Source organism: Dromiciops gliroides, chromosome 3, assembly GCF_019393635.1.
Source record: "Dromiciops gliroides isolate mDroGli1 chromosome 3, mDroGli1.pri, whole genome shotgun sequence".
NCBI lineage: Eukaryota > Metazoa > Chordata > Mammalia > Microbiotheria > Microbiotheriidae > Dromiciops > Dromiciops gliroides.
The window spans coordinates 377,046,347-377,168,242 of record NC_057863.1 but is presented as its reverse complement, the minus strand read 5'-3'; the positions used below and the strand labels follow the sequence as shown (position 1 = coordinate 377,168,242).

General features: G+C 37.4%; 1 protein-coding gene across 3 annotated transcripts; it reads right to left on the bottom strand.

Moving 5' to 3' along the window:
- Positions 1-5,499: 5,499 nt before the first annotated feature.
- Positions 5,500-96,631, bottom strand: DARS1 (aspartyl-tRNA synthetase 1). Of its 3 annotated transcripts, XM_043995699.1 has the most exons (16): positions 96,394-96,584; positions 93,426-93,483; positions 89,264-89,356; positions 71,624-71,726; positions 40,895-40,997; positions 34,091-34,171; positions 33,046-33,105; positions 23,273-23,384; positions 22,337-22,471; positions 19,355-19,502; positions 17,349-17,495; positions 11,363-11,405; positions 10,334-10,414; positions 9,244-9,355; positions 9,011-9,082; positions 5,500-6,188 (listed from the first exon to the last, which is right to left on the bottom strand). In XM_043995699.1, exons 1-16 carry the CDS (start codon positions 96,451-96,453, stop codon positions 6,097-6,099), a joined length of 1,500 nt encoding a protein of 499 aa, XP_043851634.1. In that variant the 5' UTR covers positions 96,454-96,584; the 3' UTR covers positions 5,500-6,096. The 3 variants fall into 3 exon arrangements, with proteins under 3 accessions (XP_043851634.1, XP_043851635.1, XP_043851636.1); XM_043995700.1 differs by lacking the exon at positions 93,426-93,483 and having other exon boundaries at positions 96,394-96,631; XM_043995701.1 differs by lacking the exons at positions 89,264-89,356; positions 93,426-93,483; positions 96,394-96,584 and adding an exon at positions 79,417-79,518.
- Between the last annotated feature and the right edge of the window lie 25,265 nt (positions 96,632-121,896).

The following is a 121,896-nucleotide window of genomic DNA, read 5'->3' as shown; positions in this document are numbered from 1 at the left end:
AATTTCAATTAATTTTTTTTATTTTTTTGCAGGGCAATGAGGGTTAAGTGACTTGCCCAGGGTCACACAGCTAGTGTCAAGTGTCTGAGGTCAGATTTGAACTCAGGTCCTCCTGAATTTGGGGCTGGTGCTTTATCCACTGCACTCCCTAGCTGCTCCCTCAATTGATTTTTAATACTTTTCAGTGGCCCTTTAATAAAATTTTATTTCATTGTGATCAGTAAAGGATATATACAATATTTCTAGATTTCTACATTTATTTGTGAGGTTTTTATGTCCAAAAGCATGTTTACATTCTAATGGAGAGAGGGGATGTTAAGAGTTCTTTTAGAATCCTAATGTCACATACCCTTTGATCCAGCAATACCACTATTAGGACTTTTTCCCAAAGAGATCATAAAAAAGGGAAAAGGACCCACATGTACAAAAATATTTATAACTGCTCTCTTCGGGGTGGCAAGAAATTGGAAATTGAGGGGATACCCATCAGTTGGGGAATGGCTGAACAAGTTGTGTTATATGAATGTAATGGAATACTATTGTGCTGTAAGAAACAATGAGCAGGCGGATTTCAGAGAAACCTAGAAGGATTTACATGAACTGATGCTGAGTGAGACTTCATTTCTTCTCAGCCATACAATGGTACAAGAAAGTTCCAAAGGACTCATGATGGAAAATGCTCTCCAAATCCAGAAAAAAGAACTGTTGAATCTGGATGCAGATCGAACCATACTATTTCTATTGCTTTTGTTGTTGTTGTTTTTTGAGGTTTTTCCTTTTTGCTCTGATTCTTCTCTCATAACATGACTAATGCAGAAATATGTTTAATGTGATTGTACATATGTACAATAACCTATATCAAATTACTTGCTGTCTTGGGGAGGGGGGGAGAAAAATTTGAAACTAGAAACCTTATAAAAACAAATGTTGAAAACTATCTTTAGATGTAACTGGAAAATAATAAAATATTTATATGGAAAAAAGAGAATCCTAATGTCACAACTTAGGCAAATAGGGATAAGTGACTTTCCCAGGGTCACATAGCTAATAAGTGTCCGAGGCTAGATTTGAACTCAGAAAGTTGGGTCTTGAAATCAGGGACTGCCTATTACTTTTCTTTGTATTCCCAGTGCTTAGCACAATGCTTAGCATTTAGTAGGTACTTATTAATTGATTCATGGTTGAAGAAAGTGCTTTGAAAAACTTTAAATGTGTATATAAAGGTGTATATATACACACATATATGCATAAGTATATATACACACACAAATACACATCATATATGTATATGAATTAATATTACTTATTGTTAGAGATGGCAAAGCCGGTTCTGAAGCTTAGTTAGGAGTGGATCTGGAACTGCAGTTTGGAAAAAAAAAAATAAGCTTTGTAGGCTGACCAGAGATCAAGAATATATATATATTTTTTTTGGTGAGGCAATTGGGGTTAAGTGACTTGCCCAGGGGATCAAGAATATTTTAATGTTTCAAATCTTCACTAAGCATTCAATAAAGAAACAGATGTCTCATTCTAAAACAGCTAGATGGTAAATACATTGTATATACTGATTGATTTAAATCTCATTTTCAATTAATTAAAGTAAAAGGATTCCACATATTCTAATGGGCTTTAGCTTGAGCCACTGAACTTGTACCTTTAAGGAAAAGCTCTAACTCACACAACCTTCCAGGGATTCAGAGAGAAATCTGCAATCTGTGGGAGTTGTACAGAACTGCAGATGGCATATAAATAAGAGCTGAGGTCTAAATTACTAAGCTTCCTGGTTTAGCAGCTTAACTCTGCCTTGCTAACTCTGTCACTCCATGTGATATCTGCGGAGCAAATTCCTAGATCCTGCTGTTAGTGACCTCTTGCAATTCCAAATGGGGAATGCCCTGTTTTATTCACATAATTTTCTTCTTTCATATTATGACATCTAGTTAACAATAAACATTTGTTGGGGCAGCTAGGTGGTGCAGAAGATAGGTCCTCCTGAATCCAGGGCCGGTGCTCTGAGTTCAAATTCACCCTCTGACACTTGACACAGCTGTGTGATCCTGAACCAGTCACTTAACCTCAGTTGCCTCACCAAAAGAAAAAGACACTGTGCTAAGGATACAAATAAGAAAGACAGTGCTTACCCTCAAGGAGCTTACAATTGAAAAGGGGAAGACAACATACAAAAGAAAACTAAAAAGTGAAGTGTGTTGGAGACATGGTGAAGAAGTCAAAAGAAGTCCAAAATGAGTGCAGCAAAGTGGGAAATGAGATGTCTGAGAAGTCTCTCCTGTCTCCCTTCTATAAATGGAGGTTGAGGAGTTCAGGGCTCCACTCTTCAATCGGAGGGCAGAGGGTATAGATGAGGTATGAATACTAAGGCTGATTGGATCTTGCAAGATGATGAGAATTCCCAATCATGAGTTTATGAGGGTATGGTGAAGAGGTCAAGGAAGTCCAAAATGAAAGTTGCCAGGTGGTAAATGAGTTGTCTGAAGAGATTTCTAAAAATATCAGAGCACTAAATGAGTAGGTTGTGTAAACTGATGACCTTACAAATAATTTGCTTCAAATAATAATTTGTCCAGACATGTTATTTCATTGGTGTGGGGGTAACTCTTATGCATGGAAACTCCTTGTAATTTATCCGTTAACTTAGTTACATAGAGAGGTTAAGTGACATATCTTCTGCATTGCATTGGAGCCCCAGAAAGACTGATCCCAAGACTGGCCCTCTATCTACTTTGCCTAAAATGATGTTATTTTAGGGCTTTGTGATTATGATAGTGGGGAAGGCCCAAGAAACAATACAGGTTATTGATGGATTCTTATGGACAAACCACTCTAGTAGGCAGTGGGGAATACTAAAATGAAGAATTAAGGAACTTGTAATGTAGCTGGGGAGAATAATGTTTTTGTTTTTTTAAGGCTGTGAGCAAAAAGGAGACTGATAATTTGGTTTCAGAAAAATAATTTATTTATATATAGCACTTCACGATTTACAAAGTGCTTTCCTCATGACAACTCTGAAGTACATAGCACAAGTACTATTATCCCCATTTTACAGATGAGGAAACTCTCACAAAGAGATTAAATGATTAGTTCACAATTACACAACTAAAATGTTAGTCATGTTTAGTGGTCTTAAATGGGCACATATAATAAAGGCTTATAGTTTAGGACTTAGGGAGGGCTTTGCTATTGTAATGGTAATTTATTTTTAAACTAATTTTTATTATTTGGGGTTCAGGGTCATTCCTTCTGCAACTTTTGGTTAACTGCCTGTGTCCTGTTAATTTTTTTGGGGGGGGGCGGGGCAATAAGGGTTAAGTGACTTGCCAGGGTCACACAGCTAGTAAGTGTCAAGTATCTGAGGCCTGATTTGAACTCAGGTCCTCCTGAATCTAGGGCCAGTGCTTTATCCACTGCGCCACGTAGCTGCCATGTCTCCTGTTAATATTAAGCTCACCTGACCAAAACCTTTCCAATGGGATGTGAAAATTTACTTAAGACCTTAAACATTCCTTAGATAAGAAGCCAAAGAAAGTCAACTGTTCCTCACTACCTGGCTACATGGAAATTTTCCTCCTAAATTAACCTCTCTGTGAACCCTATAAATGTAGTTTAATCTGTAACCTGACTACCTCACACCTATCAGATTGGCTGACCTAATATGACCTCAGCTCAGGGCTCATCTCAGCTCAACATGTACAAAAATATTTATAGCTGCTCTTTTTGTGGTGGCAAGGAATTGGAAATTCAGGGGATACACACCAATTGAGGAATGGTGAAACAAGTTGTGTTATATGAATGTAATGGAATACTGTTCTGTAAGAAAGAATGAGCAGGTGGATTTCAGAGAAACCTGGAAGGACTCACATGAACTGATGGTGAGTGAGATGAGCATCATGAATCCTTTGGATCTATCTTTGACCACTGTATTCATGAGAAGAGTTAAGTTTATCACAGTTGATCATCACACAATGTTGCTGCATGACCACATACAGATTTACTTGCCACAGTAGTGATGCCAAAAAAAAGTCATCAATGAAACAAACATGGAAAACAACACTGTTTAGAAGGGGGGCAACAGGCAGTTTTGTTACCATCATGTTAAATTTAATATACATTAAAAGACTAACCAAAGCAGTCTCATTTACAGTCCTTTTTTGTTCTTTGTATGTTGAAATGCTCATGTTTATTGATGTTAAAGCTCTTTAAAGCCTCTTCTCCTGGAACGGCCACCACTCTGGTGCAGGCCCTCATTATCTCACTCTGATTACTATAAAGTGGGATCACACCCAAAATACATTTCACAGTCTTCATAACCTGTTCCCTCAACACCAACTCTCTGATCTAGTGACACTGGCCTCCTGTTTGATATTTGTCATTCTCAGCATTTTCTCTGGTGGTTCCCCATGCCTAGAATACTCTCCTTCCTTAACCCTGCCTACTGAACTCCCTGGCTTCTTCTAAGTCCCAAGTAAAATCCCATTTTAGCTAGGAAGCTTTACCCAATCCCTTTTAATTCTATCTTCCCTCTTTATATAACTTGCTTTGTCTAATTGTTTGCATGTTGTCTCTCCCATTAGGTTGTCAGCATCTTGAGGATAGGGATTATCTTTTGACCCTTTTTTGTATCCCCAATGTTTGTCACAGTGCATAAATATGAAATCCCCATACAAAATATTTTGTTCTGACAGTGCCTGTCAGAACAAAAAGTATCATCTTTTTTTAAAGTGAGGCAATTGGGGTTAAGTGACTTGTTCAGGGTCACACAGCTAGTAAGTGTTAAGTGTCTAAGGCCGGATTTGAACTCAGGTCCTCCTGAGTCCAGGGCCGGTGCTTTATCCACTGCGCCATCTAGCTGCCCCAAAAAGTATCATCTTAAAAAGAGAATCAGACATCTAATAGACTTGGAAGTATTGCCAACATCTGTGTGACCTTAATAAAAGTACTAATACTTTGGGGCCCTGAGTTTAAAAATGAATGGGCTCGGGGCGGCTAGGTGGCGCAGTGGATAAAGCACCGGCCCTGGACTCAGGAGGACCTGAGTTCAAATCCAGCCTCAGACACTTGACACTTACTAGCTGTGTGACCTTGGGCAAGTCACTTAACCCCCATTGCCCTGCAAAAAAAAAAAAAAATGAATGGGCTGGATGAAATGATCTCTAGAACCTTCCAGCTCTACCAGTCTATGAATTACTGAGCATTGTGACAAAACCACTCAAAAGCACCTCCAAACAGAAGGCTCAACTTCCTGTTGCTCCTCATTGTTGCCAAATACACAGTACATTCTTTATATTTATTATGTTGTATTCTGACAATACAAGTGAAAAACAGGTACTATTCAAGTCTACTTCTATTTTTAAAAACTAGAAAAAAGATGATGTTCATCACATAAATCAGTTATATTAAAATATATCCTTCCCACGTAAACATAAATTGACATTAGTTGTTAAATTCAAACAAAATCCCCCCATCCCAATAAAAGACAAAAGATCAATTTTAGAATTTTATTGCAACTTGGTTTTAGAATTTTAACAATTCAGTACACAATGCTTCATTAAAATTTTGCTTTTCTACCCACATTTCCACCTGCTTTACATGATATCTGAGCATCATTTAAAAAATTAACATGTTACTGTTTCCTACATTTTCCCATGACATTCCAGTTAGAAAGATGCTAATGTTCCAAAATATTTTTCCAGGCTGTCTTTGAACACTGTCACAATTGTTAAAAATTGGCTGAAATGCTGAATTTTAAGACATAATTTTATGGCCCTTGTAAGATAAGATAGAAAAAAAGTTTTTATTGAACAACCTTAAAGTTTTAAAATGTTAACTGCCTAGAAATTTGTTAAAATTTGACATAACAGAATATGAGTTAACATAAATATGAAATCCCCATACAAAATATTTAAGCACTTCCTATCAGAGAATGTCCAAGACAGTTAAAATCATCTCTAAACTTCAGTTAATGAATCAAAAAAAAAAATTGTGGCACTTTAGAAGATAAGATATTTATTCTATTGCATATTTTTAGCACTCAGCCTGATCAACAGCAGGTTACTGGATAGAATAAAAAAACAATTTTTCCTAAGGTGTTAATCTTTTGGGATCACGGGGGAACATTGATGTCTGACGAACATTGTGTAATCCCAGGTACAGCATAGTAACTCGCTCCAACCCTGTAAAAGTAAGACATTTTCATCAATTTTTTCTTTTTCCAAAATCTTCTCAGGAGCTGACTCATTTAAAATGATCAATACTAATGTATTTGTTCAACTGAAATAGATCTCACAGCTGCTTCTCAGTAAAGAAAACAGTACAATTATTTTGAGATATTGGCACATGCTAGTTGCAAATTCAAAAATATAGACTATGCTAAGGAGCTGGATCAGATGATTCCTTCTCCAGCAGGTATTCTGCAATAAGCTTACCACTACTGCAAAAAGAGAAATTATCTTAACTAATGTGACCATTTCAAAAAATGCCAAGGATATAGGAATGAATTCTATTTTGGTATGTAGAATTTTGTAAAATTTCAAATTATACCTGAAATTCATTACAGTATTGAATTCGATAAAAATTGTGTCAATGACACCTTATGAGGTTCTTTTTAATATAATAGTCAACTGCAAGATGGTCTCTGATGAGAAGAATATTTTTTCAAAGTAAGATCTGCCTTTTTCCAATATGGCCAAATCAAATACCATACCCTTCACAAAGCATTCTCTAATCTTTTGCTTTGTCTTCCCAACGATGGTCTCTTTCGTGGGTCTCAAATGCACAAAATACATTGTTATTGTCTATATGTCACATTCTCCTCACTACACTGTAGGGTCAATGGACTGAATTCAACATTTACTGATAAAGGATTTAACATCTAAATTTTGCATTTCCTCTAGTAACTAGCAGTGTTATACATATAAAAAATACTTAATAATAAATATTTAATGGAATGAGTATATGCAGTATGACAATAAAATAAAATTAATTTTTCTGTGAAACTTAGGAGTTTATTTTCTTTCTATCCACTGGGAATATGTTAGGATTAATGACCAAACAACAAATCGCTTAACCATTCTCTTTTTATGACAATTTAACCAAAAGACTCTTGTGTCATAAGTCATACTTATAAATAAAATAAGCTTACATGTAAAAAGTATGCTTAAATTTCCCCAAATCTATAAGAGTAGCAAAGGGACCTCAGCTGTCATTCCTACCCATACCTGGACAACATTCCTTAAAAATGGCTATTTGACCTCACCTTGAAAATTTCCACTGAGGTTTTTAATCCATTATTATATTCCAAGAAGCCCAGTCCATTGTTGGATAGCTCTCATTGTGTTTTTCTTTTTTAAAATTCCTTGGATGTAGCCCTAACTCTACTCCAATAATTTCCAAACAGTGTTCCTATGTTTACCATAGGGGCCAAATAAAATAAGTCTAAAGCCCTCCAAATACTTGAAGACAGTTCTCCTATCCCTTCTAAATCTTTTTTCAATCCCATTTCTTTCAATTGATCACGATGTGGCCCATATAGTCCATGGCACTTCTCTATCCTGATGTCCTCATCAAAAACCTACAACTGAGTATAATAAGGGCTATCATCTTAGAGGACTTGCACAGTCTCCCGCCCCGCCCCCCCCTTTCCCCCTGGGGCCATGAGGGTTAAGGGACTTACCCAGGTTCACACAGCTATTAAGTGTCAAGTGTCTGAGGCCAAATTTGAACTCAGGTTCTCCTGAATCCAGGGCCGGCGCTTTATCTACTGCGCCACCTAGCTGCCCCCTTGCACTTTCTTAATGGAGGATTGGTTGGTTGGTTCTTGTTTGTTTGTTTTGGTGGCCATGTCACACTTGATTCATTTGGAGCCTGTAGCTGACCAAAATGGTCAGATCTTGTACTTACAAACATTTCTGTAAGTTGATTTTTTGGATTTATGATGTAGGACTTTGTATTTGTTTTGGGGTTTTTTTTGGTTAGGCAATTGGGGTTAAGTGACTTGCCCAGGGTCACATAGCTAGTAAGTATCAAGTGTCTGAGGCCGAATTTGAATCAGGTCCTCCTGACTCCAGGGCTGGTGCTCTACCCACAGTGCCACCTAGCTAGCTGCCCCTTTGTATTCCTTTTTATCAAATTTGATCTTATTAGATAAAGGTCCCTTCCAGCTCTAAATCCATATTTCTATGATATTTAAAAATAATTTATCCCCTCCTTTCCTATACAAAATAGACAAGAGAGACTCAACTATGAACAAGAATCAGGGTGGGGATAAATAGCTAATCTAAAAACACTTTCCCCAACTTTCTTCCATACATTAATGAGGGGAAAAAAGCAAATTTTACTTAAAAAAAATTCTTAGCTAAAGCAAAGTCAGAAAACCCAACTGCAGTTATAGCATAATAAATTACATTATAGACTTTAAATCCTGTGAGGATAGTGAAGCAAAATATTTTTTCTTCCACATTCTGAAAGCTGTCCTTAATTTCAATGAAATTTTGAATTTCAACTAGCTGTGTGACCCTGGGCAAGTCACTTAACCCCCATTGCCCCACCTAAAAAAAAAAAAAGGAAAGAAAAAGAAATTGTAAATTTCAACTAAACCCTATTTTATCAATATTATAGAGTTCACTTTTGTTTTAAAAAATAAGGCAAAAAGAAGACTGAACTAGGAATCTTTTAAGGACTAGGAAGGAAAACTGGATATTCAATTTATTTTGAACTTCATTATGAATAAAACAAAATCAGTGCCTGCCACTCCTCATTTCAGAGCATTGAAAATATAAAATGAATGTGTGAATGAATTTTGCCTTGATAGCTTCCAATTCAATCTGTGGGATTTACAAATATTTAAAATAGAGCATTACCTGATATTTCTCTTTAAGGCTCACCAAAACACCTTTTGAGTTCCAGTTATAATGAAATTTAGTTAGGATAGATCATTTACTCAAATAAAATTCCAACTGTAAGCAGATATGACACAGCAATACTAAGAAAATATTACCAATTCCACCACCCGCATGAGGAGGGGCTCCAAAACGGAAGGAATCAATATAAGCCTTTATTTTCTCCAGATCTACAAAAATAAAATAAAATAAATCAGGCATAATTTTGAACTTCATTTAATCGAAAGATAACTTAATATGTAATTATTAGCAACCCATTATAGAAATGTATAAATTTGTTTATTTAAAACTCTGGCTTTTCTTCTTCCCCAGATACATTTAAGGGAATTACCAATTCCATGATGCAAAGCCCTCTCTGTTAGCATCTGAGGATCATGAATTCTCTGTGCTCCAGACAGGATCTCTTCCCCTCTCATGAACATGTCATAAGAGTTGGACTGTTTCTAGAAAAAAGCAAAAGTAGCTTTACTCCATTATGAATTATTTATCTATTATACAATTATATTGATTTTGCTATGGAGGTATCAGCCTGCACTGTTTGACTGAGTCTCCTCACCTGAGGGTTCCCTACACCAATCACAGTCTAGGTGCAATCCCTGTTCCTAATCACAGCCATGTGGCCTGCCAACACAAACACAGTCTGGACCTGTGCTTTGAATGGTGCAAGGAACTCCTGACAAGGAAACTATTCTCTAGAATGGGAATGTTCTGTAACCCATGACCTTGGAAAGTTGTCTGAGGTACTGAGAATTAAATGATTTGCCCATGATCACAAAGCCTGAGTGATCAGAGACAGAACTTCAATTCAGGTCTTATTTGTAACAAGGAAGGATGTCTATCCACTATGTTGTGCCTAAATCTTAAATTTAAAAAAAACATTGGAAAAAAAAAATTGAGGTTGGTGAATACTACAGTTCCAAAGTAAGGAGCACCTCTATTTCTTTCTTTTTTTTTTTTTGGTGAGGCAACTGGGGTTAAGTGACTTGGCCAGGGTCACACAGCTAGTAAGTGTCAAGTGTCTGAGGCCGGATTTGAACTCAGGTCCTCCTGAATCCAGGGCCGGTGCTTTATCCACTGCTCCACCTAGCTGCCCCTCTATTTCTCTCTCTCTCTCTTTTTTACTGCACCACCTAGCTGCGCCCCCCCCTCTATTTCTCTTAACAACCTAATGATATTAAACATGTTGCATGACACAAAATTGAAGGAATAACATCCAGATTTCAAGCATTATTAGATCTGCTATCACGTACACATATAGTAGCAACAATATATATATATAACTGCTGTTACTCAAATGAAATAAATGAAAATAATCTCCCCCAAATGAACACAAATTCCACCCCACCCCCGAACTAATTATTTAAGAACTAAAGTGCTAGAAATCTTATAAAAAAACAACAACAAAATACTAAAGTACTTACAGGATTTCTTGGGTCAGGCATAGTATAGAAAGGTCTTACGGCCAAAGGATATTTGTCAAGAATATAAAAATCAGTATCATACTTTAAAGAGAAGAAATATTTTTGACAGTGTTAATAAGAACTTTATTTAATGGCAATAAAATGAATTGAGACCACAATTTTCCCTCTAGAATAAAAGAAAATTAAATAAAATATAGTTTTATTCACTGTAGTACTTCCATTTAAATGGACAGTGAAAGATTTAAAATTTTTTTTACTTCAACTTAAAAATTTTATTTACTTAAATGAAAATGCATTTCTGATTTTTTCCTGTGAAATGGCACTGTAAAAGATTTTCTTTATGTAGCAGAAACAAAGTTACTAAACTTTGTTTACTTACTTACTTTTTTGTTTCCAGAAATGTCTTGCTTTTAAGTCTGTTTTGTGCTTAACAGCCAGCAGGAGGAGCTCATGGACTGCTTTTCATTTTATTAGAATCTCCCTCCCCAAGTTTTTATTTACATTAGGACGAAATTAAAAACTTTAACTTTTAAATGGAAATTTTCTTTCTCAAAACATCAAAGAATTAGGTAGAAGAGCATAAATGAACTGTTATTTCACAGTTATTTTCTCTTTCCTCTCAGGCACCCAAGTTTCAAGGCTGCTAAAGAAGAAACAGATTATTTTAAAAGAATCCCAAGGAACTTTAAGATCTTTAAAAATCCTGTAAGATCAATTTTTATATTTATAAATCTAAAATTCTTTAGCTCCTTAATTACTTAAAGTATTATTAAAGGAACTAATATTTGGCAGTGTATCATCTTTGGAAAATTATTTAGCATACAGTTGAATACACTAGTCAATGCTTAACTCTAAAAGCTAATATTACCAGACCCTGCTATTCTATTATTCTTATCTTGCTATTACATACATGTGGAGAAATGCTGTACTAATGGTTTATTTACCCTAGAATCTATCTTGCTAGCACTGGAATACAGAAACATTTTAGTCTTTTAGGAACTCCAAGGAAGAAACAATAATAAATATTACCTTTTCTTTTACCAGACGACCCAAGAGTTTCTCATTTGGTGTACTGAAATAGAAATTTGAAATGAGTTATTCAAGGCTGGAACATTAAAGGAGAGAATAATTTTAAAAATTACTACTTTGGGACTTCTATAACTAGCTTTAAATTTAGAGCAGAAAGGAACCTCAGACATCATCTAATTCAACACTCTCATTTTATAGTCAACAAACATTTTCAGTTTTTATTTTTAACACTTATTTCATAACTTTGAGTTCCAAATTCTCTCCCTCCAAGTCCTTCCTCCTTTACCCACTGAGATGGTGAGCAATAAATGTGAAATCATACAAAAGATATTTCCATATTAGCCATGTCAGAAAAAAAGGGGGTACAAGAAAAATAAAGTGAGAAAATTATATTTCAATTTGTACTCAGAGTTCATCAGTTCTTTCTCTGGAGGTGGATAGCAATTTTCATCATTAGTCCTTCTGAAAGGTCTTGGATCATTGATTGCTCATAGCAGTTTTTTTTTTAAACAGTTGATCATTATTACAACTTTGTTGGTTCTGGTTCACTTCATTTTGCAACAGTTTATACAGATTTTTCCAAGATTTTTCTAAAACCACCCCATCATTTCTTTTTTTTTTCCCCCTCCTATTTTTTTTTCGAGAGGCAATGAGGCAATGAGTGACTTGCGCAGGGTCACACAGCTAGTAAGTGTCAAGTGTCTGAGACTGGATTTGAACTTGGGTCCTCCTGAATCCAGGGTAAGTGCTTTATCCACTGTACTATCTAGCTGCAACCCCCCCCCCCCATTTCTTATAAGACAATAGTATTCCATTACAATCATATACAACTTATTAAGCCATTTCCTAATTGATGAACATCCCCATAATTTTCAATTCTTTGCCACCACAAAAAGAGCTGCTATAAATATTTTTGTATATAGGTCCTTTTCCTTTTTCATTGATCTCTTTGGGATACAGACCTATTAGTAGTATTGCTAGGTTAAAAGGATATGCAGTTTTAGAGTCCTTTAGGCATAATTCTAAATTGTTCTCCTGCATAGTTGGAACAGTTTATAACTCCACCAACAGTTTATTAGTGCACCTACTTTTCCACATCTCTTCTAGCATTTGTCACTTCTGATAGACAGGTGGGTGTGAGATGGTTCCTCAGAGTTGTTTTAATTTGTATTTCTCTAATCAATAGTGATTTAGAGCATTTTTTCATTATGACTACAGATAGCTTGGATTTCTTCTGAAAACTGCCTGTTCACAGCCCATGACCATTTATCAATTGAGGAATGGCTCTTATATAAATTTGATTTAGTTCCCTATATATTTGAGAAATGACCCCTTTATCAGATAAACTTGTTTCAACAAACATTTATTAAGGGCCTAGTATATGTGGAGTACAAAGGGGATACAACGAAGTGCAAAAAAAAAGTTTCTGCTGTTGAGTCTCATTGTCTAATGAGGACCAGGAAGGGTTCTCTTCTTTAAAAAAAAAAAATGTTACAACAAAGCTAGGTGGTGAAGAGGATAGAGTACTGGTCTTAGAATGGGGAAGACATCTTCATGAGTTCAAATCCAGGCACTTATTAGCTGTGTGACCCTGGGCGCTTAATCCCATTTGCCTCAGTACCTCATAGGAAATGGCAAACCAACCCACTATCTTTGCCAAGAAAACCCCAGAATGGAGTCATGAAAAATTGGGCATCACTGAAATGTCCAAACAATAACAAAAGCAACTAACTGGATATGGTGAGATAGGAAGACATGAGGAGTCAAGCATGATACCTAGGTTCCAAGTCAGGATACAGGAAAGTTAGGAAAACAGCTTGGGGGGAAAGATTGTGAGAACCAGGGTGATATCCCCCCCCCCCCAAAAGAAAGCATGTGACTAAGTGTCTGGAAGCTTCCTGGTGCCCAGAAGTTACATTTATAGACCGCCTGTAAGTCACGTCAATCAATACTACCACCCAATTAGCTTGGAGCTGTGTGTGGGGACTGCCCTGCTTCATGTTTCACAGAGGCTTCTAGGAGAAGCCGCTGAGGATCGCCCTTTTTCGTTCTGGGACTTCAAGTTGGTGGCGGAGAGAAAGGAAAGGAGATAGACTTTTCTTGCTTTACTGTACTCCATGTGTTACCTTTACTCTTTAATAAATGCTTAAAAGCCTAAAATCTTGAATTTATCAGTAAATCTTAGCTAGTTTCCTCCCAAAACGGGGGGGGGGGGGGGAAAGGTAAGGACACACATTAGATTTTAAACATCACAAGATAATAAGGAGTTTTAGACCATAGTGCCAGTCTGGAGACTGAAGAATATTTAGTTTGAGCTGTCCAGTAGGAAGCTGGAGATGTAAACTGGAAGACTGGGATTTGGGTTGGACAAGTAGATTGGAGAACAATATGCATAGAGATGATAGTAATGGAGTAATGAGATTACCAAGTGAAATTGTATAGAGAAAGAAAAGAAGACAGAGGATGGAACCTTGGGCTATATGCATAGTTATCAGGCAAGAAATGAATGAAGATCCATCAGAGGATAGTGAAGAGCAGACAAATAGAACAGATGAAAAAATTGAGGCCTAGAAAGATCAAAGTCACATAGGTATAAGTAGCAGAGGCAGGATTTGAACCCAGGTCCTTTGACTCCAAATCTAACACCTTCCTTTTGAACTGTACAGAGACTAAAACTTGCTCATTTCCAACAAAAATAGAATATTTACCTTGGCCTTCAACAAAAGGACTACAAAGAGGTTTTACTTATTTTTAGTTTCAGAACTGATTATACTATGGACACTCAAAAGTTTACTGAAAGTCTGATTTGTGAAGAAATGGAGAAAGGTATCACTGTATAAACTGAAATAAGCTTTAAATTTTCATGGCAAAGATGGCACATTGTTTTGTCTTAAAATAACATTTTAGCAATAAAAACGATACTTAAGATACTGTCTTATGACTGAACATAAACTTAAAATTGAAAAGAGAAAACAGGATTCTTTAGTAGTCATTTCCTGAAGGAATTCAGGGAATTAAAGATCCCTTTATCTATGCTATGTCACCCAAAGGGCAGTGGAGCGCCTAAGGGAACATTTCTCCATTCTTGTGAGCCATGGGTTTTTATAACTAGCTGGAAGAGAGATTGCCTAACAATCACTGTTACCTCTCCTTTCCAGGAGAGCAAAAGCCAGTACTCATGTAACCATTTTGGGAAAAGTACGCAAATTAAACACCTTGTCGGGGCATTCTTTGCAATTTGTATGACTAAAATTATAGTAATGCAAATTAAAGCAAACCTAAGATTCTTTCTTACAAATATCAAATTGGCAAAGATGACAAAAAAGAAAAGTGGCAATTATTGTAGGGTCATTGGGAAGATGAGCACGTTACTATAGTGCTGGTGGAGCTGTGAACGGGTCTAGTCATTGTGGAGAGTCCTTCTGAATTATATACCCTCTCTCCAGATCACCCAAACCATATAACTTAAAGGAAGATGAAAAGATGACACACACACACAAATATTGATAGCAGCTCTGTAGTAACAACGAACTGGAAACTAAGGAGGGGGTATCCATTATAAACAACTTATGATATGTGAATGTAATGGAATATTATTGTGGTTTAAGAAACAAAGAAATGTAACATACATACTAAGTGGGATACAGAAATCTATTTTACCCTACAGGAAAGTAGAAGGGGAAAGAATGGGGAGTGGGGGATAGGGGGGGTGATAGAAGGGAAGCCGATTGGGGAAGGTGGTAGTCAAAAGTAAAATACTTTGGAAGATGGACAGGTGAAAGGAGAGAGTAGGATAAATGGGAAAATAGGACAGAGAAATACACAGTAATTATAACTGAAAAAAATTTTTTATAGCAAATTTCTTTGACAAAGGCCTCATTTCTCAAATTTATAAGAAAACAAGTCATTCTCCAATTGATAAATGGTCAAAGGATATGAACAGGAAGTTTTCAGAAGAAGAAATTAAAGCTATGTATAGTGATATGAAAAATGCTCTAAATCACTTTTGATTAGAGAAATGCAAATTAAAACAGCTCTGAGGTACCAACCCACACCTCTAAGAATGGCTACCATGATAGAAAAGGAAAATGACAAATACTGTAGAAAATCTGTTAAAATCGAAATGTCAGTGGAGTTGTGAACTGATCCAACCATTCTAGAAAGCAATTTGGAACTATGCCCAAAGGGCTATAAAACTGCACATACCCTTTGATCCAGTAATGCCATTACTAGATTTGTATCCCAAAGAGATAAAAAACAAATAGTAAAAGGATGCATATGTACAAAAATATTTATAACACTTCTATTTATGGCAGCAAAAAATTGGAAAATGAGGGGATGCCCATCAATTGGGAAATGGTCAAACAAGTTGTATATAATTGTGATCGTGCTATAAGAAATGATGAGCCAGATGCTCTCAAAAAAAAAATCCTGGAAAAGACTTACATGAACTGAAACAAAGTGAAATAAGCAGAACCAAGAGAACGTATATAGTAGCAGCAATATTATATGATGATCAAATGTGAATGACTTAGCTATTCTCAGCAATACAATAATCTTAGACAATTCTGAAGGACTTATGATGAAAAGTACTATCTACTTCCAGAGAAAGAACTGATGGGAGTCTTGAATACAGATCAAAAAATACGTTATTAAACTTTGTTTTTGTTTAGGTTTTTTGGGTCTGTTTTTTGCATGACTGCACATATATAACCTATATCAAATTTATGCCTTATGAAAAGGCAGAGGAGGGGCAGCTAAGTGGCGCAGTGGATAGTGCACCGACCCTGGAGTCAGGAGTACCTGAGTTCAAATCCGGCCTCAGACACTTAACTCTTACTAGCTGTGTGACCCTGGGCAAGTCACTTAACCCCAATTGCCCCACAAAAAAAATAAAAATAAAAAAAAATGAAAAGGCAGAGGAGAAAGAATTTGGAACTTAATATTAAAAAAAACAAATGTTAAAAATTAATTGGGAAAAAGAAAAAATTAAATTTTAAAAAAGAAAAAGAACTTTTGAACTCTAACCAATACTATGATAAAAACATGATTCCACAGGATTAGAAAGGAAGCATGTGACCTATTTCCTGATAGAGGTGATAAATACAAGACATAAACTGTGACATACAAAAATTTTTGTACATGACCAACACAGGAATTTGCCTTGCTTAACTATGCATATTTGATACAAAGGTTTGTGTTTCTTTTCTTTTAACCAACGGGGAGAGAGGTAGAAGAAAAAGATTAATTAAAAATAAAATGTTTTCTAAAGTTTTTTTTTTTAAAGAAATGTAAGGTTATATAAAATGTTATTAGGGCAATCATTAACCTATAAAATGACATATCCAATATCATTTAAAAATAAATAGTTTTCAAAAAAAAAGGGGGGGGGGGCAGCTAGGTGGCACAGTGGATAACATACTGGCCTTGGATTCAGGAGGACCTGAGTTCAAATCCAGCCTCAGATACTTGACACTTACTAGCTGTGTGACCCTGGGCAAGTCACTTAACTCTCATTGCCTCAAAAAAAAAAAATCAGAAGACCGACTTTGTTTTGAGTATCGTTTCTGACATTACTGGCTATGAGAAGTGAGACTCAGTTTTTTCATTTGTGACATTGGGATAATTTGTATTATCTATCTCACAAAGCTGTTAATGAGGTAAGTTCTATGCAAACTCTAATTTGTTCATATATAACAAAGCAAATATGGAATATAGTTTAAAAGCTGCTGATTTAGGATAAAAGCAACATATTAGTTGATAAATTCACAGTACAGGAAGTTTTCACACAGTACTTGCAAAGTTTTAAACTTTAATAACTTGTTTTATAAATAAGATAAAATGGTTACTGTAAACCATAATCTGTGGCTAGCAGTAGTCAAAAAAACTCATGAGAAAGAATTTTGTCAAACAGCTGTTAAAGGTTTATAGTGTTTAAAACCACAGAGTATTGATGATGACCCATTTCATTTTCCAAAGCACAAACCTCAAATCTTCCTCGTCTCCCATTTCCACTCCAGCTTCCCTGAGCAGAGCCAAAGCCTCACGATATTCTAGTCTCAAGGTTGGCTCCAAAAATTTGAAAGGCTCGCATGGGAATTGTTTGCTTACTGTCTGAATCTCAGTTTGAAACCTATGAAGAGAAAATATTTTGGGAGATTCTTTAAAAAAAAAAAAGACGACTTCTATGAACATTAATTTTCTCCCCACAAGATGCCACTGTTGCAATACACAAAAATCATATCTGAATCAGAGTACAGACCAAGAATGTTCTGGACATTAAGTTAATATAAAATGTTTAAATACCATATGTTAAATATTTAATCGATTTTCTTACATTTAATAATTTGATGTCATCGTAGCATCAATTTTATAGTTAAGATTTCTTTACAACCAACAACAAACACTAGTTCTTTTCAGAGGAAAAGAGAGTATGGGCTTCCAACTGACACAGGACTTGATCAGGAAATGTCCTACCTAGTAAAATTGGTATATGAATGGTAAGACAATCATTTCAAAAAATTTGAAAAGTTCTACTCTATAAACATATATTATCAGCTGGAAAAAACTAATAAATTTAAGAATATGAATTTAAAAATACATTTATTATGAAGCATAATCTTTTCTTGAGTGGTGTAAAACCTCATTCTTTCCTTATAAGTATCTACAAAAGTTATATAATTTGTCAAACATATCATCTCTCAATAGACCACTGGAACTTTCACAGAAACATACTTAGTCAAATGATCAGTTTCAATGTATTAGATCTAAAGTCTGTGTATCAGCTACTGTCCATCAAAAATAGGTTAGTCAGTTGACTAATCTAGATTACTTGATTTTCTAATTTACAATGCTGACACAGAAATTTAAAAGTATTGTATGGCTTATATAAATCAGGCTTTTATTTTAAATGTCCACTACAGATCAATGAATGATAAGTGTACTGAAGGCAAATCAAATATTACAGATTTATTATAGGATGAACAGGTATCCTTTCTGGGGGGTAAACTAAAGGAGGGCAATGATAATGGTAGCTAGTTACTTTCTAATTTGTAAGTGGCTCTTTAATTTTTGACTGTTTCAAGCCTGTTTTATTAAAAAAAAGATGATGGGTTGGGAAGATACCAAAGCAAATTGACCCCATACAAAACAATACAACAGTTTAAATGAATGAGGTACCAACTCTACAATTTCAGAATACAAATTTTTGACTTGCAAAAGCGAAAAAGAAAATTTAAATTTAAAAAGTGTTCGATAAAAGTAGAACTCATAATTATAGCTGGAAAAAGGGACATTATTAGTCGTACTGAATTCCAAAACAAAGACTTAAAACAGAATGTGTAAGCATCTGGTAGTATGGGGGGAGGGGGGTGTGTGGGGTGAGGAGAGGGCTAGGATACGAAATCATTCTACAATAAGGCAATGCAGAAGACTGCTGAAAAATCCGTGCCTATGCTAAGGGAATACCTATCCTAGATCAATAATTCATTTCTGAGCCCTTGGAATTACTTGCTTGGCTCTCTTGAGAATAGAGTCATAGAAACTCATTAACACTTTTGCTGCCCCCTCCCATTCTTATAAGTCTCCTGCACTTAGATATGAGGGGAAAGAATTAATTTAGAGACGAAAGACTTTAAAGTGAGATCCCTAACCTCCTCTACAATGTGAGCTACTGGGGAAGACACTGCTAATATTTATGTTATGGAGATCAACTATACTTTGTCTATGTTTAATGAGAATGTGATAAGGCTCATTCAGGGTTCTATACAAGAAAGATTTGGGGACAAAAGTGAGGCCTATATTCAGATTACCATGGTATTTAGTATGGCCCTCTTCACTGATTAAATGTAACTACTTACCTACCCAATCTTCGTTTATACTGTTTGATAGTGATAGCTTATATATTTCTCATGCAAGAGACCTTCCTTTTCTGAGATACTTATAATGAGTAATTAAGGAGGTATAGACAGAGAAATATAAAATACTACTTACCTTTCCTGAAGTCCTTTAAATATTTGTACCAACGTGTCAGCAATTTCATCTACTACTTCATGGTAATGGTAATTAAAAGCCATTTCAATGTCCAAACCAACAAATTCCGTCAGATGTCTATGTGTATTAGAGTCTTCAGCTCTGAATACTGTAAAGTTAAATAAGGATTATATAAATTATTATAAATGGTGCTCCAAAATTTGAAGAAATTACTATACCTTTAAAAAAATCTGTTTAAAAAAAACTATTTTGTCCCACTTGTGCTACTCAAATGAGGCTGTTTTCACAGAATTATAGAGCTGGAAGAGGCTATAACATGCTATCTGCTTTGAGTTCCCTTTGGATTGTAAGTTTATTACAAACTTCTATAAGAAAACTAATCCAATAAAAGTTGGTTTATCTAGCCTTCCATAAGCTAAAAATTTGACTATGATCAATGAGCATTAGTACAAAAATAAATGATGTTCATGATGACTCAAAGACAGGGCAAGACCTTGAAGTGTCTTCTAAAGCATGAAAAATAAATTAAAGTTTGTTTGGCATGGTTTTAAATATATTCAACAACATTTTAATTTTGTGCTAATTAATAATTCAAACATGGACCATAACACATGACAAATTATAACCATGATGACAGTAAATAGATTCTATCTGTGGAAGGGTCTAATTACTTCCACCAAAGTGTTAACCTACGAAGGGGCTTAGCCCTGAAAGAATGATTTTATGTAATAACAAAAATAGGGCTTCCAGAGGAACATTTGACTATAACTGCTTGCAGAGGTTGAGGCAATTGGAGCCCTGGTCCTTCTACCTTCCCAACACCTAAACAGAAAACCCTGTTGCACCAACTAGATTGGTATCTTCTCTCTTTACACCTGGATTCCAAGCTTGATTTTGTCTCCTTGCCTTTTCTCATGTTATTAGCTTGAATGTTGCTCCCAGTCCTTTCTCCATATCCTACCCGATCTTCAACACCCAGCTCAAATACCATCTCTACTTCACAAATGACTTTTGCCTATATTTTCTAACTCTTAACTTAAGTACCTTCCTATACCTTCTATTTTTTAGGGAAGTGGTTCTCAAAGTGTAGCATGAAACCTTCCAGGGAGTTTTAGGGATCAAAAGTATTTGAATAAGACTAGTAAGATGTTTTAAAATTTTTTTTTTTTAAGTGAGGCAATTGGGGTTAAGTGACTTGCCCAGGGTTACACAGCTAGTAAGTGTTAAGTGTCTGAGGCCGGATTTGAACTCAGGTACTCCTGACTCCAAGGCTGGTGCTCTATTCACTGCGCCACCTAGCTGTCCCCCTGTGTTTTAATTTCTAATATAGGAAATATCAATATACATAACCTACAGTTCTTTGCGGGCTCAATTTTTAAGAGTATAAAGGAGACCAAACAAACAAACAAACAAACAAAAAACCCCCCTGAGAACTGATGATTTAAGGTTACTGAGGACATGATATCCTTTCTCATCAACCAGAGTTTAAGTTTCTCAATGATCAGAGATCATTTTCTTAATTGTTTTATATTCTACTGTAATTAGCACAATGTAGGTACATATAAGCCTCTGCATTTAATATTTACTGACCGGTTCATTCAGAAATATGAATTTAAATAATTTATAACAGTTCTATAATTTACACATTACCAAAATGCCCTTTTTTGAGGGGAGAGGTGTTAGCTAATAAGCACCCCCCAATAATTAGACATATATGTTTTAAGGAGAGTAAATATTTTCAAGCAATTAAAATTATAATCACAGTCATTAAAGTCCACCCTACAATACCTGGACAAATAGACATCTAGCGAAGGTGGAATCTTATGCTTGCTGAGGTATCCACTTTATTTATAGATTAGCTCTAATTATTAGTAAGTTTTCTCTTCTATTAAGACTAAATCTGTCTCTTTGCAATTCCCACCTATTATTTGTAGTTTTGCCCTGTGGGGCTAAAGTAAAACAAATTTAATCCCTCCATGAGAGAATTCTTTAAATACTTAAATATAGCAATTATGTTCCCCTCATGTTGTGTTTTGTCTTGCTTCAGCATCCCTGGGCTTTTCCAATGACCCTCATCGTGCACAATCTTGAGGCCTTGCACAGTCTGGTTCTTTCTCTAGACACTCTCTAGTTTCATTAACACTGTTCCTGCAGTGTAATGCTTAATAGTCACATTTCCTCAGAGGACTGTAAGCTTGAGGGCAGGGATATCTGCAGTAGTTGTACAAAATGGGCACTTAATGCCTACTGAACTGTATGAGAACCTGGTAAACTGCATTGGGGTGGCTTCCCATAATGATATCCATTTTGGCATAGTCTGGATTACCATTTGTAATGAATTATGAGAATTTATACTTAGGATTCATGATCTGGGGAAAGGCTGGACTACATTTCCTGCCTGCCTGTCCTTTAGCCTGTAAGGCTTTCTGTTCAATATGCAGTCTTAATCAGTGAAAGGATTCTTTTTTTTTTTTCAGGGCAATGGGGGTTAAGTGACTTGCCCAGGGTCACACAGCTAGTAAGTGTCAAGTGTCTGAGGCCGGATTTGAACTCAGGTCCTCCTGAATCCAGGGCCGGTGCTTTATCCACTGCACCACCTAGCTGCCCCGAAAGGATTCTTTTAATACCCAAAACATACTATTACTCTGGTTAGACACACTTCTAAACTATAAAGTTGTTTTGTTTTGTTCAGTTGTGTCTGATTCTTCATCATTCCATCTGAAGTTTTCTTGGCAAGGATAACTGGAATGGTTTGACATTTCTTTCTTCAGGTCATTCTACTCAGGCAATCAGAATTAAGGTACTTGCCCATGATCACACAGCTAGTTAAGTAAGTGTCTGAGGCCAGATTTGAACTCTGGAAGATGAGTGTTCCTGACGTCAGGCCCAGCACTCTATCTACTGTGCCACCACACTGCTCCAAAACTAGAAATATACATACAGTGTGCTAACAAAATAAAATCAAGTTGGTCAAAATCTTACCTGGTCCAATACAGAAAACCTTTTCAAAATCAGCACAAATACACATCTGTTTATATAGCTGTGGAGACTGAGCCAGGTATGCATTGCTTTTAAAATATGATACAGTAAATACATTGGCTCCTCCTTCACTGGCAGCTGAAAAGTATAATATCCATATAAATTATAACCAAGGAATAGCACATAAATAGCCTCACAGAAAAAAACAATTTAAACTTAAATTGGGGGTGGGGGGGCCGGGGCAACAGGGGTTAAGTGACTTGCTCAGGGTCACACAGCTAGTAAGTGTCAAGTGTCTGAGGCCAGATTTGAACTCAGGTCTTCCTGAATACAGGGCCAGTGTTTTATCGACTGTGCCACCTAGCTGCCCCCACTAAATTTAAATTGTTGACCTTTAAAATGAAATGTAAATGAAAAATTTTACACATACATGTGAAAGTCAGGACTTCTTTTTAACATAATGTAATCATTTAAGCAAACATTTAAAAAGCACAATAATTCTATGAGATTTCCTTATTTGACATATTTAGTAATTTTATGAAATAGTATCTACTCAAACAAATAGGATGGCTGCAACACCAGTTTTGAAAGAAACCTAAGTAATGAAAATAGTTCCTGATGCAATTTACTTGCTGCTTTGTGGAACATGGCAGTATTGCTTCACTCTAAAACTGCTAATTTAAATAGGTTTCTTAAAAACACAAAATAAGAAAATTGAAACAATAAGTTTACATTTAAATGGCCTTGTAAGTTTCAAAGACTCTCACAAATATCTCATTTTTATCCTCACAATTGAACCCTGTGAAGAAGGTGTTATTCTTAGTCTCATTAAGTGTCTATGGTTAGATTTGAACTCAAGTCCAATCCCAGTACTTTATCTACTGTTACAAGCTAAACTTTGGGTATTGTAATTTTAATTTTGCAAATTTAGAGAAATACCTGAAATGATTTTAGGGGTTTGGATTTCTACAAACCCTTTGTGAATCAGAGTTTCACGGAAGAGGTGGCAGATACCAGATTGAAGACGGAAGATTGCCTGACTAGTCGATGTCTGTAAGAGAAGTAAATAATGAATTTTAAAACACTTGAATGGTTAAATTGTATTGTCTGTTAAATCAATAAAATAAGATTAAAGCTCAAAAGAAATCATTATTGGGCAAATCAAAGTATAAGAGGCTTCAGAAAAGTAATACAATTTTCAGCTATTAATAAAACACCCACCACATTTAGATAGTGTCTTGAATTTAGAAGCATAATTTTAAGGAAAGGGAGAAAATGCTAACTCAATAAGTAGAAAGTAGCACTTTCCTAAGCATTACCTGGTAAAAAGCTAGCCTAGGAAATGTAGATTCTTGGAATTTTTTTCTTTTAGAAATAGAAACTTAAACTTTTTGAAATATTGAATATTCTTCCTTCATTTAAAAATTTTCACACACACATATATACATATACAATTCAAAACAAAATCACCACCATATTATCATCCCATCTATTACCAGCATAGCTATTCATACCCCTGCAGAGTCAATGCCAAAGGGAAATTATTTTGCTTCCAAGTAGTTTGTATAGTTAAGTAAAAAAAGTGAAGATGGCCTCATATAAAAAAGTAATCTTTGATAGAGTTGTGAATGGCACTTATAGTAACTGTTGGTGGCATTCTACCAAAACATTTAATCCACCTCCCCCCTGCCCTTTTGCTCTCCTTTTTTATCTTATGTCTCTACTCTAAAATTTATATTAGGACATTAATTAGCTCAGTTGATATACTCAGGGCTAAAGGGGTCAATGCCTTCTGGATTAGAATTTTGGTATGCTTCTGGCTCAAGGGTATTTCAGTTGTATGACTCAGAGTTCACAGCACAAAACATGTCAGGACCAATGGAGTCAATTTTTTTGGTCTAGCTTGGGGCTTTAGCTACATATTTGACCATTAATCCAACTGGGCCAGTCATGTGAATGGGATGTGCAGCAAATCTGGAGAGACTTTAATTCTCTGTGATCTCATTAAGAAACTCAAGAACTGGCTCATTTACAACATTCTAAATTTATATCCCCAAATGCTTTGTTTTTTTGTTTTATTTTGTTTGTTTTTTTGCGGGGCAATGAGGGTTAAGTAACTTGCCCAGAGTCACACAGCTACTAAGTGTCAAGTGTCTGAGGCCAGATTTGAACTTAGGTCCTCCTAAATTCAGGGCCAATGCTTTATCCACTGCACCACCTAGCTGCCCCCTCCCCAAATGCTTTGTACACTGTTAATGAAGAAGGGCTATACTGTAGTTGTTCCATCTTCAAAATGAAATATGGTACTAATGATAATTTTTCATAACCATTTAACATCTGACTGAATGTACATGTTTTTACTAATTCACATTCTAAAGATGTGTTTAAAATACACTTACTAATAATTTTTCACAAAAAAGAGGAAGTGTTTAAAAAGATTTGCGTCATTCATCACACTGTTTACTTGTTCATTTTCAAGGTATATGCATTTTCAGTTAGAAAGAGAGACTTGTGGTTTTCATTTTGTATGTGGTTTTGTCACATATTCTTTTTATCCAATCAAAACAAAATTGCATAACCTTGAATTCAAAAAGCCCAGTAACCCATTTAAAACAAATGGCTGGTTTCACCTTCACTGAAAATGAAACATCTTCACCAAAATTTAATTAGATACAAACCATGTAAAATTCATGGGAATTTTGCCGTCACACTTTCTTTTCTTTAGTTTAACTTAACTAAATTCATTTTGGCCTCTTGCAAAATAGAAGATGAACAAAGGAGAGAGGAACATGGTACAATGGAAATGGCATTGTTTTGGGAGTCATAAGACTTGGGCTGTAATTCTCATCCTGAAGGCTGCATAATCTTGGGCAAATCATTTCACTTTTGTGGGATTAAGTTTCTTTATCTGTAAAATAAACTCTTAAGTCTTTTTTTTAAACCTATTCTATGATTCTAGTAAGTTGGTTGTGACTCCTCTTAGTATTGGGATTTCACTAATTGTGTTTCCATAAAACCAACAGTGTACATTTTAAAACTAGAATATACTTTGAAATATTTATGAGTTAATGGGAATAATGGAAATGTCAGAGCAACTTCTTCCTCTATTTTTCCTTAGTTATACAGTGGTTAGGCTATTCTGCTCTCTGTCAGATATTTAAAAGATGGAGAAAGTCCTGTGACAGATTTTGAGACTTGGGTCCCATTGCCATTTAGAAATCACTATCTGCTTTGGACTGCCCTGACTCTACAGCCCCTTGATGGCCAAGAATTCAAAGAGGCGGTGGCTACCACTGAGGATGAAAGAGGAGGTACTGCAATTACTGTCACCAACACTACCTTCCCTGCTTTGGGCCACAGTCATTCACTGGAATTATGGGGTAGAAGAATAACCAAATCAAGTGGCCAAATGATGCCTGGAACTTGAGGATTCTTCATCACATAGTACACACCCAGCTACCATTACAGTTAATTGTCCCATGCCTGGCACCTCAAGCATTGTAATGGAGAGGGGTGGAAGAGTGGGATGGTAGTTCTAGATGCATATTATCTAGGATTAGTGACCTCCTTCAAAGTGGACCATCCCAAATGTCACCATTGTCCTGGCTCCCTGTTCTTTACTACCTTATATAATGGATCCGAAGACTAGCAAATTCCCCCTTCCTTTTTCCTAATCTTTCTTTCTTTCTTTTTTTTTTTTTTTGCGGGGCAATGGGGGCTAAGTGACTTGCCCAGGGTCACACAGCTGATAAGTGTCTAGTGTCTGAGGCCAGATTTGAACTCAGGTACTCCTGAATCCAGGGCCAGTGCTTTATCCACTGTGCCACCTAGCCACCCCTCCTAATCTTTCTAATTCAGTTATTCCTTGCTGAAACAAACATTTTCCCCATTTCTTTCCCCTTACCCATCCCCTAGTTTCTATTCTTTACCCTCCATGTCTCATTGTTAACAAGATTCTTTTCTTCTTAAATATCTTTGTCTCATATACTTTCTATCTTCCTGTGCTCAGAAAAACCTGGCTTTTCCCCAGAAGATATATCATCCCTTGCTAGCCTCTCTTGCATCCTATGAAGAGGAGTTAGCATATTCTTTATTGCCACTTCCAAACCTTCCCCCTCTGCCACTATCAATCAGCAACTTCTTTCAAAGGGTACTCTCTCTGTACATAACATTGCTGGGGCTTTGTTAGTTTTCTACCGGCCTCCAAGCCATTATTTCTCCCCTTTCTGAAGGAGTTCAGTGCCTGGCTTGTAGTTTTCTTCTTTACCTTACTTTTGCTTTCATAATCATGAAACTTACTATTTCATACGCTGAACTTCTGAACACTGGGATCTCAGTTCATCAACCTTTTCAATGTATGTAGCTTAAAGCTTTGCTCTACCTTAAACATCAATAGTAACATACCAGACGTCACCAGTGCCTACAACTCTTCTACTTCCATGCTCCTGAACTCTGAGATTTCCCCATAACATAATCTCCTGTATTTCCGTATCTCTATTGGCCACAGTCCTATTTTTAAAAATCCTTTAGTCTCCTCTTTTTCTCCAGGTTAATTATTCCTGCTTTGGGCAGGCAACCTGCTGTCCTTCACCCTTGAATAACCCTGCCTGTTAGTTTTCCCCTATTGTTCATGCTCATCAATCCCCAATACTGGGTCACACCCACCCAATACTTTCTAGGATCTTACTCCAGAACTGAATGTTGGAGGAAGTAATAAGAGAGTGCCAAATACATACACTGCAAATTCATTATCTAATACTACATGGCAATCTTCTTAATCTCTCTTAGTTTGATTCTCTATCATGGTTTCCACAATAGTTCCTTCAAACCTTATTATTAATCTTCACCATTTGTTAGAGCTCCTTCCCCTTCAAATTACCTTGTATATTATTGTGTACATGTTATATCCTCCTAGCATAATATAAGCTACTAGATGGCAGGAGTTCTTTCATTTTTGTCTTTGTATATCCAATAGTATAGTGTCTACATGTAAATATTTGTTAAATATTTATTGAATTGAATTTTTCTTAAAATTTAACTGGATTGTTCAATCTTATGGAATGTGAAGAGAAAAATGTTAACCAAGAAAAGTTCAAAGGAAGAGTGATGAAAGACATGTAGAAGGGAATGAAAATGGGGCCTAGGAATACAGAAATAGAAAAAATATGCTCCCAATATTCCAGAACTATTTACTACATATTGTAATGTTTGGAGTGATGCCACCTTCTGGAGAGTTACTGTAGGAAAGCTCCACCATGAGGAGGTGTCTGAGGGCAAGCCATGTGGTCAGTTCCTTGGTGTCAGGAAGTGATGTTTGCTCGTGGGTACTGTCTATCAAAGTTAGCTTGGAGCTGCGTGTGCCTGTGGATGGGATGTTCCTGGTTCCACAGGAGGCTTGTGGGACAAAGAAGGGATGAGGCTTGTTCTCTCTCCCCCTTTCATGAGGACTTCAAGGGGGAGTGGAGCAGGAGACGCGCACCCCCTGAGATAGCTGAATCGAGGCCTCTCTCTCTCTCTCTCTCTCTCTCTCTTTTCACCAAATTCTTATTCTCCTTAAAAGCTTAAAAGTCTAAACTCTTGTTAAAGCTTATAATTTATTGGCGACCACTCATTAGATAATTTTAGACACTATAGAAGAGAACTGCTAAAAGAACCACATTCCTTGGGGGCAGCTAGGTGGCGCAGTGGATAGAGTACCGGCCCTGGAGTCAGGAGTACCTGAGTTCAAATCCGGCCTCAGACACTTAACACTTACTAGCTGTGTGACCCTGGGCAAGTCACTTAACCCCAACTGCCTCACTAAAGAAAAAAAAAAGCAAAAGAATTATATGATTAAGTACTGGGTATGTTTCAGAAGGTACAGAACACAAGGGGAAGCAGAGAACTGGTTTCCTTTATTTTTTAAGGGGTCAGGTTGGTAGATTTTTACTTTAAATATCCCCTTTTTCTGAACTTGGCTCTATAAAATGTCTGCCATTTTTAATAGACAGGAGACCATTTTTCTATTTTACAGCAAATTTTCCTAAAATATGGGCCTTTTCCCTCCACTAGCAATTTATTAAAATGTTATTAAAAATGTGATACTGGCATTCTGAATGAATCACAGACAAATCTGAAGAGAAGGGAGGGAAAGTATTTGATATTCAGTATAATGCATTTCCCTGAGGACCTCTGAAAGCATTTGAAGATGTAAAAAAGGGTAAAATCTTCTGATTTTTTGAGAGCTCTAAAAGGAGATGGGAAAATGAAAACAATTTCAATCTTTATTACTCAGCCTCTAGTTCGACTAAAATCATTATACTTCCTACAACCAATTACTTTTATGTTGTGTGAAGCTTGTTGCTCTAAAAAATATTTTTACTTTGCCATCTTAAACCATACCCACTATAGCTTTTGCCTGGTACTGTCACATAAGACTTCCTGTCAGTTTAGAACTAAATGCTGCATTAGATGCTACATTTTTTGAAGTTATAAGGAATAAATAAAGGAAATGGAAAAGGGGTAAGAAAGGTAGTTTTGAATTAATATCTGAAATATATTTCACGAAGCTATCAAAGTAATATGGAAATCCTTGTTGGGCATCAAGATACCAAGAACTTGAGATATTATAAGCTAAGGCAGTCTTAGTAAAGTGTTTCAACTGTTGTGGTTTTTTTTGTTTGTTTGTTTTGTTTTTGCTTTTATGTAACTGTAAAGAGAAGTCTTATAATACTCCAGGAAAGCATATGCCATAACATGCCTAATTCTTTTTTTTTTTGGTGAGGCAACTGGGGTTAAGTGTCTGAGGTCACATTTGAACTGAGGTCTTCCTGACTGTAGGGCCGGTGCTTTATCCACTGCACCACTTAGCGGCCCCAACATGCCTAATTCTTAATGGAAGAAAGAAAAGCAGTAGATTACAGATAAAAGTATATGACTATAAGAGGCAGCTAGGTGGTACAGTGGATAAAGCACTGGCCATGGATTCAGGAGGACCCGAGTTCAAATTCGGCCCCAAGTACTTGACACTTACTAGCTGTGTGACCCTGGGCAAGTCACTTAACCCTCACTCCCCTTCAAAAACAAACAAAAAGTATATGACCATTATGTATATACATGCTGATACATAACTAGTTTTTTTCTGGCATCATTAAACAGAAATTCTATTGGTTAGGTTGGTTTCTAAGAACAAGTCTCACCTGCTTCATCAAACCTTCCTCAACTACTCTAGCTCATAACTGTCTCTCCCCTTTCTTTCAACATCTGTAATGCTTCTCCATACAATAAAATTTACCATTTGATTATATGCTTGCTTTAAATTGTTCTCAATTGTATGAATTTACATTTCGTGCACTCCACAAAGTCACAAGTTTTTTGAAAGTTGAGACACTTATCTTTTCTATATTCTTCTACAGTGTTTGGAATATTGTGAGGCATATGTAACAGCTCCTGTTGACTAAACAGAACTGCTCCCAGAACATGAAAACCTATTCCATTTTCCAGATGGCTCACATGATCCCATGCCATTCTGAGATGGCCCTAGTTCTGAGATTAAGAAGATATATTCAATAATTTGCCTTGGTTTTACACTCTCTCCCCTATTTCTACATAGAGGGGGAAAAGCAGACTAAATTGGACCCTTTTTTTTTTTTTTTTAAGGCAACGGGGGTTAAGTGACTTGCCCACGGTCACACAGCTAGTAAATGTCAAGTGTCTGAGGCCGGATTTGAACTCAGGTACTCCTGAGTCCAGGGCCGGTGCTTTAACCACTGCGCCATCTAGCTGCCCCTAAATTGGACCCTTTTAAGCAGAAATGTCCCATGGTGGCTTAGGACACATGAACTAGATGTGTCCTGTGAGATTTTTTTTTTTTGAGGGGCAATGGGGGTTAAGTGACTTGCCCAGGGTCACACAGCTAGTAAGTGTCAAGTGTCTGAGGCCGGATTTGAACTCAGGTACTCCTGAATCCAGGCCGGTGCTTTATCCACTGTTCTATCTAGCCACCCCCATCCTGTGAGATTTTGATAAACACAATGGTAATTTTTATTCAGATTTTCTCAGTAGCACAGAATTTGCCTTAATTTTCCCCCCAGGTTAACTTTGTCAGTCTACTGAAGAGCGCCAAAGAGGAAGAAAAGTTAATGATAGAAAAAAGACAGATGATTAAAAAAAATTCTCAATTGATGAAGGCCTCAAATCAGAACCTATAGTATACTTCCTAAATTTTCCAGAATTTCATTATTATGGGAAAATAGTGGTATGTGAGTCAGAAATAACCTTGCTGCTTATTTTCAAAATATTCATCTTTCTAACTCAATGCTTACAAAGAGTTGAGTGGAGCTGATTTTTGAATCATCAGGTTTAGTGATATGCACTGACTGGAATGATACTAACACATGACAACAATGCTTACCTAAAAGTAGTGAATTACATAGACATATAGAGTCTTGAAACATAAATGAAGAAAACGAATGAACAAACAAAACACAGTATCTGGCTGCCAAAGCAAAAATGCATGACAGCTGGGCTTGGGGTTTTCCGAAAGAGGAAAACTGGCCACATAATTACTACTAAGGCTCTTAACAAATGTAAAAAGTGACACAAAAAAGGGAAGAGGACAAAACAAGTGACAAAGAGTCAAATAGGAGTAAAATCTGAGTATAAGGGAGGACATGAAAGGAAAAAAAATCAGAAAGGATTTTTAAAGGTAAAAAAAAAACAACAGGTAGAATAAATGATGAAACACATTAACAAATTCAAAAAAGGGGAAGATGTGGTTAGGATATTAAGAAAGAAAGATGACACCGGTTTTACTACAATGATGAAACCACCAAACTTTTCACTTGCAAACCAAACCAGAAGCTGAAGGGTAAAAGAAGACCAAAGAGACTACTGCCTAAAACCACTAGACCAACTACTTTTACCACTTGAAATTACAGAGTGCTGTACTCCATGGCCTAGTCAATATAAAAAGCACTTTTAACATCAGTTTAGCATTTGTCCATTTTAAAACTATGGCACATTTTCCTTAACTTAATTCTCACTTCACACTGACATTTATTAAACTTACTATGTGGATGGCACTATTGACAGAAAAATAAACTAAGACACAGTCTCCGACCTCAGGGAAACATAACCCACTAAAGGATAGGAAACACATATGCAAACTGTAATACAAGTCAGAAGATAAATGAAAAGAAGTATTCCAAAGTGTAAGGAGATTTGGTGAAGGAAGAAAGGTTTCATGGAGAGAGCACCTTAGCAGGGTCATTACAAAGAAAGATAATAAGGTGTGTTGAATTGAATTTAACTGAAATAGGGGTGGGGGAGAATCCATCCTAGGCATGAATGACAGCTACAACTTAGGCAAAATAATATATGCAGATATTAAGAATGAACAAACTAATTTGGTGAAAATGTAGAGCACGCCAAAGAAATCACTCTGAGATAAAGCTGGGAATGTAGATGAACATTAAATTACAGAAAAACCTGTATGCCAAGCCAGAAGAGTTTGCACTTTATTTTGTAGAGAACAGGAAGATAACAAAAGGTTTGAGTAGGGAAGTGAGGTAATCACTGAAATGCATTAGGAAGATTATTCTAGAAGTAGGATACACTGGAATGGAGAGATTATGGGGCAAGAAGATAGGAATGTATAAAAAAAATTAATAAAATAAAAATAAAAAAATTACCTAGGTAGGTAATTAAGGCCTCAACTAGTATGGTGGCAGTCAGAATGAAGGATACAGATTTAAGAAATATTAGAAGTAGAATTGAGAGGACATGATAAGTGACTGGATGTGAAAGTGGAGAGGGCAAAGTCAGATGACTTGAATTTCTAGGCTGAGTGCCATCAAAAGTGGGGGGGGGGGGCGGCGGCAGCTAGGTGGTCCAGTGGATAAAGCACCAGCTCTGGATTCAGGAGGGCCTGAGTTCAAATGTGGCCTCAGACACTTATTAGCTTTGTGACCCTGGTCATGTCACTTAACCCTCATTGCCCTGCTCCCCCAACGTGTGTGTGCGTGCGCATGCACGCACGCACGCATGCACACACACAAGCAAAAGGAGGAGAAAGGGATTGGGGGGGGGTTAGATATAAATTGAGCTAGATGACTTCTAATTTTCCTCCCAATTATAAGACATCATGACTGGAGGTGCAAGATAGGTTTGGTTTTGAACATTTAACAATGAAGTGTTGATGAGACATGAAGTAAAAATGTGGAAGTAGTTGAAAATGAGAGGCTGAGAATATACATTTGGGACTGGGAATCATCTACATAAAATGATCTCTGAAATCATAGGAGCAGCTGAGGAAAGGAAAGTCCTTTTAACACTGGAGACACATTCCTTATCAGTTATGTTCATTTGATTGGCTTTCCTAGAGCAGGTGTCAAAAATAAGTGTGTACCTTGCATAGTTCTGTCTAGCTTGATGTCCCTTGGGAAGAAAAAAAAGTGTAGAAGCTCTATCTTTAAATTCTCTATTTCTACACTCTGATGCCACCAGATTTTATCTGGGTAAAGAGGCAGTGGAAGAGTAAGCTTGCTGTATATTACCTTATCCATCTGTAAGTAAATGCCTAACCAACTATTATCCCAAAATACTTGTGCCCTATATCTTTTTATTTACCTTTTATGTACTTCCCAGTACATGGAGTCACCAATTTTGACTCACACAACCTTGCCCAGTTTAATAAAAATTCAATAATATGGGGGAAAAAAAATGAATCTTACCCTAAGATCGATGACTCTGTTATCTAGTCTTGTATCCTGATTAACAGTAGCTCTTCCTTCCTGAAAACAGATGAAATAAAAATTTTCTTAAAGACCAAAAAAAATTTAAGTACAACTATTAGAGATTTATACTTTTTAAACTTTCCCCAACACTTTACAAACTACAGTTTTAAAAAAGGGCAGTTTAGAAATATAAAACCAGAGGCACAGAATGGTAAACATTTGTTTTAACATAAGCCAAAAACCAACAATGATGATGATGATTTGCTAAGATGACTGAGATCATGCTATATCAATTGCCAAATGGAATGACACTCAACTTCTTTGGGACATAAAATTAATGGCAACAGAACCTCTTTCATCAGTATAGAACAGTAGTTGGAAAAAAGGAGTATGATGGCATTGTTATTTCCAGACCCCTTAATTCATAATTACTTCCGTTTTTATTCAATGTACTGGACTTTGTGACCCAAAAGGATGGCAACATGTAGGAAGGAGCAGAGAATGGCTGGTGATGAAAAGGTACATGACAGGAAGAGAAATGAGAAAGAAAAAGATTCAAGAGAAGTTAGAAAGGAGAAATGACACTGAACATGTGCTTATTGATTCTTTTTTTTTTTTTAAGTGAGGCAATTGGGGTTAAGTGACTTGCCCAGGGTCACACAGCTAGTAAGTGTCAAGGGTCTGAGGCCGGATCTGAACTCAGGTACTCCTGACTCCAGGGCCGGTGCTCTTATCCACTGCGCCATCTAGCTGCCCCTATTGATTCTTTCTTAAAGGCCCTTTTCTATTTCATGGAGCTAATGAATTTCCTTTCCTTAGATGTAGTGACTGCACGTTTCCCTGGTGAGAACTGGGTTCCAAAGACTACACTGACTTCAACAGTTCTGGTAGAACCAGGAGATTAAGAAAGCACATGACATGAAAAAAGTTTAATTAAGATAAATATAGACTCATTTTAATTTTATATTAAAGCCAGACTTTCAAATTGTTGCTAACTAAAAATACAGGGTAAGGTCAATTATTTCAAAAACAAAGTTTTCACCTCTTCTCCCTCCACTTCAGGTCGAATTGCATCATCCAGCTGTAAGGGCAGGCGGGGTTCAGCCAAACTAATCACATAGATCTGTAATTGAGACAATACCAGCATGAAGAATACAGAAATATAGCATATTATGCAGAAAACATTCCACAGTTGGTAAAATATAAAGCACTATTTGCATAAATCTTTAACTGAAACTGAGAAAATCTAAGCAGTGTACCAACTCTAAGTTATTTATTACCACTTTTAAGGACCAATTTAGCTCAACTACATTATTTCTTTTATTCCTATTTCAACTCTTGCTCCATTTGCTTTGCCCAAGTCTCCTTTTTTTTTTTTTTAAAGTGAGGCAATTGGGGTTAAGTGACTTGCCCAGGGTCACACAGCTAGTTAAGTATTAAGTGTCTGAGGCCGGATTTGAACTCAGGTACTCCTGACTCCAGGGCCGGTGCTCTATCCACTGCGCCATCTAGCTGCCCCCCAAGTCTCCTTTTAACACTTTATTTCACCTTTACCACATCTTATGTTCTACAACAAGGTAATAGCTATTGTCCTTTTTTCTCTAAAATCTGTCCCCAATTTTTAAATGTCCCATTAATGATCCATTTTCTGAAAAACAAAAACTAAGCCCAAGTATTTTTTTTTTTTTAACTTCTCTGGTATACATGGTGAAATAAAGCTCTTCTGGTTAACTCATGAAAAAGAAGTATGGTGTTCCAAACTTGGTATCATCGGCTTTGACACTTCAGTAATAGACTAGAACAGAAAAGTGACAAAGAATTTTAATTACTGTTTTGATGGATCTAAGTACATATACTTCAAAATGTTTGGGATTCTATAATTGGTATGTTTATGGAGTACTACTGTTCAGTCTACACATAGAGAATTAACTAGTTACAGTTTTAAATATTTTTTTTGGTAAGGCAATGGGGGTTGACTTGCCCAGGGTTGCACAGCTAGTAACTGTCAAGTGTCTTAAGACTGGATTTGAACTCAGGTCCTCCTGAATCCAGGGCCAGTGCTCTATCCACTGCGCCACCTAGCTGCCCCTACAGTTTTTAATAATAATAACCTTAAGTTGAGAATCATAGAATACCAAGTCCAATCTTCCCCCAAATAATAAAGCTCTCTATAATATGTTCCCAAAAGGTAGTTATATAATGCCTTTGCCTATTGGGGAAGAGGGGGATGGGTGAGAAACTCACTACCTCCTAAGGCAGTCCATTTTACTTTTGGATAGCTCTAATTCTTAGGAAACTTTTCATTACATCAGGCTTAAAACCACCTTTATACAATTTTCACCTACGGCTTTTAGTTCTGTCCTCTGAAGTCAAACAAAAGAAGTCTAGTCCTTCTTCAGCTGATTCTGTACCATATGATTACAAGGCAATTTACCATCCTAGTAGCCCTCTTCTGGATGCTCTCTAGCTTGTCAATGTCTTTCCTAAAAAGTGAATCACAGAACTGAACTTAATAAATACTCCAGATGTGATATGAGCGGAGTACAGTGAAACTAGCATCTCAAGTCCTAGTAATACCTGTTTTAATACAACCTAAAATGCATTTGCTTTTTTGGGTTGCCGAGTCATATGGAGGTTGTGTTACACAAAGCTTCAGACTTCTTTCAGGTGAAATGCTGTATTAGCCAAACCACCCTTATTTTAGACTTGTGAGGCTGATGCTTTAAATCCAAGAATGAGATTTTATATCTATTAAATGTCATTGGAATAGTTTTGGCCTAACACTCTACTCTGTCAATATATTTTTGGATCTCAATTGTCATCCAATGTGTTAGCTATCTGTTTTACCTTTGTGTCACTTATAAATTTGATAAACGTGCCAATTATACATTTATCTAAATAAACTGACCAAAATGTTAAATAAGTAGCACAGGGTGAAGCACAAGTCCTTGGGACACTACAAAAAGCCCTTTATAAGTTGACATTAAACACCATTATGACTACTCTTTGATGATAGGCCATTCAACCAATTCTGTCTATCTAGCTGTCAAACTGTTTGGTACACAATGATTCATCTTTTCAAAAACAGGGTGAGACTTTTTGTCATTTGATTCAAGGGAAAAAAAAAAAGGAAATAAAGTTCATTTGACACGATTCATTTTTGCTCCTGGTGATCCTTACTTCCTTTCCTCCTGACCTTCCTTTTAATAATGGTCTAGAATTTTAGCAGCAATGGAAGTCAATTCTCAGAGATTTACATATTAACTCTATTCTCTGTCTCTGTATGTCTGCTTCTCTGGAAACCAGGACAATAGCTTCTCCAATAGCATAACAACTCCTCTATATTGAAGAGTTGTTAAAATATTGACTAGTTAAGTGATCAAATCTTGCTTCTTTCTGTACCCCTGAATATTAGCTCACCTGAGCCAGGTGTTCTTTTACTGTTTTTTTCCATATGGATTTTGTTTCAACTCCCCACTAGCCACATATTTTTCTGTCTTTTACTGTTCAAAGACCATTCTCTTTGGCAGAATAAATGAAAGAAAAGTAAGAATTCAGCTCTATCTTTCTTCTGTTATTATCATACCTTCTAACCTAATACCATTCTAACATACCTTGAAAATTACCTTACTGCATCCTTAGCTTTTTGTTTTTACCACCTTGAATTTTAGTGTTCTTGATACTACTCTTAAAAAGCTTTGCCATGATTTTATATTCAGCCTCTCTGTTGTTTCATTCCCAGTGACTCTCTTTTAAAATCTAAGATGGTGGATTAATTCTCTGATGTTTGCATCCATATCAGAAAATTTGACAGTTTTCTCTTTTCCTCCTCTTTGAAATAGTTTCTTGTGTCTTCACAACTGCTCGTTGGATTTCCACAAACCTCCTAAACTGACTTATTCCTCTTGAATTTTAAGCTATGAGATCCTACCTATCTTCATTTCCTGAATCCATTCTAATCTGTTTTTCCAAAGACTATTGTTTAACTTTTCTCTTCTCTAGCACAACTTCCAAGGGGGAAAGGTCACTCTCCCCCAAGGTTACCATCATTTCCTTCTTGTTAGTAAGACCCTAATCCATATTAGAATTTCCCCTGGTTGGTTTCTCTACCTTTTGAAAGATGAAATTATCATTAAAGTTAAGGAATAATTAGCATCTGTACTTATGGTAGAGGATTCCAGCAGATGTCTGATAACTGAAATCTTTCATTACTACTATATCATTCATCTGTGCCAGGTTTTGATCCATTCCCCAAATTCCTTATCAATTTCCTTTGTGTATCATTCTTTAATAACAATACTGCTGGGGGGCAGCTAGATGGCGCAGTGGATAAAGCACTGGCCCTGGATTCAGGAGGACCTGAGTTCAAATCCGACCTCAGACCCTTGACACTTACTAGCTGTGTGACCCTTGGCAAGTCACTGAACCCTCATTGTCCCACCAAAAACAACAACAACAAACCAATACTGCTTTTGTTTCTACTTGTTATTTTTCATTCAAATACCCTTCACCATAGTTCTCAGTGCCTGAATTCCCATAAGCATATGATGTTATACAATGCTACTCTCTTCCCATCATTTTAACCATCTTGTTCTTCCTGAATGATAAAACCTTCTAAAAAGATATTTCAGTCACAGATCCTATTCCATAACATCTCAGTGATACCAATGGTGTCAAATTTCCCTCTATAGTTTACCTTACGAATACCCAAACTGTGCTCATTTGTGTATAGATTTCTTATGCCACAGATTTTATTACTAGATCCTTTTTAGATTTTATCTCCACTGAATTTTGGGGCATGACTACTGTTAGTCATCTTTTCAGTTTTTTGTTTGTTTGTTTTGGGGGGGAGCAATACCTTGGTGGATGGAAATACTTTCATTAAATTTCCAATAATAGAAATAATTTATTTTAAATATCTAATATACAGGAATTGATGCTTTACAAAAACTTTACAAAACATCTGTCTATCATTCTTTAATGTCCTATTCTGTTGTATCACTGTGGAATTGAAGTGACCTGATTTTCTTTAAGATCATATCAACTGACAATGATCCAAGACAATCCCAAAGGATTATTGATGAAACATACTATCCACCTCCAAAGAAAGAAATGCTATTAACGGAACACAGACTGAAGCATGCTATTTTTCACTTTCTTTCATTTTTTCTTTTATTCAAGTTTTCTTATACAAAATGACTAATATGGTAATGTTTTACATAATCATACAAATATAACCCATATCTGATTGCTTACTGCCTCAGGGAGGGGGGAGGGAGGGAAAGAGGGATAAAAATTGGAACCCAAAACTATAAATAAAAATGTTTATTACTTAAAAACAAAAAGAAAAAAGATCATATCAACTGAGTGCAAGCCCTGATAGATCAGTCCTTAGAGAGCTAAAAAGTTTCTTAAAAAGTATAACTGATGATATTCTGAGTATTTGCATAAGAATTAAGCCTAAGTAGGTTCAGAAAGACTCATTATCAGGTAGGTCACCAGATTCTGAATAACTTTGGTCACAGAAACTAATTGAATCATCTCTATGTAATTGTATTCTGTATCAGTAGAGAGCATATCATATGGATGAAATCTCATTCATGCAATTCTGTAATTTAGGTAATCCTGCATTTGTTATATAACATAAATATTATAATATGTAAATATTTTATTTTGTCATCATTTTATGAAAGCAACTATGGAAAACATAAAAAGCACGTTTCCAAGAAGCTTACACCTTATAACATTAAATATGACAAATATAATATTGTTTTAGGAAGGTGAGATACCTTGGACTAGATATCTAGATGTACTACGTACTATATTCCTTCTTTTTCTTGTGTAATCTTGATTGTGGCTCCAAAATATTTAAATGGTTTCTTTCTGGCTGCTTGCAGTATTTTCTCCTTCACCTGATAATTCTGGAGTTTGGCTACTATATTCCTTGAAGTTTTCCTTTTGGGGTCTCTTTCAGGAGGTGATCAGTGGATTGTTTCAATGATAATTTTATCCTCTGATTCTACAATTTCAGGGCAGTTCTCCTGGATAATTTCCTGGAATATGGGTGTCTATACTCTTTCCTTGATCATGGCTTTCAGGTAGTCCAATAATTCTCAGATTATCTCTCTTGGATCTATTTTCCAGGTCAGTTGTTTTTCCAATGAGGTATTTCACATTTTCTTCTATTTTTTCAGTCTTTTGATTCTGCTCAACATATTCTTGGTGTCTCATGGAGTTATCAGCTTCCATCTGCTCAACTTTAATTTTTAAGGCCTTATTTTCCTCAGTAAGCTTTTGCACCTCTTTTTCCATTTGGTCAATTGTTTTCCTTAGTCAATTTCTGTGCTTCCTTTGTGTAACTCTCATTTCTCTTTACATTTTTTCTTCTACCTCTTTCATTTGGTTTTTAAAAGTCTTTTTGAGCTCTTCAAAGAAGGCTTTTTGGTCTTGAGATGAGATCATCTTCCCACTTGAGTCTTCATTTGTAGGCATTTTGACAGACTCATCTGAATTTGAGTTTTGGTCTTTCCTTTCACCATAGAATTTGTCAATGGTAAGGGTCCTTTTCTGTTTCTTGCTCATGTTTTAGCCTATTTTTAAACTTATAAAGTTGAAGTCTGCTCCTGGGGCACAGGGTTCACTGTTGCGAGCTTCTTACTATTCTCACCTGTACCACTCTCAGCTGTGTCGAGTTGCAGCAGTGTTGAGCTGCCCACTGAGCTGAGCTTTGCTGAGCTGCCCTCCCCTTTCACCCAGGTGAGACAGACCTTTCCTGAAGTCTTCTAAATTATCTCAAGTAGGAGGATTGTGTCTCTCTTTTTGTAGGTTCTGTACTTCCAGATTCTGTTTAGAGGCTTGATTTAATGTTGTTTTTGAGGTTCCTTCTTTTTCTTAATGGTTAATTTAAAGCTTACCCAGTTATAAATTTCTTTTAGAAAAAGAAATGAGATTTAAACAAAGGAAGATAATTGAGCTAAGTTCTAAACACATACAAGAATTTATAAGAGCAATGCATTATAATTAATTCTAGTCATACATCCCATCCCATTGTCAAATCGACATCATAATGAAATGACATTCTGTTTTTGGGATCATTGGGAGGTGGGGGGGGAGGATTAACTAAAAACAAATATTTTATATCTAAAATGATCTTCATTTGAAAGACTTCCTAATTTAGTTCTGTAATCTTCTTGCTCTATACTGAATATTTACATGGAGTCCATTTACAAAAATCAGTGACTATATCCCTTTGAATTGTTATGATCCAAAAAAAATGTTCTTGTTCTTTTTGTGACCTAGTTGGGGTTTTCTTGGCAAAGATACTGGAGTGGTTTGCCATTTCCTTCTCCAACTCATTTTACAAATCAGGAAACTTAGGCAAACAGAGTTAAGTGACTTGTTTGGGGTCACAGAGCTAGGAAGTGTCTGAGGCCAGATCTGAACTTAGTCAGATGACTTTTCCTGACTCCAGGTCCAGCATTCTATCCACTGCGCCACCAAGATGCCCTCAAAAAAAAAATCAGAGGACAATTAAAATTTAATAATAAATCTTGAAATGTAATGAACTAACTAAACATCTAATTTGTCTATATTTTAAATGATCAGAACTAGTTATTAAGTCTTGGTGCAAATCATTAACCCACAAAAAATAAGTTTTGTTCATATTAATAATGAAAAACCAGAATTTTTACTTTTTTCCTGTGATGAGGAAAAACTGTAGAATCATACCACTGTAATATTGATTCTATTAAAAACATATACATCTGATGTGAAAAAATATTAATAAAAATTACTCAAATTTATTTCAGCATACAAACTTATTTAAAAAGAAGAAATAACACATTACCCTTTGAACATGAAGCTCAACATCTTGCTGTGTACAGCTTCCAATTTTCTGATTCACTTTCCTCACAACACCTTCCACATCCACGATGCTCTCTTTGTTGATGCTGTCAATAAAATAGTCAACTTTAAATTTTTATCAGATGTCAGTACTAATGTACAGATGTCAGGACTTCTACCATCATAAAAAATACTTAAAAGGAAGTTGAATAGTACATGAGAATGCTCTTTAATAGAGTACTCTATTTTAGACAGTCTATTAACCTACTTAAAACAAGCCATTACATAGTTCCTTGGACAGACTTCACCAATGTCATAATTTAGTGACTTTAAGATATCTTAGGGGCAGCTAGGTGGCACAGTGGATGGAGCACGGGCCCTGGAGTCAGGAGTGCCTGAGTTCAAATCTGGCCTCAGAACATTGACACTTACTAGCTGTGTGATCCTGGGCAAGTCACTTAACCCCCATTGCCTCACCAAAAAAAAAAAAAAAAGATATCTTGAACATCAGAAAGAAACCCTAAAAACTATGGAATTTTGAGACTGAGAAAAGGTTTTCCTTCAATGACCTTTTTTAAAGATGTTTGACTTAAATATTAAGATCAGAATCATTTACAAAAATACAATATTAAAATAGTAAAATACCACTTAATATACATGAAATCAATTTTATAATTGTGAAACTGTGTATATACACACACATATATAAAAAAAATCTATTTCTTGGAGCCTATTTTTTCATTTGGCTCTTATGAGAGGTACTCAACTGAGATTATATAAATGACGATCTTGACCTATCCTAAAAAGTTTAATAAGGCATTTCTGTTACATAAAATACAACAGGAAATTGACTATGAAGAGACTAGCCTAGCAATCTAGTAGAGGAGAAGGAGAGTTAAGTCACATACACAAACAAGTACAATACTAATCAGAATGTGATAAATTCAAAAAAGTAATCCAAAGCATAATGAGATTTAAGGAGGGAAAGATTATTTTCAACTTGGGGACACGCTTGTTCAAATTTCCTGAAATACAGGAACCCATATTTTAAGGTGGTCCTATTCCCACTGGCCTTTCCCCCCTCAGCCCCCCAAACCTTCCCTCTTATTGTTACTCCTTTCCTCTTGGTGTTTTGTTCACTGGTTCCTTTTTCTTTATTGCTTATATCTGGTTATATAATTCTTCCCCCATTTTCCCCTTCTCAGGTAGATATTTCCCTTCCTTTTAATTCTTTCAACAAGCCCTATTCATTATTTTAAATTTCTTTTCTTTTTTTTTTTCACACCCCTTTTCAGAGAGGATTTCTTTATTACTTTTCATTATCCATCCTGTCTGCTCAAGACCCTCACTCTCTGGTTCATGATCTCTATAATTATCTAGTCTCTCTCCATTTTCTGTATTTCTCATGTAATTAAAACTTTCATTCTAGACTCTCCTCCCTAGGGAACTTCTGACATTGCTTCTCCTCCATCGTGCCTTACCAAAACAATGCCAATTCTTGCAGGTATCAGAGCCCCTCTCCCAAATACCTGATTATGTACCCCACCACTGATCCATACTCCCTTCCCCCACTTCCCTCAAAAAATCCTCCCTGGGTCCATGCCCTCCTGTGCCCTTAGGTGTTACAATTACCCCCCTTCCCAAGACAGAAGGAGTGGTCTTTTCAAGAACCAAATCCTTTCGACAACACACAGTGTAAGGTCCCTTTCTCTCTTCATCTCTTCACAGAATTCGCCCGCTGCCTGCCCCGCCCCACCCCCAGCATGATGTTTAAAATCTAAATTGTGGTTGCCTTAAATTAGAAGCTTTAGCACCAGTCCTTGGGCATTAAACATTTATTAAAGCATACAGATATTCCCATGGAGTTCAGAAAGTTAAGAAAAAAGACTATTTAGCCTAGAGTTCCAGCCTGGTCTGGTTCTCCCTCAAATCCTCTGCCACAAGCCTGCTTCAATCACAAACTCTCTCCAGCAAACTGATTGTGGAAGCTTTTTATAGGTCTGGAACAAGAGGCGGTCCTTACACACTGCTTCAAGCTGATTGGTTGGCATCATCCAAATCCATTGGTTCTGAAGGTGTTCTCAAGGTGTGATTACAATCCAGTTAACTTGAAGTAGGCTAATCAGTAGTTAATCACTCTCACTTGATTCAATCAGTCTAGATTAATCTCCAGGTGGGTGTTTGAGTATCTGCTAAATCTCATTATTTCATCACACCAGCAAAGCCTTTTTCCTCCACTTCTGCCTTCAAACTCTCTCACTTCCTTCTTTTCTACTCCCCTGCAGGCTCTTTTCTTCCTGAAACCACAAGGGTCAATTGCCCCTTGTTGCTAGCCCTTTATTTGAGCAGGATACCTCACACACTTTCTTCTATCCTGTTCCTCTCCCTTCTTTTCATGTGCCCTCCCACTTCGTTGTAATACCACCAAAACAAAACAAAACCCGATTCACCTATAGATGGTACAGTGAAATTCTATCCATAATGCCCCAGGCCAGCACCTTCACTGTTACCTCCAACTGACTTCTGCCTTCACCCATGTCTTCTTGTGTACATTTAGAAAGAAATCTCTTATTGGTCTCCCTGCTGCCATTCTGTTGCTGTTATTGTTCTTCATTTATTTACCCCTTCTGAATTTCTGTTGAATGGGGTGTTCAAGAAGCAAATAATCTCTTCAGGTCTGGTATTATTTCTTTTCTTTCTTTCTTTTTTTTTTTGCAGGCAATGGGGGTTAAGTGACTTGCCCAGGGTCACACAGCTAGTAAGTGGCAAGTGTCTGAGGCCGGATTTGAACTCGGGTCCTCCTAAATCCAGGGCCGGTGCTTTATCCACTGTGCCACCTAACTGCCCCCACATTTGCTAAATCTGGATGCTAAATCCTTCTGTTGTTAATATTTCTTCTGTTGATCTATCTGCTTTTGTTCAAGGTCTTCTGGGTTTCCTACTTCCTGAGATCTCTGGAAATTGTGTTCTCACATAAGCCCCCTAATATTCCCCTATTGTTTACATTCTGACTCCCTTTCTTATAATGGTGATTTCCTGGGGGCCTGGATTTCAAAGTATCCCAGCTTCCTTCCACTCTTGGCAATTCAGAGTTTATCAGCCTAACTCTGCTCCAAATGACTTCTGGAAGGACAGAATTGGCCCCAAATGGATACTGAGCTCGTTCCTTTAGGCTTAAATGGAATGCCACATTCTCCGTTTCCTCATCCCTCAGGAATGTGTGCCAGTCTCCTGTCCTGCTTCCTCTGTTCCTCAGTTCTCTGGCCTGGCACTCTCAGTTTAGAAAGCTGCTGTGCTGGCGCTACAGGGTTCATTTCTGTAGTTTGGCTTGCTGAGGCTCTGGGAGGAGGGGGAAATGGAGTGGCTTGAGCTCTATTTCTAGTCCAGACCTGTGTCCTACCCTTTCCTCTCTGGTCCTGTTCTCCTGCAGAAATCTGCAGCACAGAACACTGTCCACTGTAGCACTAGCTGCCTGTCACAGCCCTAACAATGATACTGTGGCCTGGAACTGGGATCTCTATATCACTGGAGATAATGGTAGTGAAGAACTGAAGTGTGGGGTCAGGTTTTGCTGCAAGCCCATGTATTGAGTTTTTGGTCAGCTTGAGTCCAGCCTCTTGGTCACAGTTGTTCTTTCTACCTTAACTCCTATATTCATTCTAAAAGTCTTGAACATAGATGATTTAAGTTCCCTCAAATTTATTTTCTCTTCCTCAGTCCATTCAACTCCCATGACATACTCCAGCTATATGCTACACAAAGGGATGGTCACACCCCAGATCTTGCCACCACCCATGAGTATTCTACTTCCTATTTTTTGTCCTCACTGTAGCCTCCAATCCCTTAGTACCTTTCTAGGCCACCATCCCTTCTAGCCTTTCTTTGAAGTCTCAATCCCTTGGAGAATCAGTTCAACTCCACACACTATCTTTTAGTCTTGAATTCTTTTCTCTCTGGTTGCATTATCATGTCTTACAAACCCCTGGCCTAGATTTCTCCCACCACCTGTCTCTTTCGAGCCTAATCACATGTTGCTGAAAGGAATGGGAGGAAATCAAGAGAACATGTTGACTGGTTACACCACAAATTTATGCTAGCCAATTGCAAATGAGCCTAACCAGGTGATTCCCTATTCCACTTGCCACAATATATTCTGAACCTTTTCTTCCCTCTTCAAACTCCCCACTCTACTCCCTTCTCCCTCTCAGCTGAGAATCTTGCCACACCTCTCACCTCAAAAATAAGGTAATTCCCCAAGACCTTCTCACCTTGCCACTATCTCTTTCACCCTAGTCTGATGTGATCAGACACTTGACACTTACTAGCTGTGTGACCCTGGGCAAGTCACTTAACCCTTACTGCCCTGCCAAAAAAAAAAAAAAAAAAAGTGGAGCATCTTTTAGATGTATGGATTGAATATTACAATAAAAAAGCATTCCTCTTAGTAATGAAGTTATTCAAGACAAAAGCTTCTAGCTTATTCAAGAAAGTGAAAGAAAATAGAAATGAAGTAAATGATAAAGAAATTTTTACAGCATATTGGTTGGTTTTAATAATATAGGGGTTTTTGGGGGGTGGGGCAATGAAGGTTAAGTGACTTGCCCAGGGTCACACAGCTAGTGTCAAGCATCTGAGGACAGATTTGAACTCAGGTCTTCCTGAATCCAAGGCAGGTGCTTTATCCACTGTGCCACCTAGCTGCCCCCCAATAATATAGCTTTAATTTATTAAGTTTTTAAAATCAAGTACAACTGCATAATGTTAAAAATGAGGACAAAGTAGCTAAATATACTTAAGTTTTGAAGAAAATAATCAAAGGTGAAAAAGTAAACACAGAAATTTATTGAGATGTAACGATGATGATAACAACAATAACAACAGTAAGAGTTTGGAATGCTGAAAATTGTTAGACCAGAGATGAGATAACATGTTTGGAGAAAAAAAACATTTTGTAGAGAAAAAGCAGCAGCTGTCTTTATATCCTTATAGTTATATTAAAAAAAAAAAAAAACAACCCAAACCCGCTGGTCACAAGTGTGTCTTTTCAATAACATTTATACATATGAACACAGTTTTATCCCAGAATGTGAAGGATTTAAACAGATATTTAATAACACCTATTATGTGGAATGTATCTATTTAATGTAAAAAACGAAGTATCTGTCCTGTAAAAGCTTACTATCTAATGAGAGAGGAGAAACTGACACCATAATGATAATAAAATAGAGAATTTTATTTGAATCTCACAACAATCCTGTGAGGTAAAGTGAGACTAAAATAACATTACTATTTATTTATGCAGCACTTACTATGTGCCAGGTATTACACTAACTCATTTGATCCTCAGAACAAGTCTACAAGTCTATTGTCATCTCAATTTTACAGTGGAGGGAATAGGCAAACAGAAATTAAGTAGTGACTGATCATGTCGATGAAACAAGTGAACCACCTCCTGAGAGAGAAGTGGTAGATTCATGATGCAGAATAAAGCACACAAAATTTTTGGACATAGCCAATGAGGTAGTAAGGTAGCACAGTGACTAGAGTGCTGTACCTGGAGCCAGGAAGAACTGAGTTCAAATCTAGCCTCAAATACTGTCCAGCTGTGTGACTTTGGGCAAGTCACTAAACCTCTATGTACTTTAGTTTCCTCAACTATAAAACAAGGATAGTAATAGTACCCACATCCCAAGATAATTATGAGGAACAAATGAGATAATATTTGTAAAGTGCTTACCACACTTCCTGACATATAATAAGTGCTATAAGTAAACAGTAATGTCATTTTAGTCTCACTTTACCTCAGGATTGTTGTAACAAAAAGACGGCAGGCTTTTCTATTCAATATAACCATAAGTATATAGAGACAGCTGCTGCTTTTTCTCTACCAAATGCTTTTTTCTCCAAACATGTTAGCTCATCTCTGGTCTAACAATTTTCAACATTTCAAACTGTAGCAATTCAAGGTTAATTGCCCTATTCCAGAGTGCCATTACTGATATCTTGTCATATCATGTTAAATGTGTTTTCTAGAGAATATTAAATAAAAGTATATAAATTACCCAGGAAAGACAACAGTTAACCCCAGCATTTGGAACCTAGACCTTAAAATAGCAAGGGAGATCCCTTCTTTGTTTGCAGAGGTGGTGGCTGGGGATTCTCAATGTGGGATACTACATATGCTGAAAGATGTGACAGCTATATTGCTGTTCCAGACTATCCTTCCTGTTGCCCCTTGGTCTATTTTTTTTACTCTTTGCTAAAAGGGATAGATCATGTCATAGGGGAAGAACGAGGGATGAATAAACACACTCATGATGTAAAAACAAAAGTTATCAATAAAAAATTAACTCTTACATTAATATGAAATTAAGAGATTCCCTGTTTAAAATCCACTGTAAGAATGTGAAATGAACTCAACTCTAAGTATACCACAAAGGACCAGTGCATCTTTTTTTCTTTACAAGGCAAAGAAAAGAAAGTAAGAAAGATGGAAAATTTTATTTCAAGGTAAGATTATAAGGTCAATCTCCCTAGTTCTTTTAGTGTTAAGATGACCAACTAATAAGACTATTTAATTTAAAAGGGCAGATCTAGAGACAAAGGAAAACAAAAGAAAACGTAATATGACTCATTACATGATGAGAAACACTTATGACTTCAGCTTTTAACTCTAACACAATCTTAATCACTGACTACAGTAATTAATACAATAAAGATAAGGAAATCTAAACTAAGAAAAAGAGCACCTAATAAGTTCTGGTTGTCAGAGACCAAAAAAAAAATAAATCGTTGGACTATTGGGGGGGGGAGGGAAAAGCCAAAATAAAGACTTTTGAAACTTTAAAAAATTGATAGTTGCACATAATTACACATAACAAAGATGGAAAGGTTCAAAGGACTGTCTTTTAAAAATTGCTACTTGAGTAACTTATAGCTACCACATATTGCTTTTATAGATAGTACTTGAAGAGTTTGATAAAGGAAAATAAAGTAGAACTCTGCTACTTCAAAAAGAACTGTCATATAAAATCAATGTAAGACAGAATAACAGAAATACAAGTTTGGAAAAGAGAACTTTCTATTTCCTGTTCCCACACAGCCTTCAGTTAAAGACCTAAATCATTTTTAGATATGTGGATAAGCATTCTATTTTATTCATATTATTTCTCCTTAGTGATCTATTCAGTTGCTTCAAATTTATATGCTTGCTCAATAATGTAAAAACAGACCTTCCAAAAACTTTGATTAGGAGGTGGAAAGGGGTGTATGTAATATGTTCAAAGCACACTTAAACCTAGTTAATAAAGTATACTTTTTTCATTAATATTGTTCAATTGGATTAAAAATCATTTGAAAAAAAAAGTTAAAATTGACTTCATATTGAGATTTAATGCAGCTTCTTAAAAAATTCTCAAATACTAAAAATTCTAATGTGATATTCTTTCTATTTAAGGTCAATCTTGTCAATAAGGTGTGTTGTCCACAAAAAAAAGGTGAAAGTAAGTGCACTCAGGTTAGTTGTAGTAACTTACTTCAGATATTAAAATAATTTCACCTTTTAGATGATTTAGAAACTCTAGCTGGAAATATACACTTTAAGTCTTTTTTTTTTAAAGGGGCAGTGAGGGTTAAGTGACTTGCCCAGGGTCACACAGCTAGTAAGTGTCAAGTGTTTGAGGCTGCATTTGAATTCAGGTCCTCTTGAATCCAGGGCCAGTGCTTTACCCACTGCACCACCTAGATGCCCCCCACCTTAAGTCTTAATAGTGGTAATAGTCAATGCATATAGATAGGGCCAGATAGCTTAACATATGTTTTTCTCCCCACTGTATTTTGATGTAAACCTGTTTTGAATATGAAATTTTTATTAGCAACAGTATTCACAATGAGACCTCCTTAAAGGTAGAAATGTAGCATGTCTACATATGTGAAATTACCTAGCATTGCACATTATCGGCACTTAAAATGTTTATAACCATAACAGACCTAAGATAGAATGAAAATTTAATAGGGACTAGAAATAGAAGATCTTCTGTAGTCTATTAGATCTTTCATATGAACATATTTCTAGGCTTACTATTTTCTGAACTACAGGCTCTGATGGATTAGTTAGTTGGGCCTCTAAGTTGTTTCCTAAATGGCAGGCTGTTAAATATTCATCTAAAAAGGTTTATCTTGGTTTAGTGGTATTTGAATCACTAAAATATACGAAAAGAGGTCTTCAAGTCAAGATATAAGTTTCCTATTAGTAGCACAAACTACAGGTATCTCTTTGACATTGCAGGGGTTATGGGTGTAGTTCTCCCATGATCTGGAAAATCCACGTAAAAATTTTTGGTACTCCCTTCATATCAGAGAAGTCATATGAATTTTTTCTTTCATGTCATGTTTATAGTACCTTATTGTAAAATTTGGGTTAAGTATTTGGTCATAGGCTCTGTGTCATCTTGGGGCCTTTGTGTATCGCTTATGGAGTCCACAAAAATTCCCTTTCAGTTTCTTATGCTGATGCATGATATATCAAAACCGAGATGGGGAAAGTTGTGATACAAAAGGAATAACTACCATCTTCTGGAAATACTCTCCCTTCCAACTCACAGGCACACACATGTCAAGGACTTAATGCCTGATCATGCGGAGATATAGAAAGTATTGAGGAGAACAGAATTTAATATACGGGAATGCTATTTTGACAATGTGATACTTCTTATACACATTTGGATTAAAATTTGTATTTGTCTTACCATAAAAGTAGGATTACCAGTATTTAAAACTTTGCATCTTATTACTTTTACTGAACAATTTTTAAGATTGTATTTGACCTTTGTGTAGATACTGTACAGATATTATATCTATGTATAGATATTAGATCACAACCATTACAAAAGATTTAATTTGGTTACTCAAGAGATAGAAAAGCATGCTGTTCTCCAAATTTTTAACCTTTCTTATCCAGAAAGAGGATGGTTGGATCACTGTTTTATGTGTTTATGCTCTAGAAAGCAGACTCCAAGAATGTTAAATGTTAAATGCCCAATCCCAATTTCTACTTTCAAGTAATACTCAAATGAAGTCTCTAACAATTATTATTATCTATTTCTGCTTTGCTTTATCTACCTGGGGTTTTGAGACCTCCTATATTTTCTTTCTCTGCATTCTCTTCATAATTGTCATAAGTTCCTATGGATTCAACTATCATCTCTATGTAGAAGACTTCCAAATATACATATCAGTCAGTCAACATGCAAGTATTATGGCTTACTATGGGAAGCCAAGATGGCAGAAGAAAGGCAGTAACTACTCAGACTTCCTGATACACTTACCCCCCCAAAATCTCCAAACACAGCCATAAAATAACTCCTGGAGCAGCAGAACCCACAAAAAGATGGCTGAGATTATTTTCCAACTAAACACACCTTGGAAGTTCGGCAGAAGGGGTAGCCAGGCTGGGAGTGGAGTCCAGCCCTGCAATCAGGCCAACACAGACACAGCCCCAGGCAGGCTGCACCGGAGAAACTAACCCCCGGCCTCTGAATCAGCTGCAGTGCAGGCATCTTCTGGAACTAAGCTCATGGTCCAGTGAGAGGGCTGAACGGCTGGCTGGGGGGTGGGGGAGGTCTACAGGGTGTATGTAGGGGCTAAGGGGGAATATGGATGTCCTACTCCAGCAGGGAACCAGGAAGAAACCTTGAACAGTGGTGGCCCAGGCCAGGGAGGGGTACAGGCTCTTCAGAGCTAGCAACCACAGCACATAGTTTTGCTGTCTGGTTGACTGGCAAGTTGGCCTGGGGTTATCTACAGACCAGAGAAAGGGCCAGGAGAGTGAAACAACTGCCCCCCTAAAGCTTAGGACAGTATATACCCCACAATAAGAAGGAGTTAAAAGTCAAGTGAAAGATGGGCAGGATGAGCAGGCAGAGATAATTGCAAACCATAGAAAGCTTCTTTAGTGACAAGGAAGATGGAAGTGCACTCCCAGAAGAGAACAGCAGTGTCAGGGCTCCTACATCCAAAGCTTCCAAGAAAAATGCGAATTGGTCTCAGGCCATAGAAGTGCTCAAAAAGGACTCTGAAGATAAAGTAAGAGAAGTAGAGGAAAAAATGGAAAGAGAAATGAGGGTGATGCAAGAAAGACATGAGAAAAAAGTCAACAGCTTGAAAAGCCAAATGGAAAAGCTCTCTGATGAAAATAATTGCCTAAGAATTAGGATTGAACAAAAGGCTTACTATGTGCCAGGTACTATACTAACCATTGAGGATACAAAGTAAAGTTTCTGCTCTCAAGATGCTCACATTCCAAAGGGGGGAGACAGTATATAAGTTTCTAGGTACATACAAGATTTATATACAAAGTAGATGGGAAGTAACCTAAGAAAAAAAGGTGCTAGCAACAACATTTGGGAAGTGTGGTAAAATATGAAAGTTTTTAACAGTCGGTTAGGATAACTGAAAGACGCCAGTTTTTCAAGGACCACCCTTTTGGGGAGGAGATGAACAGTCTGCCTGCTGCGCATGTCAGACTGCCTGCCGGGTAGTCCGCCTGCTGCGCATGTCAGACTGCCTGCCAGGTACAGTGCGCCTGCTGCGCATGTCAGACTGCCTGCCGGGTTTTTTGGGACTTCCGGGGTGGAGAGAAGGAGAGTAGCTTTTTTTTTTGCCGGCTTGGCGGGACGCCGGGCGGCGCGGCACAGATGGTCTGACTCACTCCAAAGGTGGCCTAAATCGGTTTGGTGAGTTTTTATAAGGAATATAGACTAAGCCTAGATTTAAGACGATTTGTACTGTATTTCTGTTTTCCTATCCTTCTAATCAACAACACCTTATATACAATAAAGGCTCTATCTAGAAAACCAGAAGCTTCTTCCATTTACTAGTCTGGGAGATGAGTTAAGGGAAGGGTTAAGTAGGGGAGATTTATGATCTAATATCCAATTTTAAATCTCACAGAAGTAAGAGCTGAGGATGACATCACAGTTTTGAAGCTGTCCTTTAATATCTTCCTATCTGTTGCTAGTAGATGGTTAAAACTACCAACACTGGAAGGGGTAATATTAAAGTCAGCAGTGGATATATTTCCGTGGGTGAAGTATTTGAGAAGCTGGTTCAAAGAGGAGAAAACAAAGGCCTGAAGGAGTTTTGTTGTAGTTGTTATTTAGTTGTTTCAGTCATATCTGACTTTCTGTGATTCAATTTGGGATCTTCTTGGCAAAGACATTGGAGTGGTTTGCTTTCTCCAGTTCATTTTACAAAAGAGAAAACTGAGGCAAATATAGTTAAGTGACTTGCCCAAGATCACACAACTACTAAGTGTCTGATTTGAACTCAGGTCTTCCTAACTCCAGGTCTGGAGCTGTAGCACCTAGTTACCCCTGAGGGAGGAGAAGGGAAAGGTAAAAGAGAGATGGCTTCTGAGGAAAGTAAAGGTAAAGAAATGGGGAAACTGAGGCACTGATGTCAGATTTTCCCTACTTTATAAATATCACAGAGGGCTACCACTGTCAACAAGGAAATTCATTATGAGAGAAAAGATCCTATTTGGACTCTTCTCAGAGCCTTAAAGACAGATAGTGAGTCTGGTTTTAAGCCCCACAGCTTTGTTGCCTAAACCTCCCAGCAGGGGGCTGCCCAGCACACAAGGCTCTGAGGAGCTGAGGCTCCTGAGCCTTACACCAGAGCAGGGCCTGGAATGGGGTCTGCACTCTGTGGGAGCCAAGCTAGGCTGGGAGTTCACCTTGAGGCGCCTGAGGTGATCCCCACATGACCCCGATGTTCAAACCCCGACGTAAGTTTTGTTTCTTGACAAGTTATGTATGGTTATGTATGTTCACACAGCACTGTTCTCATGAGGAATGGGGACATTCTTGCCCAGAATAAGGTTAAAGCCTAGTGTTGAAATCTGACTGGTCGACTGGTGCAGTCTGACTGGTTGTTAATGGGGCAGTCTGATTGGTTAACTGATACAATCTGATTAGTCTTTACAGTCGCCATATATGGGAGAGTGGTACTACATGCCGTGATTGGTTGTTTTTGTAATGCTGTATGTAAATCGGAACTGTAATGTGATTGGTAGAGAGGGATCCTTGGTGGGTATAAATAACAGTGCAGGATCTCACTTTAGTGCACTCTCTGGCACATTCAGAAGAGTGCCCATCTTTGAAGATGAATAAAGATGCCTTCAACCACACTCTGCTGCCTGCTGCGATTCTTTGAGCTGTAAGCTGCGTTTCTAACAATTACAAATGAAAGGTTCTAAATAAAACAGCTTTTCTAAGTCCTGGTCATGGGCACATAATTTACCCAAGGTTATATTTCCACTTTCTATCTCCCTAAAATATATCCACTGTCTAAATTAATAGGAGCTTTGGTGCTTCAATCAATATTCCTGAGATTATATTTAATTCAATTCAGAAAACATTAAGTATTTACTATAAGCTTGGAGAAATGATGAGATTGAGGTAATGATATATACATAAAACTGACTTTGCCAACAGCATGGTCCACTGGCAAATAATCAAAACACCAGAGTTTCTAGTTTTGATCATCACTTCCTAACCATTGTGACTATAAACTCCTAATCTCATTTTACTCATCTGTAAAATTAAAGTTGTATTAAATAATTTCCAAGGAACTTCCCAGGGCTAATATTCTATGATTCTATGGCTTCTTTTCATTTATAAGTCTAGAACAGAGCCAGGTTTTTCTCTGATCACTGGGAATGCAAATACTAAAGTGGTTACTTATAGCAAAATTTATCAAAACAAATAATTTGGACATCGTAGGATATTTGTTTTACGAGTAAAATTCCTTTAAATATAATTTTTTAATTTAACTTTTTATTTTTAATTTTTCTCAATTACATGTAAAGATATTTTTTGAGTTCCAAATTTTTCTCCCACCCACCCTTCCCTCACCCTTCCTGAGGCCAACAAACATTTTATATAGGTTATACATTACTATCATGCCTTTAAATATAATTTTAAAAATCATACTTCCAGCATTCAGAGGAAAGGGATAAATAAGATATGTACTCAGTCTGGTAATAGGTAACAAACATACTTATTGTGTGTTGTTTTGGCATTCCACACACAGGAACCATTAAGATGGAAGAAATGAAGCACCAAGGAAGTATCTGTTTGGGAGATAATGAAGAATAGTTTGGCTGAAGCACAGAATACAGCGTGTGGAGGGAAAAAGTATGAGGTATGGTTAGATAGATGAGGTATCAGACTGCGGAAGATCTACAAAGCCTGCCTAGAGCCTGAATGTTATTCATTAGGTGATAGGAAGCCGCTTAAGGGTTTTGAGCGTGTGCACCAAGAACAAATCTGGACACATTGAAGAATAATATGTCCAAAGCATATAGAACTGGTTGGGATGAGAGTGGAGGTAAATGGGCAAAGAGGCTTTTAAAAAATAATTTAGGCAGGTGGTAACAGTGGGATGAAAAGAAAGATATAGGCTGTAAGGAAAGCCTGCTCTCATTAGAATTCATCTAAGGCAATGGCTGAAGACTACATAATGACTTAGAAAATTGCAAATTAATACAATCTATGTTCGTATTGTATTTTTATTTATTTTGTTAAATATTTCTTAGGAGTCATGTGGCTACATGACCCTAACCCTAAATTTATGCAGGCCTCAAATTGGATACCTATGGGGGCAGCTAGGTGGCACAGTAGATAAAGCACTGGCCCTGAATTCAGTAGTACCTGAGTTCAAATCCAGCCTCAGACACTTGGCACTTACTAGCTGTGTGACCCTGGGCAAGTCACTTAACCCCTCATTGCCTTGCCCGCCCTCCCCCCCCCAATTGGATACCTATGATCTTATACCTATGATCTTATGCTTATTCAGAACATAACAATTTAAGGACATTGATAAGCTGGATGATAAATACTTTGTGTCATGAGATCAGCATATTCAGCCTAGAGAAGACTCAGAATTGTCTTCAAGTATCTAAAGGGCTGTCTTATGTGGAAGATAGACAAGTCCTACAGGAAACAACAAAGAAAAATGGAAGGAAGTTGCAAAGAAGCCAATTTTGGCTCAACGTTACAGAAAATTTCCTAATAATTAGAGCGATTAAAAAATGGAATGGGCTACCTTAAGAGGTGGTGGCAATAATGTTAGGAGCAGTGGGCAGCTAGGTGGTGCAGTGGATAAAGCACTGGTCCTGGATGCAGGAGGACCTGAGCTCAAATCCAGCCTCAGACACTTGACACTTAGTAGCTGTGTGACCCTGGCAAGTCACTTAACCTTCACTGCCCTGCCCAAAACAAACAAACAAATAAATAAATAAATGTTAGGCGCATATTCTTGTCAGAGGGGGACACACAGTGCTCACTCCCCATCTCAGTCAACTCCAGTGAGTCCCTATAGACTCTAGGATAAAGTATGAACTTTTTTTATTAGCTATTAAAGCTCTTCACAATCTGGCTCCAACCTATCTTTCCAGCCTCAGGGAATATTACTCTCCCTCATATACAAAGTATGTTCTTAATAAATATTTGGTGACTGGGTATATTTTCCCTTCCAGTTATGATAAAAAGAAAGATGCACTGGATATACAAAACACAAACTGTTAATAGTACCACTAATCAGGTGGTGTCATAGAAAATTCAGCAAGGAAAAGCAAGACCAACAATCACAATAAAATTGCTAAGTTCTGCATTGTTACTTAATTTAAAATGAAGCTTTAAAAATAAATTTATCTTACTCATAATAATAGTTTAGTTTTAAAGAAGTTTATAAATGTGAGAATTGGTATGGCACCCCCTACTGGAGAGATACTGTAGGGAAGCTCCCCATGAGGAGAAGCCATGAGGACAAGCCATGTGTCATTAGTGTTGGGAAGCTGGCTGGCTTGCAGCTTAGAGCCACCTGTTAGTTCTGTCAATCAAAGCTACCAGCCAATCAGCTTGGAGCTGTGTGTCTGGATGGCCCTGTTTCTGGTTCCCAAGGAGGCTTCTGGGAGGAGGAAGGAGAGAGTCAGCTCTCTTTTGCCTGGGACCTCAGCTTGGCTGGAGCAGAGATGCTGGCTTATTTGCAAAATGCGACTGACAAAGGTGCTTCAATAAATGGAAATTATATGAATAGTCCAGTAAATCAAAAGCTCAGTGGTTTGGACCAAAAACCCTAAAACATTAAACTGTGTTCTCTTTCTCATTTGTAACAATCCAACATCTACAGACTACAAGTATAAAATACCTTGATATTTTTTAGGTTCCAGTACACAGAGCTTATGTAAAAGGAGATCAAGCTTAGTGTAGTTAAATTAGTCAGTTATTGTAAATCAATGGATTGCATTATTTTGTAATTGCTAGTACCAGAAAGTTTATAAGATGCTTAAAGATAAAAATCCTTGCTCTAAAGGAGTTTAAAATCTTATCAGAGAAACAAGAACAATACCTATGCAATGGCAAGAAAATAATATAAATGAGCAAAGTGCTAAACTGCGGTGCAGACTAAAAATGCTGTAGTACATATAGTTCAGAGGATCAAGAAGTTAACTGCAGTTAAGAAAAAGCTTCATGAAAGTGGGGTAGGAAGGAAGAGTAGAACTTAAACAGTCTAAAAAGAATATGGGCTGGCATTCCAGCAAGGCCAACAACATAAGCAAAACACTAAGAACTGGTGAAATAAATTTGTATAGGTAGGGTGAAGCTTGTTTACAGGTGTCCTCAAAAGCTGAGGTTTTAGGAACTTGGGGGCGAATGAAAGTTTTTAAAGCAGGGAAGTAATTTAATTAAAGATATTAAAGAAGTATCAATGTGTAAGATAGACTCAAGAAAATAAGATTAACAGGTATCCTTTAATAAATACTTGTTGAGAAAACCAACAAAGTCTTTAAAAAAAATTAAACACCGGGGCAGCTAGGTGGCGCAGTGGATAGAGCACTGGCCCTGGAGTCAGGCGTACCTGAGTTCAAATCCGGCCTCAGACACTTAACACTTACTAGCTGTGTGACCCTGGGCAAGTCACTTAACCCCAACTGCCTCACCCCCCCCCAAAATTTAAAAAATTAAAAAAAATTAAACACCAAAACAGAAATTCCAAAAAAACCCAAAAACAACCAAAAAAAAAATATTAACAAAACCAAAACCCAAACCCAACCCAACCAGCCAACAAACAAAAACAACCAACTAAATAAAGCTAAGAGCAGTTTTTTAGGGGAAATTTTTTTTTAAATTAGACAAACCATTTGCTAATTTGATGGAAAAAAATTAGAAAACCATGACTGATATAAAAAAAATGTAAAAAGCAAACCGTGGGACAGGAATAATAAACGGACCCCTTCCTTAATATAAGTAGTTGGGTTCAGTCATTTTTTCAGTTGAGTCCAACTCTTCATGACCCCATTTGGCATTTTCTTGGTAAAGATAAATGGAGTAGTTTGCCATTTCCTTCTCCAGCTCATTTTACAGATGAGGAAACTGAGGCAAACAGGGTTAAGTGATTTGCCCAGAGGCCCATAGCTACTAAGTGTTTGAGGCCAGATTTGAATTTTGGATAAGTCTTCTTGATTCTAGACCCGGCACTCTATCCATTGTGCCACCTAGCTGTCAATGTTAAGTAGTACCTATCTAAAACCAAGAGCAATGGAGATAAACTAGAGACCTAAATGATAAGAGGAGGGATGGAGCAAGAATGTCTACTATTACCATTTTGACATAGTGCTAAAAATATTAGCTAAAGCAATAAGACAAGAAAAAGAAATTGAACGAATAAGTAGGGAAAGAATAAACAAAATTTTTGCCTTTTGAAGAAATATTAACAATTGCAATGATGATAGATGTAAGCATTTATATAAGTAGCATCTATTATATAGAAAGCACTGTATTAAGGATTTATCAAATATTATCCTATTTGATCATCATGACAACCTTGGGAGGTAGTTGCTATTATCACCCCCATTTTATAGTGGAGGAAACTGAGGCAGACAAGTTAAGTGACTTGCCTAGAGGGTCACATAGCTACTAAGTGTCTCAGGCTGGATTTGAACTCAGCCTTTCCTAACTCCAAGCCTAGCACTCTATCCACTGTACTACCAACCTGCCAATAAGATGGTTTACTTAGAGACCCTACCTAGAACACCAAATTAAGATGTTATTAGGAAATATTTAACAAAATTAAAGTACAATAGAACATAATGTTAATATGTAGTTTTTCTAAGTAATATGGGCCCATAGGGATCCTTTTTTTTTTTTTTTAATTTGGCCCATTCCGGAAGCGCCGCTGCAACAACCGCTCGTAGCTGTCAGTCATGAAGGCTTCAAGGTCACTGTGGGGTGCCAGTGGTCCAGGCCTTGAGGGCCTGTGGTCCAGCTTGGGCTGCCGCTCACTCCATGGCGAGTAGAGGAGGCATCCCTTCTGATGAAGAGCAGGTTACTGGTTTGGAGAGAGAGATTATGATGGCTGCAAGGAATGATTTGTATCCCAACAATATGTTAGCCCCAAAGGCAGCTCCAGGGACTAAGGGGGAGCCGAACCTTGTCCCTTCCATCACTGACAAGAGAAAAGTGGGCTGTATCTGTGAAGAGGACAACAGTGCAGTCATCTGGTTCTGGCTTCACAAAGGCGAGACACAGCATTGCCCTAACTGTGAAACCCATAACAAGCGAGTACCCCACCAGTTGAGCCCCTGAATTGGTTTACCTGAGATATGGTGTAATGTTTTCTTCCCTCCAATAAAAGATTAACCATTAAAAAAAAATTTGATACATCTACCCTATAGTCAACTAAAAATTAATCAAAATAATAAATAAACTTCAGCAAAGTTGCAGGATAGAAAATAAACCCACACAGATCTTCAGCATTTCTCTGTTACCAACAAAACTTAGCAGGACAAAAAAAGAAATTTCATTAAAAATAATTACAGAATGTATAAAATACTTGGTATTCTACATGCCAAGACCTAAATAGTGTTAAAATGGATTATCTGAAATAAAAAGGAAACTAAGGACAAAGTCACCAGACATCTATGCTTTAATCTGCAAAGCTAGTATTTGCATATCAATCCAGGTGACCTGACTCCTCAGAGGTCAGACAGGAGTGATTTGCAGAGATGATTTTTATAATAAAAAACTGACAGAAACATTTTCTGAACATAATGAAATTGAACAAGACAGGCCACCTGACTCATTAGCTTTTCCCAGACTTTCTCAATCTTATGCCAGACATCCTTTCTCTCAGGTGGTCCCTTTTGTAACCAGGAAGTGTACTGGGAAAGAGGAACTTAAGGTCAATGGTTAGCACCACACCGCGCCGCCCGCCCGCCCCCCCCATCTTCCTTAGCAGAGCCCATGATTCAATTTGGATTTTAGCTCAAGAAAAATGGAGATTATACACTAAAGATAGGGGAAAAAACAAAACAAAACAACCTCCCCCCCAGCTCTGGCTAACCTTTTGCCAGCTGCCAAAAAGGGGAACTTAGCCTCTGGTCAATCCCACTTTCTGCTAGAAAGAGATATTTAGCCTTTGGTCAACCCTCTTTTCTGCAGAAAGGGAAACTTAGCCTTTTGAAAAACCTTATTATCTTATTACTTTATTCTTCTAAATTATCTGCTACTAAATGATAGAGTCTCAATCTATCTCTTCATTAAATCTATAGATTTAACCTAGACTTAAGACACTATCTATGTTAGTCTAGTTTAGCTGTTAAGGTTAACTTTTCCTAAAGAATGGAACCTATCTAAAACACTATTGATAAGAGAAATGCAAATTAAAACAACTCACACCTATTATAATGGCTAATATGACAAGAAAGGAAAATGCTGAATGTTGGAGGGGATGTGGGAAAACTGGGACACTGATCCACTCTTGGTGAAATTGTGAACTGAACCAACCATTCTGGATAGCAATTTGGAACTGACAAAGGGGCTATAAAACCGTCTATACCCTTTGATCTAGCAATACCACTGCTAAGTTTATATCCTAAAGACATTCAAAAAAAGAATAAAGGACCTATTTGTACCAAAATATTTATAGCAGCTCTCTTTTGTGATGGCTAAGAATAGGAAATCAAAAGGATGTCCATCAACTGGGGAATGGCTAAACAAGCTGTGGTATATGATTGTAATGGAATATTATCGTGTTATAAGAAATGACAAGAAGGATGATTTCAGAAAAACCTGGAAAGACTTACATGAACTGATATATAGTGAAGTGAACAGAACCAGAATAGGTGTACACAGCAACAGCAATATTGTTTAATGAAGAACTGTGAATAACTTAGCTATTCTCAGCAATACAATGATCCAAGATAATCCTAAAGTACTATTTTTTTTTGTGAGGCAATGAGGGTTAAGTGACTTGCCCAGAGTCACACAGCTAGTAAGTGTCAAGTGTCTGAGGCCGGATTTGAACTTAAGTACTCCTGAATCCAGGGCTGGTGCTTTATGCACTGTACCACCTAGCCTAAAGTGCTATCGATGAGCACACACTATCCACTTCCAGAGAGAACTCATATTGATGCAAATCAGACTGAAGCATGCTAATTTTCACTTTCTTTCATTTTTTCTTTTAAGTCTTCTTATACAAAATCACTAATATGGAAATGTTTTACATAATTGCACATGTATAACCTGTATCTGACTGCTTACCACGGGGAGGGGTTGGGGGAGGAATGGAATTTGGAATTCAAAACTTTAAATAATTTTTTTAAGGAGGGGGCAGCTAGGTGGCACAGTAGATAAAGCAATGGCCCTAGATTCAGAAGGACCTGAGTTCAAATCCGGCCTCAGATGCTTGATACTTACTAGCTATGTGAAGATGGGCAAGTCACTTAAGCCTCATTGACCTGCAAATAAAGAAAAAAAAGGGGGGGGGGGCTAATCCTATAATCAAGCTAAAAAGAAAATAAAAATAGCTGATTTCCTTTGTCAACAGGAACTCCATGAATAAAACTATAAATCTTTCCACAAATTTAGATCTAAATAAACTGGAGAAATATTAACTTCTCATGGTTGGGCTGGGCCAATATGATAAAAATGAAAACATAATCTGAATTAACCTACTCAGTGCTATGCCAATCAAATTACCAAAGGATTACTGTTAGAGCTGGAATTCTTTTTTTTCAACTGGAGGAATAAAAGGTCAAGAATCTCAAGAGAATTAATGAAAAAAAGAAAGCAGGAAGAAAAGGGCTCTAGTAGTGCCAGGTCTCACACTATACTACACAGCAGTAATTATTAAAAAAAAGATGTGGTACTGATTAAGAAATAGAGGTCAATGGATATAGGTTTTGTGGAAATTTATTTTGATTTGGGGACCCTACCTTTAGGCTGAGATTAGAAAGCCTTAGGCCCTCAGGGTCTCTTTCCCTCCCCCTCTGCTTCAGCTGAGCCATAAAGCCCCCGTACAAGACGCCAGGTCAGACAGCTGAGGAGAAAAAGCCCCCATCTCCTTCCGCACTGAGCGGAGCTATCTGAGAGATGCTGGGCTCTGGCGCCCACCTCCCACCAGCCGCAGCCCTGGCTGGCGGATTAGCTTGGTCTGTGGGGGCAAAGGAAGCCCGGAGATTTGAGTGGAGAGAAGAAAAGGTATATATAGACCTGGGAGTGAGACGAGGGGGGGGGGGGGGAGGAAGAAGAGGATGGACTAGATAGAGAAAGATTGAAGGGGGGGCGGACAAGGACGCAGCAGTTCCGTTCGGAAAAGGAGAGACGGGGCCGAGAAGGAAGGGGGGGGGGCGGGGGCTGCTGACTGAGGGTGGAGAAGAGGTCACGAGTCGGCTGTCGAGATTAGAAAGGTTGTAGCTGCAGACTAGAGACAGGGCTACAAGGATGCAGGAGAAGACGAGAAGGACTAGGAGCAGGGTAAAGAGAGGCCGAAGGGCAGACTGATGGAGCAGACAGACAGAGAGAAGGTCGGTGAGAGAGAAACTCAGGGGTTCAGCAGTGGCAGTAAGGAGGAGAGAAAAGTTAGAAGAAGCAGGGGATTTATGAAGTGAAAAGGGCTTGGAGTTAGAATAAAGGACCTGAGTGCCCTGAGGCCAGGCACAGCTAAGGCCCTTATTGTATTAAAAAGGTTACAGGCCTTATTACAAACCAGGGAAAGTGTAAAGTGCCCTGAGGATGGAGACGGCTAAGGCCCTTATTGTATTCAAGAAGTTCTAAGTGCAGCAGGTGGGAAAGCAGTGGAAAGAGACCGCAGGAAAGCAGTCAGGTTGCACATTTTATTTCCCTGTATTCTTAATTTTAAATAGTATCTCATAAATAAACTCTGCTTGGATTATTTAGTTAAGAGGCTTCTTAATATTTTGCTTATCAATTTGGGAGTAGAGCAGTGTGGTGGAACTTTATAAACGGCCCATATTAAATTAATAGCAGTCAGATAGCCAGCTATTCAACAGTCCCAGATTAAGTACCCCAATCAATTTAGTCCCCCCAAATTAAGCTAGTCAGTCAAAAATATTTCACATTTTAATGGCGACCGCGGCAGGACTTTCGGCCCAATTATAATTTTTCTAAACTTATAATTTTTCATATAATCATAATTTTTCATAAGTCCAAAATTATATAATTTTTAGACTAAATTACTTAGTTAATAATTAATTTTTTACAATAGTTTACAACATATAGAAGCAAATGAGTACAGTAGCCTAGTTTTTTATAAATTCAATTACTCAACAAATTTTTATAATCTCACACCATATAACATGATAAACTCCAAATGAGTACATGACAGATATAAAAAGGGTGACATCATAAACAAGTTATAGGTGTGAGGAAGAAAATACTTTTCAGATATATGGATATGGGAAGTGTTTATGATTAATGGATGATGAGTATCACTGAAGATAAAATGGGCAATTTTGATTACATATAATTAAAAGGTTTTGCACAAACAAAACTATCACAGCTAAAATTAAAGGGGATGCAGGTTAAAAAAATCTGCAGCAAGTTTCTCTATTAAGTTCTCATTTTCAAGATATATAGGGAACTGATTCAACTTTGTAAAAATAAAAGCTATTCCTCAATGGATAGACAGTTTTCATAGGGAGAAATACAAGTTATAAAAAGCCATATTTTAAAAAATGCCACAAGTTACTAATATTTTGAAAATGCAATACAAGCAACTCTAAGGTCCTACCTAAAACCCATTTGATTAGCAAAGCTGACAAATGGAAAATGACAAATGTTGGAGAGGTTATGGAACACAGGTATAGTAATGCACTGTTGGTAGAGATGTGAACTGCTCTGACCATTAAGAAAAGCAATGTGGAACTATGCCCCAGAAGTTACTAACGTGTATATGCTCTATACTCTAAAAAGATCAAAGAAAGAGGAAAAGAAATCGTATGTATTAAAGTATCTATAGCAGCTTTTTGTGGTGGCAAAGAACCAGAACCATCAACTGGGAAATAACTAACAATGACGGTATATGAATGTAATGGAATACTATTGTACTGTAAGGAAAGAATAAAGAGCCGTGAAAAGAACCAGAATAATTTGTGTAATAACAACATTATAAAGATAAACAACTTTGAAAGACTTATTATTAGTAAGTCTCATCAATGCAAAGACCAATCATAATTACAGAGGATCCATGATAATCTCGAGACAGAGTTGAAGAATCCAGGGCAGATTAAGACATGTATTTTTTGGACATGGCCAATGTAGGCATTTGTTTTGCTTGACTAAGCATTAACTGTTAAATGTCTTTTCCCTCTCATTTCTTTTTCATTGGGGTGGGGAGAGACTGAGGAGTTGAATTTTATTGTTTGTTTGTTGTTGTTTTTTAAATTAAATTTAAAAATAAGCATTTGCTGAATAAATTAAATTATGCTATAATTTAAATATGACTCAGCAAAAATAGAAAAGACAGTACAGAAAGCCTAGAATGTAAAGCAAAAAAGTTGAAGTAATTTATCTGGAGGAAATTATATTCAGAAAGATTTGTATATATTTTAAGATAAAGGTAACAACCATATTGTAGCATATTATTTTTCAGTTATATTTTTTACATTTTTGTACCACTAATCTAGCTGGTGATTTAGCATTTATTCTATAAGAACATAAATGTCCATTTGTGTATAAGTATTAAAAAAAGTATGCTAATACATTTAGACCACAACAGGTTATGAAAGTTCTCATTTTTCATATGTTAATGGTAAAATGAGGAACCTCTACCATTTATGCTTCCTGAAGATTTTTTTTTTGTGGAGCAATGAGGGCTAATGACTTGCCCGGGGTCACACTGCTAGTAAGTGTCAAGTGTCTGAGGCTGGATTTGAACTCAGGTCTTCCTGAATTCAGGGCTGGTGCTTTATCCACTGTGCCACCTAGCTGCCCCCCAGGATTATTTTTGTTTTGTTTGTGGGGCAATGAGGGTTAAGTGACTTGTTCAAGGTCACACAGCTACTAAGTGTCTAGTGTCTGAGGCCATATTTGAACTCAAGTCCTCCTGAATCTAGGGCCGGTGCTTTATCTACTGTGCCACCCAACTGTCACTGTTCCTGAAGATTTTTATTAAAATCTTTTACCATAGATCCTTGTCCTTAGAAGCATCAGTTCAACAGATAGCCATAATTCTTTCTATGTATGTGTGTACATGTGTGTATATGTGTGTATACACACACACACAGTATAAATACATAGACACACTAGATAGATATCATATATAGACACACATAATAGAGGACAAGATTATGAAAGCATCTATCTTTTACCCATAGAAAAATATCATACTTCCGTAATTTAGATTTGGAACTAATATATTTTTATAGAATGGAGGCAGCTAGGTGGCAGAGAAGATAGATCTTCCTGACTCCAGATGCAACAATCTAAATTCAAATCATTTAATCTCTGTCTCAGTTTTCTCATCTCTAAAATGGGGATAATAATAGCTTCAATCCCCTTGGGTTGTTTGGAGATAAAATGAGGTAACATTTGTAAAGTGCTTTGCAAACCTTAAAATACTATATAAATGTAATACAGGCTATTGCCTAAAACTTCTACTGACTTTTTAAAGCTTTTACAGTGTAACACTACACTAACTCTTTTAGAAAACCTCTGTTTATCAACAAAAATTATTAATTACTAATGATTTATAAAGCACAGTGCCAGACACTGAGAAAACAAAGAGAAAAATAAGACCGTTCTTGCTGTCAAGGAGTTTATAGTCTAACAGGGGAAGAGGTTTAAGTTATGTCATATGGAAAGTTCCCATGGTCCCTAGGGTACAGTGACAAAGCAGATGGTAACGCATCTTTGTTAATGTTATTTACACTGAAAAGACCAAATCCAGTTTCGATGCTGAATCATTTGACAGTGCCAAGGTCTTTGGTGCAAAGACTTTTCTTTTCTGGGTCTTCAGCAGCTATTTCTGGTAAGGACGGCAAGGACTCCAATATCTGCAGAAACAGTTACCAGGCCATGTCTCTAAGTCTTCATCATTTTAAAAAAGCACCCTTTCATCCAAAACTTACTTTTAACTTACGAGGAGTACACACTTCCAAATATTTATGGAATTCTTCAATGAGTTGACCAACTACAAGTTCTCTATGAGGGGGACCAGCAAATTGTTGAGTAAAAGAAATAAAGCAAGAAGAGCTTGCTTATATAAGTGGCAATGACCCTTGTGGAGAGCCTAAATGGAGATGTCTGCTGTAGTTACTTTCATTATAGAAGCAACCACTAATCAAGCTTTGTGGAGCCCTGAAGAGGTCTTCTTTAAATTTTAAATCTTTTGGAAATTCACCCTGGAGTGTGATAGCAAAACTAGAAGTTAAAAATAAGTACTTATTTAATTCGAATGAGAGTTAAGCAGAAGTAAATGTTACTACAGGAATAAAGTGCAGTGATTAAATCTGAAAGTGCCCTAAAAGACAGTATCACCATTAAGAGAATTTAGTACAGAATTTCCCAGGAATTCATGATCATCCAACTTGTGGTGTCTACAGTTGTGTTCTAATTCAATTCACAATCTTGGACCAAAGACATAATTATTTCCATGTACATTTCCAAGAGAAAACACTGCACTGGGAAAATGCTAGTAAGAGACATTCTTCCATAACTGATTATCTACTGTCTTTATTTATAACATGGGTCTGCATGTATGTCTTTATGAAATTTTATCTAGTAAATAAAATAATTTAAAAAAAAAAGAAAGGAGAGCTTCTCAAAACACTACTATTTTACTGACATCAATAAAGGAGTCAGGGGATACATCTGGCCCCACTTTTCCCTGTGAAAAAGGTTCTATTTTGCTCTAACCCAGTATCATGAAGCTATAGGCCTTGAGTTATTTTTCCAGGAGACCTAAGGATTTATAATGTTCCACCTGCCTGTGGTCTCTGCCTGTGCTCCTTTTGACCAATGCCAAACACTTATTAGCTGTCTGGCCTGGGACAGAGATGTCAATTGAAGTCACATAAGAGTTAAGTTAATTGGGTTAAAGACTCCTCACTGTTAATTTATCACAAATCTCTAAAATCACAGGTCGCACATACTGGGTGAATTTCCTTTTAAGGTATCAAAAAACCATAAACATGTTTATAGTTACAAACTGGGCCTGACTGAAGCCACAGAGAATAATCAACAAGCATTTATTAAGTGCCTACTATTGGAAGGACACTGTGCTGGGCAGTCTGACAAAAATAAACCTCTTGGGGGCAGCTAGATGGTACAGTGGATAAAGCACCAGCCCTGGATTCAGGAGTACCCGAGTTCAAATCTGGCCTCAGACACTTGACACTTACTAGCTGTGTGACCCTGGAAAAGTCACAACCCTCATTGCCCCTCAAAAAAGAAACAAATAAACAAATAAATAAGTAAGCCTCTTTCCCAAAGGAACTCAAGAACCAAACAATGAGCTCAAATGCCACATTAAAACCTATCACATGAAACGATACCACAGAGCTCTATGGAACCAGCTCAAGCCCTCAATACTTTGCCACAGCTCTGCTAGGAAGCCCCCTTTCTCTCATCTACTCCAATGGCTCTGTGATCTCACATCAAAGGTTCCATCCAGTAACTCAGGTCACAGCCTACCCATCCATAATGCTAGGTTTGGGGTTTTTTTGCTTTATGGTGAGGGTACTGATAGAGTGGGCAGGTAGGTGGAGCAGTGGATACATTGCTGGGCCTGGAATTAGGAAGACACATCTTCCTGAGTTCAAATCTGGCTTCAAACACATACTAGATGTGTGACCCTGGGCAAGTCACTTAACCCGGTTTTCCTTAGTTTCCTCATCTGTAAAATGAGCTGAAGATGGAAACAGCAAAACACTCCAGTGTCTGCCAAGAAAACCCCTAATGGAGTCATAAAGAGTTGGATACAACTGAAACAACTAAACATCAAATGGTAGGGCATTCTGACTTTCCACCTTTCTTTCCTTGTTCTTGTCAAGTGACCATCTTCTATTTCTTTGATGTAATTCCTTGATGACATTCTTTACTTCTTTTCTTCACACTCATTATATGTCTTTGCACTGCTCTCTGTAGTTTTTCAGAGAAGGTGCCATTTCAGGGTCTCCTGCTATAATAGTACTGAAAAGATGAGCCTTCTCTGTTATGGGAAGCTCAGGTTTAGTTAGTAAAAGTATGGCTCAGTATTTTTGCAATTTCCAAAAACAATCCTTTTTTAAAAGCCTGAGACCAGTTTATTATCTATTGCCTGTCCTCAATATATATTTTTTAAATTTTTTGGTGGGGCAATGGGGGTTAAATGACTTGCCCAGGGTCACATAGCTAGTAAGTGTCAATTGTCTGAAGCCAAATTTGAACTCAGGTCCCTCTGAATCCAGGGCCGGTGCTTTATCCACTGCACCACCTAGCTGTCCCCAGTCCTCAATACATTTTGTTGGAAAAGTGCTACATTGGGTGTCCATGTAGATAGATACATGTTGAAATCTGGACAATAGACTTCATCCATTTTTTCTTTCCAGTGTGGCTGAATAAACCCAACTCCTTTGAGCAATAACAGATCTCTTCCTGAAGGTTCTTGAATATCATGGGGACAATGTAATTAACACAATGTTATCTGCAAAAAGGAGCATTTAAAAACCATTCACAGGGAAACTCTCTTTAACTTGGACTCTGCACTGGATCTCCTCTATCACAGAGGCAAATGCTTTTGGAAAGCATACATCTCTGTTTCATGCTTTGCTCAATGTTTACTATCAGAGGGTTAATAATAGGGTTAGAAGTCTGTTGTTACACATTCCAAGGAATTTTGAATGCCAAGAGCCTATAAAGGGGAATTCTGTTCTATTGAGTCAAATGCTTTTCCAAAGTAGATCAATAAGCACAATGATGTTTTATATTCTCTACACATTTTAGCCAATTGTGAGATAGTAAAGACATAGTACACCATTGAATACAATTTGCAAAAGCCTACTTGTTCTTTAGGATGCTTTTAATTCATGGATAAGTTAACCTTCAAAAAAATTTGATACAAATAGAAAAGTAGGCATTAAGTTGGTAGTTCTTGATATTCTCTTGGTCCCCTTTTTTGGGTACTGGTAAAATATGAGACTATTTCCCCCCAAGGCACTGCTATCTTCCCTTCCTAATAGCTTATAAATTGGTCCCTCAAAACTTCATAACTGTATCACCCTTAACTGAGAACTTTTTCTATTTCGAAGCTTCTTAAACTGTGGGCTGTGACCCCATATGGGGCGGGGGGGAGTCACAAAAAACTTGGCAGTAGATGTTTAATTTGTATACCTATATATGCCTATACACCTGGGGTGATGTAAAAATTTCTCAGGTAAAAGGGATCATGAGTGGAAAAATTTTGAGAAGCCCTGCTCTATTTGATCCAAACTAGTTGTGTTTCTCATCTTTGCTTGTTTTAGTGTCATTTTTAGTTCCCTTTTCAACACCTCAGAGACTGTGATGTTAGGGTTCAAGTACGGAATATAGTGGGGTCACCATCCTTGATGGAGAAAAAAGTTTGTCATAATAGTTTTTGCAAATACTTTCCATTTTCCTTTTGTTAGCAATTGTCTTTCTGTTTTTATACTTGAATGTTGTTGGGATGCCCCCACCCACCACTCCCCACCCCAACTACTTTTAACTACTTTCTATTTATTCTCTTTATATACATGCTTGTTGTCTTCCACTAGAATGTTAAACTCCTTGTGAATAGCCATCATTTCACCACTTGTATTTGTATACCCAGTGCCTAAGAAAGGGCTTAATAAATGCTTGACAACTGACTGGCATCTTGCCAAGCTTTCTTTACATAGTTTTACCCTCCATTTCTCTGTTTATATGAGATGGCACTGCTCATTCTCATGTACCATCCTTCTTAAGATGTTAAAAATGGGTTAAATTCCAACCTAGTGGTGCTTTTGGCAGCTACCTTTCTCCTTTTGTCAAATAAATCAAATATGGTTGACTATAGGTGCTTTATGGGCTATTTTGGATTCCTTGTTGTAACAATTAACTTACATTAGTGTAATTTCTAAATAAAACTGTTACAGTCAGTGCTGACGTGTTGTCTACTCCCCATTTTTTCCCAATAGCTTGTTTAAACAATTTACAGTTAAATCTTAATTGTATATCATATAGTTTTCCTATTACTATATTTCTTCATTATAAATACCGATTATACCTATGATCAGTAGTTTATTATAAATACCAATGAGCTGAATGTACACAGACACATGATTCAGGAATAACTCCCATGTCCCTTAAAATGTAGTTTATGTCTTTTTGTGATATTATTTGGTGCTTGTTATGTATAGCACCTACAAATTATATTAAAAAAAAAAACTTCATGATACATGTGTGAGGGTTTTGTATAATCTATTAAATCTTCGGCCTCCCTTTTCTTTCTCCTGTACCATACTTTCCAATATATATTTTTTCTGCCCTCACCTTTTCCCATCTTTGCAATGAAGCCATCAAATATCAGAGTATGCAGTGATAACATTATTTATTTATTTGTTTGTTTGTTTATTTATTTTTGCGGGGCAGTGGGGGTTAAGTGACTTGCCCAGGGTCACACAGCTAGTAAGTGTCAAGTGTCTGAGGCCGGATTTGAACTCAGGTACTCCTGAATCCAGGGCCGGTGCTTTATCCACTGCGCCACCTAGCTGCCCCCCAAATATCAGAGTATGTTGATTTGATTGGGAAAGTCTTCTTAAAATACCCCTCAATATGTTACTGTATAAAATAAATTCAAAATTATTAAGACTTTTTTTAGGGGCAGTATTCTTCTAGGTACTGAATGTAAATTAAACAAATATATACATGCATGTACACACATACATAACTTTGTGTTTATGTATAAGTATCTGTCAAAGGAGACCAGAACCTCTGCAACTTTGGCCTGGATCTACTACTTCATGGAGAGATTAAGTGATCTGCCCAGGATCACACATTCAGTATATGTCAGAGACCAGACTTGATTGCAGGTCCATCCTGACCAGCTTTTAATCTATCACTCCATACTGCTGTGTGTGTGTGTGTGTGTGTGTGTGTGTGTGTGTGTGTGTATCTGTGTATAAAAATATCTATATGCACACACACACATATGTAGATATTGCTTTTATAGTCACTCTCCTTTTTGAGGTGTGCTATAAATAATTCTTCAGGACTCAAAAGTATATCTACACCACATCAAGGCTAATGGTCCACTAGTCTAACCTCCCATCCCTTTTTTGGGGGGGGTGGGGGAGTGATGGTGGTGGTGAGGTGGTGTGTGGAGCAGAGTATCCAATCTAATTAAAAGGTTTGTGAAGGGAGGACTTTGTCCAGGATGCAACAACAAAAACAAAAACAATGCTCCCCATAACAGTTGGTACTTAATATATATATTTGCTATATTGAATCCATCCTCATAAGCACACACTGGCTACAGATTAAAATGGGTACTTTCACATGAAAAGAAAAGCATGCTACCTGGGAGAGGGAAAAACTAAGAAAGGCCCACCCACCATTAAACATAAATTCTCTGACTTACCACAAACATATGCATATTTCCTATGGGTCATAATCACAAAAGGAATCTCTTTTCTTGCTTGTAGTCACAATTAAACAAGGCAATGAAATATACTTCTAAATAAACTGTAGGTTAGATGTCCTAAGAGTAATACAGTTGTGTGTTTGTGCATAAAGATGAAGGAAAATATTTCTCCATTAAAGTGTGTGTGTGTGTGTATGTGTCACACACACACACACACACACACACACACACACACACACACACACACGGAGTCATACATACTGCACTTAGTTTTCTTCCTTTTAAAAAAAATCTTTAGTTTTCCATGAGCTGGCAAAAGAAAATATAAACTATGATGGCAATGTTAAAGTTTTAATGAGGTTTGTAGTACTAATTTTATTTTCTCTGAACCTACTTGCAATACTCCCTCCTTCTAAAATAACAGTTTTTGTTATTAATTTAGTTTGAAAAACCTGTTGCTCAACTACAAAGTCCATGCTTTTTAAAAAAAACTGACACATCCAAATGTAAGAGAATGAAGTTGTCCTGTGATGCTGGAGCTGCCAGGCTTTTTGTTACTCAGTTTGAAAGTCAATGTGGGTTGTCTCTGGAAAGACTGCTACTTCAGCACTTCCAAATGAATTTCAAGTCTATGCTCTATTTTATCTTTTGTAAGTTTAATGTATTCAGCAATAGTGAACTGACAATTTAAATAACTACATTTTAAAACAAACGATGCATTGATGTTAATGTGTGAAAATGGTCCCAACCCCTGGGAGTCTTGGTTCCCACCATTGTTTACTCTGACAACAGGATATAATTGCTTACTTACTTGGCAGCAAATTTTACCATCTGCTTGCTCGCATGGTCTCCCACAGCCACAAGAGCCTGGACATTAAACTGCTGTTGACGTAGTACTAAGAAACACTGCTTCCCTGAATAAAGAAACAGAAACAATGCAGGTATATTAGGATCAAATCACTTCACTCTTTTTTTTTAAACAGAGGGAAAATGTTTCTCTGCTTTAAAATAAGACTAAAATTCCACAACCAAATGATTCTAGTTTTCTTGTATGCACAAGAAAACTTATTTTCCCTACCCCCAGAAAAGCCTCTCATCCAGTTATCTACCATTAATAATTAATTTAAAATATTTATACAAGTTACAGAACTCAGATCAGAATAACATGCTTAAAACACAACCTTCAACAAAATATATATGATCTTTTAGGAAAAATGCTTTTTTCCTTGCATTATGAATTAAGTTAGTATTAAAGTGACTTCAAGTCACTTCTACAAAGAGTAATATAGTAAACAGAGAAGTTCATGTTCTTGATTTCCTTCACTTTTCCATCTAAAATTACCTAATCCTTTCCCATTTATAGTAGTACTATTTTTTTCTATCACAAACTTTCTAGGTCCCCATCTAAACTTTTTTCTTTAAAAGATTATTTCTTCACACTCCTCAAGTCTTGTTTTTTTTCCTATTCATTAATTCAAACACCTCTTTTCACCACACCACACTGCATTCCATCACTAACTAATCTAATCCCTTCATTTTTTTTTTTTTTTGGTGTATGTGAGGCAATCGGGGTTAAGTGACTTGTCCAGGGTCACACAGCTAGTAAGTGTCAAATGTCTGAGGCTGAATTTGAACTCAGGTCCTCCTGAATCCAGGGCTGGTGCTCCATCCACTGAGCCACCTAGCTGTCCCTACTCTCTTCATTTTACAGATAAGAAAATGAGACTGAAAAGTTAAATGACAGACAAAATTTTAAGAGCAGTAACTAGAATCCAGGTCTCCTGCATTACAATCTGTTGTTTTTTCTTACATGTTTCTTTTTCCCCTTTTATATAAAAATGTCATCCCCTTGAAAAAGAACAACAGAATTAGAATTAGAAATCATAGGATCATAGATCTAGAACTGGGGGCTATTTTTAAAAGGTCATCTAGTCTAACCCTTTATCTTATAAATATATATAACTAAAGCCCAGGGAGGTAGACTTGTCCAAGGTCACACAGGTTTTCTTAGGTTTGACTCCAGGCTCTGCTATTTACCAAATATATGAACTCTAGAAGGTAATTTAACCACTCTCAACCTGTTTCCTAATCTGTGAAATGGGAAAGATACTACCCCTTAACTCTTCATGGGCAGACTCTGGAGGAGCCTCTATATCAAACTTTGGGAATCAGTTTCCTCATATGGCATTGAAATCTAATTAAAGATTTATAATTGCTGTTCTCATTATCAGATACCTGGAGCTTTAAGAAGAAAATCTAAGAATATTCCTTCATAAAAAAAGAGAGCAGAAGCATTAGTATAAGTACCATGTTCTATGTGATGCCTTTCCTGATTCTCCTCAGCTGCCAAAGTTCTCCCTCACAAAAGTACCATGTATTTACTTTTACTGTTTTACATAAGCTTAAATATATACATGTTTTCTCCTCCAACAGAATGTAGTAAACTCCTTGGGGGCATGGATAACATAATTTTTATCTCTATATCCCTATTATCTGACACATAGTAGATTCTAAATAAATTCTTAGTTGATCATAGTTAGCATATCAAAATGGGTTTTTTTGAGTCTTTATCAACAAAAGCAATCTCCAGTTAAATATAAAAGGCCAAAACCAAAGAATCTCAATTACAGTCATAATCTACTTCAATTGTTGACCACACCTGGTTAATTGGAATATCTGTACCATTCCATTATCCAAAGCCACAATTCTATATTTTCCAATCTATACTCTAAAATTTTAAAAAAATCATACAAGAGTCGTTTATTACCACAGGAGAAACTCTAGATACATAAAAGCAATGATGTCCAATTCTTAAGAGTTATCCTGGGGCAGCTAGGCGGCGCAGTGGATAAAGCACTGGCTCTGGATTCAGGAGTACCTGAGTTCAAATCCAGCCTCAGACACCTGACACTTCACTACCTGTGTGACCCTGGGCAAGTCACTTAATCCCCATTGCCCCTCAAAACAAAACAAAAACAAAACAAAAAAACAAAAAAAGAGTTACCCTGAACTAACTCCAAGTTGTTTAAAAAAATAATTAAGAAAAAGAAAAGGGTGACACATGGAAGACGGTACATTTACCATCACCTTGCTCTAATGACTTGTGCTGAAAAATGAATACATTTCATAAGCAAAGAGTAAGTTGCTGTTTATCTAGAGACCAGTCTTCTAGAATTCTCAACTGTTTATGAACCTAGAAATGCACCTCCAAACTAAGGCTCTGGCAACAAAATAGTTAGCCCCATCATTTGGTTTCCTGTAATGTTGCTGACCAGAGGGACAGGACCATCTGGACTGGCTGGCAACATCTATAAAAGGCCAGAAGTTTCTCTAGAAAGCTGAGATGCATGGGAGAAGTAACATGATACAGAAGAGATAAAAAAGAAAAACAGAGAGAATAGAATGACAAGAGATTAGAAGTGTGAGCAGCTGGAGTAGAGTACTGGGAATAACAGATACTGATACTAACATGGAAGCTAAAAAACCAAAACGAAAACCAAAAAAACCCGAACAACAGCAAAAAACCCACCCAACTCAGAGAGAAGACACAACAGTGCTATCATCTGAGGTGGGGAGGAGCAACATGCAGTACTTCAAACATTTTAAAAATCATTATCGATACACTGTTTTTATATGAGCTTCATTTCTGAACATATCCCTCCCACCTCCTCTATTCAGCAAGCCATCTCTTATAACAAAGATTTAAAAAGAGAAAAAAAAGCTATTCAGCAAAACCAATACTTGTTTGACAGTATATGTAATATTTTCCACCCATAATCTCCTGCCCCAGTTCACCTCTCAAAGGATTTCTTCTGTGGGCCAAGCTTTGTCATTATAATTACACAGGGTTCATTTTTGCAACATTCAGCTCCACCTCATCAGCCTTTGAAGGTACACCTCTAACCTGTGTTGAGGGAGGGGGAAGGATGGAAGGATGGAGAAACAGACAGTAGCACACATAGAGACTTGGAGTCAGAAGACCTGCTCTGTCACTAACAGCTTTGGGCAAGCCACTTGAATTCACTAATTCTTTTTTTTTTTTTTTGGTGAGGTAATTGGGGTTAAGTGACTTGTCCAGGGTCACACAGCTAGTAAGTGTCAAGTGTCTGAGGCCACATTTGAACTTAGGTCTTCCTGACTCCAGTGCTAGTGCTCTATCCACTGCGCCACCTAGCTGCCCAACTTCACTAATTCTTTTTTTTTTTTTTTTTTTTTTGGTGAGGCAACTGGGGTTGTGACTTGCCTAGGGTCACACAGCTAGTAAGTATTAAGTGTCTGAGGCTGGATTTGAATTCAGGTCCTCCTGACTCCAGGGCTGGTACTCTATCCACTGTGCCACATAGCTGCCCCCTTCACTAATTCTTTTTGTTTTGTTTTGTTATTGTGTTTTGTGGGGCAATGGGGGTTAAGTGACTTGCCCAGGGTCACACAGCTAGTAAGTGTCAAGTGTCTGAGGCTGAATTTGAACTCAGGTACTCCTGAATCCAGGGCCGGTGCTTTATCCATTGTGCCACCTAGCTGCCCCGCTTCACTAATTCTTAATATCCTTATCTGTAAAGTGAGAATGTGGACTACTTGATCCTTCAGGTTTCTTCTAACTCCTTGAATATGACTCTGACAACAAATACAATTTTGCAATTTAGGAGGAACTTAGTGTACAAAGGAGTAGTAAGAAAAACTATGATAAACTTACTGTTTTCCTGAATCTAACAAGAACAAACCTATACATTATTATTTGGGTTACAAATTTCCTATAGTGAAAAGCACAAGGCAGATTTTTAAAAAGTTTTCCTAACATCAAAACAGAAAATGAGCACATAACCTGAAAAGCAACAGATCTTGAAAACCCTGTTCTCTGTTTCATAGGGAGCAGAAGAGCAGCCTGGCGCTTCCCCAATACATGCCAGGGCTTTACTACCAGATAAAAAACATTAGCACTGCCAATGATCAGTAAGTGCACTATTGCTTTCTGAGTCCATCCAAGTATCTTACCATGTGCCAGGCACTGTGGAGAATCCTATTATAAAGCAGGATGGTACAAAGGAATGAATGTTGGATTTGGAGTCACCTGTGCATCTTTACCCAAGTCTCTCAGCCTCTATGGGCACCTCAGGTGAAAAATTATAAGAGACTCAAGCCTCTTCTGCTCTAAATCTATGATCCCAAGATATATGATCTTTTCATACAGACACAAATGAAACACTCTTTGCCTTTTAGGTATTTACAGTATCATAAAAGGCAGAAATGGAGGTGGGGTGGAGTGCAGGGGCAGTGGAGACCATGGCCAGTTGATAGTGATTGTTTTCTTTTCTTTTAAAAAATTTTTTTTCTGGCCATGGAAACAATTTTTATGGCCAGTACTTCTGATAAAGGCCTCATTTCTAAAATATATAGGGAATTAAATCAAATTTATAAGAATCCAAGTCATTCCCCAATTGAGAAATGGTCAAAGGATATGAATAGGCAGTTTTCTGATGAAGAAACTAAAGCTATCTATTCCCATATGAAAAAATGCTCTAAATCTCTAATGATTTAGAGAGATGCAAATTAAAACAACTCTGAGGCACCACCTGACACCTATCAGATTGGCTAAAATGACAAAAAAGGAAAATAATAAATGGAGAAGCTGTGGGAAAATTGGAACACTAATGCATTGTTGGTGGAGCTGTGAACTGATCCAACCATTCTGGAGAGCAATTTGGAATTATGCCCAAAGGGCGATAAAGCTGTGCATACCCTTTGACCCAGCAATACCACTTTTGGGTCTTTTTCCCAAAGAAATCATGGAAAGGGGAAAGGGACCCACATGTACAAAAATATTTATAGCTGCTCTTTATGTGGTGGCAAGGAATTGGAAGTTGAGGGGATGCCCATCAATTGGGGAATGGCTGGACAAGTTGTGGTATATGAATACAAAGGAATACTATTGTGCTATAAGAAACCATTAACAGGAGGAGTTCAGAGAAACCTAGAGGGTCTTGCGTGGGCTGATGATGAGTGAGATGAGTAGAACCAGAAGAACATTGTACACAGTATCATCAACATTGAGTGTGGATCTACTGTGATGGACTAGATTCTTCTCACCAATGCAATGGTACAGAAGAGTTCCAGGGAACTCATGATAGAAGAGGATCTCCAAATCCAAAAAAACAAACTGCGGAGTATAGATGCTAAATGAAGCATAATATTTCTTTTGTTTTTTTAAGATTGAACCCTTGCATCTTTGGTCTAATCTAACTTGGTCATGCCAAATACTTCCTGCTTCAGTTTGTTTGATAGGATTTTGGTCTAAAGACCAATATAATTTCTGAATATGGATTCAAAATTTCAAAATAAAATCTTATCAAACAGCTGTTTATAGTATACTCTCATACTATGGGACTTCAGCACATATACTGATTCTCCACCAAACACCCTAAGCACTCAGTTCAACTTGTTCACTTTCCACAACCTCTCTCTCCTACTTCAGCCACACAACAAAGATGGTCATGCCCTCGATTTTACAACCACACAAATATACATCTTTCATGTTCAACAATTCCCAAATCCTCTTTTCTGACCACAAGCTACTGGATTTTTACTTCTCCCTCTGCCTCCTCTTACCAAACCCTACTCTTCGCATACATCATGACCTCCAATTCCTCAATCATTTCTCTCTCATTTTCCTTGCACTAGCCACTCTCTTCTCTTTTCCACATCTTGACCCCTTTGTAAACCAACTCAACTCTACAGTGTCCTCCTCTCTTGAATCTCTAATCCCCTCATCATATTGCCAATTATGGCCAGTCAAGCCTCACTGGATCATTCCCACCATTTGCTGCCTTTGCTCCTACATACATGTTGCTGAATGAAGATGAAAACTACACAACCACTGGTTCCACTAAAGATTTATATAACAAAACCTCAATTGGGCCCTCCTCGTGCTAGGTAATCCCATTATGCTTCACTATCCTACTCTTCATAGTGACTGTTCCAAACCTTTTCATTCCTCCTCAAATCTCCCATGGCACATTCCCTCTCCCACCTCCCTACCCCCCACTACTTTTCCAGCTGAAAAGTTTGCCTATTTTATGGAAAATGTTGAGGGTATTTCTCCTCTCATTTCATATCACTTAGATATCTTCTGTCAATATGTCCTCCTTCATCTCTGTCATACATGGTAAGGTGGCCTTACACCTTATCAAGGAGTATCCTTATCTTCTCTACTTGTTCAACCCATTCAATCCATCCTGTCTCCTCCAACAGATTGCTTCATTTGTCATCCTGCTTCTATGACTTTTTATTTTTAATCTCTCCCTCTCTACTGGCTCATTCCCTATTGCCTGTAAATATGCTCATGTCTCTTCTACCCTCAAAAACCCTTCATCTTTCTATCCCTGCCCAGTAGATAGAGCACTGGCCCTGAAATTTGGAGGACCTGAGTTCAAATCTCACCTCAAACACTGACTGTGTGACCCTGAGCAAGTCACTTAACCCCAATTGCCCATAAAGCATCCCAGGCCATCTCCAGTCATCCTGATCGATCTTTCCACCAGAACCATGTGGCTCTGAAGGACAGTGAGGTTGGTGACCTTGCACAGCCCTCCCTCAGTTAAATCCAATTCACTGGACATCATCACATCACCTGATGCCATGGTCCTCTTTGAGAATGAAGGACAAACAATTCTCATCCTATGTCTCTTCTGCCTTTTGTAGCTAAACTCCAAGAGGCCTTCTACAACAGGCACTTCTACTTCCTCTCCTTGCACTTTTCTTAACCCTTTACAATCCGGTCTGACCTTACCATTTCATCCAAAATGTTCTCTCCAAAGCTACCAGTGGTTTCTTAGTTGTCAAATCCAATGGATTTTTCTAAATCCTCATTCTCCGCTTCCTCTCTGCAGCCTCCGACACTGCTGATACTCTCTTCTCACTAGGTTTTTGGGACACTGCTCTGTCCTGGTTCTCCTCTTTCCCCTTGTGGGCTTTTATATCACTGCCTCGCCAATCTGTAAGGGGGGGAGGGGGCTTTTAAAAGATCCCCCAGGTTCGTTAAGCCCCGTGTGGGCCAATCTGTAAGGGCCTGCCCCCTCCCCAACTGCTTCTCCCAGACTAAAAGAAATGAGATTAAAAGGCCTCCTTTCAATTTAACAACAAAAAACAGGGTTTATTTTTTTAATTATTTTTTTTAAATAAAGTATTTTATTTTTTTTTCCAGTTACATGTAAAGCTAGTTCTCAACTTTTGTTTATACAACCTTTCCAATTTCAGATTTTTCTCCCTCCTTCCCCTAGACAGCAGGTAATCTGATATAGGTTTTATATATATAAAATAACATTAAACATATTTCTGCATTAGTCATGTTATAAGAGAAAAATCAGAGCAATGAGGGAAAACCTTAAAATAGAAAAACAACAGCACCAAAAACAAAAGAAATAGTATGGTTCAATCAGCATCTATACTCCACAGTTTTTTTTTCCCCTGGATTTGGAGATCATCTTCCGTCATGAGTCCCCCAAAACAGGGTTTATTGATAAGAATAAACTTAGAGATAAAGATAAAGAAAAACAAGAAATAGGACCTCCAACAAACTCAACTGCTTCCTATCCCCTGCAAGTCACTCGCCTGTGGGTGTGGCCTGCCACTGCCACCTGTGTCTCCTTCTCCAGTTGCTCCCTCACTCCCCTCTGCTCTACCTCTTGTCTTCTCCTCCTGGTCCGTCACCCCTTTCTTCCTTCTACCAACCGCCCCCCCCCTTCTACCCACCCCTTTTCACTACTTCTTTTGCTCACTACCCCCTGTGTCTCTTAAAAAGCCCTTCTCTCCCAGGAACCTAGGGCCGGCCGCTCACACCCCCAAGCTAATTTGCTGGCACCTCTTGGTGCCAGGCCCAGGGCCAACTGGGGCAAGGGGACTCCGTGCATATCTTGGCTGAGTGGAGAAAACCAGGCATGACGTGCCTGAGGCTTGCATGCATACTGGGGCCTTGCGGAGGGAGCCATTTGAAAAGCCCCTGAGGTGGGCGTCTCCAAACACCCTCTAACCACTCAATCTCCTTTGCTGCAAGCTCATCCAGATTATGTCCTCTAAGCACATAAGGTTTGGCACTGGGCCCTTTTCTCTTTCTCCCTCTATTTCATTTGATGATCTCATCAGTCCTATGGATTTAATTACCATCCCATTGCTGACAATTTTTAAAAAAATCAACCTCTCTGTTGACCTCTGATCTCAAATCTCCATCTCCCTTCAAACACCTTGAACTGGATGTCTATTAGGTATCATTACCCAAACATGTCCAAAACAGAATTTCTTTCCATTTATTTATTTATAATTTCCCCCCACCTTACATGCAAAAAAAAATTGTAACATCAATTTTTAAAACTTTTTGTGTTCCAAATTCTCATCCTTCCTCCCTATCCCCCGCTTAAGAACTCAAGCAATTCAACAATATAAGTTATACATGTTCAATCATGCAAAACATAGCAGACAAAAAAACCCCAACACTTCACAAAAAGGAACAACAACAACGAAATATACTTCCACCTGTATTCGGGTACCATCAGTTCTTTCTCTGTAGATGGATTGCATTTTTCTTAAGTCCTTCAGGGTAGTCTTGGATCATTGCATTGCTGAAAATAACTAAGTAGTTCTCAGCAGATCATCTTACAATATTGCTGTTATTTTGTATACAGTACATTTCACGTTGCATCAGCTCATGTAAGTTTTCCCAGGTTTTTCTGATAGCCAAAACAGAATTTCTTTCCCCCTAAATGCTCCCCACCTCCTGCCTTCCTTGTTATTGTAGAGTACACCACTACCTTCTTTCTCAGTTATCCAGGTTTGCAACGTGGGTGTCATCCTCAACTCCTCAGTATCTCTTACTCCCTTTCCCCCTATTCAATCTGTTGTCAAAGCCTGTTGATTTTACGATTGCAACATTTCATGAATATACCTCCTTCTCTCTTGACACTACCACCACTCTGATGCAGGCCCTCATCACCCCATGCCTGGACTCTTGTAATAGCTTGTTAATGGGTCTGCCTGCCTCAAACTTCTCTCCACTGTAATCCATCTTTCTTCATTCAGCAGCCAAAGTGCTTTTCCTAAAGTACAGGTTTTACCACATCACCCCCATTCAATGAATTCCAAAGACTCTCTCTATTATCTTTGAGATCAAATTTAAAAAATCAAAACCTAACAATGTTCTGATAGGCATTCAAAGTCCTTCACAACCTAGCCTCCTTCTACCTTTCCAATCTTCTTATACCTTATTCTCCATATATACTTTGATCCAATGACGTTGGCCTCCTGGCTGTTCCAAGAACAAAACACCCCCTCTCGCAGCTCCGGACATTTTCTCTAGCTGTCTCTCATGCCTGGAGTGCTTTCCTTATTCATCTCTGCCTACTTGCTTTCAATTTCTACAGGAAGCCTTTCCCAATCCCCCTTAATTTTAGTGCCTTCCCTCTCTTAATTATTTCTTATTTATTCTGTATCAGGAACTCCTGAGTTCAATAGATACTCACCTTCTATGTGACCCTGGACAAATCATAGACTCTTTTGGTCTCAATTTCTTCAACTGTAAAATGGAGATAATAATAAAGCCTGTTCCACAATGGTTGTTGTGTGCTGAAAATGCTACCTAACCATTCTAATGATACTACCTGGCTGCAAATCATGAAATGTCACTATCTCTGAAGAATCAAGATTGTGTATGACTTGGGGCAAAAGAGAGACATATGGTGGGTATAATTATGCTGCAACTTATTATCAAAGACAACTTACACTCGAGAATATATTACCCAGGTGGTGTATGATCAAAAAATTAGGTAGACCGGTAATGTGGTAAGAATGAACGATAACAGATGGATAGTTTGTGTGCTGCACTATTACATACATAATGTTAGAAAAGAGATCGAGGGGATGGCCCCCTCCCCCCCCTTTATGTTAGGTAGACTTCTATGAAGAATTTTTTCAAGGACACAGATAAAAAGTGCTCGTGATGAAAATATGTAGGTGGATTGACACCAGTATCATTGTGAGGAGGTCCTAACATTAATGATATCACAAATTCAGTAAAAATACTAAATAATAGCAGGTTAGAAAAGGAGCAAAATGTATCAGACAAAGGGCTGTGTCCAAGTCCTACCGTTTTACTTGGGTGACCCTGGGCAAGTCATTTAACTGCTCAGTGCCCAAAGCCACTCATTAACTCTATAAGGCTGATGTATTTTGGTGGAGGAAGTTTCCTCACTGAGAGTTCCCCACACTGGTAAGGTTTAATCCAAGGAGAGAAAGCAAGCAGTGTACCTTCCTATGGCACTTGATGATTACAAGGTTCTTTCACATACATTACCTCATTTGAACTTTACAACCACCTATTACATAACAATAACTTTAGCTTGAAAAATGTTTTAGTTTGCAAGTTACACTTGCTACTTTATCGATCCCTACAATAGCTCTTTTGAAGTAGTGATTTTTCACACCTGAAGCTCCAAGAAGTCACAGAGTTTTTAAGAGCCAGGGTTGGATTTATTCTGATCATGTGAAACTTCTGAAGACTGAAGTCCTATGGTTTTCTCTTATTCCTGGACTCTTTCAATATAGGTGACCATTGAACAGCAACTTCTCTGCACAGCATTTCTTTGAGATTTGGAAAATTGAGCAAGCGATCGTTTTTGAATGAATAACTGAGAAATGTCAATCGGAGCTTTAGGAAGGGAAAGCCAAGAATGCACAGAAACCTCTTGGTGAATGCAGCGATCTTGTTTACACTTTCTGATTCCTGAGCACATTCGCTTTATATGAAATATATATTTCGCTCTCCAATTTTAGTCAAGTATTCTCATTCCTTTGTCTTTAAGTTAATATTTAGATATAAGAAGAGACTTCTCAGTTCTGTATACAAAAGAAGACTAGGAAAAATGTATTTTTAAAAACAAATCTAATATCTGAGAAATGCTAATCTGTGGAAAATATCAAAGGACTCAGTGCCTTGCAGATATGTATATCAAAAGAACTTACAGTACAAGTTTAGCACAACTAGCAAATTCACAAGGTATTACTCATTTAGGAAATACAGACAGGAAGAGCTACCAACAGAATTTTAAAGTAACACATTTCTATTTGTCATTTTCCCTGAAATGGCCTTCTTTATTTGAATGATGTATTCAAGTTGTGCTCTTTCAGTAAAAGAGCCCTAAATCATTTGACTATGTGTATAAAGAAACATTGCCTTGGGGGATAGGAAGAGAAGATAAGAAGGGAAAAAAAAACAATCTGAGGGGCAAATTGTTATACCACCTTGAACAGAAGCTTAGAAGTTCATACTTTATCTTTGGGCAGTGGTAAACCACGGGAGATTTTTGAGTAGATAATAAAAGCAGTGTTTTTAATAAGGATAATATGGTGTGATTGCATAGGAAACTTCTGCAGCATGAAAAACCATTAGGAGGCTATTGGACATAGTTTAGGAAGGATATGGTCTAGGTCCTGGACCTCTGCTTTCATTGGTATGAGGGATTCCCTGATGAAGAAATTCCTTCCACTAATACAGGTTGGCACCTTAGAATTTGAGAGAGATAATAATAATAGATAACATTTACATAGTGCTTATTATGTGCCAGGCACTGTGCTAAGAGCTATACAATATTATCTCCTTTAATCCTCACAACTTTGAGAAGTAGGATCTTTTGTTACTTCCATTTTACAGATGAGAAAACTGATATAAATAGAGGTTAAGTAACTTGCTCAGGGTCATACAGCCAGTAAATGTCTGAGGCTGGATTTGAACTTAGGTCCTCCTGACTCATCCAATGTGCCACCAGCAGCTGCCTCTTAATAACTGCCTAAACACTAAGAGGTTAAGTGATTTGCTCAAAATTATGCCATCAGTATGTGTTAGATGTGGGACTTGAACCTAGGTCTTTCTAACTCCAATTGCAGCTCGTTATCCACTACCTTCTGCCTTTTAGGAAAGAGGAAAAGGATCTAAACTGGAGTGACAAGAGAGACAAAAAAAGAAAAAAAAAGTGAAGCAATATGAAGGAGAAATCACTCATATTTAGTGACTAGGAGAACAATGGTTACATGAAAAGAAACAGAAGATCAAAAGGAAGAATTTGTTCTAGGTAACAGATACATTCAGTTTTAGACAGTTTGCTATCCAATAACCCTTAAATTGCTTATTTATATTAGAGCAGAGGTGCTTAACCATTTTTGTCTCATGGGCGCCCATCGGGAATCTGGTAAAGACTTTTCAATAAAAGATCCCTCATCCATGGACCTGTTCTCAAAATGTTTGATGCCTGGATTAATAACTTCAGATTAGCTAAAATATATACATACACATATTTTTTTCCTATCCAAGTTCATGTACCCCGAAATCTTCCCATGGACTCCAAGTTAAGAACCCCTGCTTTAGTGCGATCAGAAAGGTGGTAATCAAATTTAATAACAGTACTGAAGTGGCAAGTGAATTCAATTAAGTAGAAATATTTTATTTTCCACTTTCTACCCCAGAAATGTATGGTATTCATGTTGTCAATGACTGAAATTACAATTAGGTGGTAAGCACTGAAAATAGATAATATAAGTCATTGCTACATGAAAGAATTGTGTACATGTACAATACAGGCTATAGGATGCTCAATTAAATATTAACTCAATTCAATTTGATTGCAGTTTCAATAGCAGAAAAATATAGGATATGCTGCATCACTCCAAATAAATGAAAGTCATAAAGTGCAATGGAAAATTTGTGTAACTTTCATTAGGCACACAGAGAAAAGAAACTGCAAATTAACAGAGAAGCTCTCTCTGTAAGTTTAATAAATCTCAAGAATCTTTAAAAGTTTTAAAATATCCTCAACCTATAAAACACTGATGTCCATTGAGAGACATGTCATTCAACAGAATTTGTACCATTACTTTTAAAGTAATTACTTATTTTGAAGACAGGTTATAAGAAGTGCATTAAAAATATTTCTGTCTAGAAACTATCACTGATGTTTCAAATCCTCCTACAACCTTTTTTGGTCCATTATGGGGTGGGTGGGGGGAAGGGAACAAATGCTCTTTTTTTTAACTTGAAGGGAATTGTGGTAGCTCAGAAAAATCTCCCATTTCTAGGACTAAACTTTTCCTAAGAAACTTCCAAATCCATAGCTAACTGGCATCAACTTGTCTCCTGCATCAAGAGTGGGAAACAAATCTGACATAAATGAACGAGGCTCTGCCACTCTATAAAGACTCTTGGCCATCTTCTGCATTGAAGAAAATGCTGTCCTATGGGACAGTCTAGGTATTCTATCAAAGAAATGAGATAATCTCAGAGGCAAGGGCAAAATGGCACCTCTCACCTAGAACAGTGACCTCCTCCTCCTGGGTCTAAAGATCAGTATATCTGAGGTAATGATACTGTGTCATGCCCCTTCTAGAGATCCTGAATGAATCCATGTGATCCTGATATATCCTCCTCTTCTCTTCCCTTGTCGCTCTCTTATCTTCTCCCCTCCAGCCAACTCAAACTAAGTAACTTCCTTCCTGTGAAAATAAACTTGGACATAATAAGGGGCCTATGGCTTTCTGTAGCATTGTTTTGTTTCTTCTTTGGAAATCTATTAACCTATCCAAATATAGTTGTACATGCATCATGAGAATGGGGATTATTCTTTCATTTGTATGCCCGGTACTTGGCACATAGTAGGCATGTGATAAAGGCTTGCTGATGGTGACATTCCAGTAATGCAAACCTTGCCCCATCCTGGCTAACTCTTTTCTACCTAACATAATTCCCTAATCTCTCTTCATACCTTGAATACACCAGCGGGGTCCTTGGGCTATTTACCTATTATCCCAGGGCATCTTTTCCTATTATCTATTTCCCATAAATCTATTCCTGATTTTCTTCAAAGTTCCTCACTAGTCATATGATGCAGCATGTTCATACTTATAAAAACCTTTCCATTTGCCCTCTGTGTGATAGTTATTTTCAATTCTTCAGAGACTACTGTGGTAGACATCAGACAGCTACACATCAGTACCAGTATAGTATTACAAAGGAGAAGCCTGAGGTCACTCAAGAACTTTGCAATTTCCTATAGTTAATTCAGTCTACTCTCCTCCTACTGTTAGAACACTGCTTTTGAAAAGAGTCTGCCTAATTTTTTGTGGTGGCAAAGAAGTGGAAACCGAGGGGATGCTCTTCAGTTGGGGAATGGCTAAACAAGTTGTAGTGTAATTGTCACAGAATACTATTGTGCTATAAGAAATGATGAGCAGGATGTTTTCAGAAAAACCTAGAAATCTTACAAGAACAAATGCAAAGTGAAGTTAGCAGAACCAGAAAAATATTGTACAATGACCAGCTACGAATGACTTAGCCTTTCTTAGCAATACGATGATATCAATTCCGAAGGACTCAGTGAAAAATGCTGTCCACCTCCAGAGAGAGAGCAGACGGAGTATGGACTCAGACATTTATTAGCTGTGTGATGCTCAGCAAGTCACTTAAGTCTGTTTGCCTCAGTTCATCATGTGTAAAATGAGCTAGAGAAGGAAATAGCAAACCGCTCTAATATCTTTGCCAAGAAAACCCCCAACAGGATCAGGAAAAGTAGGGAATGACTAAACAACAACAAAAATTAGGACTTGATTTATTGTTTTGTTGATTGTCTAGATTTAAGAAAGAGGTAGAGAGAATGTTTATAATGCAGATGTAAGGGCAGCTAGGTGACACAGTGGATAGAGTACTAGGCCTGGTGTCAGGAAGACTCAGACTTCTTGAGCTCAAATTTGGCCTCAGACACTAGCTGTGTGACCTTGGGCAAGTCACTTAAGCTCTACCTTAATCCACTGGAAAAGGAAATGGCAAATGACTCAAGTATCTTTCCCCCCTTTTTTGGGGGGGTGGGAGATGGGGCAATGAGGGTTAAGTGACTTGCCCAAGGTCACACAGCTAGTAAGTGTCAAGTGTCTGATGCCGGATTTGAATTCAGGTCCTCCTGAATCCAGGGCCAGTGCTTTATCCACTGTACCACCTAGCTGCCCCCTTAAGCTGAGTCTTGAAGGAAATTTCTTTAGAAGGAATTCCAAATGGCAGGGATGAGGAGGTAAGGGCTGGGAGATGGAAGATGGAGTATTATGTGTGTTAAACAATGGGTAAGAGGACAATATAGCTGGACTGCAGAGAATGAGGGGGAAAGTATAGTAGGAAGGGGTCAGGCTGTGAAAAAGATTTCAATACCAAAAAAAATTTTATAGAATAAGAAAGACAGAGGAGCGCATGCACGCACATACATGTGCCTGTGTGGTGTGTATATGTGTGTATCTATGTCTATGTATAAAGGTAAGACCTGCATTTTAGGAAAATCGACTTAGTTGCTCTACAGAAAATGGATTAGAATGTGGAGAGGCTTGGGGCAGCTAGGTGGCACAATGGATAAAGCACTGGCCCTGGATTCAAGAATACCTTAGTTCAAATCCGGACTCAGACGCTTGACACTTAACTAGCTGTGTGATCTTGGGCAAGTCACTTAACCCCAATTGCCTCAACAAAACAAAACAGAAGTAGAAGAGAACAAAGTTTTCAGCCACAGGCTAGTGAGCTTGATTTCAGACTGACAAAATTCAAGAAAATATTACTACGAAAAGAATAGGTTATGTGGTATTTATGTAGAAAAACAGTAAGCACCAGCATGACTTCATTAAGACTAATGATCCTGTGACATCACAGGGAGCTCATTCCAGGCATGGGAATGGCCAATGCAAAGGTACAGAGACAGGAGATGGTGGAATGTCTATGTGACATACAGAGAGAAGGCTAGATTGATTGGCTGGATCACAGCCTGTGGGAGTGGGAGTAATATCAATGAGCTCGATATGTTGGGGCAAGGTGCGCTTATATTTTATTTTAGTTGTTTTTCAGTCAAGTCTGACTCTTTATGACCTCATTTGGGGTTTTCTTGGCAAAGATACTGGTTTGCCATTTTCTTCTCCAGTTCATTTTCCAGATGAGGAAACTGACTTGCCCAGATACAGCTATGAAGTGTCTGAATTCAGGAAGAGGCGTCTTCCTAAATTTTGGCACAGTCCTCTATCTACTGAACCCCCTAGCTGCCCTTATAATTTATGCTAGAGGCAACAGGAAGCTACTGGAGTTAGCTAAATAGAGAACTAACATGGTCAGATCTGCATTTAAGGAAAATTACTTTGGCCGCAACATATCAAATGGACTAAAATTTAAGAGACCTAAGGTAGGGAGAAAAATTAGGAAGCTGCTATAATAATCTAGGCAAGTAATGAAGGCCTGAACTGGGATGGTAGCTGTGAAAGTGGCCAGAAGGAGCTAGATGGGAAAGATGCAAAGGTAGAAATGGCAAGATTTGTCAAGTGACTGTTCAAAGACAAATTTGCAGATGGAGTGAAGCTGAGAGTTAAAAGTAATGAATCGGATGATTGGCTGGGATCTTAGGATGTCAACAAGTCTGAATGATGGATCAAATCAAAAAGGGCAAAATTTCAATTCGACACTTAGCTTCCTGCTCCTCTTGTGCCCCCATCCACATCAACTCTACAAGTTAGAAAAAGACTAAGCAGATGAATAATTTGGTGGGAAATGAGCTAGCAGTTTTAGTGGACTGGAGCTTCAAACGAGTATGACATGGTAGCCAAAAAACATCATAGCTATCCTCTGCTGTAGAGTCAGTGTTCATAACGAGAAGAGTGCTTGATAATTCTGCTGTACTCTGCCCTGCTCAGGTGACATCTGGAGTAATGTATTTAGTGCTGGTCACAGTGCTTTAAGAAGGAAATTGACAAGCTGGTCAGAAGAATAAAAACATAAACCACACTATTAGCGGACTGGATAAAAGAATTAGGAAATGTTTAATCTGGAAAAAAAGGAGATCTGAAGAGGACACTATAGTTTCAAGTATCTTAAAAGATGTCATATAAAAGAGAGAAAGACTTTCTTCTTAGCCTCATATGGCACAACTAGGAGCAATGAGTGGAAATTTCAGAGAAACAGATTTAGGTTTAGGAAAAGCTTTTTAATAACTAGAGCTACTCAAAAGTAGAAAGGCTGTTTTGAGACAGCGGACAATAAAATGTAAAAATTCAAGACATTATTTGATAACAAGAAGTCTGAATAACCAAGGTAGGCCAAATTAGGCTTCATGATTTAACTTCTAAAGGATAGCATAGTAGGATTTAAAAATTCCTTGTATTTGTATTCTCACAAGCTCAAACAGTGCTTGGTATGGAGAAGGCCATTAGTAAATGTCTGATTGATTAAGGTCTAGCCCTCAGGTTATTTCCTTTAGAAAAAGGAAAAATGTCTTATGGAATTAGTCATGGGCAAATATTTTAAATTAAACACCACAAATAAAATGTTCATGTAATTTTATATGAGAAACTGGAAAAATAAATTCAAATAAGATATTAATAATTAAAAACACATCAACAACCTTACCTTTAGCTCTGCTTGTATGAATTCTGGCACGAACCCAAACTACTTCATCAGCTTTTTGCACTGTCAGGTCTTTAACCCGAACCAAAATTCGCTCTGCATGAAATAAGTTAAGCAAGTTAACAAAGTTTGAACAAGTAAACCTAAGTCTAAATCAAGTCAATCTCAATCTCTCCTTCCTATTTCAGTGTAGCTACTAGATTCAGTAATTGGCGTACAACTAGATGAACAATTTTATCCCGTCACCTCTTGATAGCCTCTAGGATTTCCTATTTCTTATATCATTACCCAAAACCAAGTATAACAAGATTTCAATGATGGCGGCAAGAGGAAAATAATTGTCTGTTTTTCCTCTACTGAAAAAACATTAAAGTCTACAGTTGAAACAAGGAAAGGAAAAGCAGGACGATAGGGAAATATACAAAGTAATAATAAGGTCGAGGTTGGGTATGATGAGGGGCAAAAATGTTTACCAAGACAAGAGACTGGGGTTTATTTTATATGTTGAAAAATAAAAAGGTTTGGCTAGTGACTGAAGATAGTGACTAAAAGCAAAGGTTCTTTACCTGGGATCTGTGAATTTGTTTTGTAAAACATTTTGATAACTGTATTAAACACAATTTCACCCTTATAATCCTGTGTATTTTTATTCATTTAAAAACCTACGTCTAAAAAGTGATCCATAGGCTTTACAAGATTCTTAAAGGGCTAAAAAAAACCCCCAGCTATAATCCCTGGCCTATAAAATTGTTCATGGCAAAAATGATGGTGGCACCTGGATTGATGCACTAAAGTGTTAAATAGGATTAATATAAAATAACAGTTTTAATATGCTGCCTTTTCAATAGTGTATAGATATGACTATAGTACTGTATGGACACACAATTGTACGTGATCTAATCTATACTAGACTGCCCAAGGGGTTCATGACATAAGAAAGGTCAAGAACCCCTATACTAGACAGTACAAGCTAGTACAATCTCAGATTTTTTGTTTGTTTGTTTTTTTGCGGGGCAATGGGGGTTAAGTGACTTGCCCAGGGTCACACAGCTAGTAAGTGTCAAGTGTCTGAGGTCACATTTGAACTCAGGTACTCCTGAATCCAGGGCTGGTGCTTTATCCACTGCGCTATCTAGCTGCCCCCACAATCTCAGTTTTGGATGGTCTTGGATGAAGAACCATCTTTGACTTACTCTATAGTAGTACAGTCTGTACACTGACTAACCTGAGCATGATGAAAACATGGGTTGTTAATTTGCCACCTATATATTAGGAAACCCAATCTGGATCAGAAAATCCATCCGGTTTGAAATAGAGGACTCTTACTATTAGTGCAGAGGAATTGCATTACATACATATACACATACATCAATACATTATAAATGAACAAATGACTGGACATCTCAAGCCTATGTTGGTTTTTTGGTCTGGATCTGGTACTTCATCTGTATAGGGAACTTTGTGTAGCAATGCAAATCTTTAACTTGCCTAGAGCTTCTAGTCTTATGCTAAAACTACCGTAATAATTTAGATGCCTGTTTAACATTAAAATTTCAAACAAAAAATTATCTGAATTTATGTATGAGGTATTCTTGCTTAAAAAAAAGAATCTAAATATACTAAGGGAGCTGAATTAATGGAAATTTATGAATTGTTTTATAAAATAAAAATACTTCTGGAAAGCAACAAGGGGATCCTGACTTCTTTTTTTGTAAAGCAAGCTTTGCCTATCATTTTTTGAAAATCAGGGCCCAACTACCCACCCACACTCACCTACCCAACCCACTCCATTTTCAATTTTTATATAGTTTTTTTCCAAATATACGTGCAGAGAAAACCACTCACATTAATCTAGAAAGAGAAAACAAAAGCAGGAAGAAAGGGATAATATACCTTGACTCTATTAAATCATACTTATAATTACAAAGAGGCCTTTTATTCCCAAAGGTTTATTATATTGCCCAAGAGAAGCAAAGTAGTCATTGTCATGTGCAACACTGAAATTGTAATTACAGTGCTACACTCTAACACAGAGTACATGTCAAAAAGAACAAATCTCATATTTTATAGTCTCTGCCACTTAGCATCTTGTAACCCTGAACAAATCATTTAACATTTCTAGGCCTCGGTTTCCTCATCTGAAAAATAAAGGAGTTGGATTAGCTATTCTCTAAGATCTCTTCAAGCCCTAAGTTTAATACTATGAGCCCCCCTACATAGAATACACACACAAGCAAGAGACAATAGAGGTAATTTCTTTAAAGCTGAATAATTTTCACAGCCAAAAGTAAAAAAGGAGAGATCGATGTGTCAAAACAATTTTAAACTAGAGCTTCCTAGACTTGAGATCAAATCTACTGAGATCTATTTCCAGGTCAATTGGACCAACATCATTATTTCTCCTTTGTGTAGATTCAATCAATAGGAGACAAGAAAGCAAAGAAAGGCAATACAGTATTATAACCTCTTCCTAGAAAAATTAATGTAACTCAAAAGGAACAAGTTGCAAGAAGGCCAAGGTTGGAAGAGTAATGAACAGGCAGCCAGAAAGATAAAGTGAAAAGGTTAAGCAACACAGAATGAATTCACTAGGAGAGAATTTTGATAGTTCTGGAGACTGAAAATTCCCAGGAGGTTTTGATGTGCTGTGGAGACAGGAGATAGGACCCTTCCTTCTCATAAAATTCCACCCACATTAAGTATATGAATTTGGGAAAACTATAGTAGCAAAGATTATAAAACTGCACCTGAAATGGTATTAAAAATTAAGGCTGAATAAATGAACTCAGAGGTCTATTCCAAATCTAAGATTATATGATTCTATAATTTTAGAAAATATAAAACTAATGTAGGGAATGATTTTATTGATTGGCTATATCAGGTACATTGTAAGATTAAGTTCAAAAGGCTGTACACAGAATCATGAATGTACTGTAACCTAAAAGTACAAAATTCTTGGACTATTTTCTTATTTGAAGCATTCAGCTATCTAAAGATTCAGCAGCAGTTTTAGTTTCACAAAAATATTAAAAAATATAAATCTGTGTATCAGACAAAATAGTAAAAAAAACTCATTAATAAAAAGGAATAAATAAAGGAATTTTTAAAAATTAAGCTTTTTACTGGGCAAAAAGTTATAGAGAAGGTAGAATTCAAATGAGAAAATCAGATTTCAAAGGAAATAATCATGAATTAGGTACAATTTTTAATAGCAAGCTAAAGACTAAAATAATGAAAAAAACCTCAAGATAATTTTACAACAGTGACAATGGTATACATTTAAACTACAATATCCCCAAATATTCTGAATTAAACAAAATAAAGATACCTCAAAAATGAGTTAAGATTTAGTAAATTCAAAGCAGGCAGAAATAACCAAAATTGTACCTAAAGAAGTATGTGCGGATAAAGCACTGGCCCTGGATTCAGGAGAACCTGAGTTCAAATCCGGCATCAGACACTTGACACTCACTTAACCCTCATTTCGCCTCCCCCCCCCCCAAAGAAGTATGTGCAAAAGCCTTGTAAAGAATCCAAAGTAAATGGATTTGAGGAAAATATCATCATGCCTAACAAACATTTACTACTTTCCTTCCATTTAACAATGCTTTCTAAGTTCTCTTTTGAAATGCCAACTGTTTCTGCAATTAGGGCCTTATTTTACTATCGTATTTTAAATCAAAGATCCTACAAAGATGGGATTATTAATATATTTGAATTTCTTTTTAATAGGATATAACAGAGTATGATTCATACTTTCCAATTAAGGCTTTTTTTTGCTCTTAGAATGATAGGCTTGTACACCAACCATTTGAAGGAACCTTATTAAGAGATCACCTATTCCAGAGATGTCATACCTCCCACACTTCTGAGTGCAGCCCAACCAGATTGAAATGTAACTGGGAAATATCTCACAAAATAAAGAAAAACACAATAAAACATATATGGTTTTCTAAGACACCACTGATCTACTCCAACTTCCTTTATTTTCCTTTAAAAAAAAAAAGGGGGCCAGAGAAAGATTTTTCCAAGTCGTATAACTCCTGACAGAGCAAGGATCTGAACTTAGATTTTGTGACTGTAAATTCGGCATTCTTTTCATTGTATCCATTTTCTTGTCATTAGGCCGAAAAAAGTTTAATTATTACAAAAAATAGTAACTAACCTGGTTTTTCTTGTGACTGTATCATTGAAGATACTCCATATCTTTCTTTAGCATAATCCTAAATTTAAAAAAGATTTGGTATATTATGCCTTTAAATTGAAAACACACCATATGGTAAAAGACAATGTATAAAAAATGTGAATATAAAAATATTTAACGTTTAGTACCACTTTGATTTGGACATTCAGAATCCTAAGGGAACTGAGATGTATAATAAAAGAAAAGGCTAAGTCTACATATATGCCCTGTTTATAAAGGGACATGCCCCATGGCATGTCTCTTTACCATTAGAACCTAAATATCATCTAATACTATAAACACATTTATTAATAGCTAGTATTCACACGTTTTAAGGTTTGCAAATCACTTTATATGTTTTCTTTGATCCTGACAACAATCCTGTGAGGTAGACATTACTATTATCCTCATTTTATAGATGAGAAAATTAAGGCTAAGATATTAAATGACTTGCTCAGAGATACCCAGCTATTGTTTGAGGCAGGATTTGAAATCAAGTCTTCTTGATTCCAAGTCCAATTCCTGATCCACTGTGCCAAGTATAAACTTAAGTACTTTAATGTTTTCTCCAAAAGTTATCAGACTGTTTCAAAATAGTGAAATAAATTCCTATATGCTAGGAGGAAGACAAATAGCACAGATTAGGCCTTAGATTGCCTTATTAATATCTTCTTATTCCAGGAATAAGTATTTAGCTTAAAGACTTAGAACCAATTTTGGAGGAAATTCTTTTGAGTTCCAGATCTCTCTATAAGCTTGAGATCTGACATGTTTAACACAATACTTATAATTTCCCCTTTAAACATCAAAAGTCTTACCTAATTTTTATTTAAAATGGCCTTTTCACAGAAATCAAGCTATTTCACTCTATAAGATTCATGTTTTTTTGTGTTACTGGACTTTATGACTTCAACTTTATGCCTAGACTTGCTTTATTTGTAAAACTGTATCATTAATTCAAAGGTCATCAAATCTCAAAAATCAAAAGGAAATTTTCCTTAGTTTTGTGACAGTATAAATAAGTAGCTATTTCTAATGTAATTTATTGACTTGTTTAGTCATTCTATTGCTATTAGATAAAACATGGTGTATAAGAAAAGGGAATTTCCCCTTTGTATTTACACAGAACCATGGATTTAAAGTCAAGAAATTAATCTGGACCATATGCATATAATGCAACCACAATGCTTAAACGGATAATTCAAACCTTTCATTTTTACAAACATCAAACTACATCCATGTTGCAGTTGAATTTGGGTTAAGTACCACAGATCCCTCTACACAATATATATGTGTGCTGGATTCAATCAAAAAATTCTTATAGACAATAGCAGCTCCCATTTATGTAGTACTTGTAAACTTTAAAGCACTCTCCTCACAATTATATGAGGTAGGTAGTGCAAATACTCATTTTATGGATGAGTGAAGTGCAAAGAAATTAAGAGACTTGGCTATGGTTACCAACCATCTTAGCCAAAGAACTTCTTAGGCCTATAGAACCTTCATATTTTAAGAACTCTATTCTAGGTGCAGGTCAAATCAGCAAGTATTTATTAAATACCTACTATGTCAGGCACTGTGCAAGTGTTATGCACAAGGAACAATTATGAAATCTAAAAAGAGATTTAATAATCAGTTTCATTTTGATGCAAATGTTCAGAATCCTAAGAGAACTGAGATGAGCAATAAAGGAAAAAGATTCAAGTCTACATAAATGCCCTGTTTACAAAGGTGTGTGGCGTATCTCTTTACCATCAGAACACATCATCTAATACTATCAGCACATTTATTAATAATAGCTAGCATTTACATAGAGTTTAAGGTTTGCAAATCACTACATATCGCCTTTGATACTGACAACAACCCCGCAAGGTGGATGCTGCTACTATCCTCATTTTTACAGATGAGTAAATTGAGGCTGAGAGACTAAATGCCTTGCCCAGAGACTCACAATTACTGTGTAGCTTTGTGAATGACAAAGGCATTTTATTTAATTTATTCTCTGTCCAGAACTCTTTCTTAGAAAAGGAGAAATGATCAAGATACACGAATATTCGCACAAAGATGCACAAGGGGTTGCCAGTCTCCTTTAAATCTTTTCAGTTTTTCGGAAGGGGAATGGTGTGTTCCTGGTACAGCCACCAACTTTCGGAAAAAACATTTCATGTTTCCAAGCTTGAAAAATGAAATTAACACCTCCGTTAAGTCTTGGAGAAACTGAAATTATGGGTGTGAAAGTTAAATAATGCTGGCTTTTTTTTTTTAAAGAACCAGAAGTATTGAATATAGTTTGAAGGGCCGGCTTTCAAGTGTATTTGGGGGGTACATAAGTTTTTACCTCAACACTGTACACACTTTGGAGGGTCCGGGGTGTGGTTGGTGGGGGCAGGGGGCGGAAGTATGGAAGCACTTCAGGGGGATCAGCGCAGCTTGCAGGTGCCTACATTTTAAAAATTTGTGAGTATGGGTTGGGGAGGGAGTAAGAACCCCAGTATGCTGGGGGGGTGTCTAAGGACCCCGGCATGTTTGTGGGGCATGTACCCCTGTATTGCTGGGGGTAGGTAAGAACCCCTGTATGTTTAGGGGAATCTAAGAACCGGGGTGTGGGTTTGTGGGGTAAAGACCCCCGTATGTGTTTGGGGGAGGGGCTAAGGACCCCCTCGTGTTAGGGAGGGGACCGGGGTCATCCTGCAAGGAGCACACAGTGCCACACATACGCACACACACGTGTAAGGCCGGTTCCTCCTGGTCCCGGACTCAGAAGGCCACGTCAAGAGGAGGTCACTGAGACTACAGCCAGCGAGCAGGCCCCAAGGCCTGCCCTGACCTGGCCTGGGCTTCACCGGGACCCTCTAGAGCAGGGCCCGAGCTCACCCTTCTCCCCCACCCCTCAGAGCAGGTCCGCCCAGACGACCTACTCCTCCCAGACCCAGGGAAGAAGGAAACCCACTTCCGCCGCCTCCATGATCTCCCGCGGCTTCTCCTGACTCTGGCGGCTGGCGCTGGGCATCGGGAACAACTGGACAGTGGCGAAGAGGCCACGCTTCCTCGCCGGCTTCCGTAACTCGTGAACCCAGGGCTTCTCCCTCCCCCTGATTTTCCTCCCGCCCCCACGGCTCCTGAGACACGCAGCACACGTGCTCACGCCGTCGCTGCCGCCACTGCGCGTGTCCCTCTGGAAAGCTCGCGAGAAGGACCTCTTTCCTTCACTCTCTCGAGATCTCGGAGGGGGCCAAGAACGGGAGGGAGGCGGGACCCCAAACTCCCGTTGTTTCACCAGCCTCGCGTCGGCTGCTAGGGGAAAGCGCGCGTGATCTGAGGGTTTCATCGCGGGATTTCCTTGGAAGGGGAAATTGAGGGAATGGGAATAACTGCTTTATTTAGAGTGGCCCCTTATTTTGATTCTCTGCGTCTGAGAGCCTGAAATTGTTTTAACCACTTGGATCTCCCTGTTGATTCCTTGCCTGCTAAATCCAGTGGTCTTCTGCAGTCCTCTTCCTTCCTTATTTGCGGGGTGTTGTTTCGTTTTGTTTTTACGCTGCAGACAGATTCTTTCTCAGGGATACTATGTCCCCCCCCCCACCCCCCCACCCCCCCACCCCCCCACCCCCACACACTTGTCTCCTTCCTGGTTCCTAACTTTCCTCCGACTTTCGAATCCTGAGTGCCCCTGAATGGTCTGTCCTGGTACTGATTGTTCCTCTTCATCCTCTGAGGGGTGTCTCATCTACTGCCAAGGCTTCGATTGTTATGTGGATGTTCCCTTCCAAATCTATATATCTAACCCTTACCTCTCACCTGAGCCCCACTCCTATGTCGTTCATCCAACGAATGTTACTGAAGGCCTAGGCTGTCAAATCAAGTGACATCCTACCCTTTTCTCACCTCTTATATGCAATCATTTGCTGGGTCTTGTGAATTTTACCTCCACCTCAGTCACCCCGTGCTAAATGCTGGGAATAAAAAAGGATACAAAAGAGTCCCTTTCTCCCCACTGATACAAGCCACCACTACTTCAGGCTCTCATCAGCTTTTACTTGGACTATTTCAATAGCTTTTTTTTTTTTTTTTTTGGTGAGGCAGTTGGGGTTAAGTGACTTGCCCAGGGTCACACAACTAGCAAGTTTCAAGTGTCTGGGGTCACATTTGAACTCAGGTCCTCCTGACTCCAGGGCCGGTACTCTATCCACTGCCACCTAGCTGCCCCCGTGGTAATAGTATTACCTTAAGTTCCCATTCTAATGTGTTAATCACCGTGGTTCCTGGCTCAGTATTGTTTAATCAATTAACTTTTACAAAAGGGATATTTGCTGAAAAGCAAACCTCACAGCAGAGACAGAAGGGCCTGGGAGCTTTGCCTGCCTTCTGTCCTCCTTTTCCCAGTCATCTTTGCATCTTTGCAGCCACTATGACGTTTTTCTCTCGAGGACTCAGCATCACAGGACAACTGGTTCTTTCCCTTGAAGCACCCCTGGCTTCATGCGTGCCATGTGTCACCTCTCCTAGTCATTTTGATGCCTTCTATATAAACACAGAGAAACAGTGTGATGTAGTGGTTGGAAGACCTAGCTTCAAGTCTCACCTCAAACATTGTCTGGCCAAGTCACTTAACCTCTCACTGCTCTAGGCCAGGGCTTCTTAAACTTTTCCACTCATGACCCCTTTTACAAGACCCGGGGTATATTAGTATATAAAATAGGTATACATAACCCTTTACTGTTGCCAAATTTTTCACAACCTCGCATTCAATTACCCAACCTCATATGGGGTCACAACTCAGTTTTAGAAGCTTTGCTCTAGTCAACACTTCCAGAGAAGATAGTGACTTACATTGGTAGAAGGAATTTCATTACCTAGGAATCACTAAAATCACTAATGGAGCAACACTATACCTGTGCTGACAATGAAAGCAAAAAAAAAAATCTTTCTTAAAGATATCACATACTTCCCTACTTTAAAAAATAGTTTTCAGGGTTGTAATTACAAATATTATTTATCTTACTACTCTGACATATGTCTTTAGTGCCTTTTCCAGTGTGAAGGATTGTTTGCCCCTACACTAAATGGCCACAGATTGTGGGAGATTTTGGTTTTTTGGCTTTTCCTTTTTCTTTATTCTTGGTCATTGCTTCTCACGTGGTAAAGGTGCCTGTCTAAAGTACCCTCTCTCCTTCTAATTTGCTGCTTCTTATCTGAGTATTGCTTGGAAATCAAATAACCAAGATTGTTAGCCTCATGTGCAAATTAAAAATAAATGACCTTTGTTTAAGGGCCTAAGAAAGTTTTCTGTAAGTGATGTACTGAAGAATGTGAACTTTGTGGCATCCGTTTTGGTGGCCTCACAAACCTTTATAGTGTGTCATTATTTCTTAGTTCTCAACTGTGTTTTCAAGAGGTGAGATTGCTGGTTAGCTTAATTGAATTATAATTGCCACTCCAAAACCCAACCCTAACTGAGAACACAAGAAAAACAAGTTATAGTCAATAAAAGCAGATTTGGGGCAGCTAGGTGGTACAGTGGATAAAGCACCAGCTCTGGATTCAGGAGGACCTAAGTTCAAATTTGACCTCAGACACTTGACACTAGCTGGGCAAGTCACTTAACCCTCATTGCCCCCTCCCCCCCCCCAAAAAAAAGAATAAAAGCAGATTTGCACATTGTCCACATCCAAAAATCGTTTGTCTCCTTCTGTATTGAGTCTTTCGTCTTTCTATCCGGAGGTAGGTAGTATGTTTTATCATTAGTTATCTTGATCCTTGTTATTTTGCTAAGAGTTTAGCACAGTAGTATTAGATCACATTTATATGCCATAACTTGTTCATCCATTTCTCAATTTATGGGTATCCCCTCAGATTCCCATTTTTGCCACCTCAAGAAAAACTATAAATACATTACATTTCTATACACCTTTAGAGTTTGCTGTACTCAGAACTAATTCCTCTCTTAGTCTAATCTCCCTCCAACGTCCCCTCCCTCTTTCTCCCCTTTCCTTCCTATTTCCCTGTTGAGTAAAATGGATTTTTGTATCCAATTCTGTGTGTATGTTTTCTTTTGACCAGTTCAGATGAGAATGAGATTCAAATGTCAGCTACTCCTCTTCAGTTTCCCTTTGCCTGTATAGATGTGTGCTTGTACATTTTGATTATATGAAATTATTTCTCTTAACATTCCTCCCCCATGCCCACCGCTTATTCTTTTTTTTGTTTTATTTATTTATTTATTTTTGAATCCCACATTCTCTCCCACCCTCTATCCGTCCCCCACCTATTGAGAAGGCAACCAATATGATATTAATTATACATGTGAAATCATGTAAAACACATTTCCATATTAGTTATGTTGCAAAAAAGCAAGAAATATAGAGTAAAAATACTTCCATTTGCATTTAGAATTTATCAGTTTTCTCTCCATTTTCATCGAGAGTCCTTCGGAATTGTCTTGGAACATTGTATTAATCAGAGTAGGTAAGTCTTTAACAATTGACCATCATTACAATATTACTGTTACTGTGTACAATAATTGTCTGGTTTTGCTTACTTCATTCTGCAGAAGTTCATATAGGTCTTCCTAGGTTTTTTCTGAAAACATCCTGCTTCTGATTTCTTACAGTACAAGCGTATACCATCACGATCATATATCACAACATGTTCAGCCATTCCCTAAGTGATAAGCATCCTCTTAATTTCTAATTCTTTGTCACCACAAAAAGAGCTACTATAAATATTTTTGTACATATAGGCCCGTTTCCTTTTTCTTTGATCTCTATGTGAAACAGACACTGTAGTAGTATTGCTTGGTCAAAGGATATATATTGCTTTATAGCCCTTTGGGCATAGTTCCAAATTGTTCTTCAGAAGAGTTGGATCAGTTCACAACTTCACCAATAGTGCAGCAGTATATATTTCTATATCCCCTCCAACATTTGTCATTTTCCTTTTCTGTCATGTGAACCAATATGATAGAGAGTGGTACCTCAAGAGTTGTCTTAATATGCATTTCTCTAATCAGTAGTGATTTAGAGCATTTTTTCATGACTATAGATAGCTTTGATTTTTTTTTCTTCTAAAAATCTTCTTTCCAATTTTCCCAGGAATTTTTTTTTTGTAAGGCAATTGGGGTTAAGTGACTTGCCCAGGGTCACACAGCTATTACTAGCTGTGTTAACATGCATAAACATTTATAACTTTTCAAGAAACAAAACTTAAGTTGGGGTTTGAACATCAGGGTCACGTGGGAATCACCTCAGGGGCCTCAAGGTGAATTCCCAACTTAGCTCAATTCCCACAAATCATAGGCCCTGTTCCAAGCCCTGCCTGGTCCTAAGTCCCAGGGGCCTTAGCTTCTCAGAGCTTTGTATGCCAGGCAGCCCTCTATTGGTAAGTTCAGGCAACAAAGTTGTGGGGTTTGAAACTAAACTCACTATCTTTAGTGTTCTGAGAAGAGTCCAAATATGGTCTTTTCTCTCAAACAACAATAATAAATTACTACAATCATGTACTACTGTAAATTGTATATTTAATCTATTCCACTCATCTACTATTTTATTTCTTAGCTAGTACTAGATTGTTTTGATGATTAGCACTATGTAACATAATTTGAAATCTGTTACTGCTAGGCTCCTTTCCTTCATGTTTTTCATTGATTACCTTGATATTCTTGATCTTTTGTTCTTCCAGATGAATTTTGTTTTTATTTTTCTAGATCTACAAAATAATTCTTTGGTAGTTTGATTGGTATGGCACTGAATAAGTAAATTAATTTAGGTAGAATTGTCATTTTTATTATATTCTCTCTGTATAATTTTATTCCTCCTCTCTATTCTTTTTTTTAAGATTATCAAGACATAACAGAACCATTTCTAGATCTTATCTAATTTAACTTCCTCTATGAACTCTGATGATGATAAAGTTCAGAGAGGACACGTCTCATCTCCCCAGATTTGAATTCTTGTTTAGTTCTTTATCATTTTTCATTCATACTTATTTCTTTATGTTTCTATTGGTTTCTGTGTTTGCACTTCAAATTTGTTCTGCTACTCTGGTCTTTTCATTTGGAATACTTGGAAGTCCTCTACTTCATTTAAGATCCATTTTTTCCTCTATAGTATTATTCTCAGTTTTGCTTAGGAAATTAATCTTGGCTATAAGCCCATATCCTTTGCTTTTTGTAATATCACATTATAGGTTCTCTGTTCCTTTATAGCAGTGGCTCCTGATTGTGACTCCTCAGTGACTCTTCTTTCTTTTTTTCTGACTGTTTTCCTTTGACCTGAAAGCTCTGGATTTTGGCTATGATGTTCCTGGGAGTTTTCCATTTGGGGGTTTCTTTTAGGAGATAATCAGTGGATTTTTTTCTTATTTCCATTTTATCCCCTGGTTCTAAGAGTTTTCTTTTAAGATTTTTTTTTTTTGGTGAGGCAATGGGCGTTAAGTGACTTGCCCAGGGTCACACAGCTAGTAAGTGTTAAGTGTCTGAGGTCGGATTTGAACTCAGGTCCTCCTGACTCCAGGGCCGGTGCTCTATCCACTGCACCACCTAGCTGCCCCTAAGATTTTTTGAAATATGATGTCTAGCATCTTTTTTGGTCATGGTGTTCATATAATCCAGTGATTCTTATTTTTTTTCTTAGATCTGTTTTCTAGGTCAGTTTTTGTTATGAGATACCTTACTTTTTTCTATTTTTTCAGCCCTTTAACTTTATTTTAATATTTCTTATTGCCTCATGAAGTCATTAACTTTTCTTTGGCCCATTAAAGTATTCAGGGAATATGTTGCTTGGGCAAGGTTTTGTACTTCTTGTGCCAATCTGTTAATTCCATTTCTAATTTTTCTACATCTGTCATTTCTTTTTCAACTTTTTCCCCAAGTACTCTAATTTAATTTATAAAAACATTTTCATTCTTATTTTAAATCTTTGCTTCATTTCTTCCAAGAATTCTATTTGTGCCCAGGATGTAGCTTTTTTTTCCCTGAGGTGTACCTGTAGATGTTACAGAGTAATTTCCTTCTACATTTGTGTTATAAGCATCCCTGCCACCATAACAGATCATTATGGCAAGGTTCTTTCTTTTGTTTGCCCATTTTTTCCAGCCTATTTTCTGATTTTGGATTTGATATTAGGTTGGGCTCTGCCACACTTCTGGAGGAGGTCTGGGTTGGTCCTACTGCTGCTTTCTTGGAGGTACTGAGGATTGTGTTATTCTAGGATCTTAGGGAGAAGCTGGGGACCAGCAGCTTTCAGTGTTCCCCAAGTGGTCTGATCCAGGGCAAAGTTGGGTTGCTGCCCCTCTTGGTATGAGCTCTCTAAGCTCCCCCTCCATTAGATCTGAGCAAGGGTAGTCTGCTGGAAGACTCAGTCCTTAACAGTCAGCTATAAAGCTCTGTCATTTCAAAGTGTCAGAAGTGTAAGCTGGTCTGGGATTCCTGTTGTGATTATTGCTCTGTAGGCTGGACTAGAAGTGAGACACTGCTCTGACCTTTGGGCCTGATCCACACCACTGCTGCTGGTACCGGTTTCTGAACTTCTTTGCATGGTGATCCACAGCTCAAGGCCTCCATCCAGGAGATGCCATTCCCCTATGCAAGTCCCCTTCCCCCTTTACTCTGGATCTGTGACCTGGAACTGGATATTAAGTGTGAAGGCTGCCAGTTGGCACCTGTCCCTGTTGTGGCATCCTGGTATATGTGTGGTAGAGTCCCAGTATGGTCTAGGACCTTTTCTTGCACAAGTCTGCAATCTCTCCCAGGCTGCTGTAGTATTCTATATGCAGTGTGCTCCTAACCTGACCCTTCCCCAATGGGCAAAGACCTCTCTGTCACTTTCCCTATGCTGAATTGGGTTGGAAAAATGGCTCATTGTGACTTTTTCTTGTTGTCTCCATCAGGATTCTGCCCAGTTAATTTTCTATAGTTATTATTATTATTATTATTTTGAGGCAATTGGAGTTAAGTGACTTGCCCAGCATCACCAGCTAGTAAGTGTCAAGTGTCTGAGGTCAAATTTGAACTCAGGTCCTCCTGACTCCAGAGCCAGTGCTCTATCCACTATACTCCCTCGCCACCCCTCTGGCACATTTTTTAGATCTGTTTGGAGGATTCATTGTGGGGATGGAATTCATATCATTGCTTCTTTTTTTTTTTTTAAATGTATAAGGTATTTTATTTTTTCCGTTACATGTAAAGATAGTTCTCAACTTTTGTTTATACAAGCTTTACAATTTCAGATTTTTCTCCCTCCCTCCCCTCCCTCCCCCCTCCCCTAGACAGCAGGTAATCTGATATAGGTTATATCTATATATTTCTATACATATACATCTAGATATAGATATATACACACACATATATATATATACACATAATAACATTAATCCTATTTCTGCATTAATCCTGTTACAAGAGAAAAAAATCAGAGCAGTGATGCAAAACCGCAAAATAGAAAAAAAAACCCAACAAAAAGAAATAATATGGTTCAATCAGCATCTATACTCCACAGTTCTTTCTTTCTTTTTTTTTCTTGGATTTGGAGATCCTCTTCTATCATGAGTTCCCTGGAACTCTTCTGTACCATTGCATTGGTGAGAAGAATATAGTCCATCACAGTAGGTCAACACTCAATGTTGATGATACTGTGTACAATGTTCTTCTGGTTCTGCTCATCTCACTCATCATCAGCTCACGTAAGACCCTCCAGGTTTCTCTGAACTCTTCCTGCTCATCATTTCTTACAGCACAATAGTATTCCATTGTATTCATATATCACAACTTGTCCAGCCATTCCCCAATCGATGGGCACCCCCTCAACTTCCAATTCCTTGCTACCACGTAAAGAGCAGCTATAAATATTTTTGTACATGTGGGTCCCTTTCCCCCTCCCATGATTTCTTTGGGCAAAAGACCTAAAAGTGGGATTGCTGGGTCAAAGGGTATGCACAGCTTTATCGCCCTTTGGGCATAATTCCAAATTGCTCTCCAGAATGGTTGGATCAGCTCACAGCTCCACCAACAATGGATTAGTGTTCCAATTTTTCCACAGCCTCTCCAACATTTATTATCTTCCTTTTTTGTCATTTTAGCCAATCTGATAGGTGTCAGGTGGTACCTCAGAGTTGTTTTAATTTGCATCTCTCTAATCATTAGAGATTTAGAGAATTTTTTCATATGGGAATAGATAGCTTTGGTTTCTTCATCAGAAAACTGCCTGTTCATATCCTTTGACCATTTCTCAATTGGGGAATGACTTGGATTCTTATAAATTTGATTTAATTCCCTATATATTTTAGAGATGAGGCCTTTATCAGAAGCACTGGCCTCAAAAATTGTTTCCCAGTTTTCTGCCTCCCTTCCAATTTTGGATGCATTGCTTCTGTTTGTACAAAAATTTTTTAATTTAATATAATCAAAATCATCCATTTTGCATTTTATAATATACTCTATCTCTTGTTTGGTCAAAAACTGTTTTCCTTTCCAAAGATCTGATAGGTACACTATTCCTTTCTCTCCTAATTTACCTATGGTATCACCTCTTATGTCTAAATCGTGTATCCATTTTGACCTTATTTTAGTATGAGGTGTAAGATGTTGGTCTATGCCTAATTTCTGCCATACTATCTTCCAGTTTTCCCAGCAGTTTTTGTCAAATACTGAGTTCCTATCCCAGAAGCTGGAGTCTTTGGGTTTATCAAACACTACATTACTAGTGTCATTTACTACTGCATTTCCTGAGCCTAGCCTATTCCATTGATCTACCACTCTATTTTTTAGCCAGTACCAGATAGTTTTGATGACTGCCGCTTTATAGTAAAGCTCCAGGTTTGGTACTGCTAACCCACCTTCCTGTGAATTTTTTTTCATTATTTCCCTGGATATTCTTGATTTTTTGTTTTTCCAGATGAATTTTGTTATTATTTTTTCTAGCTGTATAAAATAATTTTTAGGTAGTCTGATTGGTATGGCACTGAATAAGTAAATTAATTTAGGCAGTATTGTCATTTTTACTATATTAGCTCTGCCTATCCATGAGCAATTGATATCTTTCCAATTATTTAGATCTGATTTGATTTGTGTGAAGAGTGTTTGGTCGTTGTGTTCATAGAGTTCCTGGGTTTGTCTTGGCAAGTAGACTCCCAAGTATTTTATATTATCTACCGTTACTTTAAATGGAATTTCTCTTTCTATCTCTTGCTGCTGGACTTTGTTGGTCATGTATAGAAATTCTGATGATTTATGTGGATTTATTTTATATCCTGCTACTTTGCTAAAGTTGTTAATTGTTTCAAGTAATTTTTGACTTGATTCTCGAGGATTCCTTAAGTATACCATCATATCATCTGCAAAGAGTGATAGTTTTGTTTCCTCCTTGCCTATTCTAATTTCTTTAATTCCTTTCTCTTCTCTGATTGCTAAAGCTAACATTTCTAGGACAATATTAAATAATAGGGGTGATAATGGACAACCCTGTTTCACCCCTGATCTTATTGGGAAGGCCTCTAATTTATCTCCATTGCATATAATACTTGCTGATGGCTTTAGGTAGATACTGTTTATTATTCTAAGGAAAGCTCCCCCTATTCCTAAACTCTCTAGTGTTTTTATTAGGAATGGGTGCTGTACTTTGTCAAAAACTTTCTCTGCATCTATTGAGATAATCATATGATTTTGGTTGGTTTTCTTATTGATGTGGTTGATCATATCATTGCTTCTTAAAACTCCACCCTTTTGGCACCTACTCCTATTCTATGACTTTTACTAGGATGCTTCTTTTTTTTTTTTTCTGTAACACTGTACTTTTCTCTCTATTCTTTTCTCATTAGATTCTTCTTTTAAAAATTTGGATAATTTCTTCTTGGCCCCTGATTGATCATTTAGAACAAACTTTTCCCCCAGAAAGCTTTCTACACAGGCATTATAGATAACTCATTTCTCATGCCTTTCCTATCACCTAAATGAATGATGCCCTTTCCGCTGGTCTTCTAGCCGTCGACTTTCCCATGGTTTTACAGTGTGCAGCTGCTACTAGATACCAACTACATTTCTGCTGAGTGAATTGCCTTCCCTTGTCTTGCTTCTGTATAGTTGATTGTCTTCAGTATTTTATGTGAGTTGTAAACATACTGGGCAGAAACTGTATTCAATGAGTGACAAATAGTAAAATGAATAATAAAAATGTACTGCCTCATAAAGTAAAAATGAGTAGGGCTTCTATCCTAAAGAAAAGTAAGAAAAATATGTCATATATTATGAAAATAACAGTTGCTTCTTTCTCTCAAAATACTCCACTTTGAAACTCCAAAATCTTTGTCTTTTTTATCCTTCTATTCTTTTCCATCAATAATCTGCTTTCCTCTTACTCACTTTTGTAGTTTCTATAGAAAGTGCAACTACTCTGTAGTTGAGAATTGTAATCATAATGGGATGACTGGATCTTTTCTATACTGTGCTGAATTTAGAGAGCTCTTACAGGAATTATATTTCTTATAGGAATTATATTAGCAAGAATAATTAGTTAATTAGGGGAAGTGTGGTATTGGATAATTAGAGAATGCAAAAAGGAACTGGAGCTGAATAATGAGTGTGGATGAGTCACCAAAAACCAAACCAAACTAAACCTTTTAAAATTTTAATGGCCATCTTTAGAGTCAAGAACACTCAGGTTCAAGCCTCCTTCTGACACATATTGTGTGATCATGGGTAACTCACTTATCAATGGCCCAAGAAACTCTCCAAGATAATTATGGAACTGTTCCTGAATTGCATTGGTGGAGGGAGTCAATATGCCAAGAGTTGCCTTCAGTATTCTAATCATCTGATGGATCTGTTATCTCATCATTGTGAGCTCTCTAACAATGCAAATCATAACTCATCCATGCCTATTCATCTTGTGCTAGGGTTGGATGTACCATATACCTTCCTTGTATTCTGCATCTTTGAAGAAAATCTCCACATTGAGAGTCCCCCACAGAGATGAAATTATAGGCTTGCATTCAAAAAAAGGAAAGCTACCACATATTTGAATGGGTTGAGCTCTTCCTCCATCCCTGTCCTTGTTTCTTCCATCTTAGTGGACTTTCAAACAGAGGACAATATTCTGTCTCTGTCTTCTCCCTGAATGTGCCATGGTGTTTGTCTTCTTTCATTTTTTGCAGGGCAATGAGGGTTAAGTCACTTGCCCAGGGTCACATAGCTAGTAAGCATCAAGTGTCTGAGGCTGGATTTGAACTCAGGTCCTCCTGAATCCAGGGCCAGTGCTTTATCCATGGTGCCACCTAGCTGCCCCTGTTTGTCTTCTTTCTACTCAACTATGTTCAAATAAGGTTACCTTTTATGCTATAAGCCCCAAGCAAGATTTGTATTATTTGCATGGGCATGAAAATTCCTAGTTAGATTTTTGCCCTAGTTAGTCATTCAAGCCAGGAATCTTGGAATAATTTTTAGTTCTCCCCTATTCTTTTTGCCACATTAAACTAATTACCAAGGCCTATCATTTTTTCCTTCACAAAGTTATTAAAATTTACCATTTAGTAAAAACTCATTTTTTCACTATTGTGGGAAGGAAGCAGAGTTCAACTCAGGTGTTATCTATAATTGTCCAGCAGAATTGTAAACTCCTTGAGAGGAGGAGCTATGTTTGTTTTACTTGTATTGCCTATGCTGCTTTGCTTGGAGGGGGTATTTATGAACATTTGTTGTTTGTGAATTTCTGACTTCTGCATAATATAGTAGGTATTTAACAAATATTTTTTGATTGAGTAATTGAACTAGCAGAGCTCTAGCATAGGAACCATTGACCAAATATATGATATTCCATTTAGATATATGGGAAGTAGAATGGCAATAGTGGATAAACTACTGGACTTGGAGTCAGGAACACCTGGGTTCAAATCTTTCTTATGATACTTACTAGCTGCTATGTGGTCAAGGGCAAGTAACTTAACCTCTCTCAGTGTTGCTTTGCTCATTTGTAACATGAGGAAAACTTAATCTGTAATATTTATATAACATAGTTATTATGGAGATCAAATAATATAATGCATGTAAAATGCTTTAGAAATAAACAAATGTCAGCCATTATAATTTGTAAGTGATTACCAGCCTTATTTTGGTTCAGTGTCTTAAATCATTGCTTGAGGAGTAATGACATTATTTTTTAAAATAGCTCAAAAGCAAATCATATGAATTCATTTCAATTTAAAAATGCATGTATTACATATCAATCAAACAATAAGCATTTTTTTTCAAAGACAAAAACTGAAGCGGTCTCTGCCCCAAGGGGCTTATTCTCTAGCAAGAGAAACAGCATGTGTATATAAATGTAAATCTGAATACATAAAAACATACAAAATTGTGAGAGAAGCCATGTACTGACATCCTATCCTAGGCAGATTAGGCTAGTTTTTCCTTAAAAGGCATTCTAATTGTCCAGGGCATTAAGGTTGGGTAACTGCTGTAGCTTCTGCTTACCTAAGTACAAAAACAGTCAAGACCTGAGGGGATAGAGCTCTTCTCTCAAGCTTTGGACTGCATCCCTGCAGCATGACCATCACACGTGAGGCCGGAGTGCATTTCAACCATGGTTAACCTTGGCTCCAAAAGAGTAAATACAAAGTAGTTTTGGCAAGGGGTTGAAACTGCTAAATGAGAGGGATAAGAAAGCTCTAGTGTAGGAGGTGGCTCTTGAAGTGAACTTTGAAGGGAGTTAGGAATTCTAAGAGGCATTGGAAATTTGTCACCGGTGCACAACTTCCCCCCTTTCACCTCTGCTACTTCTTGCACTGTCAGCACAAAAGGCAATTGAGCCATTGTGGAAGGCATCCCATGATAGGTGGCCAGGACTTATAGGTGCAGAACTAGCACAGGTGAAATAGGCAATGACTACTCAACCTATTTTGGGGGGAAGGGAACTTAACAGTGGCTGGAAAGATGGTGAAGGGTCTGGAAGGTAGAAGCAGGTCAAAGCCCATAGGTTCTCTTCTCCTTATGACCACCATCAGGAGAAAGGTAAAGATTTTTTTTCACCCACTGAAGGTGGTAAAATAGTATATTATTGCCACTTTCGCAGAAATTATCCAGAATGGTTAAAATAAATGGAATCTTGTTGCCTAAAGTAATGAACTTGCAGCAATCCAGAAAATTTGTAGAAGCTTAATGTTGAAAGAAACCTTCTGAGAGGTGATTTAGTTAAACCACAATTGAAATGAGATCCTTTGCAACTTCTCCAACAGTCATCTAGCTTCTGCTTGAAGACATTCAGTGACAGAGAATTAATTAAATCCAGAGGTAACTCATTCCATTTTTAATAACTTATAATTTTGGGGAAGGTCTTCCTTTTATTGAAGTAACATCAGTCAAACTAAGTTCTATCCATTCGTCCTAGTTCCTTGTTCTTTGGAACAAACAGAACAAGACAAATTATTTTACTTATGAATTGAGAAAAATTCATTTTCTGAAGTTCTATATAGTTTTGGAATAAAATAATATGTCTTTGTATTATTGTCCCAAGCACAGAAATTACCAGTCTTGAACTTTTTGCTTTCCATTCAACAAACAACTTTCTTTTCATCATCATAATTTTTTTTTTGGTGGGGCAATGGGGGTTAAGTGACTTGCCCAGGGTCACACAGCTAATAAGTGTCAAGTGTCTGAGGCCGGATTTGAACTCAGGTACTCCTGAATCCAGGGTCGGTGCTTTATCCACTGCACCACCTAGCTGCCCTTCTTTTCATCATTATTTAAAGCCCCTTGTGCAGCATGCTTTTCTAGGTGATCAGATTTAACAACTATTTCTTCCCATAAGACTAAGAAAGAAGTTAAAACCCATCACAAGTGAAATGTGTTATATCTTCTTAGATTTTAAGTTGCTATATGATAAAAATTATGTTTATATTTTCTGTATCCTGTCACCAGAAAAATTCATTAGTTGTTATTCTTATTAGTTATATTAGTTATTAATCTATTAATCTATATTAATATTAGTTATTCTTGGAGAGAAAGAGTTCTTTCTCTTTATGAAAGCTCAGTACCAAGTGGTACAGTAGACAGCTAGATGGTGCCAGTGGATAAAGGACTGGGCCTGGAGTCAGAAAGATCTATTTCAAATCTGGTCTTAGATGTTTACTAGCTGTGTGACCCTAGGTAAGTCACTTTACCTCAGTTTCTTCACCTGTAAAATGGGGATAATAATAGCATCTACCTTGTGGGTTGTGAGGATTAGATGAAATAATATTTGTAAAGTGATTAGCACCTGGCACATAGTAGGAACTCTACAAATGCTTATTCCTCCCCCTGCCCCCTTTTTTAAAAAAAACCAATTAATACCATTTGGTTTTGCATTGTATTACTTTCTGAGTTTAACCATTCCCCTTTCCTCAACTTGGTAAGTCCATCCCTCATAACAAAGAATAAAAAAAGGAAGGAAAAAAAAAAGCATTTCAGCAAAATCAACCAACAGCTATATTAAAAAGCTGACATTATGTACAATAGCCCACACCCATTAATTTCCTACCTCTGCAAGGTATAGGTCGACATACTTTTTCTCAAATTTTCTCTGGGCCCAAGCTTACACACGGATAATTCCAAAGAGATCAGTTTAATTTCTTTTTGTTCTTTACATTTACACCCTTATAATTATTGCTCACTTCACTCCACTCAGCCATCAGTTCATGCTTCTCCAAATTCTTTATATTTATCATTGTTTATGGTACAATAATATTCCATTACCTTTATGCACCACAATTTATTTAGCCATATTTATGGGTATCAACTTTTTTTCTAATTCTTTGTTACTACAAAACATGCCATGAATGTTTTGATATATATGGAATGTTTCTGACTTTGAACTCTTTGGTACATATCTTGGCACTAGAATATTTGGTTCAAAGACCATCAGACACTTAATTTTTATCTATATTTTTATATAAGGTAATATAATTTGTAGTGATGTAGGCAGTTTAGTTTAGAGGCAGTTAGAGTGCTAGACCTGGATTCAGGAAGCCTTCAATTCAAATGCTGTCTCAGATACTATTTAGCTGTGTGATGCTAGGCAAGTTACTTAACTTCTGTCTGCTTCAGTTTTCTCAACTGTATCATGGGGAAAAGAATAAACCCTACTAGGGTTTGTGTAAGGATCAAATGAAATATTTGTGCTCTTGGCACAGTGCCTAGCTCATAGAGGGCAGTTTAATAAATGCTTGTTATATTTCCCTGCTTATGTACCATGTGCATTAAGTATAAAAATATCATCTACACAAACCTAGAGATTTCTCCTTACCTTTCTCTTTTTAATTGCTTTCTGCTTAAAGAAATCTAGAGAATCTTCCTTAAATTAAAATAAAGTAAATTTAGGCTTAAAAGGCAATGATAATTGATTCCATCTTTTAACTGATGTCTATTCTATTTTTCTCAGTGTGATTTAATAAGATCTGGGAGGCTGGTTGTTCCCATTGGTTTACTACCTTCCTGGGTAAAGAGCACTTTCACCTACTCTAATTATAGTTAACAAACAAACAAACAAACAAAAAACTCCAAACTTCATTGCCCCTTCTGTTACCGAAAAGTCACTTATGGAGGCAGATGTTTAATTGGCAATTGCTATCTGGAAAGATACTCAAAATGATGAATATCTGAAACGTGTGCCCTGACACATACCTGGGGAAAAGCCACAAGAGACAGCCACCAGAAAGAGGATGATTAGTCTTTGTTCATTCATCAGGGACTAATGAATGAGTATGACATCACCAGGAAGACACCGGTGAGGCAGATGTTCAAGACCTACATTTTGCTGATGCAGTGGGACCTAATAGACTTCAGTGATACTAAATAATTTATGCCTGGGGCATATAGTCAAATACAGAGCAGAGAGGTGAATGCTATGACCATGTCAGCATCTGGAGATTTAAAACTAGCTTTTTCCCATCCCTTAAAAAGGAATCATAAAAGAAAATATAATTCCACTTAAAATAAATAAATAAACAAAACAAATAAATAGTGTGCATATTAATGAAGTGCTTGGAAGTACAGTGCTGGGAGGCGACTTTAAAAGAATTCTATATCTTTTCTTGGTGGTCTGTAGCATTCCTTCCCCCCCCCATGACCAATGCTGATAATTCTCTTTTATTCACTGACACTTGGCCTTGTTTACATTTTCCATTGTTCATTAAAAGCTAAATTAAATCTATTTAAGTAAATATGTTTTTAAATCCATGTAAGAGAAATCCATGTTTAAAGAAATTATGAGTCCACCTGTTCCTAGTCATATCCCTGGAACATTTGAAATCATGCACAGGATGAACGTATGTAAATGTCTGTGTAACAATAACAAAACAAAATTGTCATTTGGATTTCGGAAGTTTTTGGTGGGCAGGGAGCCAAAGTTTATAGGCCCATCCACACACTGTTGTGTATTCTGATGCCCATTGACCAGGAAAGCAGTTCTAAGGATTTCAAATGACATTTTCCCCTTCACAAAGCTGTTGTAAAGTAAAATACAAATCCTTCCTGAATTTTCCCAGCTCTACTTCCTTTAGGAAGTTTTAAGTCAGTGGGAAACAAAGCCTTATTCAGAGGATTAAAGTCATAGTTATTTTCTTTGTTTTAAAACTTCAATAATATCATTTTCTTCCTACAAACAAGAAATTTCAATTCATAAATCTTCTCGAAAACAGGAAATTTGTGAAAACACATGCTTACATGATAACAAGCGAGGGATATATCAATTGCCACAAAAAGTTTACACGAATAAAAGATGCAGCCTTTGTCAGAAGCACACGGTCCAATTTCTGAATGAGTTTTAGAAAGATTATCCTTTAGAAGACATCCCATCTTATGGCCTGTAACAAAACTACGTTAAACTGGTTTTGTTTTTAAGGGTGATATATTAATTACAATTGCATTCTGTAATGCTGTCTTCTTCCTTTTTTGTGTTCTTAGCTCATCCCTGCATCTCCATAATAATAGCATTTATATTACACTTTAATGTTTGCAAAGCAGTTTACACATGCTATCTCATTTGTTCCTTGCAATAATCCTGTAAGATAGGTTCTATCATTGGGTTCTATCATTTTGTAGATGAGGAAAACAAGGATGAGAGAAGTTAGGTGACACAGCTAGGAAGTGTCTGAGGCCAGATTCAAATTTAGTCCAAGTCAATTTGAATAGGCTACAAGTTCCACATTCTATAAACCTGGCTTCTCCATCCCATTTCATCCCATCCCAAACTAGCCTAGTCCTCATTCTTTACCTGTGGGATGGAGAAAGGTGAGAGGTTTACAGTGAGAGCATAAACAAGGTGACAGGAATCACCAGGAATCTGCAGCTATCATACTGGACAACACCACAGTTGGCAAGGTGGTGATGGTACAGGGATACAGTATGTGGTGATGAGCAGGTGGTAGCAGTGCTGGAAGTATCAGTTAATTATCTTGGTCTTAGGACCTCACAGGCACTGGTAATAACTTTCACTAGAGCAAATTCACTTTGGACAATTAGCCAGGCTCCTTCTAAATTAAATGTTGGCAATATGAGGCAGTATGTTGGAGTAGAGAGAGCACTGATTTGGGAATTAGAAGATCTGGGTTCAAATCCCACCCCTGATGCTTACTACTTTGTATGACTTTGGGCAGGTTGATTCGCATCCTGGACTTCATTTTTCTGAGGTCTCAGATCTACCATCCTATGATATTGCTCTTTAAATTTATTCCTCATTTTGCTAGTGAGATTTTGGACAAATGTTATCTGTTTTGTTGTTCAAACAGAAATAGCCCATCACAACACAACTTCCATTATGTTAGTATATCATAGTAGGAATTTCCCTTGACAACTATTCCCCATAGTTATTCTAATTCCCTTTGGTTTCCATCCACACTTCTAGACCTAGAGAAGACCAGACTTGCCCTAAACGGTGAGGTCAGCCATGAGCAACTGTTTTCCCACTTGGCATTGTGTTCCAAGTCCTGGACCCCTGGGTATGGTGCACAGTGATAAATGGGGCCCAGATTCCTTCTAAACCAGCCAGACTCCATGCCTTCAGAACACTGTTAGACCATCTTATTTGATCTTCAGAGAATAAGAAATGGCAGGTTAGATTTCATTATTTCCATTTTTAGAAAAGGAAACCATTTCAGAAAGATTAGGTAACTTGCTCAGAGTTACACAACAAGTAAGTAGAAGAACTGTAACAAAAATCTGTCGTATGACTTATCACATTTTATTTTTAAAGACAGAAGAAACCTTCTCATTTCACAGATAAGGAACCTAAGCCCCAATAGAGAAAGGACTTACTCAAGGTCACCCAGGCAGAGGTGGGTTTTTAATCCAGTTTTCTTTGCCTCCGTACCTACTGTCCCACCTAGATTGCTGACCAGTTGGAAAAGATACTTCTTCAGGGAATACTCATAGAGACAAAGATGGAGATAGTTAGATAGTAATGATTTTTAGGGACGATAAATAAACTGAATATCTGATCATATAGCATCACAGCAATTTAGAGTTGGAAAGGATCTGATAGATTATCTAGTCCAACCCCTTCTTCATTAAAGGTATGAGGACATGTCTCCTGTACAACCCTACTCACAGGTTAAATGACTTGCCTGAGGTCACACTGGTATTCAGTATCAGAACTAGGATTTGATTTAAGCATGAATTTGTCCCTAGGTGGGCCAGTGGATAGAGCACTGGTCCTGGAATTAAGAGGACTGGGTTCAAATCTCACCTTAGACACTTCCTGGCTCTGTGACTCTGGGCAAGTCACTTAACCCCAACTGCCTTATCCAGTCATCCTGATATATATCTTGCCACTTGACCCAGATGACTCTGGAGGAGAGAGTGAGGGTAGTGACCTTGCACAGCCCTTCCTCACTTAAATCTAATTCAGTGTAGGTCATCACGTCACCCTGATGTCATGATCGTCTTTGAGAATGAAGGACAAACAACAACAAGATTTTTCTCCTGAATATATATCCAGTACTCTTTCCATTATAGCATACTGCTACCTCATCATCTCCCCACTACCCTTGAAAGGAATCAAGAATTAAGAATAGGATGATAATAATAGCTAACATTTATATAGCGCTTACTATGAGCCAGACACTGTGATAAGCACTTTACAGTTATTATCTCATTTGATCTTAACAACCCTGTAAAATAGGTCCTGTTATCCCCATTTTACAGATGAGGAAACTGAGGTAAAGAGAAGTTAAGTGACAAGCCCAAGGTCACATAGCTAGTAAGTATTTGAGGCTGGATTTGAACTCAGCTCTTCCTGACTCCAGGTTCAGTCCTCTATCTATTAGAGTCACCTAGCTGCCTAAAAGATAACCTCCTAACTCTTCCTCCACCTGTAGATAGGAATAGATGATATGTTGAAAAAACCATTGGATTTGGTATCAGGAGACTTGGATCTGAATCCCAGTGTGTGGTAATGGTCAAGATAATTTCTTGAGCTTCATTTTTTTTTTAATCCGTAAAATTCAGATAATACTTGCATTATTCACTTCACTGAATTGTTGTAAGGAAAATATTTTACAAATGCATTTTTTAAAAACTAGGCTTATGATTTCTTAGGTATAGGGAATTCTTTACAGTAGAACCAAGACTAAAGTTCTGCAACTTAAAGTGTTAGAAAATTGCCTGGGGCATTGAAAGGATTTGTCCTTAGCTATCAAAGGCATAAATTGAACTGAGATGGTGCAAACTCTGAGGACAGTACTCCAACCACTGACTAACTGGCATCATTCCATCATGCCTCTTGTGTTACCTTTGCTCTTAGTAAAATTATATGATAATGAATTCCAAGGAGCTGTTTTGAATTATTTTGTTGTTATGAAATAAGTGTACCACTAGCTGAGGACTTAAAGATCTTTTTGTGTGATATATAGAAATTTTTGTTATAATCACTTTTGTTTTAATGGCATTTGATGTATAGGGTATACTCCACAGTGCTTCACCATCTGCCTGTGCCCACATGCCTACATGTCTGGCCCTGGTTAAACAGGAAGTTTTAGCTGGCTACCATTTCAGAGTTAGCAGCTGCAACTGCTTAAGCAATTGCTGCAACTTCTGTCACTAATAATCTACCTGGGTAGCCAAGAAAACTGATTTTTGAAATATTTCTCCAGATTCCTGCACAAAAAAATCAGTGAATTCTGATCTGTTTGGATAAATATTGAGTGGTTGGCAGCCCTAACACCCAACATTCAGTTGTAGAATGATTCTGATTTATTGTTTCCCAAATACTAAAAGACAAATTGCTTACAACATTTTACTTTGGGGAAAAGAACCTGATCTTCAGAAGCACTACAAAGTCCTTTCAAATCTCTCTTTGTCTCTGCCTCTCTCGCCTTCCTTCTCCCCACATTGTTAAAGTGAGGAGGAAATTGTGGAAGGAATTGTAAGAGCACAGGAAAGTCTCTTCCAGCCCGAAATCTCTGCTCCTATGATCCCTCCACAATGCCAGAGAAAAGTGAATGGCGTCTAGGAGAAGTCTTTGTCTAGCAAGTTCTAATTTGAATTAAACTTTTATGGGCTCACAGATTTTTAAGTGGAGTCAGGATTCCTAGCAGAAATGCTGACTCAGTGTAGAGGACAAATGGCAGGAACAGAGCTGCTCTGTTATTTGCAAAAACCGAGTTAGGGGACTGCACCAAAGCTCAATTCTTTAGCAACTTCCCTTTGTCCCCGAGGCAAAATTCAGATAAATGATGATCTCTAACAGAAGACTTTAAACACGTTTCTTACTTTTCTTCTGTAGAAAGCCCAAGACTTCCGTGTCAACAGAATCTGCTGCTGATTTCAGGACTCTGGAGAGATGATTCAGATAGATATCTGTTGAATCAGCCTCCAGACGATCTTTACGTGTACATGCTAAGTTTAGTGCAAGCGTACTGGGTGATTCCTGGAGGAAATAAACGTTAGCCTGAGAACAACAGCTGAACTAAAATCCCATAAGCCAGGAAAAACAGCTACACAATTACAGTAACAGGTGGCTGGTTTCAAAACAAATTTCAAGGTCTGACTGGTCTTTGCACCTGCTTTAGGCTGATTTCTTTTAAGGGGTTAGAGCTTGACAAGAACCATAGATAAAGAATTTAATTCTTTGTAAGAGTCAAGTCATCTTTACTACGCTATGAGGAAGATAAACTACCTTCATTTGTGGAATAAGTATTGCACTTGGCTATAGCTTGCCTCTCATCAAATGTTAAAGTCTTCTGCATAAAAGGTTGTCAAGTGGTGAACCTTGTCTTTCGCTTTAGGAGGGAAAAATCCTGGAGATGTTTCATGCAACAATAGTAGAGCAGAAATAGCCCTCCACTGGCTATTAGGAAATCTGAATTCTGGTCCCAGGTCTGCCACTAATTATAAATGTAAAGATGGGCAAGTGAGGGGGAACCCACCTTTCAAAGTTACAAGTTCACTACTGAGGGACATGGGAAGTAGTCGTCCTGACTTTTTAAGATGTAGGGTAAACATGTTTTTAAAGTTAAGCTATTGGTTTGATGATCCAACTACCTTTAATTCTATAACTAGTGGAAACAGGTCAAAGTAGGACAAATCTTTTGCCAAAGCAATAACAATGACTACTGTTCCTGAGGCAGAGAGGCAGCACAGTGTAGAGCAAAGTTTCTTCAACTAGATGTCCCATAGCTGAATGTGGGCGTCGTGAAAAATTTGGCAACAGTAAAAGGTTATGTATACCTATTTTATATACCTATATACCCGGGTCCCGTAAAACTTTCTCCAGCAATAATGGGTCGTGAGTGGAAAAAATTTAAGAACCCCTGTATTATGGAGAGAGTGTTGAATTTTGGAGAGCTGAGTTTGATTTCTACTAGCTGTGTGATTCTGGATGAGTCAGTCTCCCCGTGTCTTGGTTTACTCATTTGTCAAGTGGGGATAATAATACTCTCCTACTTACCTCACATAGATTTTGTAGGGAATGCACTATGCAAACTCAAAGTACTGTATGAATTTGAGTTATTATCCAGTGTAGGTAGCAAGTAAGATATGACTTTTGTCATAATATTATGTGTGAACTGTGGAAATGCATAGCTGCCTTCCTTAACTAGACCAAAGCTCTATTTGTGTGAATGCCCACCAAAATCAACATTGTCTTATTTTAATCCCTGCTTATGAAGTCATTTATTCTATCTCAGACTGACAAAGGAATAATGATGAAAATCTATGGACCCAAAAGCTGTTTAATGCATCATAATTTCAAAACTTTTTATTTTAGATGTCCTTGAAATTACTTTCTCAGAGCAAGAGATGTGGTTTAGCATACTCTCTTTATTTTTCAATCTATTTTAATTGATATCTCTTGTTTTTACATCATTTTCATTTCCATCTCCTCTACTCAGAGAACCATCTCATAACAAAGAATTTTTTAAAAGAGGAAAAAAAATCACTTTAACAGCCAACTTTATTCTTCAAAGAGAGAGGCAAGCATATTTTCTTAGTTCTCTGGTTCCAAACTTAGTGATTATAATTATATAGCATTCAGGGTTTTTTTATTCTTTTGAATTTACATGATTGTACTTGTATCATAATCTTCTTTTACTGACAAGGTAATTTTGCAAACTCAAAAACCAAACTCTCATTCGATTCTTCTTCATGCTTTATAGTTATTGTATGGTATTCCATATTTGTGAATGGTTTATATTCCTTCTATTATACTGTAGGCTCCTAGAGGGCAGGCATCACTCTGAAATAGCTTTGTAACTCTCCTAGGACATAGTAGAGTATTTACCATATAGTAGATGCTTAATAAAGTTGTTGAATGAATAGCTCAATTCTTTTATTCATTTACTCAATGACCATTTAATAAGCTCCTACAATATGCAAGGCAAATATTTTACACTTTGGAATTAGTTCCTTTTTATCATTCCTGAATAAGCACTAAAGTCCTATTCTGCTATCATCTTGGTGGGAAGGTTCTTTTTTTTTATTTTTAATTTTTATTTTTGCAGGGCAATGAGGGCTAAGTGACTTGCCCAGGGTCACACAGCCAGTAAGCATCAAGTGTCTGAGGCCAGACCAGAACCCAGTGTGACCCTGGGTTCTTGAAGGCTATGCTAGCAGTCCAAAATCTCTGGCAGGCCCTATCAACTAGCACAGACTTCCAGCATCAGCTAGGTCATTGTCTGTGTGCCTGCAATCTGGGAACCAACTTAGCTAAATTTGTAGAGGTTCATCAATTAAATTCAATAAATATTAATTATATTTCCGCTATGTTTAAGATACAAGGGATAAAAAAGACAAGAACAAACCAGTTCCTGCCTTCATGAAGCTGATATTTTGCTGGAATCTCCAGTTTGGTCTCAGGGTGATGATTTTTTTTCATCACATCAATCCTTGAAAACCATTAAGCTATAGAGAAACTACCATCTGCTACAGAGGAATAATCTTTCCAACAAAACCATAGATCCCTGAAGTGTTATTGAAGGGATGCAAGACATTTTGGTGGCTATAAAGATGTATGACATGGTCCCTGTCCTCAGAGAGTTTGTAATCTATTAGGAAAAATAAGACATAAGACATGTACTTAGACAATTATTAATAGAAGTCAAAATGGAAACCATCTTCATTCAAAATACTGTGCCCCAAACTCCTCATACTCCCAACCCTCACTTACAGCTCTGGGAAGAATTGATAAAATCAACACTACTATTGATACAATGGATAGAGTGCAGGGTTTGGAGTCAGAAAAACTTGAATTCAAATCTTGCCTCAGATACTTGTTATCAATGTGACCCTCTCTCAGCCTCAATTTTCTCATGTGTAAATGAAGGTGTTTGACTCAGTGACCTGCAACTATGGTACATGAAGTGACAGGAGGATAGGAGTTGGGAAGACCTGAATTCAAATCTTGCCTCAGACACATACAAGATATGTGATCTTGGGCAAGTTGGATGTTGTCTGTCTCAGTTTTCTCATTTGTAAAATGGGGATAATAACACCTACCTTCTAGAGTTTTGTGAGGCTCAAATGAGATAATATTTGTAAAGTGCTTAGCACAGTGGGCAGCACATAATAGGTTTTTCATAGATGCTCACTACCTTCCTTCCCTCATGTTATCTTGTATTCATTCTGTGTATAGTCTACAGGGCTGTTATGAAGATCAAGCGAGATAGTTTATGAAAAGCACTATGCAACCCTTAATTAAAGCACCGTGTGAATGTTTGATATGGATTATGAAGAAGAAGGAGAAGAAGAAGAAGAAGAAGAAGAAGAAGAAGAAGAAGAAGAAGAAGAAGAAGAAGAAGAAGAAGAGTCAGATCCTTGAGGGCAAAGTTTTCTTTTTATTTATTTTCCATTTATTTCTCTCTTATTTATTTTACATTTGTTTCATTTTTCTTTTGTATCTCCAATCTAGTATAGTGCCTGGCTTGTAGTAGAATATTAATAAATGTTTGTTGATCGAGTGATGTCAGAGGGCATGTTTTATTCCTCTTTGTATCTTTCACAGAACTAGCATAGTGCTCTGAAGAGTAAATGACTAGGAAAGATTCATGGAGCAGGGCCTTGGATGATAGGATTTCAAAAGAAAGGAAGAATGGAGGTAGTGGTGTATAAATGTACACCCAACATACATTTGATAAGCACCTACTCAGTTCAAGGCACTGTTCTAAGTACTTTGGAGGATATAAAAATGAATGAGACATTCCATCTGCTTCCAAAGAACTTATGGTATAGTAGAAGATATTAAATTTATACACAAATATACATGGCAGTATGTGGCAAATGCTATGTGAATAATATGTTTTAAGCCAAATTTTATAGGAATGCAGAGGGAGCAACGGATTCAGGTTGAGTCAGATCTTTACTTGATCATTATGTTATTTGCAGAGAATTATATCTTTCCAATACATTAAATATATCTCTTCGGTTTGAAGGGAATTGCTCATTTTTTGCTTCATTGAGGATGCTCCCAATAATTCACTGTGACTAGCTGATATGTGTGATTGAAGCATGGAGGTGATAAAATAGCAAATCAATAGTTAGTCAGCTGGTGAATATTTCTTTGCTAAGTATGCTATTAGGGTTCATTTTCAGACCCCCTGTGCCCGACAGAGGCAGACTTGCTAGAAGAACACAAATGAGACATAAATTAATCAAAAATTCCATGAATTGCTTGCAAAAAGTCAAACTGCAGTTAATTCCTTTTCCTATACTTCAGATGGGTTGTTTATATACTAAACATACTACAGAAGCATTTGGCATTCTGTGTGACAACTTCCTTTTGAAGAATGAGTTTTTAGCAAAGAGAAAGGGCCCTTATTCTGGTGTTATTTATGCATTATGGATTTGCATAATTTGCATAAATTAATTTGGCTACTACATTTTCCATGGATTTTGTTTTTATATTTGGTGGCATTTTACTGAAGAAAAAAGAAGGCACTGAGATTTTCCACTCTTCTCCCAAAGATAAATGACCCTAGTGATAGTGAAAGAGATACTTATTCATAT

Bases quoted from the DNA above. Each gene is read 5' to 3' on its own strand.
- DARS1 (XM_043995699.1), bottom strand. From the start codon at position 96,453: ATGCCCAGCGCCAGCCGCCAGAGTCAGGAGAAGCCGCGGGAGATCATG. The intron at 93,484-96,393 runs GTGGGTTTCCTT...TTTTAAATTTAG, and splicing joins AGATCATGGAGGCGGCGGAA to GATTATGCTAAAGAAAGATA. The intron at 89,357-93,425 runs GTTAGTTACTAT...TATTTCATGCAG, and splicing joins ACAGTCACAAGAAAAACCAG to AGCGAATTTTGGTTCGGGTT.